General features: G+C 47.4%; 1 protein-coding gene and 1 non-coding gene across 4 annotated transcripts; both read left to right on the forward strand.

Annotated features, from left to right (window-relative positions):
- Window positions 1-7,696: 7,696 nt before the first annotated feature.
- Window positions 7,697-7,769, forward strand: TRNAP-CGG (transfer RNA proline (anticodon CGG)). Its single transcript has one exon. It is a non-coding gene; the product is annotated as a tRNA-Pro (tRNA).
- A 36,001-nt stretch (window positions 7,770-43,770) lies between these two features.
- LOC144128213 (replication protein A 70 kDa DNA-binding subunit-like) lies at window positions 43,771-66,786 on the forward strand. 3 transcript variants are annotated; one of them, XM_077661438.1, is made up of 9 exons: window positions 43,771-43,934; window positions 53,844-53,950; window positions 56,949-56,996; window positions 57,109-57,184; window positions 57,274-57,382; window positions 60,956-61,065; window positions 64,394-64,490; window positions 65,813-65,987; window positions 66,665-66,786. In XM_077661438.1, the coding sequence occupies exons 2-9, from the start codon at window positions 53,915-53,917 to the stop codon at window positions 66,764-66,766; spliced, it is 753 nt and encodes a 250-aa protein (XP_077517564.1). In that variant the 5' UTR covers window positions 43,771-43,934; window positions 53,844-53,914; the 3' UTR covers window positions 66,767-66,786. The 3 variants fall into 3 exon arrangements, with proteins under 3 accessions (XP_077517564.1, XP_077517565.1, XP_077517563.1); XM_077661439.1 differs by having other exon boundaries at window positions 53,900-53,950; XM_077661437.1 differs by lacking the exons at window positions 43,771-43,934; window positions 53,844-53,950 and having other exon boundaries at window positions 55,474-56,996.
- The last annotated feature ends 74,899 nt before the right edge of the window (window positions 66,787-141,685 follow it).

Raw genomic sequence — 141,685 nt, forward strand, 5'->3', positions numbered from 1 at the left:
AAACGTTAAAAAACCAAGCCTAGCAAATTAGCGTCAGTACACAGTCGCGATGTAAATAACAAACACAGAATGAGGACGCGAACAGTGCTCTTAATATCTGGGAATCAATGCACTGGGAATTAATGCATTTGAACGCTCATTTTTTCCTCACACAATAACTCAATGGAATGAACTCCCGTCTAATGCAGTAAACAGCATCGATGCCATTCACAAAACTGCTTATTGATAGTTGTTGAGTTGTTTTTTCTGGTTTTTTTACTGTGTCCTATCACTCATATGTTAGTTTTCTGCGATATAATTTGCCGCGTTTCTTTTTACGTTTATTTTTTGCCCCTTCTGCTTGTATCTATCTTAGGGTCTGCAGTATTATATAAATAAATAAACAAACAAATAAATAAATAACCAAGAAGAGCATCTTTGCTAAAACCCTACTAGACAATGATTTCTATGATATAATGCAAAAATAACATGTGGAAAAATAAAACGTATAGAAAAACAGGTTTCACTGCGCGCGTATGACAAGTGAAAGAGATGCAATAATAAAGTTGCGGGCGCGAATTTTGTAAAAACATGGAAAGGCGAGAAACGGTAAAAGATAAACGATACGAAAGATGAGCGCCAACAACTTACACGGCTAGAACGAAAAAACAGCAGCATGTGAGGTGTGCCTCTAAAATCCACATAAAATTAGATAAAATCACAGAGAAAAGTGTTTTTTTTTTCAGATAGTGAGATTGATAAGGTGCTTATGCAACTTTCCTTAGCATTGGGGTCGAGCCCAGCCCCTCCCGAATGTGAGGCGGATGCTCTACCACATGGCCACCGCTTCGGTGCAGAAAGGACCACAAGTTGGGCATCTACCGCACGAGGCGGATTTAGGGTGTGCTGACGGCGGAACAAGTCACTGGCCTGTCAACACAACCGAAGCAGCAAAAATCATCGGCCCAGTATTGCAACAGGATGGTCCCATCCTGGTCCTTTGTTGGGCCGGCCTTTGTCACTACGGCTTCACTGTTGGGCCAATTACTTGTGCTGCTTGGGAACGATTTGGTCGAAGATCCTTTTTCGAAGCATTTCACCCCAGAAACGCCGAGCGTCATGTTGGGGAATTGTACGGATTGGATAAACGGTGGGTACCCGGCGGCGGGAGTCAAACACAGCCCCTCTCGAATGCGAGGCGGATGTTCTACCACAAGGCCACTGTTTAGGTAAACCTTATCTTATTTACACGAATTCCTTATTCCTGTTATTCTTTTTTTTTTTGCTGGACCCTCCCAATCTTCAAGCCCGATTAGGCAATAAACTTCTGTGAAACAAAAATTTTGTGCGTTAACTCTAGAACTCTGCTTCTGCAGACTACCACCTATGATTGTTAGATTTTCTTGTGGTTCCTGACCTAAAGGGTCAAATTTGGCGAAAATTGACGTTTTAATTAAACTATCGTCCAAGCAAAAAACGTAGCTTTGGTCAAATCTTGCGAAAAATTATGTTTGGAGAAAGTGCTCTTCGGAGTGAAAAAAAGAGATTCAATATAAAAATAAAATGAACAAATACACGCTGATGCATGAACATTAAGGTGAGGTGTGTAGCCAACTTCGAAAAGTAAAGTAACCACCGGTCAGCCTCAGACAATCACTGAGCAGCGTCCTGGTTAAACATCGAACAAACTGAAAAAATCGGCTTGGCGATCCTGCCATCGTTAAAAGTAGCATCACATACTGGATATTTTCTGTATATGAAGGCCCTGTAGATCGCTCTAAATAAAATTGCTGCAGATGAAATGCCGAGGTGCTAAGTTTTCAATAATAAGAACATCTGGTACTCCCAGAGCCCTACGTCGGACTTATTTGCCAGCATCCAGCACCATCATGGTCAACCCGTAGAATCGATGCCAGCAGAACAACTTCTTTAACGTTATTCATTAAACTACCCGCCATTAAAACGGCAATATCTGAGATCGCGGATATTACGCTAACCTGTTCCTTACTGAGTCTGTGAAACGAGCACTGGCTTACTTCAAGGGCGGCTGCCGCATGTGTTGTAATTTACCATTTGCGGTTGTGGCTATGATAGTTCCCCCCTTCAGCAGTGCTGCTCCATGCTCTGATGTTCTGTTTTGTTGTTGTGCTGTTTTTTTCCTGCGCTCGTCTGTCCTTGTGCTGTTTTTTTTTGTGCGGTGCTTTGTCGGTGTGCCATTTTGTCTGGCGTGCTGTTTTGACGCGCGCTGTTTTGTCGCCATGCTATTTTTCCATGTGCAGTTTTGTTGCTGTGCTGTTTCTTGTGCGCTATTTTGACGCATGATGTTTTATCGTGCGCTGTGACAGAAGAAAGACAGAAACAGGTGCCGTAGTACTGGGCTACGGGATAATTTTGACCACCTGAGGATCTTTACGTACACTAATGTCGCACAACACAAGGCTGGGTTAGAACCCGGGTACTCCGGATCAGTAGCAGTACGCTCGAAATACTCAGTCACCGCAGTTGGCTGGAGGAATTTGTTTCCTCAAACAGCAGGTACAAAACAAAGCCACTCACGATGGCTCAGTAGCGAAATAAACAAAAAACAATGCTCAGTGGCTATGCCGCTCGGCTGCTGATTCCAAGGTCGCAGGTTGGATCCTGGCCGCGGGGGCTGAATTTCGATGGCGGCGAAATGCAAAACAACCGTGTGCTGTGCGATGTGCTATGCATGTTGTAAACCTCAGCTCGTCAACGTTAATCTGGAGTCCACCACTACAGCGTCCATCGAAGCCCCATGTCGCCTCGACACGCAAAACTCTGGATGTCACTAATATTAGTACAGAACAAGAATGTAAAAATTGACGCAGTTTCTTGTTTCAGAATACGAATATTTTTTGTAGCAAGCAACGGAAATAAATTTTGAAAGGCAGGCCAGTAGCTGCTGTAGAGATACTTAACACGAAAAATTATTTGAATGGCGATTACACATAGGGGCAAGGTGGAAATGCATGTGCTCGCTGGCATGCGATAACGATTACGCCGATGAAGATGCTACGGCAATGAAATGCAACGGTGATAAAATTATTTTGTGTTATGCCGATGCGCTGAATTTGTTCTTGATGTAAAAAAACATAGGTGTAATTGTTGCCGGGCGGCATCGTCATGAAGTTCTCAGAATGCTGCATCTTGAATTCTCGTCGGGCAACTTTTATCTTCTCGCTGTCAAACTTCAGGCTCCTGGCGTCAGAAACGAGTGGATTATGCTTGATGGCGTTCTTTAGTAGAACGCTTGCATGACGCCCTACATGACGTATTCAGAACAATCAGCCTCGGCTACATCGACTACACGTGAGGAAATGCGCGGAGAGGGGGCATATACACCGACTGCAGTGTACACCAACGGTGGAGGCTGTACACGTACAAGTGCACGCATACAAGCGCGCGCAACCCCCCCTCCCCCCCCCCCCTTACACTCACACACCACGATTACTTTTGGGAAGTGAGGCTCTACTGCAAAAGAAGTACAAAAAACACTACCATATTCTATCCCCGAGAGTAGGATTCGCAGCAGTGGCGGCGCAACGGAGAAGCTTCGTTCCTCGGTGCCTTAGGCCACTTGGGCATCTCCAAAGCAAATTTTTATTGTTTTTTGCCTAAAATATCAGGAACTTCCCTGATTCCGCTCGTGCCTTACTTGACCTCACTTCGCTTTACTTGACCTTAAACGATCTCGGCATAGGGCATCACGCCACCATCACTGACTCCGTCCGCCCGCGCATGAACATTCCGGAAGGCACACACATGAAGAAAGGGCAACCGATCAGGTGCTGCGCTAAAATGCACCCTTCTCTGAACAGTGACCTTTTCGGAACAGTGATCTCGTTCAGCGCGGCGGCTTTCTATGTTCATCTATCATGCGGCCTTTCCACACGCTCAACTGACGTGTGAACACGACGAGTACGCACAGAATTTCGTAGTCTTTCATCAGGGGCAGAAATGTTATATATTGCCGCCAATATTTGCAGTGTTTGTTCGTTTTTCAAATCTGCCGCGACACCACCTTATCGCTTTGTTTGCGACGCAAGACGCGACTAGATTTATCTCGATTGATCGCAGCCAGGCAAAGCTGATTCTACGTTGTTCCGGAATGTTCTAGTAACTTTGCGGCCTTTATCTCGAATGTTCGCTATCAGCTTTAAATTGAGCACGGCCGACAGCGGCGGGCTTTCTGTTCGACGACCGCCGAGCACGCTTGTCGCTTCGCCGCCGCTGCCTCGACTGCCGTCACCACTACGTGACAATATATATATATATATATATATATATATATATATATATATATATATATATATATATATATATATATATATATATATATATATATATATATATATATATATATATATATATATGCATCTAGGAGACAAGGCAAGTGAAACGAGGGGCTCGTTTGACAAACATATGGAAGCCAACAGTCACCTGCAATACCAAGGTGCATAGAGGAACGTTTGTAATTTTTTTAAATTTGTAGTGCCAATCAATTGGTCTAAATACATTTACTTATAAAGGAGCAGAAAAAACATCCATGCCGCCGGTGGGATCCGAACCCACGACCGCAGAATATCGCGTAGGTGCTCTACCAAGTGAGCTGCGGCGACGGCTGTCCAGTCTGCTGCTTTCGTGGATATTTATGTTTTGCGTGTAAGCGAACCTTGAGAGTGTTCACCAGCGCCACCTTCGTCCATAGCGGTGGACGTAGGACGTCCTGTAATACCGCGAGTGTGACGTAGAACGTTATCTAACGGCGAGGGCGGAAACTGTGAGAGAGCCCTCTTATGCTACCGATGGCATCAAGACTGCCAGAACCGAGACCCCAGTTGAGCTATTAGCAGACAAGGGAAATGAAATAAGGGGCTCGTTTGACAAACATATTAAGGAAGCCAACAGTCTCCGATACCAAGGTGCATAAGGGAATGTTTGTAATGTTCAGCAAGGCGGAAATTTGGGCGAGTTGGTTAGTGTTCATTTTCGCTCACAGCGCAACACGAACGGGACACAAGACGAAGGACTAGCACAAACAGGCGCTGACTATCAACTGGTTTTTTATTGAAGAACGAGAAGAGTATAAATACAAACACTTAACTACTTATCAATCAACAAAAAGTTATATGGAAGGCACGTGGGAGGTTAGATAGCTCAATTCCCTCGCGGATAACGTTATTTTAAGAGCTGCGGATACATTTTGCGCCGTTGTGGTAAATATAAAAAGCTTCCATAACTTCGCGTGTTAATTTATTGTTATGTCGGAACAGGATGCGTGTGTTCTTGTAATCGGGAACACATTGGCATTTTTTGCACTGGAAAGACGCCTGGGCAAGGGGGTCCCCTTTAGCTCTCCTTTCTGCATGATCCTTTTCATGCCTGCATTGACATTGCCTGCTGAGGGAGCCTGTGTGAGACAGGGGGTCATTTTTTCTGGTGTTTTCATGCTCCATCAAGCGTTTTTTAACGCACCTGCCTGTCTGGCCAACGTACATGGCACCGCAAGAGAAGGGGACCTGGTATACCACCCCTACCTCGCAAGGTATAGATGGCGACACATGACGCACTTTACAAGCATCCCTCTTGCTCTTGCCGTAGTGCCTCTGATTCACCTGTTTGCACATTGCGCTAAGTTTTCTAGGTGCAGAAAAGACGACATCAAAGTCGTATCTGCCCGCAACTTTTTTCAGCCCATGTGACAAGCAGTGTGCACACGGGACCACAGCCGGCTTTTTCTTTTTGGCTTCTTTCGGCTGAGCCCCATTCTTGAGCTGCCTAAGAAGTTTCTCCGCTGCCCTGGAAATGAGTTATCTGGGTACCCGTTCACACGTAACCTGCCTGTTTGCGCCAAAATGCTCTCTCGCGTCCTTTCATGGCAAGATTTCCTGAGAGATGAATGCGCAGGCAAGATACGGCAATGCCCTCCCTTATGAGCTTAGAATGGCCAGACCGGAAGTTTAGCAATTATTTGGCAGTCCTCGGACGATACCACCAACACAAGTGTTTCCCCCCCCCCCCCCCCCCCCCACAGTGCCAAATCCAAAAACTGCAGTTCTTTGTTGCTGGGAACCTCAGTTGTGAACTCCAGCCCACGTCCGCATTCCTTAAAAGTCTTCAGAACGTCGACTAGACTTCTAGGCAAACTGCCTGTTCGGGTGAGCACCAAGTAATCGTCGACATACCGAAAAATTCTGACAACTACCCCATCCAATGCCTTTTCAATTACCCTATCAACCCTGCTTAAAAAGATGTCGGCTAACACAGGTGCCACCCTGCAGCCTATGCAAACCCCCGACGCTTGTACAAAAGCCTTTCCCTCCCAATCAACTACTGTTGCAGATAGATAAAAGGACAAGGTTTCTAAAAAACTGTCAACCGAGACACCGCATCCATCGATAAAAGCACTTTCATCATTGTCCTGTGTTATGCACATCTTCACAGCTTTCATGAGTTCACAATGTGGCAAGGAATAATAAAGGTTCACCACGTCAATGCTGAAAAACATGCAGTTACCGGGGTTATCCGTTTTGAGAAAATCGACCAGCAAGTCCGAATTGGGAATCACAAATGGGTCCGGAACGCACAAAGAAGCCAGTTGCCTCTGAAGATACCCTGAGACGACATGCTGCCAAGTCCCTCGTTCAGAGACGATGGAACGAAAAGTATAGCCTGGCTTGTGCGTCTTAGCGGTGAAAAAGACTTCGAGCTGCTGACCCGTTGACTTGTTGGCTGTTTCAGCCAGCTTGTTCAAGTTGTGGCCTCTTAGAAGTTGCACTGCCTGTCCTTTCACATTTGAAGCTTTGAAGGCAACCTGTCTGAAGTTCTTCCGCAGGGCTTCGGAGGCTTTCTCATCAAAGGCCCCCGCTGGAAGGACTACAAAGCATCCCTCCTTATCAGCTGTCAGCAACGGCAGACCGCTTCCGGCCAGGAATTCAACGGTATTGTTCATGCTCCCGCTGTTCCGCTGCTTACCATGGGTTCTGTCCAGCACGTCCACGCAATCCGCGGTGCAACGGCGGCGCATGTCCTCTGGTGCCAAGCGAACAATGTTCCTCGAACATGCCACCTTCTCTGCGGGCCTCAGACGTGGCTCAAAGGAGAACTTCGGTCCCATCCGCAACACATTTTTGTGTCTTTCCGGCATCTCCTGGTCGCTGAGGTCGATGAACCTTCCTTGTTCCACGTTAGCCTGTTTCCTTTTAGGCAGTGTTGGCCGAACGGCGTTCCATATGAATTCCGTGAAGCTTTCAGAAGTTGCACACCACTCCCGAAAATCCTGTTCACCGATCTTTTTTCGATATATATATATATATATATATATATATATATATATATATATATATATATATATATATATATATATATATATATATATATATATATACACATTGAAGTATACGCTTCGTTCAAGAAAACTTTTTTATTTTACATGTTTGTTTCAATCAGAGGACCGATCTTTTTCAAGGATGGTCCTCCGATCGAAACGTCGAGTAAAATAAAAATGTTTCCTTAAATGAAGCGCATACTTCGATGTATATAATTTTAAGCAGTCAAGTACCTCATGTTTCCACAACTATATATACATATATATATATATATATATATATATATATATATATATATATATATATATATATATATATATATATATATATATATATATATATATATATATATATATATATATATAGCCGTCGCCGTACCTCAGTTGGTATAGCACCGGACGCGGTATTCGGAGGTCGTGGGTTCGAATCCCACCGGCGACATGTTTGTTTTTTCTGCTGCTGCTTTCTGCTGCTTTATTTTCTTTAAGCGACAGATTAATCGAAGTACTAAATTAAAAAATAAAAAGTAAACAATAGAAACATTATCCTGTGCTCATGTGCACCTTGGTTTCAGTGACTGTTCCCTTCCTTTATATATATATATATATATATATATATATATATATATATATATATATATATATATATATATATATATATATATATATATATATATATATAGTGTTACGCGCGTGCTCTGTCTTTTATTTTAAGAGTCTGCTGAAGTGATGAAGTATGCTCTGCAAATAAATCACTTTGTAGCAGCAGCAGCGGCCTTACGCAGCAGGAGCAGCACCAGCCGTCGAAGATGACGACGTCAAAGGCCGAAGTGCGGTGGAAATGAGTTCGTTCTTCGTGCTGGCATGACGCGCCGTTCGGCTCTGCGCCATCAGGCGTTCTAGCACTTCAGCCAGTAAATCAATCATTTTTTTTTCAAGCGATGTTTGTTGCCTCAGGGCATAAAGGTTATGAAATGATAGATGAGTAAGAGGCTTAAATAAATAAAAAAGGTGGGCTGATCTAATGAAATCAAGTAGTGAACGATGATATGGACAATCTGTTCAGGCAATATAGGGATCCGGATTGTCCGTTGAGAGACCCAGCGCCGCCAGGTCCCGAATTCTCATCGGCTTCAGGGCTGGGCAAACCCACAATAGGTGGCGGATATCCGCCTCACGGTCTCTGTTCTTGCACCCGGGGCGGGGATATAAATCTTAGAAATGCTGCCACTTGCGTGCCACAGCTGGAGTTACACCTGGACTCCATGTACGCGAAAACTCACGCGAACGCGAAGGCGACGGCCGCGGCGACGGCTGGCGTTCGCTCCGTCGCTTGTGGGCAACCTCCATGCAAGCGAAGGCGGCAGGTGACGCGAACCCGCGACGTGCGCAGCGGACTCCGTGCTTTGCGCACTCAAGCTTAGAAACACGCCCGTAACCTGTTCTCTCCCTTGAAATTTTGTGAGTGTGCCTCATAGTCAGGGCCAAAGGAATATTTCCTCTACGGCAGCGGTGTAGCGGCAGTAGAGATAGCCAAAGGCGTGCTTGAGGAGACGAAGTCACATCACGGGTTCACGGGGGAGGTGTGCTTTCGTTCGGTGCCTGTGCACTCCGGCTTAGTAAAACACTCCCATAAACTGTCACCGCAGTTTGATTGTAAGTGAGCGAACTATAATTTACAAGTGAGAATGCGCGCCGCGAATGTTTCTGCACAGTTGGAGCGCAGCGGCACGGTGGATCGAGCGCCGGTACCCGCGGCTCGACACGCATCTCTCTCTGCAGTACGCCCGCTCGCGTAGCCCGCCCCAAATGCTGTTAGCCCTCCGCACCCAACAAGTAGATTGTTTTAGTTATTTAAATCATGCGGGTCTGCCTCTCAGCTACAAAACCAAATATTTTATCGACGGTGGCGATGACCAAGACGACGGGCGGGTTTCGTGAGATGTACCCGTGAGAAACCGTAGACAAACCGAAAACGGCTTTGGGGGGCTCTGGTTGGCCAGTCGCGTGGGGAACTTCCGGGCGACGAGCGAAATTTTCTGTGGGTGCAGATCCGAGCGACACGGCAAGCGACACATGCATTTTGCTTCGCGCGACGGCGTAGCTCGTCGCTTGCCGCCGTAGCCTTCGCGTTCGCGTGAGTTTTCGCGTACATGGAGTCCAGGCTTTAGGGCAACCCCGACCCGTATCCTCCGAAGCGCAACCTTTTCTGCACGGGTAAGACCACGGGGGAGCGTTACCGCACACAGAGAGATTAGAGCACCTTTGCGGCGCCGGAGGTGTTCCTTTCCTGTTAAAAGGTGGGTGGTGTCATTCAGAGTGAGGACTCGAGGCAAAGACCAGGTTGGGGTCGAAAGGCAGGTCTCAGAATCTTCGCGGCTTTGTGAAATCAATCATTTACTTCATCGTGCCGGCCTCATAGTGATTGGCGCGTCAAACTGGTGACCCGGACGTCCGCTCGAACACCCGCCCCCACCATAGCCAACGCCGACGGCAACGCCTCCGCCATGCCCGCTGACGGACCCTCCAGTGCAGTCTCTGCGCTGCCCCTTCGCCTTCCCCAGTTCTAGACGGTCGATCCAAAACTCTTGCTCGGTCAAGTCAACAGCCAGTCCACTATTGGCCGCATCACTTCCCAGACACAGAAATCTTATCAATAGTTTCTCGTTGCTCGCAAAAATAGTATTTTACTGAGCACGGCACTACTCTCACCTTAGCGCCGCGAAGGCACAGCCTAATGATTAAGGTCAACGCTCGAAGTCCAAAAAAAAATGTTTTGTGGCGAATTGAATTTTCATCCCCTGAATTCACTTTAATACACTAGTGTCAAAAAAGGCTATATATAAGGCTGCTGGTATATGGGCAGAGGAAGTAAATGAACGTTCACTACCTTTGTCATCTGCGTTCTGAAGGTGTCGTAGAAGTATTCCGAGCAAAAGGGATCAGTGGGAAACCGAATGTATCTGCCGACTATTCTCTCGCGACCATGTCTAGGAGGAAGAGACGGGCGCTTAGTCTTTTTTTTTTACGGCAGTGTGTCTATTAGTATAAGGTATTATTTACAAATATAGATACAACCTGAGCTCTCGAAGGAAGTCCGGCAACGTTCGGTGGTTCTGCCCAAAAATATATTCTGCTACATCCGGTGGACGGCCTGGGGGCCTTACACACCGGAAGACCTGTTTCTGCCGGATAGCAAACAAACAGGGGCAGGTTCGAAGCAAGTATTCAGCGCCCACCTCGCTGACAGGAGATGGACAGAAGGGGCAGGATCACCCAAAGGAGCGTGATACTGTGCCGGCGACGACCGAGTTACCGCTGGGTTGAGTGAGACACGGTGGCGTAACCTTCGAAGCAAGACCTCTTCCAAGGGCGCAAGACTGCTAGGGAGGCCGGTTACACACTCTGGGAGAAGTTATCGCGAGGCACGCCGAAGCTTTTCTTTTTCTAGGAGGAGTATTGTCTCCGGAGAGGTTGGGGCAGCTTGAAGGGGACGTGGATGAGCTGATTTGTGACTCGCACCTTTCACCAAAGCTTGTGTAGGGTGGGCATCTCGACGTATCCATTGTACACATACCGTGAGAGAGATGTTTTCAATTATTTCCGTAATAAGCCGTCCATTAATCACAGCTGCCATGAACGTGTGGTTTATAGTCTTGAAAAATAATAACCTGAGAGAACAGAAGTTGTTGGGCAAAGGGTGCACGATACATTCACCAGACACCATCAAGGGTGCAAAAAATGCTGTCGACGCACAGGTTACCTTTCATAGCGCCACTGAAAAGTCACAGAAATTCTACGTAGTGCAAGTGTACCTTCTTCTTCGCACAATGATGTACTGGCAACAATGTCGTAGCGCAAGGTGGCAAATATGATGTTGCAAATTATTGTCTGCGCAGAAACGAAGCATTCACAACCCATCCAAGGCTGCTTGTTTTTATCATACTCTTTTTATCATAGAAAAAGAGGGCGAAGTCATTAGCACACATTAGCTGTATTTTTTAAGATACTGAGCTTTAGGGGCTCGAGATATATAACGCGGGTTGCAAAGACGATGTGCAACAAGTGATTTAAAAAAAAAACATGCTTGGTATGGTCTTGTTACGGAGAGCCAGTTTCTCACGAGGCTCTGGTTGGTTGGGGGATGGGTGGCGGAGGGGGTCTCGCATATTCTTATATTATTTAGTACACGGACTGGGAAGGGGGAGGGGGAGAGTAGGCTACTAAAAAGAAACATGTTGGAAGTGTGACGGAGGGACGGGGTTGGAGAGGGTGACTGGCAAGTCGGTTTTGGGGGGACGGAAAGGTGTCTGTTTGTACATATGCGCCGATACAGGACAACTTGTTTTCTGAATTGTGGGAGGTAACGTAGAGCGCTCGTTCAGCGGTTCTGACGGCGCCCGCGCAATTACAGTCGCGAGTAAAAAGTATTAGCAAATTGACGCCACCGGAGTGGTGAAACCGCACCGCGCGGGAGGCGCGGCGCCGTGCTCTGCGAACACACCTGGCACTTTTGTTATCAGCGGGCTCGTAACCGCCGTGCCAAGCTTTGCTATCTACAGTTTCTTTGGCAGGTCACTGTTGCTAATCTTTTTTTTTTGCTCGGGACTGTACTGTGCGATGTGGAGGAGAAATTCCCGACTGACAAAAGCTACAGGGGAGATATGCTACTCGTGCGACTGGATCCCCGAGACTGCTCAAACTGGATGGTTTTTTAGATGTAAAATACACCAGCTTTTCGTCTTATGTACCTTACCAGAAGGAGTCTCCGCATACATAGCCGATTTACATTGGTTTAGGTTTTTTTTTTACTTTGCGGCTTTTTTCTTAAATTCCCGACATTTTGCTGCGGACAGCAAATTAAAGCGGGTGAAGTGACACCTTCTCGCAGTAACATATTTTCCATTTTTATTTATATGCCGATGTACAAAAGAAAAGTGAACACCGTCCACTTTGAGTAACTCTCTGAAAGCATTTTAACCGGTTAGAACCAGAACGGCATGTCGCTCTGTAGCCTCATCCAAAATAGAACACCTAAGTCGTGGACCGCGCCTTAAGGAAAGACAGGAAAATTGCGGTTCGACACCCTGATCTTACCTTCAATAGAACTGCATTTTTCATTATGTGCGAAAGAGGCTATGGTTTTTTAAATTTTTATCCGCGCCTTTCGATATTCGCACGTTTCTGTCCTTTTCTTCCTTCAGCGGAAGACCGCACTCATGGTTCGTGAACTGTTTCGTTCATCATAATGCGGTTCTACTAAAATATATGCCATTTTACCCTAATGCCTGATCACCTCCTCGGTTCTAGTTGGCATCTTCATTTAAATCACCTATCAGTGCAGTGCTCTGTGTCTTACAATGAAAGGTGTTAGACGATGTTCTCATGGTGTGACAATCAAATGTCTGGACGTGTGCAGGGCCGCCCATATGTTCAGTGCCAAGCACATGACTGTGTGCCCGTTGCGTTAGCTGTCGCTGCCCAGATTAACACCAACTATTTATGTCTTTATACTTTACTACAACTCTTGGGCGTGAGAACATGTTGCCACAGCATGGACTCAGCTTACACTCAGCTACAGAGTAGAGCATAAGCACTTCTAACTTTTTGAGTTTCTTCACTGCACCTTTCGAGCACTTATCATGATGAGTCGATATATCTGCATAGGTGTGCAGGACAATTTTCTTGTATATATTGTTAGTCTGAATTACGATAAGTGCATTTACCTCAAAATTGCTCTGTCGTTCGCCGAAGTTGGCAGCTATAACCTAGTTGATCATGAATTCTTCAACTTTCTTTCACCTTCCCGATAAACCAACATGGTGGGTGAACAGCGCAACAGAGGCGGGACAAAGGCAAGACAAGCGCTGTTGCGCTGTTCACCCACCACCGCCCAACTCTCAAATTTCAGCTGTACTCAAACCGACATGGATTGCGTGCAATGCTCGCACTTTATCGCTCTATAGACTATTATTCTCTGCTATCGTTGTTCAGCCCCATTATGCCCAATTTATAGGGCTTAAAATCCTAAAACCCCTACACAGTAGACCGCTACGGTTGCCTTACTTAAGTTCAGAGCGTTGACCATGGTCACGTTAGTTTGTCAGTTTGGTGGCCTGTTCATACCCAGACATTTTAAGTGCCCGCAGCTCTCTCGCATGTGTGACCTGGGCATTGGTCAGCCGCTCCGCTGGCGGCGGGAGCGGAAGGGGGTGCTGAATTGGTGTACTAATATTGGTGGTGCTGGCCAAGTACAACTCACGGTTGTGAAAACCCTAATCTGGTGAGGAAGCGAGTGGTAGTTCCTTCGGAGTGCGTGCAGTAATGGGTTAGCTTAAGCTAACATAGGCTCAGTGCGAACTTGCTTTGGCTGTTCGCCGGGATTGGAGCATAAGACCAGGACTCGTTTTTGAGTTCATCGCCACTTTGGCATTTTTAACCAGTGCAGTCAAAGCACTGATTAAATATTGGCGCTCGTCCTGTATGATTATTTTCTATGTCCACGTCTTAAGCGCTAGTGTTCCTTTTGTAACGTATTATAATTAACCAGTGCACAACCACAGCGGCACAAATATTCAGTCCACACGCGCATCACACGCGAGGCAAATGCTCTGGGTTACTAGCCTTTGTACCTCTCAAAGCTATTATTGACGTTTGAATGGCAGGAGACGCCAACACAAAATTCGGAGCATCATTTTCCGCAATTTTCTAAACGGCGCCGTACGCTGACAGATTGAGTGCTTTTGAAGTTCCAGCACACATCTAATGCGCGCCATTAGATCAAGAAACTTTGAATTTACACGGCTTAGATGTACTCGCATTTAGCCACCTTTGAATTACAGCCGCGACCAGCTTCGAGACAGCAGTCGAAAGTAGCAGTCGCTTAGCAGCCGCAGTGGGGGCATCGCCTTCTTAAGCTGCCAAGTGGGGGATAATGCACTTTGAAGCAAGGTTCTCTGATGACAATACGCCTGCTTGCGAATGCGCGTGACGATAATTTTTTTGTCAATATTCTGCAGTATGCTTCGAGGATTTACATGTTCAGCTTGTACAATATCGTTTTAGAGTATTTTGAAATTGAATATTGCAGCCTCGTTTTAGAGCATTTTGAAAACGCATATAGAGGCTGCAATATTATATATAAAAGTGCTCAACAGGAAAAGAGCAGACATTAATTAACTGCCGAAGACCATTATCTGCTAACAAAACGCCTCGAGAGAAGCCAATAAAAATTGATCGATGCACAATTCAGTGAATAATTTAGCGAATCCTTGATCTACAAAAGGAAATAATAATAAGCAGCACTATTCAAGCAGGACTGGCTAATCACTTACTAAAATACCAAGGAGGGCTCGAACAGAGCGATAGTATATGGCTAGCTACGAGGAAGACTCCGCAGGAACGCAGGGACAAAAAGCAAGCACGCGTTTTGTCATCGGTGAACCTTGCCTCAAAGTTCATTATCCAGCACTTGGCTGCTTAAGAAGACGATGCCCCCCCTGCGGCTGCTAAGCGACCGGTGGCCTGCCGGTTCCTGCTGCTGTTCCTGTCTTTGATCTTGTTGCCTCGTCAAGACTACCTTCTTCCTTCTTCGGTGAGGCCGTTCCACGGGTTGGGCTTTTGGCCAGGTGTTTTATATTGCTTTACCGATAGTTAGGGTCAATGTCCCCTTAGGCATAGTGCAATGTCTTTAGCTTCCCCGGGTGGGGGTCTGGCTTCCGGGTTCGCCAGCCTGCCGGCCCAAGTTTGCCCTTGGATTCTTTCGATCGAAATGGCGTCAGTGATATCCCAGTGGCGCTTGTACCTTTTGGAGACGAGACCCTAAAATTGAAAAATTCTAGAATGATCCAGGAGCAGCTGAAGGGTGTTACCAGCCGCCACCTGGAAATCTCTGAAGTGCGCCCTTTCGGCCGCAGGGGCATTCTGTGCCGATGCTCGGATGTGCAGTGCGTGTCGAATTGGCTGCGCTGCACATCTTTCGCATCATTTCGAGTAAAGACTTTTATTCCAGAGCAACTCGCATGTTCTAAAGGGATCATCCGCTGCGTGGACCCATCGGCCTCTCCTCTCAGAAACTACTTGACTTTCAGGACGCCGGTGTTGGCGTGTTATCAGTTTACCGCTTCACCAGAGATGCTAATGGCTCACGTTTGCCGGCATTCTGTGCCGATGCTCGGATGTGCAGTGCGTGTCGAATTGGCTGCGCTGCACATCTTTCGCATCATTTCGAGTAAAGACTTTTATTCCAGAGCAACTCGCATGTTCTAAAGGGATCATCCGCTGCGTGGACCCATCGGCCTCTCCTCTCAGAAACTACTTGACTTTCAGGACGCCGGTGTTGGCGTGTTATCAGTTTACCGCTTCACCAGAGATGCTAATGGCTCACGTTTGCCGACAGAGTGTGTGACTGCAACATTTGCAGGATCTCCATGCCCGTCTGGGCTAAAGGTTTGGCCCATAGTGTGCCGAGTCGACCCGCTACATACTCGTCCGTTGCAATGCAGGAATTGCTGGCGTTTCGGTCATAGGAGCAAAGCTCGCAAAACTGCGACGCGTTGCCGACTATGCGGGGAGAACCATTCTGCAGACCTCTGCGCATCTGAGGGTCCCGTTTGCAGCCTCTGTGCCGGCATTCATCCGGCTGATGATGCTGGCCGTCCCAAACGTTCAGATGAGCAGAATGTTCTGGACATAATTCAGCAGAGAAGGTGCTCTAAAGCTGTTGCTTATGCACAATTAGACCGGAGAAGGCAATATTATGCGGGTTTTGCAAGGTCATCTGGTTCTGAGGCAGAGGCGTTGCTGACAAAGCCTGTGGTGTCGGTTGTCGAGAAGGCGCTTGCAGGTGTTGTGGACCATATGCTGACTACATTCAGTGAAGCTCTATCGCCGGTCATTTCAAGTCAGGTTACTCATTCAACTGTTGGCATTCCCATTCTATCAACTAGTCCTTCCCACAGCCTCTCTGGTGTATCTCCCCTGGCTCCTTTTCCTGCTGCGTCCTCGTCTGTGCCTGTACATGGTGCCGGGGATACCAGCCTTTCTACCGTTTGCACTACGGACGTCGAGATGGGGAATCCTTCCCAGAAGCGTCCAGCTCCTTCCTCTCCGTCAAAGTCTGCCATCCAAAGCAACAAAAGCAAGAAAGGTTACTCCAGTATTCAAGATAAAACTGATGTGTTAAAGGAGGCTGTCACTGCCTCTCTGCATATACAGTAACAATGGCGGGGTTAAAAGTACTACAGTGAAATTGCCGTTCAGCCGTATCTTGTTTTCACGATTTACAGAACCTTCTCTCACCATTCGACCAAGACATAATTTTACTTCAACAAACTGGGCTTACTTCTATTAGGTCATTCTCTCTAAAACATTTCCGGGTATTCCGAGCCGATCGCAATGACGGCTGGCGTGGTGGCTTGCTAACATTAATTTCTTCTAAATTTGTTCATCGGGCGCATGTATCACAACAAATTCGAAGACCTGACTGCGAATTGTATAGTGTTGATATCGCAGTTCCACAGTGTGGTCCCCTTACCGTTTCTTATGTTTATTTTCCTTCAGGTGTTCAAAGCACAGATCATTTAAATGTTCGTTTGCGGTGTAAAAATTGAGCTGTGATTGCTAGTGATTTCAATTCTCATCACGTAATTTGGGGTTTTCGTACTGATGCATGTGGGAAGCTTCCTTGGTCATGGATGTCGGCAAGGAATGTGCGTTGCTGTAGAAGTCCACGGGTTACTTTCTTGCGTTCCGATTTTCGGTCTGTCATTCACTTCATATTGGCTGTGAACGGGGTGCAGGTTTCTTCGTGGTTTACAGTATATTGTGGTACTTCCAGTGACCACTTTCTGATATATTTCACGGTAGCATCTTCTCCCCTCAAGGCGACTGCTTCTCCAAAAAAATTCGCAAACCACATACTTCCCAAAAACCTGTGCAATCTTCTTTCTCCTCCATTGCATCATCTGATAGCTTGGATCGCGCTAACCGAGTTCTGTATTCCGTGTTAATACCCTCTGAGCGTTCCGTGTTCACGGTGCAGTCTATGGTCAAAAACAAGCAGCCCTCCCTGTGGTGGAATGACGACTGTGAGAGAGCATATCGACTTAGAAAAGCTGCCTGAAAAACCCTCTCTCATAACCACTGCCTGCGTAATTGCATATATTACAAATTTTTCGTGGCTTCATTTAAAAGGACCATTGGTAAGGCGAAGGAGAAGTACAATGCGTCTTTGAACAGTTTTCTATGAAGCCCAAACAACCGCAAAGCTTTGTTCCTATTCATGGAACGCAACAATAAATTCGTCGTCCTCTCATGTTACACAGTCAGTGGTATTAACACCCGAGGATGCAAAAAAAAAAAAACTTGACCAGATAGCACAAAGCCTTGCTCGGCGCTTTCAAGCACGGTTGGTGGTTGCATTCATCCTAACGCCTCCGCGCGCAGACTTCACTGCGGTTACACCCTCTGAATTATTTTTCATTGTTACTGGCCTCTAACCTGCAGCTTCCGGATGCGATGGGACCTCTATCGGTATGGTGAAGTCTCTTGTGGAAGAATTTATTCCGGATGTATTGCATATGGTTAATGCGTCCCTGGAGACAGCTTGGCTTCCTCCTGGAAGGAAAATTGCTAAAATAATCTTACTTGTAAAAGATCAAAAGAAGGGTTTTGCAATTGATAACAGTCGGTCGATTTCTCTCTTGTCTAATTTAGCTAAACTTTTTGAACGCATTGTTCACAGCCGTCTTACAGATCACGTTCTTGCAATACAAGCCTTCAGGGCTTCTTAGATAAGGTTTCGTCGAGGGTGCTTGATTTGGACCGCACGTTTAGATTTTGAAAGCAGTATTAGGATTGCGATGGAGAAGAAAGAGGTCGCGGCTTTGGTCACTATGGATATCGCTAAAGCATATGACAGCGTAGAGCATTCAATACTATTGAACAAGCTTGACGAAATTCGGCCGCCATTTTACATTCTTGCATGGGTTCAGGAATTCCAAAAAGATAGGCGTTTCTTCTGTTCTGACGGTTCCTTTACTTCCGAGGCTTTTTCACAGACTAGGGGTGTGCCTCAGGGTTCGGTACTGTCTCCTTTACTTTTTAATATACTTATGCGGGACATACATATTAAGGGTGACGTCAAACTGTATATGTAGGTGGACGACTGTGAGGGGAAAAGGCCCCCAGCAGGTTCGAGCGTCCTCCGAGGTGGGGCCCCGGAGGATCCAGAAAAATCGTCCCAGACCGTGCACGTCCGTAGATGTAACAGAAATGGTTTACTTAATATAGGAGAGCAGTCACTGATGAGTATGGAGCTGTGCGGCCGAGGGTCGAGGAGTGGCTCCGGTGTGAGGTTCCGCGGCCCGTCGCCGGAAAGGCGCCGGGGCCAGGTACCTCCGCAGGGTTGTTCTTCCTGCGGCCGGAAGCCGGGCGCGGAGCACCAGCACCGGTGGCGCTGACGACGCACCAGAAAGGTGACGGCCGCCCAGGTCTGGGCACCCGGGCACGGCCAGGAAGGCACCCTTTCACGGCAGGGGGTCCCAGCCACGGGACGGCAGGCACGATCCCACAGCAAGGCCGGCAGGATCTCCGGGCAGGCAGCACCTGCCTGTTCCCGGCACGGCGCCCGCACTCCGAGGCAGCGAGCGACAGGCAGGAGACACGAGACAGCAGGCTCCTGGTTGAGCAGAACTGGGCGAGGACGGCTTCCCCAGGCCTGGTCACCCGGGTTCAGGAAGCCGTTCAGCCGTGACCTCGCCTGCTCCGTTGCTCGAGCTCGTCTCCTCGTGCCGTTCGCGCCGCGCCCCGCGTCTCACTTCCTTTTCTTTACCTTGCTTCTCCCGCCTGAGCGAGCGTCAGGCCGCCGCTAGAGCTGAGGGCGCTGGTGGCGCATCACAAATATGCCCCCCCTTTGAGAAGTTTTTTTTCCGAAAAAAAAAAAACTTGCACCAAGCACTGGTCGGCGGACTGCACCACACCACACTGAACACTTTCCCACGCGCACCACCGTTCACTGGCTGTCATGTTGCACACACACAAAACACACAACAAAAATGTAACTACACAGGCACCACCAAAGGAAGTTCACACAAAAAGATTGGTTACCCGACCAGTCAATAGAACGTCACAGCGATAGAGTTCTCACAGGGTCATGACCGGCTTAAATAATCTGCACCAACGTTATCAGAGCCTTTAATATGCTCAACCCGGAAAGTATATTCCTGTAGCACCAGACTCCATCGTAGCACACGGCTATTTAAATGCTTCGCCTGCGTCAAGTATTGAAGGGGCTGATGGTCTGTCTGGATAGTAAAAGTGCGACCATACAAGAAAATATGAAATTTGCCGACCGCCCAGATTAGTGCTAAGCATTCTCGTTCGATGGCGGAATAGTGTGTTTCGCGCTGAAGCAGCTGCCTGCTGGCATACGCCACAGGATGAAGCGTACCGTTGTGTTCTTGCAAAAGAACTGCACCTAGACCCTTCCCAGAGGCGTCGGTACGGAGAATGAACTCCTTTGCGAGATCAGGCGCCCGCACAACTGATAGGGAGGCAAGAGCTTGTTTCAAGGTTTCGAATGCCTTTTCGCGCTCGGGAGTCCAATGCACATGATTACTCTCTGCTTTCCGTGTAAGTTCAACCAAAGGCTGGGCCTTGGCAGCGTAGTGAGGTATTAAGCCCCGGTAGTACCCAGCCAAACCTAGAAAAGACCTAACCTGCTTCTTAGTTTCCGGTTTAGGTGCCTGTTCCAATTTGGTGACAATTGACTCTACTGGGCGAATCACTCCCTCACCCAACAAATGTCCCAAGAAGACCACGCGGCTCATACCAAGCTCGCATTTTTGAGGTTTTACTGTGAGGCCTGCCTGTCTGATACGCCTGAACAATTCTCGGAGAGTATTCAAGTGCTCCTCCCACGTCGAGGTAGCCACCAAGACGTCATCTATGTAATGGACCACATTAGGTAGACCTGCCAGAAGGCTTCTCATAAGGCGGGTAAAAATTGCGGACGCGGTCTTAATTCCAAAGGGCATGAAGGCGAACTGATAGTGGCCTGATTGGGTGGAAAATGCTGTAACTGGCCTGGACGCAGTACTGAGTGGCACTTGCCAATAACCTTTGGTGAGATCTAGTTTTGAAAAAAACGTCTTGGTGCCGACCTCGGCAAACATAACAGCAGTCCTTGGAATGGGCTCGCCATCGTCCACCAATATGCTATTAATCCGACGAAAGTCAATGCACGCACGATACGTTTTGTCAGGTTTCTTAACTAAGACAAGTGGAGAGTTGTAAGGGGAATGGGAGCGTTCTACAACCCCAAGCCTCAACATGTCTGCTACCTCCTTCTCGACAACCTCACGCAAAGCAAATGGTAATGGATACTGCGGGGTGTTGACAGGCGCACTCGTCGTTAATTCCAAGTGGCACTCAATTAAATTAGTATGGCCCGGAACCTCTGAAAAAATGTCGCGGTGAGCCTCCAGCAATCTATCTAGTGCGGCTAACTGCGTCTCATTCAAAGTTTGAGCTCGCTTGATAGCTCCAATCCCAGGACCAGGATTCGCACTGAAGGTTGGCACTGGAGTTTCTGCCTCCACTTCCTCAACGACCACGAACGATGACGCTTGGAGGGCATCACTGGCTGGCGTTCTTCATAGCGTTTCAACATGTTTATGTGAAACAACTTTTTGCTGGGGCCCACGTCAAGCCAGTAATCGACTTCGTTCTTTTTGCCGGTGACCGCAAAAGGGCCTTTCCAATGCATGATGAGCTTGTTATGAGAAGCGGGTAGAAGGATTAGCGCTAGATCACCAACCTTCAGTTTCCTATTAGAGGCGCGCCTATCGTGGTACATCTTCTGTGACCTCTGCGCCCTCATTAAATTTTGGTGTGCGAGCTGCAGCGTGCCTTCTAGACGCTCCCTCAGATCTAGCACATAACCATACGTTGTCCTGACAGTGTCAGACAGGTTTCCGGCTGTCCAGAGCTCTTTTAGAATGGTAACTGGCCCTCGGACTTGGCGACCGTAGATGAGCTCAAATGGGGAAAACCCCAGGCTAGCTTGCGGTGCTTCTCTGTAGGCGAAGAGCAGAGGAGCAAGATAACGGTCCCATGCCTTGGTGTGTTCTTGGCACAACTTCTGTAGCATGCTCTTCAAGGTCCCATTAAACCGCTCCACAAGCCCGTTGCACATAGGATAGTATGGTGTCGAACTTAAATGTTTTATAGCTAGCAAATCGTTCACTTCTCGCATAAGTGCAGATGTGAAACACGAAGCCCGATCACAAAGGACCTCCAGTGGGAACCCAATACGGGAGAACATCTCGAGAAGGCCTTCCGCCACAGTGGCTGAATCGATGGCAGGAAGGGCTACCGCATCGGGATACCTGGTGGCAAAATCCACCAACGTGAGGATGTATCGGTTCCCTCTAGATGAGGTTGGAGTCAAAGGTCCAATGATGTCCACCGCCACCCGCTCAAAAGGTGTGGAAGTAATAAGCATACGTCCTAATGGAGCGTTGCCCAGCTTTCCTTTCGGCACAGTCCGCTGACAGGCGTCGCATGACTTCACAAACCTTTTGATGTCGGCTTGTACCCCTGGCCAGTAGAAGTCACCCAGTACTCTCGCCGTAGTTTTCTTTACACCCTGATGACCGGCAAGAGCACTCTCATGCGCCTGCACAAGGACCTGATGGCGAAGCTCTTCGGAACCACCGCCTGTTCAATCGTTTTGCCAGGGCACACTTGATACGTCCGGAACAATACGCCGTCAACCAGATGGAAGGTGTGGGAGGACTCGGCTTTGCCGGGAAAGGTTGTCCCCAGTTTCTTCCGACACAGGTCTAAGCTAGTGTCCTCTTCTTGTTTCTTGCGGAACGCCAGGCGAGACACGTGGACCGCGCTCTGAGAGAGATCCAAGATAGTCTCCGAAGCTTTCGCCGCCACAGCTGTGCAAGGAGCGTTGGCCTGCGTAGCCGGTGCAGAATTGGTCCCCTGGTCCGCCGAGACTGATGAACAATTATTTGAGTTCTCCAAGAAAGGAACACGTGCACCCGGGACATTGCCAATTAACACGTCGTACAAAGGCGTCGGTAAGCACCTTGCAATAGCCTTGCCCGTAAAGTACGGTGATGTGACGATCACCTCCGCCTCAGGAGCTTCTATGGTGGAACCATCCGCCAAAAGCAATGTCGCTCTTTTCCCAGTATAAGCTGCCTCGGGCACGAGGGCCTGGCGAACGACGATGCTGTTACTTCCAGTGTCCCGTAGCACTGACACTCTTTGTCCAAACACTTCCCCGTGCACCACCGGCATGCTGGCAATCGGTGGAGAGGGTCTGTGAACAGGATCTGCCGCTTGGACATCTAAACGCTCTCTTCCCGGCTGTGAATCAGGGCAAGAACCTTGGGGTGACATGAAACATGCGGATGTCTCCCGGTCACTTGAACTGCAGCGCCGGCATGATTGTAAGTCGTGTCCAGACTTGCGGCAGAATGTGCAATATGGGGCCTTCGGCTTCGAACGGCAATCGGAAGACCTGTGTCCGACCTTCTCGCAGATGAAACATCGAATTTGTGACTTGGGATTAGGAACCGTGATTGTAGGCTTCACTGAACTCTGCTCACTCCGGTCTTTGAAAGTTGCAAGGTTATTCTGTCTCTGAGCCTCCAGGAAATGGTCGGCGGCCTCAACAATTTTTTCAACCTTTTTACAATCCCTTTCTCGTAGAAACAATACTAAACGATTGTGGCAGTTGCTTATAAACTGCTCAGCAACAATCATATCGCGCACCACCTCAAAGGTGCGGCCTTCTCCCCGCATTTCTACCCAGCGGTCAAAGAAACTGAAAAGCCTCGTGGCGTACTGGGAGGCTGTCTCGTCATCGTGAGGCTTGCTCTGCCGAAATCTCTCCCTATAGCCTTCAACGGTAAAACGAAATCTTCGTAGCAGGGCAAGTTTCGCTTTCTCATAATCCATGGAGTCCTCTGGAGATAGCCGACCAAAGACTCTAAGAGCTTCCCCGCCGAGACAGAGGCTCAAAGCCGTGGCCCACTTCTCCTTCGGCCACCCTTGCCCTGTGGCGACATGTTCAAAACGCTTCAAATACGCGTCCAAATCATCTCGTGCCTCATTAAACGTTGGTATCAGGCCATGTGGGCTAATGGGAAAAACGGTTGAAGCACTACGCTCCGCACTTTCAGCGTTTGGATTAGGAGGAGGATTTTCTCTTTCTGATAGTTTAACTCGAAGCTGTAAATTCTGCGCTTCTCGCTCTAACTTCTGTGCTTCGAGCTCCAAACTCCGCTTTGTGGCTTCCCGATCCGCAGCTCTCTCCTCTCGTGCCTTGCTCAATTCCTCCTCTACCCACTCGCGCAACTCGCGTCCCTGCAAACCCAGGCGCTCTCCTACCGCGAGAAAATCTGCAGCACTCATTCTGTCTTATGAACTCTGTTAACTGGTAAACGCTGCTCGGCCTGGTCCTGTCGCGGACGCCAAATTTGTGAGGGGAAAAGGCCCCCAGCAGGTTCGAGCGTCCTCCGAGGTGGGGCCCCGGAGGATCCAGAAAAGTCGTCCCAGACCGTGCACGTCCGTAGATGTAACAGAAATGGTTTACTTAATATAGGAGAGCAGTCACTGATGAGTATGGAGCTGTGCGGCCGAGGGTCGAGGAGTGTCTCCGGTGTGAGGTTCCGCGGCCCGTCGCCGGAAAGGCGCCGGGGCCAGGTACCTCCGCAGGGTTGTTCTTCCTGCGGCCGGAAGCCGGGCGCGGAGCACCAGCACCGGTGGCGCTGACGACGCACCAGAAAGGTGACGGCCGCCCAGGTCTGGGCACCCGGGCACGGCCAGGAAGGCACCCTTTCACGGCAGGGGGTCCCAGCCACGGGACGGCAGGCACGATCCCACAGCAAGGCCGGCAGGATCTCCGGGCAGGCACCACCTGCCTGTTCCCGGCACGGCGCCCGCACTCCGAGGCAGCGAGCGACAGGCAGGAGACACGAGACAGCAGGCTCCTGGTTGAGCAGAACTGGGCGAGGACGGCTTCCCCAGGCCTGGTCACCCGGGTTCAGGAAGCCGTTCAGCCGTGACCTCGCCTGCTCCGTTGCTCGAGCTCGTCTCCTCGTGCCGTTCGCGCCGCGCCCCGCGTCTCACTTCCTTTTCTTTACCTTGCTTCTCCCGCCTCAGCGAGCGTCAGGCCGCCGCTAGAGCTGAGGGCGCTGGTGGCGCATCACAACGACATCGCCTTTTTTTGCTTCTGCTAGAGACGTTCACTCACTTTACCAGCTTTTTGCAGGCCTACATCAATGCCCTGGAAGTATGGCTGGGCAAGTTACATTTAGTTCTCACCGTGAACAAATCTTCCGTTCTCATTTTTTCTCCAGCATCCCCTCTTTATATCTGTCTAAAGTATTGTGGTGCCCAGATCCCGCAAGTTGAGTCCTTAATGTACCTAAGCGTAATTTACGACCCTCTTCTAGACTGGCGACCTCATATCAGAAGTATAGTCCTCAAAGGTGAGCGAGCTCTCGGTCGCCTGATGTGAATAAGCAATAAGAAATTCGGTATGCGCCGAGAAACTCTCTCATTTCTCTATAAGACTTACGTAAGACCAAATTTGGAGTTAGGTTCCGTTCTGTTCTCCGGTTGTCCTAGATAGAAAATTCAACCTCTGGTTCTTTTGGGGAGGCGCGCTCTACGGGTCTGGCTTGATTTACCAAATGAATGGCGAATTGTGTCCTATTTCTGGAAGCTCACATACTGGACTTGAACTCTCGCTTCCAGCTCTTCACAGTGCTTTGCGCACCTTCTTACGGGGACTTCAGCCAATGCCTAGAGTGGCACCTCTAATTTTTTTACTAACCCAGCTTTGTTTCTGAATAAACATTGGCCACCTTACAAACTGCCTCAATTTGTGTTTACTGAGCACCTTTTGTCTAGAATTGCAGTCTCGCTTAGGTCTGTGCAATGCGTCAGCGATTTGCAGGCTGCACTAGCTGGTTGCTTCGACGATACCCTGCCGCTGTATGCAAAGAACTTATCTGACAATGTGCTAAATGGTCTCCTGGAGGAATATCTGTTTCAGTGTTCGAGCCATGCTGCAATTTTCACAGATGCCTCTCAACAAGGCGAAAAGGCAGCAGTAGGTGCTTATTCCCAAACACTAGATCCTAGTTATTCTCTCCGGGTCCATGATTATACACCAATTTCGCTTCTGAATTTCTCGCTATTGGTTTGGCCCTTCAAAAAGTTCCCAGCAATATTTCTGAAGTTATCATTCTCTCGGACTGCCTCTCAGTCATGGCGGCACTATAAAGTTCGACAACTAGTTCGGCAAGTTTCTTAGCGAAATCAGCCATCAATAGGCCGGTTGTCCATGTCGTTCCAAACCTCACCCTTTTGACCACGTCGCGTTATGAACGTTACCTAATACACCATTACCTGAGCCATGAGCCCATCCTTGGTACAGCGGATTTCGAACATTTGAAATTGCCATGGAATATACGTTCCTGCGCATCAAGACAATGTGAGGTTTCCATGACGCTGTTGCGCTGTAGGATTCCTCGCCTTAATCTATATTTATGCCGTTCTGGGTTCACGAAATCGAATCTATGTGCGTCATGCGGGGATGTTGAAGCGATCGATCGATTCCTCTACTGCCGGCGGTTTGCACGCAGAGAATTCAGTTTTTGCAAAATCCTGTTGCTCAATTAGGGCTGCCGTTTACTCTTGCCGTCCTCCTCTCCTTCGGTACAACCGTCAAAGGGCATGCCATTAGGCAGGTGTGTCAGCTTCTTCACAAGCATATCATTGAAACCGGGAGATTTTTGTGCTAACTTTTCGATGCCTTTACTTTCACCTCAAAATTATTTCCTTTCTGATTAATTCTTAAAATTTAGTTATTCTACTCGCACCGCTTTGTTTCCTCGATTTTTATTCCGATTTCCTCAAGCTTTCTCAAAATTCGTGATTTCCTTTTTCTCGCAGAATCCTCTCTATTTATGAGCCGCTTGAGATAAACCTGGATGAGATTTTTCCGGTTTCGATCTGCACCAAACCCTGGCCAATCCCCCACCTTGCATATGTGCCATCGTATTTGAGGCAAAAACAATAACAATAACGACTGCTACTTTCGTCTGCTGTGTGGAAGCTGGTCGCGGCTTTAATTCGAATGTGGCTAAATGCGAGCACATCTAAGACGTGTAAGTTCAAAGCTCCTTGATGTAACGACGCGCATAAGATGTGTGCTCGCACTTCAAAAGCACTCAATCGTTCAGCGTACGGCGCCGGTTAGACAATTGCGGATAACTTCGCAAAAAATCCGAGGTTTTGGAAGGTCATGACAATGTTAACTTTTCCAAAGATTTCTAACAGCTTTTTACATTGAAAGCCAAGTCAGTTTAGTGAAACTGCCCGCTATTAGGACTGATTTTTGCGTCGCTACATTCTATTTCAACGTAGTTATCTACCTCAAGTATGAATAAAAATTATTCAAGTTGTAATCAGCGAGACGTAAATAAAGCAGTGCCGCCGCGGTGGCTGAGTGGTTATGACGCTTGGCTGCTGGCCCGAAAGACGCGGGTTCGATCCCGGCCGCGGCGGTCGAATTTTGATGGAGGCAAAATTCTAGAGGTCCGTGTACTGTGCGATCTCAGTGCACGTAAAAGAACCCCAGGTGGCCGAAATTTTCGGAGCCCTTCACTACAGCGTCCCTCATGGCCTCAGTCGCTTTGGGACGTTAAACCTCCAAAAATTACAAATCAAATCAAATACAGAAGTAAATACGAGTTAGCCGTTATAAGGAAAGTAGAAAAATTCAGAATTATGTTGCAGAAGAGATATTCGGCTTTTAACTGAGAATGAGGACCTTAATTTTCAAGCACTGAACGATAATATCACAGCTATCACTACGGAATACGCAGTAAAGCTAGCAGATAGGTTGGTTCGGCAGGGTGCCGGCAAGCTATCTCGGGAGACGAAAGATCTGACTAACAAACGCCAAAGCATGAAGGCGTCTAACCCCCGAGAAAGAATGGAACTGGCAGAGGTATAAAAGTACATCAATAAGCGCAAGGCAGCCGACATAAAGAAGTTTAATGTAGAGAAAATCGATCATGCTCTAAAGAACACAGGTAGCCAAAAAGCGGCGAAGAGGACGCTACGCATAGGCAAAACCAAGAGGCAAATAGGGCAATGTCATTACCAATATGGATAAGATAGTCAACGTAGCCGAAGGGTTCTACACAATTTTATACAGCAGCCAATATAATCAAGGTGTTATTTAGAGAAGCGGTTGCGCATAGCACTGGGACAACCCGCCAGTAATGAAAGAGGAAGTAAAGAAAGCTTTAGGAGGAAAGGGAAAAGCAGCCGGTGAGGATCAGGTAACAACAGATTTGTTGAAGGACGGAAAGGACATTGTAATTGAAAAACTAGCCACTTTGTACACGCAATGCCTTATGGCCTCGACCCGTACCAGAAGCTTCGAAGAACTGCAAAATTATCTTAATCCACAAGAAACGAGACCGATCAGTCTACTCTCCGCTGCCTATAAGGTATTTACAAATCTCATCGCCAGTTGAATTATGAAATGAGGGCACAGTGCCAGACGAGTAGAAGCCCAGTCGTCTTGTTCCGCTCCAGAAAACAGGGCAATCGCCTCTTGGCCTGACATCATACCGTCCAATTGCGCTTGCTAGCTGCGTTGGCAAAGTGCTGGAAGAGATGGTACTTACACGTATTGAGTGGTACCTGGAGTGCTACCGTAGATATCCGGCTATAATGTCCGGCTTTCGGCGTGGACGCTCTTCAGTTGACAACGTGGTCAACCTGGTGTCATCCGTCCAGCGTCAAAAGCGTTTGAAGCGCTCGACCGCGGCATTGTTTCTGGATATAAAGGGGACATACGACAATGTAACTCACCAGGCTATTTTAGACGCTCTGGAAGCCACCGAGCTTGGTCGTCGCGTATTCTGCTGGATACGCAGATATTTATTCATCAGGTCTCTCTCTCTCTCTCTTTGCAGACTTAGGATGGCCCAACATCTCATTTCACTTCCCGTAGAGTCCCGCAGTGTCGAGTGCTTAGCCCAACGCTGTTCAACCATACACTTGTCGGGCTTGTTGACATATAACCACACTCGGCACAACTCTCAATCTATGCGGACGATATCTTTATCTGGGCACCCGGAGTTACGCGCTTTGAAGTAAGAGCGAGAGTTCAAAAAACGTCAAGCATACCTCCACCTGCAAGGCTTGTAGATTTCAACCGAGAAGTGCTCTCTTGTTGCTTTTACTCGTAAGAACATATCTCATTACACCGTATGCACTAACGGCATAGCAATACCCTACGCAAAGAGCCATCGGTTTCTGGGAGTAATCGTAGACAGAAAAATATATCATGGACCCCCCGTATTTCATACATGAAAAAGAGACTAACAGCGATTTTTCACGTTCTCTCCTCTCTTGGCGGAAAGTCGTGCGGAGCGTCAGTGCGGCTGATGATGCAGCTCTGCAACGCCTTATTCATGGGATTTCTTCGCTACAGCCTCCTTGCACTTGCAAACATTCGAAAAACAAATTCAACATAGCAATAATTTTTTGCCATGGGCAACGGTGTTCTATCGATGCACATGCTTTCCATGCAGCCGTCGTGGTTTCCAGCCCGCCGGATTATTTGAAGGCCGAAATGCTCCTGGTTTTCGGTAATATGCAAACGAAAACTTATTGAATGTACTCATGTCCAGTGGGCACACTTAAACTAGGCCTGCGAGAACCCTAGTGCCTTTTGGAGTAATAATAATAATAATAATTTGTTTTTTGGGGAAAGGAAATGGCGCAGTATCAGTCTCATATATCTTTGGACACCTGAACCGCGCCGTAAGGGAAGGGATATAGGAGGGAGTGAAAGAAGAAAGGAAGAATAGGTGCCGTAGTGGAGGGCTCCGGAACAATTTCGACCACCTGGGGATCTTTAACGTGCACTGACATCGCACAGCACACCGGCGCCTTAGCGTTTTTCCTCCATAAAAACGCAGCCGCCGCGTTGCGCAGAGGCAGTGTCGCATCCCACGAAGCCTTTCGGAGCACTGAATTGACGTCAGTGCTACGTTTGCATTACTTTTTCTCTTTTGTCTTTGGAACGTGACTATCCCCCTCGGTTTTCTGCGTACGTGTTGGTTCGTCGTAAAATTACTGCAGTTACAATTATTTCATTGCTTACACACTAGAGAACACAGTGAACGCTTTAACTCTTTAAATCGAGCGTGTCTGCGCGGCCTGTATGACATGAAATGAAGAATTCATGCCAAAATAAGCCATTATGGAATACAGCCTCATGAAATGCATCAGTGAAGATCCCAAAGACAAGCAGTTCGGCAGTGTCATGACGCCGATGTCAAAAAGTTCGTTGTCTGTGGATGGGTGAGTGTTGCCCTTTTGATGCTTACTGCGCTGTTCGTTTTGCGCTGCTCTGTGGTCACATTTATGGGCACTAGACTTTTCTCAGTCAATTTCATTTTGTTCAAGGGCCGAACAATGTGCGGAGTAGTGCCGGTGCAGATGGCCTGGCCGCAACGCAGAAGTTGTGCGCTTCTCTGCTAATATATTTTTGGTCGATACTATGGGGGATCTTATGAAAGCTGTTGATTATGAAATGTTTTGTACTCTGGTGTATTGGCGCCTTCAGAAGGAGGCCAGTTACGTCTTGTTCAACTCGAGGGAGTTTGCAAGATAACGAACAAACAATAACAGAAATGAATAAGTGCACTGGTCAATCATTTCCTGCGAAAGAAGCTCGCCCTTCGCTGCCCCATTTCGCGACTTCGGTGTGCTAATCTTCTCCTCACTTGATATAAATTGTTTTGTTATTATGAGTGAACTGTTAATATTTCAGTTGAAGCGTTGTGCGATGTGAAATATTTGTGATATGTGAAGTTGTGAGTTCACACCTAATTTCTATCTTTTATTGTAAAACTAATCACTGAGCTATATACGAAAGTTCTGAAAAACTAACTCGAAATCACGATTTTTTTCACGTAAAATAATAGCGCCACCCACCTTCAATAATTACCTTAACTGAAAACAGGAAGAATACTGGCAGAACAGCAGGAAATCGCTTAATCTTGTTTTAGTTACGTGTTATCGCGCATACACGGAGCCTAGTTGAATTGGTCAAAGGTTTTTCATTTCAGGTCAGATCCTCCAACCCTGTACACAATATAAGTGCTCGTGCGCAGATACATAAAAGATATAAAACTTTGGGTATGAACTGCTGAAGCACGGATGCGGAACAAGCAGATGATAAATAAAAAACCTCTAAGTACGGTAGTCCCCTTCCAGGCCTACCTCACAAAGGAAATCTAGTTATCGATCTCCTGCACAGCAGGAGCGCATTTTAACTACGGAGCAAACAAGAACTAAGTTGACACCGAAGGACAGACAGGGTGCCGTGGTTCTTTCGTTCTGCTTACTCTTACTGCCAATGGGAATGAAATAAAAGAAAGAATAAGATATTTTAGATGTAACAAAGCCGGTATTAGACTGGCATGAGGAAAAGAACCACTAGTTTATGGTAAGACATCTGATATATACTCCTGCAATTTACTGGCTATGTTCTAGAATGCATGATGCATGAATAATTGGAGACTGTTTGACTCTTTCTGAAGCTAATACGGGTACTCCTATGAAAGTAATATTGTATGGCGGCTATTTTTTCTGCTCTTCGATTTCCGTTTTCTTCCACATATCTTTTAAAGAGAACAGTAACAGGGTCGGTACTATGTCTTTTGATATTGTGCTGCATATTGAAATCGGTGCTCCATGTTTGCGCCCGCAATAGTAGATGCTATTCGAATAGCAGCAGAAGAGGTTTGAAATTACACTCAGAACATCGCACATGTATTCTGCGTAGAAGTGGAATAGTCCACCCTTTAGCGCTGTGTTGCTGCTTTTGTCAGTGATGTGTGGGTAAGATGTTAATTATTTGCGGTTGACCGCATTGTGAGACTCCACTGAAGCGAGCGCTAGGACGGAGGTTGGCGGCACCCTACTTGGTCGACAACTGCGAGGCGTCTAGCGCGGGCCTGGCGCGTGCGCTGGTCGCGCCATCTCGAAAATGCGCAGGGAACTATCAATTGCGCTACATGGCCTCCAAGATTACCCGCAGCGCTTGCGGGTTACCTAGAAGGCCATTGGAGCAAGTGCGTAACGGACGGACGGACGCAATATGAGCATGTATTGGCTTTCGCCTTAAAACAACAATGTATAAAATGGAGCACGTAAATAGCGAACGAGTGCAGAAGGCTGGAAGAGTAGCGCAAAAGGCAGAAGAATGAGGCAAAGACAAAACGCAAAAGAAACTGTGGAGAAAAGGAGACATGGTACTAAATCATTGCCTTAGAACTTACACTGCAGTAAGCTCTAATTATCTCTTGAGCCTAATCGTGTGCTTTTGAATTTCCGGATGCACTTCCTGTAGCCACTGAAAGTAGATAACATCAAAACGCATCCTCGCTTATTACCTGTACTATATTAGCGGCATGCGCATACAAGCTTCGAGTCAAGGAGTTTAAAAGCATTTTAGCTCCTTACGCATACGTTCTCTAGAATATGCCAAGCAAGCACCTAATCCCATGGTTTTTTTTTTAAAAGAGGCCCCTTCATTATGAATGCCACGTGGTTTGAAAGTATGTTACGATGTCTTGAGAGTGGTAGACGTTTATCAAGCCACCAATTCAATGTAAGCATCGCGAAATAGATGTGCACCTTTACGGGGACAACCGGTTTGTTATGAAAAAGAAAAAATCGGCGTATCTCAAGGAAAACAAATGATACGGCTTCAACGCAGTTACATCAAGTAGACGTGCAAAAGCATGTTTTTAGCCTGGTATCAAAACGATTTAAGCAATAGTTCTTGCAGGTGCGACGCCACCACAGTGGTACATGCCTCAACAAAAGCCTCTTCGGAGACTCTTGGTGGACGAAGCCAGCCCACGGCGTGAAGGAGGCCCAAGAGGCGCTCGTACAACCTTGGTGGCGCATGTTGAGCGAGAGAAAGAGAGAGAAACCTTTTATTTAGAGTACGGTAATTCGCAGGAGCCGGAAGGTCGGGGCCCCTCCTCAAGGACTCTGGTGGCGGCACCTGACTTGCGGAGTAGCTGGATGATCCAGGCTTGCTGGTCCAAGTTGTCGCTGGTCAGGTCCTCCTCCCACTGCTTGTGTGTCGGTTATCGTACAATTAACTTGTTGTCTGGTTTGCCCTGACATTTCCGTGATGTATGGTAGAGCGTGTAAAATATGAAGACAGGGATGTGTGTTTGTTTTTATCCTTCTCCGGTCAATGTCATCCCAGGAGGACAGTTTGTGCGGCGGTGCAAAATGTCTTCTTTCGAACCTATGGTGTTCTGTCCTGTCCCCATACGGTTCTAGCAGGAGGTTGGGGTAGGAATGGGGATGCGGCCGGTTTCTGAGAGCTCGGGCTGGATCATTCGCTACCTCGTTTCCGTCGAGACCTTCGTGACAAGGTGTCCATGTTATTCTGTGTAAGTGTGAGAGAGTACTTGAAAGTGTGCTGTCCCTTCCGTTAGGTTTTCCAGCAAGGCAGTCCTTGCAGGCTTGTTGGGAGTCTGTCACTACGTGCGATCACTTGCCCTACCGGTCTTTATTCTTGATGGGGATGACTAATGCCAATGATTTCGCTTCCGCAGGGTCCTTGGCATAGACGGAAGCCCTAAGGATTGGCCTCTTCTCGTTGTCGACCGCAGCAATCGCGAACCTGCCTGGCTTGGCATAGGTCCCAATGTCCACGTATACTTCTTACGGGTCTTTTGATAGTTCTTTGCCAGTGCTTGGACTCTGGCTCTGACTCTACCCTTGTGCTGCTCGTGGCGCATGTGTCTGGATATCGCGTTTACATATATCTTCTTTCTTGCAGGTGTCGGAATTTATGACTTGCTCTCACAGTTCGTAGTGCCTGCCAGAGCCCCGGTCTCGTCAGAATACCCCTACCTGTTGCGGTGTGGTTAGGGGCTTTTTACCCTCCAGAGCCACCTCTCTGAGCTTCTCGCAGGTGTTGTGTACTCCTAGTGCCAAAAGACGTTCCATTGATGTCGTTGGTGGGATGTTTAGAGACGTTTTATAGACTTCCCTTAAAATGGTATCAATGGCCCTTCTATCAACGATTACCTACGGGCTTTCAAGCTCTGCGAGGAGAAACGCCGTGTGAGCTGACGTCTTCACGTAATGCGCGCTGTTGTCAGAGGTCCCGTGGCGCCATCAACCAGCATAACCAGCAAGTAGCTTCGGTCTCTCGGGCTGCCTACATAGTGAAACTGCGCAGACTTTTCTTGATTAGTGTTAGACCCTTTTAAAGAGTGCTATTCGCCCTAAAATGTTCAGCCCATCGAACGCCAACACTGTTAACAGCGGGCTTGTAAAAGCGCGCGCCAAAGTCATATGCATCATCACTGCCTGAACGGCGCCAGCTAAGAACCTGAATAGATCCAGCTGTTTATGGTGAAGGAACAGACTTCGTTTAAAAACACCTCGCATTGACGCTCCAAAATTGTGTTCACTAATGTGTTGGTATTGATTGAACAGTATGCACGGTGATTTATTACCCTGGCAACATCACATTAGCCACCCATTTCTATTAGGCGATGAGTGCCTTTAATTTTAGTGATGAGTCTGACTACTGCCAACTTTTTTCTGGAAAAAAGAGCACGTCCCAGTTGATAAGGAAATTAATGTGAACGCGTCCATCAGGTGCTCTCACGACGCCGTGATTGATACGTCCACATAAACGCCCAATTTTATTTGCTGCATCTTCTGTCCATGCGAGCACAGGACGGCTGCTCGACTACTATGCCTATTATGAGCTCTGTCAGCGCAATCCACTTGAGCTCACTCTGTCTGCTTCATTTATAGGGCGCCATTAAGAGAATCTAATCTTTTTTTACAGCAAAAACTGTTGCAGGAAACTCATCCAAGCTGCCTTCGTCAGCTAAGACCAAACACAGCTACAACGCAGAGATTTCCCTCATCACGCGCCCGGGGATGCTTCGTCGCCTTTGCAGCTCACAGTGGAGGCGGATGGGGGGTGCCGCTGCTTCGCGATTGCAGGCGAGGCAAACACGGCAGGAAATAATGGAAATCCCAGCCCCTGTTATGCTTGAAGTGGCAGGTTAAAAAGCGATTGGAGTTGTTTAGTCCACAAAAATGGGTTTTTTTCTCACTCAAAAACGGCCCTACAGTTTCACCATTTCCATAGGCGCCAATTGTTTAAACGTTGAATTGATTTAGAGCACGCGTTAGACGAGGCATCGCGTCGCTGCTATTCTTGACGTGTGCGCGCGATAGCTCACCTAGAATGTAAATCCCCTGGAAAACTCCAGTCCGACATCTAAGTGATTATTTATACCAAAAACAGGCGACATTTCCCATGAAGCGACTGAGGCCGCAAGACGCTGAGGCGAAGGCTAGCAGAACTACTCCCATGTGAGAGTAAATGGCTCGTCCTCTAGTGCACACCCAAAAGAAGGTTTTTGTTTACTCCATCTATATGGACTATACTTAATGCTCCCCTATTCAAGAATGGCATGTAGGAGAGCAAGGATGCAATATTTTTACTCTTCCAGAAAACGAAGTTCGACTTGTAACTTTGGTTGCACATCAATCCTCGTTCAGGACTCATTTTTGCAGCCGCGCGGGTAGCGCATGGTCAGACCATATCCCGTAGGCGCACTCGAGCGAACTACGCGCCGAAGTGCGATCATCTGATAGACGTCACTTTCGCCGACAGTTTGTTGAGGGAATGGAAGCAGCTGATGGCAAAAATATCCTCTTCATGCGCGGCCGCGGTTATTTCAAACCTTTGCAAACAAGGCGTTCCAAAGGTCTATGCAAGCCACGAAGCTGGATCTTGGATGCGGGCCACCGGATGCCGAACGTGTGTCGATGCCAATGGCATATGCAAGCGCGTCGTTCGGTCTTCGATATGCACCGCTGGACGCTAAAATTCGTCATCGGTCTCGCCGTTCGCCGCCAGGTTCATGTTGTTTAGTATTCAATGTTTGCTTGATGTTTTTCGTTCGCGACAGAGTTGGTTCGCGGTGTACGCAACTCTTGAGTCAGCTGACCTTAACGTTTACACGGTTATAGCAAGCTGATTTTTTTTTTAAATCACGGTTGCAGAAGCTCTGTAAACATGCTTTCATTTCACCAGCGCACATAAGATAAATAACTGTTCTCGAGACAAGCTGTCTAAACCCGTGGGCCCGGAATTAGTGTCAGATTTGTTTTCTAGGGGCTGGTCCAACGGAACCTCACCTATTGTAGTCAGTTTATTGAAGTGCCGGTAATGGAGCTTTTAGTGCGAAACCACCCTCTAGTTTTGCAAGCGCACCAGTGGTTGGATGGGATGTTCATAACGGAAGCCGTTCTAAAGCATCACGTAATTTAGGCGCTAACTAAAGTCAGCAATTGGGATGTACAGCGCGATGGGCGGAATTGCGGCGACATGAGGAGCAGGCAGTTCGGTTGCGTGATTAATGTGAAAAGCTGGTAAACTCCACTTTGCTGCATTACAATTCATCGATGGAAGTAGACAACATCACTTTCTACCGGCATCGTGCCCTATGGTAAGCTCTCTGAAAAGAAAAACTGAGTACGGCGTAAAACTGCGATCACTGCATGCATGCACTGGTCTACGCTGCACTCCTACACGCAGATCTCCTGGACGTTGAGCTTCCTGATAATTTTATTGCGAATCACTTACTTTAAACAACGCGTCGTTCTACACATAGAGTTTGTGGAGCTGCGCATTCCATCAGAAATAAGCGAGACAGTATTATACCTTTGGCACCACCAGGGGCCGTGCAGCCAAGGCAGGAACTTTGCTGGCGATAGAGCCGATAAAACATCTAGCAGCACGTAAAACAAGAAAATGATAAACACATGGGCTATGAGGCAAAACTACTTAAGAAAGTTGCAACTCGTCTCTGTCTTAACTATGACGTGACGAAAACAAAGACGACGTGCGTGAATGGAGCCCCATATGAAGCTGAAAGCGAAACTTCTCCAGAATCGATTCACAAATGCTTACAACGCTATACAGCCGACTGAAGTGGTATCAAGCCATGTGATTTCATCCTAAAGGCATGAAACTTCTCCGCAGGCTCCGCAGTCACTTCACGAACGCTTAATAACGGTACATCCGGTGACAGTGACGTCATGTCCTGTTATTGCATCCTGGGCGTCCCCTGCTGGAATGCGCCTACGGCGTATGATTTGGAAATACGGTTCCCGGCGCGACATGCATTTCTCCCTGCTGTGCGTCTCCTCGTAGCTCGCTCTAAACGGTCCAATTTTTTTTTTGCTATGTGATGGTGCAGCGGCAAAGGTGATGACCACACCTACGAACTTGCTGAGACGAAGAGATCAGTGGAGTGGGGGAGGAAAGCGTGAAACCGGAAACAGCCATTTTAATGCCGAATTGGCTATTCGTGGGGGGAATTCCGCACCACGAGCGAAATGTTTTGGAGACTCAGAATTATAATCGATGAGGCAAGCGACATGGGGAAAACACTGCGCGATGGTGCCACCCGTCTCTTGCCGGCGTCGCTTGGGTCTTTGCGTGAAATTTCGCATACGCTGAGCTGAACCTTTAAACAGAACGGCGTAAACATGGCGTGATTTTTACGGGGCATCATGGGATACATTCCACTTTCACTTGCAAATTTCAGCATTTTAAATTTACTACGGATCTTCCTCTTAATCTACACTCTTCATTAAAATTGATGTATTTATTCAAACATTTCCAACTCTTTCGATCGCGTATTCTAGTAGCGTCTCATGTGACGTTCGAACAGCTGAGTGTTTATTAACCCTAGATCCCATTAAATCACAGATTCATTTTAACATGTGATTATCAGTGCGTATGACGCGAAAGTCACTCTTTAGATAACACTAAAGCACTTTTTCCAGTAACCGGAACATTGCTGCAGTCGTTTGGGAGGTAGCCTTGTTTGCAGTATATGCGGCGTTGGATCCCTGCATGTACTCTCTTTTCTTGGGTGAAATGTTTGGAATATGGGCGTCTGACCCCAAAACTGAGCAAACCAAACTGCCTTGTGCCATGGCGATCGTTGGCCCAAGCTGTCCTTGCGTCTACAAATTTAATCAGATTCATAGATAATTATCTCGTGAAACCGAAGGCTGGGTTCTAGGTCGGTTGCCTTTCTCAACTTTCATTAATAATTTTCATCATGACATTGCGTTCACTATTCGTCGGTTAGTTAAATCTGCATTCTGTCCTGCGGTATTTACAGTAATAGGGACCAGTTATTGCTACTGAACGAGTTTACATAACCAAAGCCGGTGCTCGGAATGGCTAAGTTTCGCTACACGCAATTGCGTCGAAAACAATTTAATCTCAATTGCGCGTTTTCTTTCATATCATAAATTGTTCAATCCTGCCGATATCTCGGAACCACTATCTCGAGCAAAGTAGCCTCACTTGAAGGTAATTTGAGACTATATCACTTAGAAGATGCAAATCACTGGCATTCATTCCGTGTCTGCCGCTATTTTTGTTCCCTCCTTCGGTTCAGGAATTCGTGTATGGATCATTCATCCAAACTTTAATACGTATCTGCTATCTGGGATTTCTTCTAGACCTACTTAATTGTCCCCATATAGGCAGTTCAGCACAACTTAGGCAATATTTAGCTCCAAAATATGATGCGAACCATAGCATCGCGAGTATTAGAACTTCACTTAACCTCCTGCCATGGCATGCACTCAAGATTGGTACTACAATGTTTCGATAATTACACTGCATATGAATTGATATCTCTGACACATAGTCTGACACACGTCGCACTCCTTCTAACTTCCTTAGATTCGGCATTTTCACGGCTTTTTGAGATTCGGCCGCTACCCCACCGCGTGGTCGCTGGATCCCCAGCGCGCAAGCCGACCACGGCCCTTGCGAGCAAAAGGGCGGCCACAATGTGCTGAGGCAAGCGGCATTTATTGCAACAGCAATAATAAACGCCGGATAGCGACAAACAATATCTTCCTCGGAAAGCTCTGCTAGTTAGTCAAGGATGTCCCACTCACCAGTTTAATAACGGGCGAATATTCGGACGGACTGACGCTGGGAGACACCGACGCACCGATGCCCGATAGAGGGAGCTGGCGAGATTCATTCCGACAAGGCTGCATTCCGGGACCGAAGAAGAGAGATGCCGCGCGCAGGCGTCCGCACATTTCCAGATGCCCGCTTGTCACGCTTCTCTTCGTCGTCCTGTCAGTCTTTCCTCTTTCTTTCGGGCTATATTTTACATCATGTAGTTTCCAGTCGCCCGAGCCAAAGGCTCCAGACCTGCTCTCCCGTGCCGGCGTGGTGCTTGCACCGTAAACGGCGCTGGCTACGCAGGCATAGGCACAGGCTCCCTGCATTCCCAGCTAGCATAGTTAATAAAAGGAATACGGGGGTGTTGTACGGGGAAATTGGACTCCAACCGGCGCCTGGCAAGTCTCCACAGGCGGGAGCGCAAGAAGGCACAAAAGGATGTTGGTTGCACGGGAACCACCCGAAAGGAAGTAGCCCTGGAAGAAAGAGGTTATGCCTAGCGCGAGGAAAGAGTAAGCGTAGGGTGTGTGGCTCGGGAAGCATTAGAAGGGAGGTTATAACGCGTGAAAGGAACAGGGAAAATATGGTGAGAGCGTAGGAATGTAGCATGTGCAAGCGAGTGCCTTTTACATTTACGTCAGTTGCCGCGTGTACCGCCTTTTTGTTAGGAACTCACGGATTACTTTACAAATAAACGCACACGTGGAAAAGCACAAAACGCTATACTTCGGAGCAAAACGAATAACGGGGGCTATGATAAAAACTGGGAAAGTCGCGTTTATCGCTCGTGGACTTGCACAGTCAGGCGCTGCACGCGCTCTACTCCTCGTCACTCTCTCGTTCATGCTGCTACTTTCCTTGTTTCTCAAGGCGCATCTGAAAACTGCACACATCGGAGCACCGAAAACAGACAACAGATACGCACAAACACACACAGAGACACGTACAGGCGCTTATTCCAAAATATGCCGCATGGTTATTGGGTCGGCGCTTCGGCTTTTGAACGAGGTCGGACACCCGGCTGCGGGGCCGAAAAGCATGCCGCCCGACCTACGACCGAAACAGGCACCCGCAACTACGGTCATATAACGAAGTGGAGCCCCTCATACAGAATCAAACACACAGACACGAAAGGAACGCCGTCTAAAGAGAGACGAGACTCACGGAAAAGCGTAAATTACACGAAGCTCACTTACAATCAGTTATTCTGACAAAAATTAACGCCCTCGTTAAGAGATGTGAACAAAGGACGCTCGATAACAAGGAACGACACTCACGGAAACTCGTAAATACAAAAAGAACACTCGCTGACAGTCGGGAATTCTGACGCGCCCTCGTTACGAGAGGTAAACAAAGGACGCTCGCTGAAGAGGGACGGCGCTCACGGACATACACCTAAACGTGAAGGATGCTCGCTTAATCACGGTCCATCTGTGGCGGCAGTTGCGAAACGTGCTGGCCGAGGTGAAGCTCAATGGCGGTGGTATCGCGCGCTTTTTTATGAGCACTGAAGAGGAGCGGCAGTCGAAAAACAGGTATTTGTGGGAAACAGAAAACAGCCCTCTGTAAATATAAACATATTAATCCGGTCTCATATTCTCGACGCCAACACACCCTGATAATGAAACACATTAACAGCTGTCGCTGAATCTCGCTTTACACAGTGGCAACCCTCCTGTCAATTTTATGACATGAAAGGAAAAGCCTTTTAGAGGTTAAAATGCAATCAGTGCAGTTGCACGTCCTGGAACTCGGAGACATTTAGCCATGTAAGCCTATCTGAGCACCGGCGTTTACTAAGTGAACTGGTCCTGTAGCTATGACTGACCACTGTTATTACAATTCCTTGGTACCTCATCTGCTGTCACACGGCATGAGCAGATCTTCACTAACAAGATCACTCCTGATGCCGCCTATAAACGCCAAACATCCGTAAATGGCTTACCAGTTCTCACTGGCACCATAGGGGCGATGTGTAGACGTCATGAAGTGCCGAAGCTGGTCCATACCGTCTAGTTTGTCATTGCTCAGACGTCTACAAAGGACGCGAAAACCTCGTCGCTATGGATTTCCCGCCTATGGCGAGGAGTTTCATGCATTGATCTGAGCCGCGGAGGACGGCATCTGGAAAGATATTGTAAAATATGCTAAGTGGGCTTTAAAAAGCAGTGTAAAGCATGGCTCCACCACCCAAGAAGTGTCGCTATGTATCCAAATGATCCCTACTTTTTCTTTCCTTCACAACCCAATTCCCCAATACACGGCCTCGAGCCTCTCTTTCTAAATAAGCAGCGCATTCATTCATTCATTCATTCATTCATTCATTCATTCATTCATTCATTCATTCATTCATTCATTCATTCATTCATTCATTTACTCAATCAATTTCATAAGCAAAGCATGCAGTCGTGAACATATAAACGAAGAATGAACGAACTGCCATAGCGAAGGTTCGTGAAAATTGGATCGCAGGCTGCATGCCGGCAATCCGGGATACGGACCTCATCATGGCATTTTACTTTGGCTTTTGGCTGTATCCACCGGACGTTGTAACGGTTTCGCTCATTTCCGCCGTATAGTTCATTTCCTTGCCTTGAGAAAGAATAACAGAAAATAAAGAAAGAATAGGAGACAATTTGAACAAGGCGGGTAAATATCTTGAGAAGTCAAGCAGCGCCCGGGCCCAAACGTACCCACCTAAATTAGAATTCATTGACTGGCACCTGTGCGCAAGCGACGATTCACTGCGCTCGCTGAAAAACGTCATCAGTGCGTCGACTGTTATCACACTCGCTGTTATGAGAACCCCTTCAGGATTATTACATGTATACTAGAAAAAGGACAAAAATGCGTTCATCGAGCGTCTTATCTTCGGTTTCGTTCATCTAGAACAAAGAAGATAAGGCACCTTCGTCGAGAGTGGATAGCACGCTTTAGGTGCTTCGTCTTGTCCCCATTAGCTTCGGATTCCACAAATGCATTTTCGACCTGTCTTCAAATGAATAGATTGTGAAATGCTCGGCCTGCTCAACATTTGACGTCTTCAATGCAAAATGCATATTACGTGAAGGTCTTTTGTTCATCCCATATATCATGAATGCTGCCGGACATTGGCATTTTGTTACACAACTCATAGGAAAACCCTCTTGACCTTCCCAACAATCCCCCATGCAGCGACGCAAGAGCGACGGCACGATTCTGTTGGGGGAAAAAGAAAATATGACGTGGAAACAGACAACGCACGAAATAATTCTGTTCGAAGTGTTGAGATCCTCCTGGTCAGGGGAAAGTCCGTTTTATTAATGTCACACAATCAGTAGTATTTACAAGATCGAAACGTGCAGCCGTTTCCTTTTCATTCGAATTCGCATTAACGCATGCGCATTCCTGATCAAACGTCGCCAGTGCTAATAAGAGTAGCGACGGGTAAAATCACCGCGCGTCACCACGACCGGTGTCTAGGAAATCAGTGCAAATTTTCGCCGTTTATAACGATTTCTGCATGCTGCCCACAGCTTAAACGGTCATTTGCTCAAGCAGTTCACTATTTAAGTGGCATAATATTGTCTGGCCTTTAAATCATCTGAGAAGATCAAGGTGTCGAACTGGAATTTTTAAGGTTCGGTTCGGGTTCGGGATCACGCCTTTAGGGCTCAGTCCGGAGTCGGTTCTGGAGCGAAATTTCGTTCCGGTTCAAACTGGTTCGGACATCATCGAATTGGTTCAAACGAATTCGAACAAATTCTGGAGGAAAAAAGAATTCTGGACATGTCGCTGAATGTTTTGCGACTTGAGCTTCTTAAAGCTATCGCGTTAGCAGAGCAAATGCAATCGTCTGGCTAGTACACTGTAAAATTAAGCTTTTGGCCTATGCTGATGACCTCGCTCTATTTTGTTCAGATGAAATGAATATCATAAAATTGCAGGCTGGAATAGGTTGGCAGCACTTCATGTCTGCAAGCACAAAAATTTGCAACATATTCATTGCGACATTGTGGCAAGTGCTGCGTTTTCCTAGGAATAACGTACCGCTGGCGGCCAATCTTTAGTCGAACTGCCACCTGCCGGTTGATGTGCGCTTGACGCTGCATAATAGCGCAACGGCCGGCAGAACTCGATATGCACCGCCGCGTTGCTCTTACCGAAACGGGACAGCACCTGTTTTAAACTTCTACACGCTCAAATACAGCCAAATTGACGCCGAACGTAGCCTCATTATTTTTCAAAACGCAGAAAATATAAAAGGTTTGCAGAGTCGTCCTGGACGTCAGCCTCATATTCTTGTCGTTGCTCCAAGTACTATACGCATTGTCTTTTTTTCTATCCTTACTGCAGCAATAACGAGTTTCGGTGCTGAGCCACAGACCTGTGCAAACTGCGTAGTAAACATCGTTAAGACACGTCGCAGTAGCTCAGTCCTTATGATAACTATGACCTACCGCTGCTAAACACGACAGGGCGCGAGATAGCATCCCATCCTAGGGTTACTGGAAACAGCCCGGAATACGGTGCCTCGATGCAGCATTTTTAAGCTAAAGGAACTGTGCATCGACAAACCCTATCCTGGCCACGGAAGCCACACATCGATGGAGTCGAAATGCAAGAAGACCGATTCATGCGCGATGTCAGTGCACGTTAAAACGACATTGAGGATAAACTGAAGCTCGTCTGTTACGATAGGTTTCCACGTTCTGACGCACCACGAACCAAAGTTTCCGCAAAGGCGAGCATGCAGTAAACGGTCCAAAATTTATCAGCAATAATCTGCTGGAGAACATTGAGGCCGATGACGCATTTTCAGAGTCCGGAGGAGCACATGACCATCTAACGGCGCGGGTGTCATATATCCATAGAATCGAGGCACTTCCAGAGGACAGTCCAGGATCCAACGGCGCGGAGCCTTTGAACCCTTCGTTTGCAAGTGCTTGAAATAAATTTGGGCGCACATGAAAAAAGGCATTTTTTCCATACAATGCTTCCATTTCCTCAACAAACTGTAGGCGGAAATAAAGTCTTTCAGGCGATTGCACTTCCGCGCGTCATCTTCTCAAGTATGCGCATTGTTTGGCAATATGCTACCCGGCGGGGCCGCAAATTACGTGTCGAAGCAACTGCTTGTTAACAGCGTGCCCGTCAGCGTTTCTCGTGTCTTAGCCGCCGTGGGGCGTGCTGCTTGAAGAGAAATGCATCCGTCATTACTTGTTCACAAAGCTTGAAACATGTCGCCATCGTTCTTTGTCAAACTGCGGTGAGGACGCGCGTTGAGAGATGTATTTAAGTCCGCAGTACTCATTGACAAAACTCAGTGTTGTGTTTTCTCAGCGGCGAGCTGTGGACCTGAAGTCCTTCCCTGGAACATTCACAAACTTTTGCTGCTTTGATCACCGGCCAGCCAGCGCATCGCTTTTTCCAGGCTTATTAGAAGGTCAAGTACTGAGCCATGGCGGGATTTTGTCACATAGAGCTATTCAGGTGAGTTCTCGGTACCACGATATTCTCGGAGAGTCCTGATCCTTTCCGAACTGTAGTCCAGGGCATGTGGAGATGCGCTTTTTTAACCCAAAACGCGGTGTTAAAAGTGTGCAGAAATCTACGGGCAGTTGTGGAAATATGGGGGAACAGCCTTCCGTCCCCTCACTTCCACACCGCGTATGCAGAGTTTCCGCTCGCTAACCGCGGAGGGTTTCGTGCTCGAGTGAACTAAGGGAAGAGACGACCAAGCGTGAACGCTCATAAGTGCTATTTATTACACTTGCAATTAAAACACAGAGCGGGCCAGGTAGCTACAAAGCATCAACGAGGTATTTCTCGGCCGTAGAAGGCTATGTAAGAAGGGCTTCCGACTTACCAGCGGGGCAGGGACGCGACTTCGGAGGTATCGGCGGGGAACGTTTGTATGCGCCGATAATGGCGGCTGGTTTTTCCCGAGCGCACCGCATTCTTAGGGCAAAGCCATCCCCGAGCATTTGCTGGGGAAGGCGCCGAGAGCACGCGTTTGCAGCGCTCACTTCGCTGTCTGGAACCAGAAGTTAAGCGGCAAGGCATGACGGATCTCCGTGCGCCTACCTCGGAAAATGACAAGAGCCTGCGGCTGCAACCGCTCATGACGCTGGCCAGATCCCGAAGAGGCCCTCGCCGGCTCCGCGGAATTTCGCGTAACCTTCGAGATGGCGCTCCCGTCGCTGCTTCTGGTTCCAATCCCCCCCCCCCCCCTTCAACCGCTGAGGGATACTTCCTTCCTCGCCCAACCGGTGCTGTCCTGACGCACGAGGGTGAAGATGGGCTGCGTCTAAATGGAAGGGGAAAACAGGTACTCCACGTCCCTCCTCCTTAATTATTGGCCTATGGTTGAACTCCTCCATGGATACCATCATCGAAGTGCCCACGAGTGTTGCGGTGACGTCTGCAAGACAACTCGTACGAGCGGGGTGGTAGGGTCATCTGATGAGCAGGAAGGTCACCGGGCACCCGTCCTTGTCCCGCGGCAGGCACCCGAAATTAGCGCGCTGTGAGGGTCTTGTTCGCGCTGACGGCCTTTGTTGGAAGTCAGGGGGCTGGCCTCCCCTCTCGGAGCCGCTGCAAACTGCTCACCGGAGACTACACAGCTGACGCTGACTCAAGGGTCGCAAGGCAGCAGGCAGGGACCCATACAATGGACAGCAGGCCGGGGCAGCTTCTCTCGAACTCTGTACACCGCTCCTATAATTTCAAAAGTTTGAATGAAAGGCAATCTAGACCGCGCAAACCGACCGTTCTGTCAAAAGCGGAGCAATGCGAGTGCCAAACAATTCTATCCGGCATCACTCAAACGCTCGGTTCATTTTAACGTAGCTGGCTCTCTTCGGTCGAAGCACATTGGTGGTTCGCTTTGCGACATGGAGACGTTAAGCTCACTTGAACTGCATTAGTGTCTATGGTTCCGCGAAGTTATCAATTCGCTTCCAAGCCGAAAAAAAATGCCAAGTTCGTTTGAACAAAGTAAGCTTTTTGTAGTTTAGCGAGACTTCTCGGCTCTAGCGGGGTTAATATAAAGCGAGCAAACCCATTTGCGTACGCTTGTGCCACGCTACGACTATGTCCTCCAAAAAGCGGCAGGCACCTCACGAAGAGCCTTAGGACTACTGGCACTGACACTTGCTGGCTGCAACAAAGGGCCAAGGACAATAGCTAGAACACAACGCCACGAGGAGATACCTTTCTACCAAGGTGACTCTACTCGCTCGCTGCTACACCAGCAACTTATGAGCTAAAGGCGCCCATACGCTTGTGCTGGCGGCTTTGAGGTGCCGGTAGCCGGATGAGGTAGTTCCCATGTGCTGGCAGTGAGACTCCAATCAAAACAAGAGGGGTTACGAAAACGGGTGATAGCAAAAATAAAGTTTATTTGCACGTAGGCGGGTTTTTACATGGGTAGCTGAGTCCGTTCCTGTGTTTCGCGTCGTATAGTAGTTGTAATAGTAGCCGGTGTAACCTGTGGGTAGCCACCGGCGTAACCACTCGGTGGGTGGTTACCGTGGCGGGAAGAAGGAGTATATGGCAAAGGAGAAGGAATGCATAACCTGAGAGTGGTGATCATAGGTACCACATGGAGGGTGGTTGCCGAGGAAGAAGGAGGGCATCACGAAAGGAGAGAAATGCGCGGCGAGAAGGCGGTTACCTTACCATTGGGGCCACCCGGATGGTGGTTACCGTGGAAGAGAATGGCTAGCGCGGAGATTGTAACCCAACAATTTGTTACTGCAGGAACCGTCCGTAGGGTGGTTACCGTGGACGGACGAAGGTATGGCTAGAGTGGAGGGTTGCGAAAACGGAGGCTGGTTTTCACGACAGAAACTCCGAAAGTGGTAACTGCGGAAGGAGAAGAGTGATTAATGCCTGCCCAGTTGTAACTGATTCTCGCGTTACACAGCAGTACCCGCCCTGCGATTTGTTTTCCCTTTTGTGGTTCTTAATTGTTACGGGCCAGCAACGCAGCTCACGAGGATCGAAAAATAGGCCACATTTTTAGTATAAATGTTGAGAGCCAGATTATATATTTCGGAGCGAGGCCTTCCTTATTCGCCTTACTTTCAAACCATCGAGGTGTTATGGAAATCTTTTGTTGCCTGATGAACAACTAAAAAAACTGATGTTCGGGAGCGATTAAGCCATAAATTAGTTGTTGAAAACTGAATATTATGATTAGTTGTGGCAAACACCTTTTTCTCAAAATCTCATAAAAGTGATTCACCCATTCCCAGAGCGAATAAAGTTGGAAAGGGGGTCATTTAAAAAGGAAAGATATGAACTACAAACGACTATGCTTAGATCGGTAGTGTTTCTAAGTCGTTGCGTAAAAGGGTAAACGAAATTGCCCTGAAGCTTAACTAAAAGGTGTAGATTAAAATGTTTGTCCGTGCAAAAAATTATATGCTTATTCTCATATTTGTAATAGGGAAGTAATAGGCGACAGGGTGAGTGTTTGCAGTTTAATAACCCGCGGAATATAAACTGGGACTATCAATGTCCATGGCAGAGTAGATGATGGTGCCTCAAGTGGAATGCAAGGGATGATGTGCAAATAACGCCACTTATGTTATTTGGCTACTGTGGGTGCTTACTGTTATTCGTCACACAAAGATCCGAAGCGGTGGCTCAGTGGTTATGGCGCTTGACTGGTAACGCGAAAGACGCGCGTTCAATCCTGTCCGCAGCGTCAGATTTCGACGGAGGCGAAATTCTAGATGCCCGAGTACTGTGCAATGGCAGCGCGCATCAAAGAACCCCAGGTGGTAGAAACTTCTGAAGCCCTTCACTACGGAACCCCTTATAGCCTGAGCCGCTTTGGGACATTAAACCCCCATAAACCGTACACCATAACCACATGAAGAAAACGTATGAAAGTATTTCCATATTTGAGGGATCGGCGTAGTGTCCTTCATTACCGAGCACTTCTGATTAAAGTGTGCTAGATGAAATGACACTAATTTTTGGGGAGATTTGTTTCGCTTCTGTTTATAGCTTGCTTTATACGTCGGTACATCTTTACGTACGCAGCGCGAAACTGCAGTCTCATTAGAAATAAGGCTTTGTTCTTTATTTGCTTTCTGTCAATTCCTACTAATTAGCGACAAAATATTTATGGACTGCGGCAAAGAAGATTGTGTTGTTTTCTGCATTTTACGTTAGCCGAGGTGAAAGACTACCTCTGTCAGGTGATAGAGCACAGGACGCGAAATTCGGAGATCGTGGGTTCAGATCCCACAGCTGTCATGCGGTAGCTTTTTCTTATACTTTCTATTAAGTTACGTTCCAGCGATAAAATAAACACACTAATAGCTTTCTTTTATCAAGGCCATAAATTAATCAATAAAAAGATCGAACATTTCTCTATCCTTTTCTCATTCAATGACTGTTCGCTTCATTCATAAGTATGTTATATCGAGGCCTTCATTTTTCTTATGTTGTCTACCCTGCATTTTAACGAAGGCCTCGATTTTGGCAGTACTGATGCCATAGGTAACATAAGAAGGCTCTCGCACACCTTCCACCCTAGCCGGTCGATTACGTTCTTAGTGACACTCACGCTAATACAGGACATTGTAATTCGGTCGCTGTGGACTATACGGCGCTTGTGAACACTCTCAAGATTAGATTACACGTAACATAACTACCCCCACAAATAATAAGAGTGGACAGCCACCGTCATAGCTTAGTTGGATGAGCACCGGACACAAAATTCGGAGGTCATGAGTTCAGATCCCACTGATGGTATGTTGTTTTCCTTGTACTCTGTAATCAATTGTGCTTGAGAGATAAAGTTGTTACTCTGTTAATTCCCATTTATCAACAACATTGATGAACATTACCCAATTTTCTTTAGATTCGGTGACTGCTGGCTTTCTTTATATGTCACGCATGTAACTAAAGCATACTACACAAATTAAAAGCTGTTTCTCCGCCACGCTGCGCACTAATAGCAGACCCACCAATTTCAGCTCTGTCGTCAGCGAGGTTGTTGAAAAGAGAAATGTGGCGGCAACTAAAATTATATCTGCGATAACAACGCTAAATGTGATAATATTAGGAAGTTAGTTGTTATTTCATTTTCTCTCTCGTACTGGCAGATAAGTGAGAATTATTAGCTGCAACAGCAACGCAAGAGTGAACAGATTCTTTCAACAGTGTAATATGTCCTATGATTAATTCGCTATCTAAACCAAACTAACGCCATGATGTAATCACGCCAATGTAATATACATACTAAAGTCATGTGTCGTAATCACTTAGTCGTTTGCTGCCACCTTTCTTCCGACGGCGTGGCTCTTCGAACACGCAATGCAGCATTTCTAGATAGTTCATGAACACTGCAGTGCTTGCGTCAGAGTTCAAACTATTTGCATGAACATTCTACGCTCGTTCAACCTGCCTTTGTTCTTCTGTTCCTGCGGCCCTGCATGAACGCTGCACTCCTGCACATTTACGCAGCCGTTCATCCGGTTGACTTAATACGAGTACCTAGCTTATTTGCATTCTACAACTACTTTCAGTCCCACTGCACTGTTTATTTAACATACATCACTCTTATTTGGTACCAAGCAGGAAAAGATTAGTTACAAGTGTGACGCACTGCTAGCAAAACTATGCATATGTGAGAGTAAATGGCTTGTTCTTTAGTGCACATCCATAAAAAGTATTTTGTTTTCTCCATCTATATGAACTATGCTAATCACTCCGCATTACAAGATTGGTATGTAGGAAAACCAAGAAGTAATATTTTTACTGTTCACAGAAAAAGAACGTCGACATGTAACCTTGGTTGAATGTATTTCCTCCTTCTAGAGTCATTTTTAGAGCCGCGCGAGCAGTACATTGCCAAACTATATCCCGTAGGCGCACTCGAGCGAACGGTACGCCGAAGTGCGATCAAGTGATACACGTCACTTCCGCCGAAAGATTGTTGAGGAAATGGAAGCAGTCGCCGGCAAAAACAACCTCTCCATGCGCGGCCGCGGTTATTTCAAACCTTTGCAAACAAGGCGTTCCAAGGGTCTATGCAAGCCACGCAGTTGGATTCTGGATGCAGGCCACCGGATGTCGAACGTGCGTCGATGCCAATGACATATGCAACCCACACCTTTGGATGCTCAAGATGCTCCTCTCGACCCTGAAAATGCTTCATCAGTTTCACAGCTTGCCGCCATGTTCAACTCTTTACTCGATGCTCGCCGTTCGCGGACAATATATAACTCTTGCTCAAGCTAGCCTTAACGTTTAAACTGTTGCAACAACCACGTCTGTGAAGTCAGGGTTACAAAAGGGTAACTGTTTAAACATTCTGTCATTTCACCCCAGCACTTCCGACCGCAATCCACTCTCGATAAACATCGGTGTGCGCCTTTTGTCTAAGACAACAGTTCTCAAACTGTTCGCTCAGAATTTCCGTCGAAATTGTTTTGAGGATGCTGGCGCGCCTAATGCAACAAGTTTTCCGCAGTAGCGGCAATAGAGCTCTTAGCACGAGAACATTCTCGCATTTCGCAAGAGCATCATTGCTTGCGACGCGCTGTTCATAACAGGAACGGGCCTTAAAGTCATTATGCGTTCACGTATTGACTACGGCTGATGCATTAGGGCGAGCCCGTTAATTCTGAAAATAGGCAGGTTATATATGTCAGAGGGAAATAGCTAGAAGAATAAGAATGGGGTGGAGAGCATATGGCAGGTTCTCTCCGATCATGAATGGCAATTTGCCAATATCCCCCAAGAGAAAAGCATACAGCACTTGTATCTTATTGGTACTCACCTACGAGGAACAAACGTGGAGGCTAACGAAAGGAGTTCAGCTCAAGTTAAGGACAACGCAGCGAGCTATGGAAAGAAAAATATGATAGGTGTAAGGTTAAGCGACCGGAAGCGGGCAAAGTGGGTGAGAGAACAAACGCCGGTTAATGACATCCTAGTCGATATCACGAGGAAAAAATGGGCTTGGGCAGGGCATGTAACGCAAAATCAATATAACCGCTGGTCTTTAAGGGTAACGGAGTAAATAACAAGAGAAGGCATTTTTAGCAGGGATGTCATAAAGTTAGGTGGGTGGATGAGATTAAGAAGTTTGTGGAGACACGTTGGGCGCAGGTGGCAAAGGACACGGTTAATTGGAGAGACATGGGAGAGGCCTTCGCCGTGCAGTTGGCGTAGCCAGGCGGATGATGATGATGATGATTCAGTAATGAGCACTGCTGGCAGCCGTTCAGGAAGACAATGTCGAATGGTCAGTCCTTTCGTCCAGCAGGTGGTGCTGGCCCGACGATAGGTGCACCCTTTGAGCAGAGGCAGTGGCACACAATACTATAGTTTATATTTCTGTATTCCGTAAAGCGATATGCATGTGATTGAGGTGTTTGTGAGGTGCCACGGTTATTAAAAAGGAACAAGGAAGCGTGCTTTAAAGTCAAGTGAATGTTTCTTATGCTTGCACCGGATGGTGCAATAAGATTAAGCAATAAAAACACAGGCTTACAGAAGGGCTCTGCTTTTATGATCATTTGGTAACTATTTGTCACTTATACTTCTCTAATTAGCATTTGCGAAAAGGTCCGTAAACATGCGAAGAGAGCGACTCTGCAACGAACGCTGAGGTTCATTCGCACTGGGGATCGTGCGCTCGTACCCCGCTCTAGAAGTCATTTGTCCTTGTAATGTGCCCGCTCGTAGCCAGCTTTAAGTCTTGTCCGCTCCCCCTTATCAAGAAATATGGTGTTCTCTGTGTTTAAATTTTCCTAGTCTGCCTCAGATTGCGCGCGAGAGGGATTTTTAGGCGGCGGCGGCGATGAAGCGACTACGCTTATCGCTTGGAGCCGTCTCTTCAGCCTGCGCGCGAAATTTCGTGCCCACGGAGCTTAGTCTTTAAGCAGCAAAGACTAAGCAACCCTGGATTCACCCCACTTTTAGGCGATAAATTCGGCATTTTGAATGCTGCTCACCTCCCTCGAAACTCTGGCTTTTTAATCAAAATTGATGCAATCTATACACAAAATTTTAAGGTTTTAAATTATGTATGTACTCCATCAGCGTCTTACGTCAAGTCAAAAGTCTCCTGACTCTCCACTGCACTTTCTCTCTATCAGCATGAATTCACTCCTTAATAGAGAATTTCCAGTGCATATTTAGCGAGAATCATTTTTCGGTTCCTATTGGCATATTCTGTGGTTTAACACGGAGCTCGGCTGTCTCTCAGCTCCCTTCAGTAATTTTCGTTAACAGTTTGCAAGTGCCTTTGCGCCCACTTTTCATCGATCAGCAGAACATAAACCTGTAACGCTGATTGTATGGTAATATTCACCAGTAATAACTATAGAGTGCGTTTACGTAATTAGCCCCGGAGGTCAAATTGACTTACGCGGCTAAGCCTCTTTAAGATCCAGTGCGTGTAAAATGTATACGAGAGCTGATGCACATGGTTCGACACAGAGAGCTGTAGCGCACATGTCTTGCTATAATATGTCTATGCATGTAATTTTTTTCAAAAAGCCTAGGACAGAAATAAAAATGTATTTAATAGCACTGACGATTGACAACATTCTGATCCCATGAAGAATTAAATAAACATAATATTGAAAGGAAGAAAAGTGTAGATTAACATACCTTGAGGTACTCCCCACAGGTTCTCATACCTTATTTTTTCGAATCTATTGCTCTGAACGCCTACTAAAACGTTGCAGTGAGCAAGAATTGAGAAGCTATGCTTCTCTCAACGTAATTAGCATCTTTTCCTCTCCTTTTGTGAAGCATGAAAGGGAAGCCTGACTTCAGATACAAACGAGGTGATCTCTCCCACACCACTGTTCGTGGGTAGGCTATCATGGGTATTCGAAAAAGAGAAACAGAGAAAGGCCATTCGAGGTGAAATCAAGGCCTCACATGTGTACTTCCGGCAAGCGGACAAGGGCTGTGGACAATCTGGTGTAAAATACCGTAGCAAGCGGTTGTAGAATATTTTTAACCTTATTGGGTAGTGGTCAATAGGAGTAGCATAAGCGAAAAGTATTTATGAACTGATCATGAAAGCATCGAATTCTTCAAGGTGTGCACATTTTTCGCTCAATCATCAATGTCCATCCCATATAATAATTCCAGAAAACTCGTTGAAATTCAAAGTGCGCACCTTCTTCCTTCTTAATTATCATGCCATCTCAGCAACACATCAGTCAGATGCCTATCATTTACGGAATACATAAAAAAATAAACCAGCTTTATGTGGCATAATATCTGCTTCAAAGAAAACTCTAGCACCGCGCGGATGTCACCAGATGGCAAGGACTCCCAACTCGTACAGTGCTCCCATACGGCTGCCTTGAGCGCTCATTTTCGAAATCGTGTAATACCCCCTATTTAAGATTTTAACGGTTTCGCACCAAAGACTACCATCGTGAACGCGAGAACCCATCATGACTTTCAGGGTAGATCTTATTGTGAACACCACTTTGAAAGCACCGGCGCGTTTGCCAAACTAAACGATCTTCTCGTTACCCCAAATCTCCAATGCCACGACTTCGAAAAACTGCCACAATGTGTACACTTCCGTTGGTGCAGCCTCCTCAAAACAATGTGGCACAAAATCTGAGTGCACGGTTTGAGAACTGTTGTCTTAGGGGTAAATCACGCATGTCGTTATTTATCAAAAGTGCGTTGCGATCAGATGTTCTAGGGTAAAATGAGAACATGTTCACAAAGCAAAACTACTGCAGTCGTAACGTTACAGATATGTTTGCTGTAACCAGGTAAATGCTAAGGCCAGCTAGCACAAATGTAAAACGCCGCGATCTGACATTGCAGTGAAGAGCGAGCTTGGAGTAAGCATATGAAAATTGTGCAACATGAGCCGGGCTGCGAGCTGGAAGACCGAGGACGCATTTGCAGCGTCCAACGACGCATATCGAGCATCCAAAGGTGCGGCCTGCATATGTTCCTGGAATAACTTTCAGCACCCGGAGGCAAGCATCCATGGATAGATCGGCGCGGCTTGCGCAGACCCTTGGGACCACTTGTTTACAACGGCGTGAAAAAATAACATCCACACAGAAAGAGACTATTTTCGCTATCCACTGCTTCCTTTCCTTCAAGAAACTGACAGCGGAAGTGACGTTTGTCACGTGATCGCAGTTGTTCTGGGCTTCGTCTGCTCGAGTGCGCCCACGGGATATGCTTTGGCAGTACGCCGCTCGGCTGGTCACCAGATGACGCCAGATCCGTAACGCGACGGCCACGCGTCCGTAAGCCTGACGTCATCGTCCGCCCCCAGGCTACCTCTTAAAGCCGGACTATTCCTCGAAATCACAACGCAGTGTGCGTTTGTACGAAATAGTGATAGGCGGGAGACTGTTCGGAATCGCGTTTCAGGTTTTGCGGCTGTGACCTGTCTCCTTTTGCATCCCTTAATCCGGGCCTATTCGAAGCTCGCGGCTTGAGCCATGGAGATACCCCACCTGACAGATGGAGCGATTGAGGTAAGAACTTTGTTCTTCGACAGGATATTTTCTAGCAATCTGGAACCTTCGCCAAGCACGCAGTCTAGGGCCTCCGGTCATGCACTCATTTCTCGTACACCGATGTCCATGTACATTTGGCTACTTTTCTGTCCTTATACTACTTGGGGATTTTTTTTCTAGGGGATACGAGTCGTCCGTTATTCAGCAACGTAACGCCCCGAGTCAGCGGGAAGAAAATCTTCTTCGTAGGGCCCTCCATTTTTGCTTATAGTTTTTATCGAAATTTGGGGGTTAAAAAAATCTGATACTTCTAACGCCCCTAAAACTCGAATTATTCAGCAAAAGTTGCGAAGTTCCAACTTTATGAGATTACATTTTGCTGCAAATTTGCTGCATTTTGGTGTTTTCTGTTACCCACGTGCTTGTGATTCGCACAATGGCGCTTGGGTAGGCGCAAGTATATTAACGGTCTACGTCAAATAAAGGCTGTTGATAGTAAGCGCTCGTCCCTGTCTACTTCTATGTCCGTGTGTTTTTGTTGCGCCCCTGTGTCCTCCTGAGAAAATAATAGAATGGCTCGTGCTGTAACGCAGCAGTTTTCCATATGATGCCAATCGGACACGTGGAGAGTACCGGTGTTTTGCGCTTTCATTTCTCGAGCGTACTTTTCTGTCTTATTCTCACATGATCTGTGCCAGGAATAAAAAGCGTTAAGGGAGGTTTAAAATTGCCATTTAACTGAAAATAACCCTCGGTTAAGCGCAACATATTACAATTATCGTGCGTTGTCTTGCGCCTCGTGCCCTGGAGAGCTGCGTTATCCAGAAGAAGTCAAATATTTGAGCAGCAATCGTGTATAAAGTGGGTAGACATTACAGGGAGTGATAATAAAATACGCTGTAGTAATGATGTTACTGTGGTTACGCAAATGCAGGCTGGCACACACAATGCACAGGAGCAGCAATTATAAAGGTATTAACATTGCCAAGAAAATTTTTGGAACTCGTGTTTATATTAACTTTGATTTTTTGCACATTTCCGGTGCTAGCTAATAAAGGGCGGAAACCCAGTGGCAAAACAAGTTAGAAACAGAGACGCTGAGCCAAGTAGTGTAATGTGCTCGGAACAAGCAGTCAAAAGCCAAGTTCCTAAACAGGCTCGAAAAGAGAGCAAAAACAAGTAGCTAAGCGGGCGCGAAACTTAAGAAGCAATGCCAAGTAGCTACACTGTAAAAAAAAAGGAAATAAGAGACAGTTTCTGGCAGCTGGCCTGCGAAAAAACCTCTGCACATTTTTGTTTTCTGTCTTCCAGTTATTCGGTTGTTTTACAAGGTTACTTTTTATCATTTACCGAAAGTATATATGAACTTTCCGTAAAGTAAAAATTTCTGTATTGGAGTACGTCTGTGATTTCCAAATTTTTATTAGTCATTATTTTCTGAGAACTAGCAAAATCTGTGAACTTCACTAATCTGTTTTAAGTTATTCTGTTATTTTTTAATGTTTCTTTTCTATCATGTACAGAAAATCTGTGAATATGTATTGAAATCAGTTGGCTGCTTTCCGCTGTCTTAGTTATATACACAGAGTTTTCTTTTTGGCTTGCAGAAAATATGTTTGAAATTTAAGTAAAGTTTTGTTGTCGAATTATTATTCTTTTATTTCAAAGTTTTTCTTTCCGCACAAAACATGGTTTCTATGAAAGCATTGACAGAAAGTGCGCATTTAGTTACAAATACGATCTTTACAACGTTTACACCAATGAAAGTGCAAGAATGGCTAAAGGATGACTTTAACAGCTGATGTTGCCATCATGGCACATGAATAAGCAGCAATTAACGTACCACGTTTCCATAATTCGCTGCTTGAGCGTAGTCGCCTGTACCGAATTTAAAATTTTCTAAATATGAAATCATTGCACAACACGCTGATTTTCATTGGTATAGCATTGCCTGAGAACAAAAGCCAAACATATTTATGTGAAAGAACACTTTATTAAAACTGAACTGAAAACATGGGACTATGAGAACTAAGCAGTCTCCCCGAAACTATTTCTGAGCAGCACATTTGTCCGTGCAATAATAAAACACTTATGACTTTAGAAAAAAAATAAGCTGTCCCGTAAAGGGTAACAGAAACAAAAAATCTAAAAGTCGTAGTCCTACAGTGCAGTTATCACTGCAGCAAGATATTCTAGTGCAGCAGGTCTGTAGAATGGGTCTCTGTGAGTATTCGAGTCTTCGAGTCAAAGTTAAAGCTCTACGTGGACCCTAAAATTTAGAAGTAATTTTTAGAAACCGCTGCTCTCAGTAGCTCCCAACTGATTAGGGCGACACACCTCACAGTTCGTCCCCTAACTCGATGATGTCAGGGGGCAAACGGGGTGAGCTTGAAATAGAAAGAAAACAAAACAAACAAAGCGGTACATTACGTTGCGAAAACTTTGGTGTAGTTGACATCTAGCTAAGAAATAGCAATGCAGCTCAGGAGGTTCGAAAATTAACAGAAAACTCCGGTTACGAAAAAATCTTAGTGAAGCGGAAAATTACTTTTTCTGCAACCGTTCATCCTGTTCACTCAGTACCCTGTTTGGTTTCATTCCGCGCGCCTTTTCAATGACAACAAATACGCTTTGCGTCATAAATTTTGGTACTTTGCCCTGCTACTTCTACCGCGCACCACTCGCTGGAGGCTATATGTACAGACAAACAAATAACTTGACGCCATTATAGCGACTCTTGTAGGCGACAGTGTGAACGCACATGTGATAAGTAGCGGCGACGCATAAGATGCTCTGGACTGTTATCGCTCTGAACTTGAAGAGTGGCATCTGTAATGGCTCCACACTGACGACTTTTGCCCCTTACCGTCGACATCCTGTCCCCATTAAATCACAGTCATTTGTCGTTCTAGCTATCTGCTTTGTTCTCTTGCTTCTAAATGAGCTGCCGTGTGGCATTAGTGTTTTTTTTCTCTTTTTAATTTCATTCTCTAAACGAGTTGTCTTGGTTTTGCAGGCCATCATCAATGAGAAGAAATTCGACAAGCCCGTGTTGAAAATCTTGGTAAGTTTCTAATTTTGCTGACATCTTTGCCTATCAGAATTCAATGCGTTAGGCCAACAGAAGAAAAAGGGACCGCTCTGTGGGAACACAGCTCGACATTCGTATATTTCAGCATTTACAGCCCATATCAAACTACCATCTCGTCAGCTACAAGGTTGTACTGTGGGATGGACAGCAGGCAGTGACATGTGAGCTGTACTGAATTTCTCTGCTCGCTTCAGAACTGTGAACTTCAGCTTGAGTTCATACTAAAAAGCAGTGCAACTTCCTCTTACAGTTATCATGCAGGGGCGAAACATCAAAGAGCTTCTCAACAAGGAAGCAATCGGTGTAAATCAACAGGTGGTGCGATTGGACGAATATGTGTACTATAAAGAGAACGATAGGTATGTTTCAAGTATTTTTGCTTGCATTGCTACACAGAGTGTTTCGCCTAAGATTGTTAGCAATCTTTAAAAATTGGCTGCTTGAGTTAGAAGAGCGCTCTCTTCTGCACAGCACTGCAAGAGGTAGTGTGCTTCACAGTACAACTAAGACGTGTTAACAACCAGGCTGGTTAATTAATATTGAATAGTTGTCTTTTTACATAGTTGGGCTCTTCAGTTATTGAAAGATTAGTGGCCTACAGTAGGTAATATTCATTAAATGGGCCTAATTTTTTTACTAAACTTAACGATCCAATTAACCAGACTTCTAGCCAACATGGCGTAGCAGTATTCTGACGCACACTACTGTTTACAATCATATGTGGAAGTGAGCGCTCTTCTAAGTTAACAGATTACTTTGAAAGACAGCTAACTGTCTTAGTTCTGTTTATGAGAGTTTAACGTCCCAGTGCGACTCATGTTATGAGGGACGCTGCAGTGAAGGGCTGCGGGAAATTCCGACAACCTGAGGTTCTTTAACGCGCACTGACATCGCCCTGTACATGGGTCTACCGGTTGAGCTAATGGTGGTTGTAGATCTCTCACTGCAGGGAATTTTGTGTTTTTTGGCGTAAGTAGACTTCGCCGAAATTTTAACCCGGTTTTGCACCCTCACTTCCCAGGACTACTTGCGCATCTGCATTGCAGGCCCACGTGGTTAGCGACCTAAGACAAGGCTCGGCAGGATAACAATAAATTTTCACCGTTTATGCTTTCGTGTGGATCGCGAAATTCCACGAAAGCTACAAATTAAAGACTAGCAAAGGTCCCATATCTCATTAACTCCATTCTCCTGCAACCTGCTTTCAACGAAATATCTTTTACTTCATATTCACTGTGCATTTGCACTTGTCGCCAGCCTGTACGCTTACAACTGTAACCTTCACTCGCTTATGCCCCTCCTCTCCACCTGGGAAGCGTTAGGAGACGAACCTGGAGAAAAGACTGTGCTCCGGCCACTGAGGAAGAGTATAAGGAGTGGAAACTCGACCGTCTGCGGCGACCAAAAAAGGTCACAAGCCCGCGGCGCCACTATCCTGCTGGCGGCGCCTGGCGACCTGGAAAGAACTACTGCATTTCGGTTGCCAAGGCAACCGGTCCAGCGTGTTGCTCCCGTTCGGCCGCGCGTGCCTGACCTCTATTGAGGGCACTCCCGCGCCCTTCTTTACCGCTGGTAGCCCGAAGAGCAACTGCTGCTAGGCTTCAACGATTTGAGTACAGACACCGACAAGAACTGTTGCTGTTCGACTTAAGGGCGCAGAAATACAACTTCCCGGCGTGCCCGCTGAAGCAAACACCCGTGTCGTCTGCTTGTTGTTGTCTGCTTTGAGCGCGCGCCGCCGAAGAGCGCGCCGGAGCCGCCTGCCCTAAAGTCACTGGAACGGGAACGTTCCAGTGACTTTAGCCTGCCCTAAAGCCCCGTGATAATAAGGCGCCGCCACTGCATGCGCCCCTGTCGGCGCATAGAATCGTGACTTTGTCTGGTCGCCTGAGCTCGCTCGCGCAGACGGGAGTTTCACCTCCTGTATAGTCTTGCTCCGTGGCTCCGGCGAATCCAATCAACACAAGCAAGGTGCATTTGCCCCGGTGCCTAATAAAAATTTGGCTGTGTCCCTCCATGTGGTAGGATCGGGGAGCTTATGTGCGCCCGAAAATTCGAAAGCCTCTCTCGCGCAGCCGGCACAGCCTTGCTCACAGTTTTCTTCACCCTCTGACAATGCGGTTTATACAGAACAAATAAAAAACTAGGTTTCCATTCTCGATGTAGTTCGGATATTATTGCCGATCCGAGGGAAAAATATAGAAATTGACTCGTGCACACACTCTGCGCCTAGAGCACTGTTTTTTTGTCATTCCAGTGTCTAATCACTGTCTAGAACTTCTAATCATTCGCCAGATCTTGACTAAGTAGTTTTCAAGAGCCCTTTATACATTAGTCAACAACATGGCATTGTGTAAAGCGGAAAAAAAACACAACTATGACGTTCAGATTGAAACCACCAAGAAGCGTAGCAAACAAATAAATATTCTTAGTTGGTTGAAATTACGGCTTTGGTCGTCGGTCAGTTGTGCTAAACGTTTTGTCGCTAGCTTCATTCAAATAGGCTGAGTCGCAATTTCACGGAAAAAATCTAATGTTTTATATTTTTCTTTATTTTGCATAGCGACCTTACAAAAAGAAGAAAACAAAGGATAAAATACCGGATTAGAAAACCCCTTCCCGAGCACATACATTTTTTGTTCCGACACCGTTTGTAATCTGTTTCAACTTTAATAACTGCTTCGTACTGGTTTGAAATGGGAACAGAATGTTGCTCCGGAACCCAAGCCGGACCCAATTTGAGTAAACACGAAACCGAAAAACCTTCTACGTAATACCCTACGGTAGAAGCTAGATACTAATGTGGTCCGTTCGTTTCATACCACGGTCATTTCTCAGCAGAAAAAAAGCGCCTTTTTTCAAACATTCGAAGCCACGGAAGTCATCTCGATGCTCCTGTAGCGGGTTCGTTTCATGGTGACATCGCATGTTAAACGGATTGTTATCTCCAAGGCGGTTTTTAAGGTGTAAGCCTCACATTGTAACATTCCCGCGCATATGTGTGTGTGTGTGTGTGTGTGTGTGTGTGTGTGTGTGTGTGCGTGCGTGCGTGCGTGCGTGCGTGTGTGTGTGTGTGTGAGTGAGTGTGTGTGTGTGTGTGTGTGTGTGTGTGTGTGTGTGTGTGTGTGTGTGTGTGTGTGTGTGTGTGTGTGTGTGTGTGTGTGTGTGTGTGTGTGTGTGTGTGTGTGTGTGTGTGTGTGTGTGTGTGTGTGTGTGTGTGTGTGTGTGTGTGTGTGTGTGTGTGTGTGTGTGTGTGTGTGTGTGTGTGTGTGTGTGTGTGTGTGTGTGTGTGTGTGTGTGTGTGTGTGTGTGTGTGTGTGTGTGTGTGTGTGTGTGTGTGTGTGTGTGTGTGTGTGTGTGTGTGTGATAACACGCGAAGGTGCCCATTAAAAGTGGCGTCGTCGTGCAGCCTGGCAGGTGGGAGTTAAATTAATTGTCGGTCGCGCGCACAGATTCCGCCGTTGGCAGTACCTACCATCCCGGGGCAGTAGCGCACCGCTGAACCGCTGCACCACTCCTCAGGGAGTGGTATTAGGACTTCCAGGGAACTACGAACGTTAAGTAGAGAAAGACCAATTCTGCACATATGGGCATTAACCGATTAATTAGCGTTCGCGTCATACCCTTAATTTAAGGCCAAGCGCGAGCCGTGGTAAGGCTCCGAATGGCTTCACGAAGCAGCGCTCAGACTAGAAGGGGTGCGGCGGCGTCGCGGCGGAGGCTATGTAGAGCCTAGAAGGGGTGGAATTTCCAGCTGCGTGGCATCGGCGTACACCACATCGCGCGGCGACTGCGTTCGCAGAGTGAACAGGCGAGCTTGCGCCTTTTCACACGCAACCAGTCTTAGAGAGGAGTGGTTCTGGACAGTTTCAACTGGGGGGATGCTGTGCTTTTCAGCATTTAATATAGTATGTTCTGCTGGGCTCCCTTAGGCATGTCATCGTTTTTCTGAGACTGACTGCCCTGAACGAAGAAAGCAGCAGAGGACGATTGCTTCAAAACCACGTGGCGGCATCTTCAGCAGTAGGAGCGCCATCAGCAGGTGAGGTCGGCTGCACTGCCATTTCTTTTGCGAATACATTTTTTTTTTTACAGCGACAGCTGCTAAGCGTCGGTTCTTGAGTTTCGTGTCGGTGTAGCAGTATTAGGTGGCGTAACCAAAGGGTGTTTACCGTGCAAGGAGGAGGATGTGACGAGAGCGGAAGATTGCGTAACCGGAGAGTGTTTACCGTGTTAGGAGGAATGTGTGGCGACAGCATATGAAGGCATAACAGAGGGTGGTTGCCTTTGGAAACATCCGGAGGGTAGCCACCATGGAAGGATGAGAATCACCGTTGAAGCAGGAGGGAGAGTACAGCGAGAGCGGAGGAATGCAGCAACGCCCAACTGCGGCGCCTGCTGGGATACGCGCCGCCCGAGGCGAGGGTGAGCGGTGGCGGCGCCTCGCGGTTAAAGATGAGGACTGGAGGGGAGCACTTGTCGAAGAACGAGTATGTGCGTAAAACTAAAAGGAGCGCTCTATACGCATACAGGCATGGAATGCGATGTTCTAAATCGCAGGAACGACACGGACACAAAAAGAGACTAACACGGGCGAGCGCCCATCGGTGTTAGTCTCTTTCTGTGTCCCTGTCGTTCCTGCGCGTCAGAACGTGACATAACTACACCAACTAGCACAATCTTCACCTTTCTGAAGAGATATGTAGTCCATTTCGTATCCTCTTCCTAGGTATATCGTGAAATAAATACCTCAAAAGCTGTCGCAGAATCCTGCATTACACAGCGGGTAACCGTCCTGTGATTTTTTTTTGTGTTGCTTAGACATGCACAGATTTTGCTATTTCTTAATGCTTTATTCTGGTATAAACATACTGGGTGTTTAAAGAACACGTTCAAAAATTTTCACATATAACATTTTTTGGAGTAAAATATGGCTTTTGCGGCATAGCATTACGAGTGTCGGCGGACACTAGAAAAGCGGTGAATCCTCTTAAGTAGTAAGCTGGTTAAATAATTTTTAATAACTAACTTTTTAACTATTAGAATAAGGTGCCCAGCAGCAATGAGAGATTTGTAGCCGGTCCTTATTAATATCCAAGTAAGTTTTTAGAATTTCGATTCCGATTCTCCTTGGTGCTATGGCTCGACAAAATTCATCTTTTTCGACTAGTTACGTGCACTGGAGGGGCCGCTTTGCCTCCATGCTTTACAAAACGCATGTATCTTCGCACGGTGCTGACAAATTTTGTCGAGCCTGAGTGGCGAGAATAATCACGTTTTCGAAATTGTAAAAACAGATATGGCTATTACTAATGACCGGCTACAAATCTAATTGCAACCAGCTGCCTATCTTGGTAGCTAAAAAGTTAGTTATCAGAACTTCGAAATGCAACAGCATTTGGAAACCGTCCCATGAACAAATATTCCAAAGTACCCTCTAAATTTTAAAGTAGGTCCTTCTTAGAAAATGAACTAAGGAGGATTAGTTGAGACGAGCGGATGGATTGAGGTGGAAGAGCGGGTAGGGTTATTGTCATCAAACATGTTAATTCACTGGAAGGTACGCCAACATTCTAGCCCTCAGATTTTCAAATTTGGCGCTGCTGATGATGCCGCAACCCTGTGGGTTAACCAGGGAATTTTTTTACCGAGAAACTGGGTGGGTTTTGCAAGACAACATTAGTTTTATTAATTGGTACTTCAAAATATTTCTACATTATTTTAATTGTTGCTAAATTCCGGAAGAATTACTAGTAATTCACCAATTTCACGAATTATTCGGAGTAGTTTGCGAAACTAATTGTCGTATGGTTTAGGTATTTATTTAACTAGTATTTAGGTCATTTAAACTTCCTATTAGATAACAATTTTATTGTTTCAAATTATTATTGCACTCTTACTGGACGAACGACAGTTCATAAAGACTCTCTCTGTCCACAGCCCATGGTAACATCCTGTCCAAGCCACTCATGAGGCAGGAAATTCTTAAGCATTAAAAAAAATCGAGCACCCACTGTGGTTCAGGTCCTCAAGCCCCCTTTTAAACCTAACTGCCGTAAGCGGTTTGTATTTGTTGCTGGCAAACCACTAAAGTTTAAACCGGTGGACATCATAGCATGCAGGGGAATTAGGCACTGAATCTGGGCGATCTGAAAATGCACTAGCTTCATGCCGTGCCGCTAGGATTGCTTGGTGGTACTCATCCATAGGGCTGAAGCAATGTTATAAATGCCAACACAGTTTTGTCGCGCACTATAAGTACACACCTGCGCTGGAGACACTGAGCCTGTGCATTAACCTAAAACAATGCCTAAATTATGCCTATGCCTGGCACCACGGTACGTTGGTAGTGTTAAAAAACAACTGAAGAGATTCAAAATTCAATGAAGCTTCAAGGGGCCGACTGTGGGAAACTTCCTTGAATATCATGTGAAGCCTTTTTGAGCTAGCGTTTCAAATGGGAAGTTGATCGCTGAATAAAGCCGATGGCTCTACGGCTTCACTGCTGCGCACAGTGGCGCGCTCACGATTAAGTCACGTCCAGGGGCAGTTCATTTGCAATGCAAAGCGGCTGCTTTGAAAGCAGAAAAGTACCCTTATGCAAAGCCCCAAGAGAATTGCTTGGCAGCATCCGATTCTGCATGATAGGGTGTGTGTCAAGGCTGCAGAAATTTGTAATTTCAGTGCCCGTGGCGCTTTGTTGAGCTTCTACGCACTACTTTTACGTCCTCGACAAAAGCCTAACATGGCATTTGGAGCAATTCTAAAAACCTTCGCACCTTTCCTTTAAGTCATATGGGTCAGTCAGTCAGTCGGTCGGACGGTCGGTCGGTCGGTTGGTAGGCTGTGTCTGTCTGTCCGTCCGTCCGTCCATCCATCCGTCCGCCTGTCTGTCTGTCTGTCTGTCTGTCTGTCTGTCTGTCTGTCTGTCTGTCTGTCTGTCTGTCCATCCCTCTGTCTGTCCATCCCTCTGTCTGTCCATCCCTCTGTCCGTCCGTCCGTCCGTCCGTCCGTCCGTCCGTCTGTCTGTCCGTCTGTCCGTCTGTCCGTCCGTCTCTCCGTCCGTCCGTCTGTCTGTCTGTCTGTCTGTCTGTCTGTCTGTCTGTCTGTCTGTCTGTCTGTCTGTCTGTCTGTCTGTCTGTCTGTCTGACCAGTGAAAATCTCTCTGTGTCATTCATTTTTAATTCCCTCTAGAGTTTTTGAATGAATTCTCCCGATTTTCTCAGTGACCCTACTTCGTGGCGGGTTTGCATCTCATTGCACCTGTCTAGCTCATTTAATGGCTGTGCTTTTTTAATTCGAGAAATGAAGTTTGTCGCATTATAAAGTACACAACATAATGCAGAACGGACCTTCTCGTTCATCTGCAGAAGCAGCTGCGCTACAGTCAAGCGCGGAGACGGCACGTCACGCTCCTCCGGTCGATAAAATCGTCCCCATCGCTATGTTATCTTCAGATGGCTACAGGTGATCTTCTGCGTGGTTCTCATTTTTCATTATACGTAGAAGCTTTACATTAATGAGATTGCTTAGTTCACAAGTGTTCGTGGGCAAAATGAAATTATGTTATTAGTTTTGCAGCAACGCCAGAATGTCACCACAGTGGGTTTTCACTTCCAAGTGCCCGGTTCGCTCCTGTCTACAGCGACGTTCAAGTACATATTTCTTGGAGAAAACGTTTGAATATTGGAGTATTGTAAAACATACTCTAAAAAATATTGCTGGGAAATAATGATGGCAATGATCCATTCTTCCATTGTGTACCAAAATCTTTCTTTTAAAGCTTTTCATCGCTCGCATCGACGAGCTAAGGCTGCCTTAGAAACCAATGGGGAGTGTTTTTGACGACAGTAAAAACGTTAGTAGCAAAAAAATGCAAGTGTGCCGAGAGGAGATCTGCGGATATATTCATTGTTGTAGTGAAATCTTACAATATATGAAAAAATTGCGCTCATAAATTCTTTCACGTTGGAAAATATCTTTTGTCGAGAATTGCTGTACATATGTGGTTCAGGGCAGCATGGTGGTGACTGTCAGTGGAGATCGCCAGATATTCAGACCATGGAGCCTAACATGCCGTACGAATTCGGTGAGGCTGAATGATTTTACAGTTAAATTACAACTTTGAGTGCTCACTGCCCACATTGAACAACGTAATTCGTGTCTGTAGGAATTGCGAAAAGCCAATCTCCCGGCTTTTCCATGGGCGGTTAACGCAACGTGCAGGTTTCGCGTATTACAGTAGGTGTTACTTCGAAACAGAGCTACATCGCTTCTGTGGAGATTGATATTGTGTTGCAGCCAGCCTGAGTTTATTTCAACTAAGCCACACTCCATTATTCCCCTCCCCCCGTATTTTCGAAATTGTTCGCGCGGGAGAGGCACAACAGAATGATGACTGCAGAAGTTGTACGAAACAGGTAGAGGGGGGGGGGGGGGAAATAACGCTCCAGGCCACAGAACCGGTTACCTGTGAGCCTATAGTGACCCCTCATGGCTATTTGTTCTAGTGTTCAGGGCCGGAAGTGCTTCGGAAACTAAATTAACGTGTACGACCAATGTTGCCAGGTGTGCAAGAATCCTTGTTTAAAACGTGCGGGGTGAGGCACTTTTTCTGTTTCGGCGCTCGACAGACTCCAGTTAGATAAATATGCGAGCTGAGCTTTGTGTATCTGATGAGGTCGCAAAGTTGGAGCTCATCTCCTTAACCTCAGCAATAGGCACGCGTTGCGCTCAAAGTGCGCCTCCAACTACAGCAGCGAAGACTTGACTCTTTTTTTTTTTGCAAGTTCGAGAGAGTGGACCATTACGGCGACTGTGGTGGAGAAAAGTGAAGAAGTTCCATTCAAGAATGGGAAAGGAAAGTTCTTTGAGATGTATCTACGCGACCAAAGTGGAGAGATACGTGCCGTGGCTTTCCATTCCCACTGTGATCGATTGTTTGGCTGCTTTCACAAGAACAAGGTAAGCTGAAGCACCTGCCCCTCGTTGCGTTGTGAAGGCAAATTCGTGAAATGGAGCGAAGGGGGAGGGGCAGAGAGAACTGAAACTCACAGAGTTACTTCCTTCGTTGTTCTGATGTTGCCGTTGCTTGAAGAGCAGAACGCCCACTATGTCTGTGAAAAATTTACTCCACGTCCAGCTGCTAACTGGTTGATAATTATTTCTGAATATATCCATTAGCATCAATAAATACACCAGTAGTTGTTCATGACGTAGCTAATAATGAAAGTTTAGCTTCGCTGAGAAAGCTGGCATTAGATATTAACCTTTTTTAAACCACTTGCTTTCACTGGTTGGTACCCTGTATACATCTGCACCAGAAACCGTGTTCTCGGTCCGTCCACTTGAAAAATAAAGCGCGTTCCAGTGTCGAGAAAGACTGCGAGTTTGAGTTGGTTTATCCTTCTCTTGTTTTTGAAGTCCAACGGCAGGCTCTGCTATATGAACGGCGAATAGCGCCATAAGGGCAGTGCAGTGTGAGAAAAATACGCAGCGTGATGTGTGTAGCGCTCCGTCTGATTTCCGTTTAGTTCTAGCCACTGCAGCAGTGGCGTGCAAGCGACAGAGAAGATGAAGCTCTGTCAGGTGGCCTCACTTTACAAGAAATGTCTAATGATGCCTCCAATTTTTCATTCCAGAAGTATGACATTTCGAACGGCAAAGTCCAAGAGAGTACTCGCGGCAATACTGATTACGAGATTGTTCTCGACTGGGGAACCAAAGTCAAGGAGCATCAATAAACAATTTTCTGCAAAGTTCATTTTATACAGAGTCACATGACACATGTCTCATTGTGAAAAATACCTACATCGAGCGTAAATGCAGCTGGCTATCAAACCAAGAACACGTCCAAAAGCGAAACCAGCCCTTACTCAGGTAATAAGCTTCCCACAGGCTCTTGACGTTGCCGCGTACAAAAACCCAGCAGCTTAAAGAGTTTTTATTTGGAGGGAAACACCTTTCCCGATGCAATGCACGCCAAACTTTTCGAGTGCTGAGCGCAAACACGAGATATAAACGTTATTCTTGACCAGCTTTGAATACAAAGACTTCCAGCCCCCGTCTTTCCTGGCTCGGTAATTTCAAGAGCCTGTAAGAAGGTTAATACCTGCCTACCCTTTTCCTTTGTCCTTCAACCGTGTGCGCTGCTGTCGTTGTCATCATATGATTACATTCAACTAGCCCAAATCGCCATTCTTCTGCAGAGGCATGGTACGGTATGGTATGGCATGGTATGGCTTGGTATGGCTTATTATGGCTTGGTATGGCATGGTATGGTATGGTATGGCATGGCATGGTATGGTATGGTACGGTACGGTATGATATTGTGTTGCTTGGTATGGTATGGCACGTGGGGCTTAACATCAGTCACGTAAAAATGGTGTTCACGGAGAAAACTCTTAATGTCAACATATAAATGTCGGACGTGGATAAACGTTTCAGGACCACCACTTTACTTCAGTCACGTTCAAAAATAAATACCTGGGAAGGCGCCCGAGGCGACTGCAAAGGTGGAAACAAAATAAAGGTTGTTATGGAAACAAGCACCACGGAAAGAGAAGGCAGGTTCGCGAAGCGAAACTTAGTGTAGTGGAGACGGACACTATTTTTTATCTTTGCGGGCACGAGCTGGAGCTTTCCAGTTCATAAGGTGAACGAAAGAGCTACGAATACGGTGTCAATGGTGCGGACAAGTAGTGGTAGTAATAATAATAAAAAGAGCAATAAAAAAATAACAAAGTAATATTAAAAAGGAAGGGAAAAACATTCTGCTAGCCCCGGCATCTGCCATCGCTACGGAAAGCACCGGAGGTGGGAAAGCACAAATAGAGGGATAGCAGACAGACTGGAGAAATGAAATGAAAGAGGTGAACGAACACTCACAAAGGAGAGGGGGGAGAAATACTACATACAAGTATTCTACTTACATACGTAAATGTCGGCCGCGCGGGATGTCCTTAATCGAAAAAGAAGGAGAGCGCGCGCGCACTTCACAGTGTACACTACAGCTGGAGAGGGGCGTCCAGCTGATAATCGTGCAAGGTAGCGGAAAGCTGATTTGAGAGCTGCCTGCGTTCCAGAGTTCCTTAGACTACGCAGTTAGCGTAACGCGCTGTTCCGTTGCCTTCGGTTAGGAAATTTCATATCCTGTGCATCGACCATATACAGCGAAGCGAGACAGTAATCAGTAAATTGGGACACCTGCCAGGCAGCGCCGGAAAGCCTGTTGGGCTGTGCACTTCATGGGAGAAGTGTTTTTTACGTGCACTTATTCTTACAGGCAAAATATTGCGTTTTATAACGAGACTTCGGTCTAGGGGACCTGCCGCACACGTCAAATGAACCAGCGCCTCGATGACTAGTCCAACCCGTGCACCAAAACAATTTAAAGTTTAATCAATGGACGCCTCTCTTTTTCTAGCAAGTGCAAATAAATCAGGGACTCGGCTTTCCTTTAATCAAAGCCTTCATTGTAGACCCGAAAATAAGAAGTTGTCCAAAAGATTGACAACATCTCACATTTCAGATCTCTGAGGAAAAGCGTTTATGGTGGTGGTGGTAATCTTAATGAATGATTAGCCTCATGTTACAGACTATTTTTGTGTTGGCTCTTGGCCTGGCGAAGTAACCGGAAGTCGGCGACGCTCGGCGACTTCCGAAAAATGTTCTTGCTCAGAAATACTTCGCACCGTAGGCGAGTGGTCAGAGGGTTTATCACCCAATATCGAATCACTATACCGTATCTCTCGCTAACACTTTAAAAAATACAAAATCGCGCTATCCGCTTTATTTACCGTGATTATTCATATTATACTAGTGTGTCTTCTTTAAAATCTAGAGCCTCTTTGTCTAGTCTTGAAACAAGAAAAATATCTCGATTATGCTTGTTCCATAAGTTTTATCATTCATCTTTAGGAGCATCGATCATATCAGCAGAACATCGTCTGGCCAGCTGCATTCACCACAGCAAGGCAGTGTACCATCCCCCTGCAAGAACCGCATCTCATTTCCGATCTTTTTTTGTCAAATCATCTCGGGACTGGAACGATCTGCCGCCGGAAGCCATACACCTTACCAACCCCACCAAATTCAAGAAAAAGATTGAGGCCATCATCTTGTAGTTGGTCATGCCCATCCCTCATGTAATGCCCCATATATTAGGTCTTTGAGGTAATAAATAAATAAATAAATAAATAAATAAATAAATAAATAAATAAATAAATAAATAAATAAATAAATAAATAAATAAATAAATAAATAAATAAATAAATAAATAAATAAATAAATAAATAAATAAATAAATAAGAGGTTTACAGGAGGAACTTTCGCTGAGCAGGTGTTTTTTTTTATTGCTGGAAAAAATAGAGCCGTCATTTTTTTTTTCATGCACTACGTGGTGGCGAAACAAGTGAGCTGGACCTGCGCTAAGGATTTATTGTTACGAACAGCCACGAAGAAAAAGGACGAATAAACGTGAAGAGATCCATCACTGAAACATATGGTGTGCTTAAACCGGGCGCGGACTGCGCTAGTGAGGGAGCGCAATTGACATGACAGTGATTGTCTAGGCTTGGTTTAACAATATGAACTCCTAACGTTCTTGACAGCTACTGAAACATCTTTGCTAGCATGTGGGCAGTAACCCTACCGCTAATACTGGCGCATGCACATATTTACCGCTGGTCAGCGTTCTTGTTAAACTGTCAGTGGTTATGCGTAAGAGCAATGCGTAATGACGTAGCAACGCTTGTTCTTCCTTGCTGACTGGATGCGCTGCGGCTTAAACAGGAACACTCAAAGCTAGTCCACAGAGATGCAGAGCTACATGATTCCTTGAAGTCAGCGAATGTGGCACTAGGCGAAAAGGTTTCCGGTGACGCAAGAAGTATAATTCCTGCGACTGCGCATTCACATAACGTCTCCTCAAAAGTTGCGGGTCAAACGCAATTAAACCAAATATGGCAACAGCGTACTGCGCAGCGCGGCACACAAAGATTTTTTTTCCACTCTCAGATGAGACGTTCACTTTAGTAAAAGCTATGAACAGCTCAAAGGCGATCGAAGTTCATTCATAACAAGAATCAAATGATATATGGCTTATGGGGGTCTAACTTCCCAAAGAAATTCAGCCTATGATGGACGCCGTAGTGAAGGGCTGCGGAAATTTTGATCAACTGTGGTTCTTTAACGTGTACAGACATCGCACAGCACACGGGCCTCTAGAATTTCGCTCACATAGAAATTCGACAACCGCGGCCGGGATCGAACGCCCGTCTTTCGGGTCAGCAGCCGAACACCATAACCACTAAGCCACCTCGGCGGCATCAAGAATAAAATGCAGAGAATGTGAGATGCTCGTGGAGGTGGGGTAAATTACATAAATACTAAACACTACTTTAAAAAAGTGGCTTTTTTTCACCAGGTTGTCTGGATATTGTGGGCGGCTTTATGGTTCGCTGACGCCGAAATCATAACTAATCAGGCCAACCTGTCCACCGCTTCACTCTCCGTAAGTTTGCAGGGGAAGGAGCGACAAACTTCTTCACCCCGCGTGCGAGATGTGGTTCGACTACTGACCTGCGATAGGGGCCACACATGATTAGGCGTTGACCGGAGGCATGAAAAGTATAAAAATTTCGTAACGAACCCCTTTAGTTGGGCAAAGAACAATAACAGTAGATTACAAAACTAAGCTCAACAAACTAGCGCCGTACACGAATGCGACGCAAATAAGAAACACGAAATGAAGACGTGAACACAACAATTATCACAAGGAAGGAAACAGCAGGGCGATCACTATACAATGCTACGAGAAGGAAATACAATAGAAGGGATTAGGACGGGAAATAGCAAGCAACAAGACAGAAAGAAAAGATTTCAAGTTAGAGGGAAGAAACGATGGCTTAGATGCGGAGTGCAATGCCTGGTCACGGGGAGCGTCGCGCTGCTGTTGCTCGTCGCGGGGCTGACGTGGGGGGGAGGTTGCGGATACGGGCGAATTTGGGTCTAGCGTCTTCGGTGCCGCCGTCGCCGCGCTGTACGCGTCCGACCGCTGCCTAAGCTTGCTTACCAAACGCTTCCCTGCCTGACCTCACTCACTATCGCCCGCACCGAAACCTCCAAGTCAATTGCCCAGCTCGCGGTGTTCCCACCGCCGCGTTCTCGGTGGAAACAAACAAACCAAGACAAAAAAAAGCTCTTCAGGTGCCGCGTACAAACGAGATGCACATTTTGAAAGGGAAAAACACGAAGAAATGGTGAGAAAACAAGGCAGAAAACCCGATCCTAAAGAGGGGTCTCTGCAAAGGTCCCGAAGGGTGCCGGGCATTCAACCAGCATCTACACGCTCCCATCACGTGCAAGGGCTTGTTACCCGAGCGGCGTTTACATGACGTGGTTAAGTTCAGGAGTTGAGGTAAAAACCGGTTACTGTGTTCATGTAAACACCGCAGAGTCGGGTCCGGGAGTCGAGGGATCGATTCCAGGCAACTCCGCTGCAGTGGGTCGGTTGACTCTGTAGGTTCACCTGCAGTCAGTACCTGCCATAAGTGGACGTAGTCTCCTACATGTTCACACCGCTACCAAATGAGAACTGCTCGTCCCTTATAAACTTTTGAACATTACTTTGATTTTCTGAATAGTATTTTTAGAGCCACAGTAGAGCGCTGCCTGTCTAACTCATTGATCACGTTTTGCAGCTGATCTCCTCAGTGACTTAGCAAGACAACGTCATCAGCGAATCGCAGATTACTAAGGTATTCTCCTTTAACTCTTATCCCCAACTGTTCCCAATCCAGGCCTCGGAGTACCTCCTCTAAACATGCGGTGAATAGCATTGGCGAGATCATGTCTCTCTGCCTTACACCTTTTCTTATTGAAATTTTGTTGCTAACTTTATCGATGACTATGATAAATGCGCACCCGCTATAGATATGTTGCAACACTTCCACATGAGGCTCTACTACAAATTGATTCCGCAATGCCTGGATGAGTGGTGAAGTGTCGACTCAGTCAAATGGTTTCTCGTAATCAATGTGGACTAACATTACATGAATTCTTTATATTCTGCGCATTTAACTACCGCCATGTGAATATGGTCTATTGTCGAGTACTGTTTAAGATAGAAAGCCTGCCTGGTGATTTGGCAGATTGAAGTGTAAAGTTCCTCCGACTCTACTAGCGATTACATTAGTAAATACCTTATAGGCAACGAACAGTAAGCTCATCGGTCTGCTTTCTTATTAAGATAATTTTGCCATTCTTCGAACCTTCTGGCTTGCTCGAGGCCACAAGGAATTGTGTGTACAGAGTGGCTAGCTTTTCTAGCGGGATCTGCGCTCCGTCCTTCAACAGATCTGTTCTTACCTGAACCTCAACGGCAGGTCTTCCTCTTTCCCCTAAAGCTTTGTTTACTTTCCCTTTCGTAACTGGCGGGTTGTCCCAGTGCTGTGCGCTACTGATTCTGTAATTAACGTCTTGATTATATTCGCTACAGTATAGACTTATGTGCGACTCCTCGGATACTTAAACTATCTTATCCTTATTGCTAATGACATTTCCCTCTTTATCTCTTAAGACATACATACGGTTTTACCTATCCCTAGTATCCTCTTGGCCGCTTTTTGGCTACCTGTGTTCTTTAGAGCATGATCGATTTTCTCTACATTAAACTTCTTTATGTCGGCAACCTTGCGCGCATCGATGTACTTTAATACCTCTGCCAGTTCCATTCTTTATGGGGGGTCCGACGCCTTCATGCTTTGGCGTTTGTTAGTCAGATCGTTCGTCTCCTGAGATAGCTTGCCGGTACACTGCCGAACCAACCTGCCTGCTTGTACTACTCCGCATTCCGTAGTTATAGCGGTGAGATTATCGTTCACTGCTTCAACATTAGGGTCGTCTTTCTCAGTTAAAGCCAGATATCTGTTCTGCAACGCTATCCTTAATTACTCTACTTTCCTTGTAATGGCTAACTCGTATTAATTTTTGTGTTCAATTCTCGCTGTTTACAACTAGAATAATTTTTATTCATACTTGAGGTAGATAACAAGGTTGAAATAGAATGTAGGGAATTAAAATCAGTACTAATAACGGGCAGTTTCCACCAAACCGACTTCGCTGTCAATGTAAAAATGTGTTGGAAAACTTTGGAAAAGTGAGCAATGTCGTCACCGGCCAAAACCTCAGGTTCTTTGGGGAGTTTTATGAATCTTATGTAGCTGGTCTTCCCCATAGCTAGCCATATGCTATCGCTTTGTTCGAGCACACTTTGGTTTTGTAATAGTGCTGAGTCAGCTCTGCTCGAATAGTGGTGCCTCATATTATTTCCCTTTTGTAGATGAAGGAGTCGCTAACTTATTCACTGAATTGCACTTCGGTCGATTTTATAGGCTTCTCTCGAGGCGTTTTGTTAGCGGATAATGGTCTTCTGCAGTTCATTAATGTCCTTGCTGGTTTCCTATACAGCGCTTTTATATACCGAGTGTTTCAATGAACACTTCCAAAAAATTTTTAAAAATAAGCTTTTCGGGTAAAAATATGGCTTTTACGGCATAGGAATACGGCTTTTACGGCATACGGCAGTGTTGGCGAACACCGGAAAACCGGTGAATAGTTTTAAATAGTAAGCTGGTTAACTACATCCTAAAAATTAACTTTTTGACAAGTAGATTTTGGCGCCTAGTTGCGATTAGAGATTTGAAGCCGATAGTTAGTAATAGCCACATCAGTTTTTAGAATTTTGAAAGCGCGATTACACTCGGCGCTGTGGCTCGACAAAATTTGGCTGCGTCTTGTGAAAATACATGCGCTTTCGAAAGCATGCTGGCAAAACAACCCCACCAGTGCACTAACTAGTCGAAAAAGCCAAATCTTATCAAGCCACAGTTCCAAGAGTAATCAGGTTTCAAAATTCTAAAAAAACTGAGACGGCTATTACTGACGATCCGCTACAAATCATTAATTGCAACAAGGCGCCTCTCTATTAGTTAAAAGTTAATTATTAAAAATTAGTTACCAGCTTACTACATAATAGGATTCACCGCTTTTCTGCTGTCCGCCAACACAGCATTTCAATACTAAGTCGCAAAAGCCATACTTTTACCGTGTAATTAAGTTCAAAGCTCCTCGATGTAACAGTGCGCATAAGATGTGTGCTCGCACTTCCATATCGCTTAATCTTTCAGCGTGCGGCGTCGTTTAAAAAATTGCAGGAAATGATCATCCGAATTTTGTGTTGGTCTCTGCTGCCATTCAATTGCCAATAATGGCTTTGAGAGGTACAAAGGCCAGTAGAACCGAACATTTTCCTCACGTGTGACGCACGTGTGCACTGAACGTTTGTGCCATGCGGTTGTGCACTGGTTAATTATAATACGTTATAAACGAAATACTGGCGCTTAAGACGGGGACATAGAAAAGAATGATAGAACAGATAGGAGAAGCGCTAATCTTTGATCAGTGCTTTGACTGCACTGTTCAAAAATGCCTAAGTGGTGATGAAATCGAAAACGAGTCCTGAACTTATGCTTCCCTGCGAACAGCCAGAGCAGGGCCGCACTGAGCCTATGCTAGCTTAAGCTAACCCATTACTACCCGCTCTCCGAAGGAACTACCACTCGTTTCCTCAACAGATTAGGGATTCCACAACCTTGTGTTGTACTTGGTCGTCACCATCTATATTAACACACCAATTAACCCCCGCCCTCATCTCCCACCGCCTGCGGAGCAGCTGACCAAGGCCCAGATCACACCTGCGACACAGCCGCGGCCGCTTAAAATCCCTGTATATAAACAGGCCACCAAAGCGAAAAATTAACGTGACCGTGGTTAAAGCTAATAACTTCAGTAAGGCAAAAGCAGCGGTCAGCTGTGAAGTGGTTTCAGGCACTATAAATGAGGTTTCACAAGGATAACAGAGGAGAATACTGTATAGAGCAGTTGTGCATAGAGCGGTGCATAGAGCCAGCGCAGGTAGTCTATATCGGTTTACTGGGAGGGTGGAATAAAGTTGAATTCATGATCAACAAGGGTATAGCTGCCATCTTCGGCGAACGGAGGAGCATTTTTGAGGGAAATGCAGTTACTGTATTTCAAACCAACAAGATTTACAAGCAAATTGTTCTCCAGACCAAAGCAGATATATCGAGTCATTATGATGAAGTGGTCGAAAGGTGCTAAAAGTTAGAAGTGCTTAACCTCTGGTGCGTAGCGCGCTAAACTCTGTGTAAGCTGCGTCCGTGCTGTGGCGACATTTTATTTTGCCCAAAACTTATAGTAAAGTATAAAAGCATAAATACTTTGGGGCGATGTGGGCAGCGACAGCGAACGCAACGGGCACACAGTTGACCTCTCGTGTTCCATTAAAGTTCTCCTCGGCACACAGTCATACGCTTGGCGCTGGGCATATGGCTGGCGCCGCTCACGTGATGACATTTGATCGTCACACCAGAGAGAGCATCGCATAACAGCTTTCACTAAAACATAGTGCCCTGCACGGATCAGTGATTGCAATGAATATGCCGACAGGAAGCAACCAGATGATCAGGCATTAGGGTAATAAGGCATATCATTTAGCAGAATTGCATTATGATGAACTAAATAAAGCACAAATCATGAGTGCGGTCTCCTGCAGAAGGGAGAATAGGACAGCAAGCTGTGAATACCGAACGGCGCGAAAAGAAATAAAATACATATTCCTTTCCAAACATAGTGAAAAATGCGGAAGTTCTATCGAAGCTAGGTTAAGGGAGTCGAACCGTAATTTCCAGCCCTTTCGTTACGGCGCTGTTGACGCCTTCGGCGTTCAATTTCGGGTGAGGATACGGAGTGACATGCCGTTCTGGTTATAACCGGTTAAAACGCGTTCAGATGGTTGAGCACAAAAATAAAATAAGTTCCGAACGTTGACTGATTTCATTCAACCTTGTTACGCTGTTCACTTTTCTCTTGGGCATCGGCATAGATACAACTAATTCAAAAGTTGTTTATTGCGAGATGTAATCATTTCACACACTTTAATTTGCTGTCCGCAGGCTAAAAGAAAGGAATTTACAGCAACAGCTGCACAATCAAATCAACTGAAAATTAATGTATATCGGATATGTATAGGGTAGACTTCTTCTGATGAGGTACATAATACGAAAACCTGGTGGATTTTGCATCTACAAAACCCTCCCCTCCAGCTTGAGCAGTTTCGCAGGCCCTGTCGCACGAGTCGCCGATCTCCCCTGAAGCTTGTGTAAGACCGGAATTTCTCCTTCGCATCGCACAGTACAGTCGCGAGCAAAACATATTAGCACTAGGGACATGCCACAGGAGCGGTAGGTAGCAACGCTCGGCGCATCAGTTACGCATACGCCGAGAACAGAAGTACCAGGTGTGTTCGCAAAGAGCGGTATCGCAACAGCCGTGCGTTCTGATTTTCACCGCTCCGATGACGTCACTCTAATACATTTTACTCGTGACTGTACTTACCCGCGCGCCGTCAGGACCACCGCATGAGCCCAATACGTGACCGACCACTATTCAGAAAACAAGTCGTCCTGTATCGGCGCACATGTGCAGGCAGACGCCTTTTTGTCACCCCAAAACCTACATGCCAGTCACCCTCTCCCCCGCTCCGGCACACTTCTAACATGTTTCTTTTAAGTCAGCGAGCCATTTCGGCTCGTCGCGCCGTATGCCGTATGTAGGCAGCCGTATGGCGAATGTAGGCAGCCGTATGCCGTATGCGCTTGCCGACGAACGACCTTGACGAACGACCGTTGCCTAGCAGCGCCACAGCCGCGCTCCAACAGATGGCGCCGCCGTCAACGCCGCTGCCGTCACAGCTCACTCCACCAGATGTGCTCCGCTGGGGTAGAGGAAGAGGAGGTGTCGCCTCGCGGGGTATATATATATATATATATATATATATATATATATATATATATATATATATATATATATGTGTATATATATATATATATATATATATGCGCGCTTCGCCTCATTGTATTGTGAAAAAGATGACACAACGACAGAACGATGCGAGGAAGAGACAATGCGCTCAAGAGACTCCAGAGGAAGGCGCCGCACGACTCGAGAAGCGTCATAACGAAGATGGGGCTTGAAGAAGTCGTGCCTGGTCTCGAAGTGACTCTTCAACTGCGGAAGAGGCCGGTTTTAGTTCTCGTGAGCGTCGGAATGAGACGCTGAGTATACGACGTGCCGAAGAAACCAAGCTGTCGCAATTCAACTAGGGTTAACCAGAGCTAAACCACAGCCAATTTTTTAGCAACCTACTCTCCCCCTCCCCCCACCCGGACCCTCTACTACATGATATGAGAATATGCGAGGCCTCCTGCGCCACCAATCCCCCACCCAACGAAAGCATCGTGGGAACACTGGCTCTCCGTAACAAGAGCTTACCAAAGATGTCTTTTTAAATTACTTGTTTGACATAGTCTTTGCAACCCGCGTTATATATCCCGAGACCCAAAAGCTCAGTATCTCTAAAAAATACAGCTAATCTTGTCTTATCGCTAACAGAGTGTAAATTAAAAACTTTACCCTGTGTGATGATGTCGCCCTCTTTTTAGTCTCATAAAAAGAGTATGATAAAAAAAAAGCAGCCTTGGATGGTTTGTGATCGCTTCGGTTCTGCCCAGGCACAAATTTACAACATCGCCATTGCAACTTTTCGCTGCGATATTGTTGCCAATTCAGCATTGTACGAGGAAGAAGGTATACTTGCACTATATAGAATTTCTGTGACTTTTCAGGGGTGCTGTGAAAGGCAACCTGTGTGTCGGCAGAATTTTTTGCACCCTTGACACAGTCCGGTGAATGTGTCGTGCCCTTTTTTACAGCAACTTCTATTCTATCAGAGCTTTTAGTTTTCAAGACTACAAAGCACACATTTCTGGTAGCTGTGCATAATACATGGCTAATTCAGAATATAACTGAAAAAATCTCTCTCGCGTTATGTTTACGATGGATTTGTCGAGATGCACACCCTACACAAGCTTTGGCGGATGGCGCAAGACTCGGATCAGCTCCTCCACATCCCCTACAAGCAGCCCCAACCTCTCCGGAGACAATACTCCTCCAAGAAGAAGAAAAGCTTCGGCGTGCCACGCGATTACTTCTCCCACCATGTGGAACTGACCTCTCTGGCGGCCTTGCACCCTGGAAAGAGGTGTTGCTTCGAAGGTTACGCCACCGTGTCTCCCAACACCCAGCGGTAACCTGGTCGTCGCTGGCACAGTACCATCTCCCTTTCGATGACTCCTGCCCCTTCTGTCCATCTCCTGTCTGCGAGGTGGACACTGAATACCTGCTTCGGACCTGCCCCTGTTTGCTATCCGCAGAAACAGGTCCTCTGATGTGTAAGGCCCCCGGTCCGTCCACCGGATGTAGAAGAATAGATTTTTCGGCAGTACCACTGGACGTTGCCGGAGTTCCTTCGAGAGTTCAGTTTGTATCTTTATTTATAAACAATACTTTATGCCAGCAGGCACACTGTCGGAAAAACAAAGACTAAGCGCTCGTCTGTTTTTCCTGGGCATAGTCGTGAGAGGATAGTGGGCTGATACATTCGGTTCCCACTGATCGCTTTTACTCGGAATACTTGTACGATCTTTTCAGAACGCAGATGACAATGGTTCTGAACGGTCATTACTTTCTCTACACATATACCTGCAGCTCCTTTATAAGTCATTTTCTTTAGGCGACAGATTTATCAATGTATTATTCTCCTATTCATTGGCACTACAATTTTAAAAAATTATGTAGAAACATTCCCCTGTGCATCTTTGTTTCGGTCACTGTTGGCTTCCTTGATATGTTTGTCAAACGCGCCCCTCATTTCATTTCCCTTGTCTGCTATATATATATATATATATATATATATATATATATATATATATATATATATATATATATATATATATATATATATATATATATATATATATATATATATTGTTAACCACCGCAACCTTGGAGAGCGGGTCGCGCCCTGATGCATATGCGCAGTAGTGTTTCTCCGGTTTTTGTTCTTTTATTGCTTGCTGTTTTTTCTGTTTACCCTTTCTTCCTGTTTATGCTGTTTTTTTTCCTCGTGTTGAACGTGTCGCTTGTGCCGAAGGATGCCTCCCCCCCAATAAAAATTCTTGTCGGCGTTTTCTTTGGGGGCAACTCGCCCCTCTCCACCTCCTGTGCCTCTTACTTCCACTTTCTTTTTGTCTCTTTTTTTTCGACTGTCCGTTTGGTAACCCTCCTTTTTTTCCTCAGACGACAGGAGCAGTCTTGTCATTCGCTCGTTGTCTCTTTCGTGATCGCTTTGTTTTCGCTAAGGAGATCGTCTTTTTTTTGCAGTTGTTTTCAGACATCATCTTACCTCGATGAAGGATGGTCCACCGTCCAAAAGTATTGGTAAATAAAAGTTTCTTTATGTGTACTTAAACTTTATATATATATATATATATATATATATATATATATATATATATATATATATATATATATATATATATATATATATATATATATATTGTAAGCACAGCGCGGGACCCTCGTCTTCATCTGCAAATATTCATCATCATCACGCATCTTCCTCTTCGGAGGGGTGGCCGCCATACTTTCTTTCAGCACGCGGCTCCGGCACACGTACTCAATCATCTCGAGGTCCTCGTTCGACCCAGTGGCGTTCGTCCTGTTCATCGCTGCCCCGACGGCTCTGCTCTGCTGGGAACGATCGGCTAAGTTTCGGGTGGCTGATTGTGGCATTTTCTCTCTGCGTCCTTGCGCGGTAAGGCAGTAAGCCCGGGCTATGTCCACCCAGTCTCCCGGCCAGGGGAGTTCCCTCTGGTCGGCTTCTCTGTCCACTGATCTCCTACCGTTGGAAGCTTTTTTGGGCAGTGGTGTCGGCAGTATCCCTGTCTCGCTGGTGCCTAAGGATGGTGGTGCTATCAAGCTGAACAACCTTGGTGCTTTTCGGGCTGCTCTCCAGTCGGCGACTTCTCATTATGAGTAAATCTCAGAGGTTCGCCCGTTTGGACGCGGCGGGATTCTGTGCAGATCGCCAGACCTCGCCTGTGTAAGAGATTTACTAAACTCCTCATCCTTTGCCTCCCTTCGGGTAAGTTCCTTCATCCCTTCACATCTGGCGTGCACGAAAGGTATTGTACGAGGCGTAGACTCTTCCCTGTCTCCGGCAGAGACTCTTGAGCTTCTGTAGGCTGCAGGTGTTGTTGCTGTGCACCGCTGTAGCCGGGATGTAAACAACGTGCGGATGCCCACTGAATCAGTGATTGCTACCTTTGCCGGCACTTCCTGCCCCTCTGAAATCAAGGCATGGCCTCTAATTTTTTGGGTAGACCCATTATCATCTCGGCCTCTGCAGTGTAACAACTGCTGGCGCTATGGACATAGCGCTGGCGGTTGCAAATCCAACTTGAGGTGTTGCAACTGTGGGGATGGTCATTCAACGAGCACCTGCACTGAGAAGAATGAGAAGTGTTGCCTTTGCGGTGGTGCTCACTCTGCAAACTACTCAAATTGTCCCTCTCGAGCTCAGGAAATCCAAATTCTGGAAACAATTGACAGGAAACGCTGTTCGCGCCGTGACACTATTTCAGAGGTCAAAGAACGTGCCCACGGTTATGCCGCTGTGACCGCTCGGCACGGTGTCATGTTAGACTCAACGCTGTCCCAGGCAATTGCGGCTGCTGTGGAGGCTTCGATGTCTAAAATGGTAGAAAAGATTGTCGCAAGTGTGTCGGAGTGCCTTACAAATGTTCTAGCGACTCAGATTACACATGCCGTGCAGGCTAGTTTGGCACCTCTTTCGACAGCAATTCCCTCTCCTCGTATCCGGTCTCCAATTACAGTAGCATCACAACCCCAGGAACAAACTTCCGTCCCTTCCGCTGTACCTACCTCGGGTACTTCGAGGGATGTTGATATAATGTATGATTCCGAGATGATGGAGCCTGATGCGCGGGTTCTTAAGCGCAGTGGGTCCCCCATGTCTCATTCGTTGTCTTCTCAGGGCACCCAGCCCAAATCAAAGAAGCAGCAGCTTGGCACTAAACCCAAGGATACTATTTTGGAGCAGGCAGTTGCTGCTGCTAGACTTTCGCAACCATAGCGTCGTTGCGAGTTCTGCAGTGGAACTGTCGCTCTATTCTTTCCGCTTCCACAGATTTACACTGCCTTTCTACTCAGCTTAATCCGGATGTCATAATTCTGCAAGAAACGTGGCTTTCAACCGACAAACATTTTCATATCAAAAATTACCGTTCATTTCGCCTAGACCGCCAGTCAAGAGGCGGGGGTTTACTAACTTTAGTTTCTTCAAAATTTTGCCACAGGGCTGTGTTATCTTTTCAACAAATGTCTCTTGACTGTGAGATTTTAGCAATAGACTTTGTACTTCCTGGGTGCTCTCCATTTTCAATAGCAAATTGTTATTTCCCCAATGGAGTCCAGGATGTTAGACCTCTGGACTTTTTACTCGTAAACTGTAAAAACCCAGTTCTCGTGGCTGAGGACTTCAATTCTCACCATGTGTCTTGGGTTTTTAGGACTTATACATGCGGCAAGCGCCGTTGGGACTGGGTTTCTGATCACAACCTGATGTGCTTAAATTCAGGATCGGCCACTTATCTTCGCTCACACACTCAATCTGTTTTAGATCTCACGTTCATTAGTCCTGGAATTGGCGTAACGAATTGGTCGACAGTTGATAGCGGCACCTCAAGTGATCATATACCTATTCATTTTGATATCATATGTCGTGTTACTCCAGCGTCTTCTCAGTTGTGTTGTTTTCAGGCTCGGCTACATATAAACTTCGCCCTCTCGTCCTTTTAGAGAGGGAAGCACTTAGCGTGTGCCTCGGCCTTCCAAAATTTGTGGCTATCAATGTTCTGTACCTTGAAGCCCGCATTCCGTCTCTCTTATCACGACTTCAATTTTTAACTGTGCAAATTTACCTCAGGATCTATGAATCCCATTTCCACCGTTCCCAAAGCATTTTCTGTTCTCAGCCGACCTCCTTTTTTGGTGTCCCCTGGTCTCGTTTCAATTCCCCTCAGGTAGTGTTTGTGCAAAGATTACTTCAGCCTTTAGATGTAAACATTTATGATATCCTTCCTGCGCTTCGCAATGAGCCCGCTATTCACATTGTTTTCGACGACATATTCCCAAAAAATACAAAACTTTTGCCACCGAGTATTCTAAATGGTCTTCTAGAAGATCATCTGAGGACCCTACCTACAGATATAGGAATAGCCACTGATGCATCGCAATGCAATGAAAAAGCAGGCGTGGGAATATTTTGCTCGCATTTAGACTGGTCCTTTTCTCTGCGCCTTCCAGATTTCACCCCTATTTTTCAAGCAGAGTTTCTAGCAGTTGTACTTGCTCTACGCAAGCTAGACCCCTCTATTACAGCAGTTGCAGTAATTACTGATTCTTTATCTTTGTGTTCGTCCCTCGCTGCACATGTTGACGGTCCCATTTTATCAACTTTCTTATCCCTACTTCCTTCGCATTTGAGCCTTGTTCATTTAGTATGGGTTCCCGGTCACAGCAGTGTGACAGTAAATGAGATTGCTGATAATCTCGCAAAGGCTTCCCTCAGCGGCCCCGTGTTGCCAATCATCCCGGCTACAGCCTATATTACAGCATCTAGATTTTGGCGACGTGCGTTTTTGAGCACGCAAGACACATCACTTTTAACATCGGCGGATTATGAGCACCTTAAATATTATTGAAACAGGAAAATTTGTTGCTCTCGGCAGCTTGAAGTATCACTGACGAGGCTGCGCTGCCGCATCCCCCCTCTAAATTTCTATTTACACAAGTCGGGTTTGGCGCTCTCTTCCCTTTCTGCATTTTGCCGTGAGCCTGAATCTATTGAACATTTTTGGCTGTATTGTCGCCGATTCAACTCTCTGAGAAAACGGTTGCTGGAGGAGCCCTTGCAGCATCTTGGCCTTAGTTTGAGCAGCCCGCTCTTGCTATCATTTGGCGCCACCACATTTGGGTTCAGCCACAGATCTGTTTGTACCGCTGTTCTAAATTTCCTGATAGAATCTCACCCACTGCCTTGCTAAGTGTTCCAACCTTTTCTTTTCTATCAAATATTACATTTTGACTAAATCATTAATATTTAATCCCTCTCTTTATTATTATTCTTAAAATTTTAAAATCAAAACACTCATCACTTTTCTGTTCATGACGAAAAATTCACCGGTGTTGCGCTCCCACGTGCTTTTCCTTTTTGTTAACTGCGTTCAGGTGAATAGCCACCCGATTCTTGGCCGAACCCCCAGTGTGGGTATGTGCCATCTTTTGATAGGCTAACAACAACAACAACAACAACTTGCGAGTGGCAATAACAGCTCGCTTCGTCCACAGTCTCACAAGTTGTTCAGGCTGCTCTCGATCCTGCGTCCTCTCCGCGACAACACTTCAGCTACGTTCTGGTCGCTACCTGGTCAGACCATCTTCCACGAGGAAACCGTCGACCAACATCGCAGTGACGCATCCGCTGGCTTTGCCGGTGCCTTATCAGGTGTACTTCCCCTTTCTGCTGATCTCTTAACCCGCAGTCCTAACTCCAACACACCCGTTGCCCCTCCGTCACTTGGACACCCGACATGGACCGTCACCACCCTTCAGAGCGAACCTCCTACATTTGCGGGTCTCCGTGGTGATGATGTCGAGGAGTGGCTCGACCAGTACAATCAAGTAAGTGCCTACAATCGTTGGGACTCTGCCATGAAGGTCATCCACGTCTCATTCTATTTAATCGCCGTGGCCAAGACATGGTTCATCAATCACAAGGATGCTATCCCGGATTGAACCCACTTTACCACAGTTTCGGCAAATTTTCGGAACTGTTGATGCAAGCCCGGCCATCTAGCAAAAAAAATTAGATGCGCGTGTCCAGCTGCCCAGCGAATCCTACACGTCTTACATCGAAGAAGTATTAGGCCTGGGTCGACGGGTCAGCTGTGCAATGTATTAGTACGATCGGGTCCCTCACATTCTTAAAGGCATCGGCTAATTTGCTTTTAACACGCTTGCTAGCCAAAATCCTACCTCAGTCAACGATATCCGTACCACATGTCACCGTCTTGACGGCCTCCAATCAATCCGCTTGCAAGACTCCTGGGGCCCCCGCCTTTCAACAGATGTGGACTTGCGCTCTCTCATTCGCTCCATCATCCGAGAGGAGCTGCACGGCTCCACCTTACCGCCGGTGGAGTCCCTCAGCACCGGCCTCCGACATCGCCATTGCGTGATGTCATCAAGGACGAGCTCGCTTCCGTCACTAGCCCCGCGGCACCCGAACCATCTTTACCCCTTTGTGTGCCCACATATGCCCAGGTTGCTGCGTCTCCTGCTCAACCCGTATATCATTCAGATTGGCCACCCGTCGAGCAGACTGTCGCCTCCTTATCCCAGTGACCCGAAATATATCGAGCGGTTTGGCAGCCGCCTCCGCCTCGTCCTATGTGCTACTACTGTGCAGTTCGTGGACATGTTGCCCGTGTTTGTCGTCGGCGTCAGCGCGACGAGCGTAACCAATGTGGTCACTTTCGCAAAGACGAAGCCTACTCATCGTATGGCTACCACCCTACTTTTGCTGCTCATGCTCCTCATCACGACGACACGTACTCATCGTATCATTACCGGCCAACGTTTCTCCCCAGCGATCCTCCCCACTTCTCCTCTACGTCACCCTCTCCGACCACTCGTCGAACTTCCGGTCGTCGCGCCGCCGCTCCCCGTCACCGTTCCGCCGCTCCTCATTGCCTCTACGCCCAGCCTGTCGGACCCCTGGTCGCCATACGGAAAACTAAATTGTGCAGTTTCCAGAGTTAAAGCTGCACCACCCGCCCACCCCTCAATTCCTCCTCCGCCACCGTCGAACATGTTAACCGTTGATGTTGCAGGCAGTATTGTAGAAGCATTGATTGATACCGGCGCCGCTGTTTCCGTCGTCACTTCTGCTGTGTGTTCCCATCTTCGCAAAGTGCGCACTCCTTACTGCGGTCCTTCTCGCCGTGCTGCTGATGAAGAATCAATGCATCCTTCCGGTCGGTGTACTGTACGCGTCACTATCAACGACATCCTGCACCACATCAAGTTCGCTGTACTTTCCTCCTGTGCTCACCCCCCATCCTCGGCTGGGATTTCCTCCACTCCGCGCAAGCTGTCATTACATGTTGCTCTCCTACTCTGCAAGTTGCTGAGTCGGACCCTTCTGATGCTCCTGCAGTGCCTTCTCATCACTTGAAAAACACCACAGACCATGTACTTTATCCCGGCTCCGAAGATGTCCTCTCCGTTGCTTCTGCTCACGTAAATGCTGGGGACATTTTCGCCGCACCCAATCCCCGTCTTCTCTCCAGGGGCAATCTTTTCGTCACATCTCTTCTTCGCTTCGTCAATGGGACTGAACTTCTGACTGCGTTCAATACTACGTCGGAGTCCATTTTGCGCGAAGGCTCTAATGTCGCTTCTGTGTCTACCGCTCAACCTGTCATCGTTCTCTCCTCGCCCGCATCAAGCTTCGCCATTTCGTCCCCTGCTTCTTCTCCTGCAGCTATTTCCGCTACCACCAGCAACGATCTCACGCTTGCACAAAAAGCTGAATTGCTTTGCCTCTTGAACAAACATGCCGCTTCTTTTGATACCCAGTCAAAAGTTTTGGCTAAACCTCGGCGGCTACGCATCGCATCCACACAAAGATGAGACCGACATGCTCAAGCGCCACATCATACGCCCTTCTTCAAGCCATTGGTCCTCTCCAGCTGTGCTGGTACAAATGAAGGATGGTCCAATAAGCCTTTGTGTCGACTATTGCGCCCTCAATAAGGTCACTCGAAAGGATGTTTATCCACTTCCTTGGATTGACGACGCTCTCGACTGTCTTCAAGGTGCACAATGTTTCTCTAGTCGTGACCTAAGATAAAGCTACTGGCAAATCCCCGTGCATGAAGAGTACAAAGAGAAGACAGCATTCGGCACACCAGACGGCTTTTATGAATTTAACGTTATGCCGTTCGGCTTGTGCAATGCTCCGGCCCCGTTCGAACACATGATTGACACCGTATTCCGCGGGCTGAAATGGAACATTTGTCTCAGCTACCTGGACGACATCGTAATTTTCTCGTAGACTTTTACTGAGCACCTGGCTCACCTTCATTAAGTTCTAAGTGCTCTTTCCGCAGCCGGAATTCAGTTAAACACAAAGAAATGTTGCATTGCTTGCACATCTATCAAAGTTCTCGGACACGTCGTTAGTCGGAGGGGCATAAAACCTAATCCTGAAAAAGTTCCTACAGTTTTGCATTCCCCCCCCCCCCCAACACGGATTAAAGACCTGAGCAGTTTTCTAGGACTGGCCTCATACTTTCGTCGCTTCATCCGAAGTTTCGCCTCCATCGCCGCACCTTTGCATCAGCTTATTGGCGTCAGCACGCCCTTCGTTTGGTCTGAAGCCTGCGAGGCCGCCTTTATGACTCTAAAGCAAGCTGTCACATCTGATCCGATACTGACCCATTTTGATTACAACGCCTTGACGATTTTACAAACGGACGCCAGTGGACACGGCATTGGTGCCGTACTTTTGCAGAGCCAGCATTCTTCGACCGAGCGCGTGATTGCTTACGCAAGTCGTACCCTGACTGCAGCGGAGCAGAACTACACGAACACTGCGTTGTCTGGGTCGTTCAGAAATTTCGCCCCTATTTGTACGGCCGCCAGTTCACCATTGTCACTGACCATCATGCGCAGTGCTGGTTATCGTCACAGAACTTCTCCGGGCGCCTCGGCCGCAGGATTGTCCGCCTCGACGAGTATGATTTCACAGTCATGTACAAATAAGGATAAAAACTCAGAGACGCGGATGCGCTCTCTCGTTGCCCCCACATCTGGACACGCCCTCTGTGTTCTCCTCCTGCTGCTACATCACTCCAAATTCTACTTCAATGGCTGCCCTAGCCTTGACGGCCGTAGCCATTGATATGATGCCCGCTCCTGCTCTCGGCGATCTCGCCTCAACACAGCGGGCCGACCCATACAGCCTTAATCTCATCGATCGCCTGAGTGGTGCTATGCAGCCTCCAACTGCCCGCCTCCGTCGCCAACTTAGCTGTTTCTAGCTGGTTGACGGCACCCTTCTTTGGCACAATCATAGCCCCCTGGGTCATGCCTGGTTGCCTGTCATTCCCCGTTTTCTTCGCCGTGCAGTTTTGCAGGCGCTTCATGACGACCCCATAGCCGGCCACTTAGGATTCGAGAAAACGTATGATCGCATCACGCGCCGTTTCTTGTGGCCTGACCTCTCAACCTCTGTCGCCAAATATTATGACGTTCCTTGTGTGTGCTACGAGGGTCCGCGTTCGACGGCGCGGCGTGGACGGAGCCCCCAGTGGCGGCGAAAGCACAACCGGACCCCCTTTCATGTTTCTACTGTATATGGCTGCAAGCAACTTGAGTGAGATTGCTTTTGGGCCTGCCGCCGTGGACCGCACGGAGACGACCCAGATGACAGCGGCATCATCAATTACCGAGCCATACTCATTGAGAGTGAACGACCAGAACGAAGGGGTTTAAGCACAACCGGATCCCCTTTCCATAGTGTCGGCACGAGTCGGCACGAGCCGCCGCCGCCGCCGCCGCGGCGAGACGGGCGTTATCTTCCCCAATTGCCGCGGCCGTTCCAAGGGGGCCTCGTTTCGGCGGGCCTGGCCCCGTGGCAAGACGGCGGGCATCATCAATCAACCCTCCCGAGCACATCCCAGGAAAAGGGATCACTTTCCCGGCCTTTTAGTGACCTCGCGTTCCGGCCTTGAGGGGCGAGTGTCATTTGATGGAGAACGGAGGCCGGTGACCCGCGGGAACCGACAGCGGGCCAGAGCGAGCCTTACCACAGCCGACGCTATGCGCTACCTCGACGACAACCTTCTTTCCCTCGCACTCAACACGTGAGGGGGGCGAGACCATAAGTGCGGTGGTGTGTTTGTGCGCCCAAGTGAAAGCCCTAGCCCCCCCCCCCCTCCGGCGTGGGCGCCCTCACCCTAGGGAGTGTGGGGATAAGATGATATAAAAATCGACAAGGAGTACCGAAGGGGGGACGCTCAGGACGACATCGTTCGCCAAGGGGGCCTTCAGCGCCGAAGCCCGATGGCGTGCAGCTTCTGCCAGCAACCGTTCGAGCTCAACTCCGGAGCCCCTCCACCGTCCCCATGAAGTCGTCGGCAGGTAAGCTCGGACGCCCCAGCCTCTGATGTATAATCATAATCATGTGTAATTATTGAATATATCTGTTTGTTTAAACTGAGCCATACGGTGTCTCAATGCCTCTCCGTCCCGTGTGGACCTGCGCATTATGGGGGGGGGGGCGGGTCATCACACTGGTGTCAGAAGTGGGGTTTCAAAAGCAAATGTCCTCTGAATGCTGCGACATTCATGACTTCAAAATTGTAATCAAAAGGGAATCACGGGACTGATTGTGGGACTTTTACCCCCATTTGAGAGGCCTGAGGCACCGGAGGGCTTGAGTGAAAAAAAAAATGTCTGTATCTGAGGGAGCTCCCACTCCACAGCCGTCGCTCGGAGCAAGCATGCTGGCATTAGGAAGCGTCATTCCGACGTTTACAGGAGATAAGACAGGGGTTCCAATCTGCGATTTCTTTTCCATGCTAGAAGAGATTGCGAAAATGGGGGGATGGTCTGATGCTCAAATGCTGGGAATGGCGAGGTGTAAGATGGCAGGAGCTGCTCATGAATTTGCATGGCGAGACAAAAAAGTAAAATCCACAAAATCATTTGCGGAATTTAAGAAGCTCGCGTTTGAGCATTTCGACACTGAACCACGTCACGTGCGGGTACAGAGGTTCCGAGACGCCGGACAGATGGTAGGGGAGGACGTGCGAACGTTTGCGTCGCGGCTTCAGCGCCTAGCACGCGATACGTTAAGCAGGGAGGAGGAAGGGGACCAGCTAAGGAAGAAATACGCGGAGGATCTACTTAAAGAGGAAATGACCGCTTTGTTCGTGGCTGGTCTGCAAGACCCCGTGCGCCGGTTCGTGCTCTAGCGCAAGCCGAGCAATTTCGACCAAGCCGTGGCGGCCGCATTGGATGAGGAACGAAATGAGGCGTTAACGACAGCCGCAGCGAGAGTACGCGTCATAGAGAGAGCGGTGCTCAACCCTGAGGTTGCTCTCTTGACAGAGCGGTTAGATCGCTTAGAACAGCTGCTATCTCAGCAGGTGGAACGCCAGGTTGAAGCGCGCGCTCAACAGCGCCCATTCGCTGGAAACCGGAGACCGCCACAAAGCTACAGGCGCGGTATGCGAGATTTTGAAGAAATCGTATGCTTCGCTTGCCAGGGTCGCGGGCACATCGCCAGGTTCTGCCAAAACGTGCGCCGTGGGGAGCCACAAAGAGAAGCAGGCGAGACACGCCCTAAGCAAGCCTACAGCGGGGCTCCAGATACCGAGACAAAAAACTAGATAGTCCTCCCCATCCTGAGGGGCGTGGGGAGGGAGCAGTGGATGATGAGGTGGTAGTGGTTTGTGTGGCCAACGAGGCATGCCTTGTTGTGCGTTGCAAGTTAAATGGTTGTTGCATGGAATTGTTGATAGATACGGGGTCAAAGGTGACATTGCTTAAGGAGAGCAGTTTTAACACGCTTCGAAGGAAGGGGGACCGCGAGGTGTTGGAAGCGTCTGGTGGTATGGCAACCAAATTTGTAGGCATAACGGGGGATCCTCTTGGCATAAGTGGACTCTACCGGTTACACTTCTCTCTCGGCGGAATTGCATTGGAGCACCCCTGCTACGTATGCCCGGACACGGTGTCTCTGCCAAACGGAGTGTCAGGTATATTAGGGCAGGCTTTTTTGAGAAAAGGGAAGGTAGTAGTCTCATTCTCTGAGGAAGAGGTTAATGCGGGCGGCTCAAAAGTTCCGTTTTTGAACAGGAGAGGGGCTGAGATTCGCATTACCGATATTGACACCCGTCAAACAGTGGGATCCTTGGAGGAGGTATATTCGCGGGTTGCCGTCAGGCTGGTCGATGAGGCGGTCATCCTTCCTTGGTCGGAGCACATTTTGTCCGCGTTTGTGCCTTCAGATGTAGAGAGCGGCGCCGTGGGAGTGCTTGAGCCGGTCGACTCTCTCAGCAATGGCCTGAAGGCAGCCGCGTGCCTCGTGACAGTTAATGACGCCCACAGAGTGCCCCTACGGGTGGTTAACTGTAGCCAGCAGCCACTGAGCCTTCCCAAGAACAAAACATTGGCTTTCTTCACCTCTGCGATAGAGAAACGTGAGCCCACCGATACGGTACTCGCAACTGTAGAGCATGCTAGTCCTTCGGCTGCTCCAAAGGTGTCGTTCGATCTTTCTCACGTAAAATCCAGGGAGAGGGAGGCTATGGCTGGTTTGCTGAACGACTACTCGGAGGTATTCGCCGCGTCCAACCTGGATTTGGGCTGCTGTGGCGTTATAAAGCACAGGATGGAAACCGGCACTTCATCGCCCGTTTACCAGCGTGCGTACAGGATTCCTTACTCCCAACGTGAGGAGATAGAGCGGCAGGTGCAGGACCTGATTGATCGCGGCATTGTCGAACACTCAAAGTCACCCTGGGGAGCACCAGCACTATTGGTGGAAAGTCCAGATGGCTCGTATCGATTGGTAGTGGACTACCGCAAACTAAATGCCGTAACTCGCATCGATCCATACCCCATCCCCCATATACAGGAGACGCTTTCTCAGCTGGGCTCTGCCAGGTACTTCACGGTAGTGGACATGGCGGCGGGATTCTGGAAGATAGCAATGGATCCGGCAGATGCCGAGAAAACGGCATTCAACACGCCCTCAGGGCACTATGATTGGAAAAGAATGCCGATGGGTCTGGCCAACAGCCCTGCTGTCTGGCAGAGAACCGCTGATGTTATCCTGGCAGGTCTTCTGGGGAGGCTGTGCTTCGTGTATATGGATGACATAATCATATACAGTGACAGTTTTGAGAACCATTTGCGCGATATTGAGCAGGTTTTGGTGCGACTAAGAGGAGCGGGTCTCAAGCTGAAGCCATCTAAGTGCCATTTCCTCAAAAACGAGGTGAAATACCTCGGGCACGTTGTTTCAGCTGACGGCGTGCGACCGGAGCCTGAGAAACTAAGGTGCGTCTCGGATTTTCCATCCCCGACTAGCGTCCGCCAGGTCCGGCAGTTTCTCGGCCTGATCGGTTACTACCGAAGGCACATAGAGGAGTTCGCCAAGCTCGCTAAGCCGCTCACCGCCTTAACAGCCAAAAATGTCGCCTTTCGCTGGGACGAAAACGCGGAGGATGCTTTTGGGGCCCTGAAAAGGAAGCTAATGAGTGCACCGCTGTTGCGCCACCCGGATTTTAATTTGCCCTTCGTTATGGCCACAGATGCGTCAAAGTTCGCAGTTGGTGCCGTGCTCTCTCAGGTTATCGAGGGCAAAGAACATCCCGTTGCTTTTGCTAGCCGACAGCTGAGCCCCACAGAGCAAAAGTACGGAGCTACGGAAAGGGAGTGCCTCGCCGTTGTCTGGGCAGTAAAGCACTTCAGATGCTACCTTTACGGCCGCAAATTCAAGCTAGCCACAGACTGCCATCCTCTGAAATGGGTGATGAGTGTCAGGGACCCTAGCTCGCGACTCGCTAGATGGAATCTACACCTGCAGGAATACTGCTTTGAAGTTGAGCACAAGTCAGGAAAGACACATCTGAATGCTGATGCACTCAGCCGCACAGCTGCCGTGGCAGCTATAGATGAGTTTGTCCCCGTAGTCGACCCCGCCGAATTACGCACAGAGCAGTGCAAAGATCCTGACCTGAAGCGAATAATCGAAAGCTTAGAGGGCGCACCGTCTCACCCCGAACAGCTAGGTTATTTCATTGGCAAAGACGGTACCCTGTGTCGGCGCACGAGGCCAACCAGGAAAGGGAGACCAGAGAAAACCGCTTGGGAGAGAGTCGTCATACCTCGGTCGTGGACAGAAAGGGTTCTTCGCGCGTTTCACGATGCGCCATGCGCCGGTCATTTTGGCGTAGCGAAGACACGCAGGCGTGTGAAGCGTTTGTACTTTTGGAGTGGCATGCGACAGGATGTTAGAGACTACTGTGCGAAGTGTCATTCCTGTCTCGAAAGAAGAACACACAAGGGACGAAGACCAGCTCCAATTCAGCCGTTCCCTGAGGTTTCGGCTCCCTTCGAACGGACAGGTATGGACATAATGGGCCCATTGCCCACGACCACTTCCGGAAACAAGTACATTTTAGTATTTGTCGATCACCTTTCAAAATACGCTTAAGCGGTAGCACTCCCAGATCAGAAGGCAGACACGGTTGCAAGAGCATTTGTCGAACAGATCGTGCTCCGACATGGACCCCCGAGGCAACTCTTGACAGATCGGGGAACGAACTTCGAGTCGCAGCTAATGAGGAGAGTTTGCGAGCTGCTTAAGATCGCTAAGAAGCAGACAACACCGTACCATCCGGCTTGCAACGGCGCGGTGGAGCGACTGAACCAAACCGTGGCCGGGTTCCTGTCGCATTTTGTTTCGCGCGACCAGCGGGACTGGGACTTGTGGCTCCCGAATGCAATGTTTGCCTACAATTCTGCAGCACACGAGAGCACGGGCGAATCGCCATTCTTTCTTCTCTACGGCCGAGACCCGGACCAGCCTAGTGAAGTGCCAGAGGGCCCCCGTCATGTCCCATACGCTTCACTGGACGACTATAAGGTTGAGCTAGAATCGCGATTGCAAGTGGCGAGGGACATCGCAAAGGAGGCCTTAAAGAAAGCGGCGAAGCGCAGGAAGGAGGTGCACGATCGCAGTGCTAGAGACGCACCGTTTGATGTGGGTGACAGCGTGTACATTGAAAACTGCCAAAGGCAGATTGGGCTAGCTCGTAAGTTCCAGACGAAGTGGAGAGGACCGTGCGAGGTTGTCGAGAAGCTTTCTCCGGTAAACTTCAGAGTCCGAGACGTGAACCGGCGCTTGATAAGGATACACGCAAATCGCCTCAAGTCGGCCCCGGTTCAGTATTCACGAAATGAGGAAAGGGCAAGCGCGGATTTTGATAGTGACAGAAGTGAAGCGGAGCGCGCAGATAGTTCGCAAGAAACGCCCTCTCCTGCACTTGTTCGGCAGGCGCCAGAGGTGACGGCCGGAATGCCACCGGATTTACTTCATGCATTGCTAGAAGAAGAAGCGCGCGAGGTTGCCGCGCAGATAACGGCAGGAGAGGCTCCTGCCACGAGCCCTCGCGAGTCCCAAAGCAGACAAAGGGTCACAGACTTACTTAGTATGACTCATGAAGGCCGATATCCGCTGCGAAATCGGAAAGCTAAGTCGGACTAATGGCGTAAACAGAGTGGAGTTGTGAACTGGTTAGAATTGTGTAATGCCGCAGCTCATAACATTGCTATATGCTTATGTGTTAAGTTATCGGAGTTGGTAGTTAAACCTTTCTGTCATTAAGTAACACCTTCACAGGAGAGCATGCGGAGCGCATGCAGAACCTGCCCTACTTCCTTTCGTTATCTATATTTTTGTCTGTGCCGTGATCGTGCTAGAAGTGGGAGCTCCTTTGTAACTGGGGTAAATTTATTTCGTCCAGTTTGGACTAGAAAGGAGAGGCTTGGGTGCAGAGTTTCATGTTTATCTGTAAAAGAAGATCAGTGCTGCCCCTGGAGACGCCAGTTATGACACCGGAGGCACATGGTGTTGTGCAGTGGTGTTGAGTGCAGCGAAAATTGTTTTGTCGGACGAACTGTGCGAGGCGATTCAGAAAGACAAGGGGAGCTGCATGGACTCAAATGTTCGGAGAACATTCTTCTGGAGGGTGAGCGAGTGTGACGTTCCTTGTGTGTGCTACGAGGTTCCGCGTTCGACGGCGCGGCGTAGACGGAGCCCCCAGTGGCGGCGAAAGCACAACCGGACCCCCTTTCATGTTTCTACTGTATATGGCTGCAAGCAACTTGAGTGAGATTGCTTTTGGGCCTGCCGCCGTGGACCGCACGGAGACAACCCAGATGACAGCGGCATCATCAATTACCGAGCCATACTCGTTGAGAGTGAACGACCAGAACGAAGGGGTTTAAGCACAACCGGATCCCCTTTCTATAGTGTCGGCACGAGTCGGCACGAGCCGCCGCCGCCGCCGCGGCGAGACGGGCGTTATCTTCCCCAATTGCCGTGGCCGTTCCAAGGGGGCCTCGTTTCGGCGGGCCTGGCCCCGTGGCAAGACGGCGGGCATCATCAATCAACCCTCCCGAGCACATCCCAGGACAAGGGACCACTTTCCCGGCCTTTTACTGACCTCGCGTTCCGGCTTTGAGGGGCGAGTGTCATTTGATGGAGAACGGAGGCCGGTGACCCGCGGGAACCGACAGCGGGCCAGAGCGCGCCTTACCACAGCCGACGCTATGCGCTACCTCGACGAGAACCTTCTTTCCCTCTGACTCAACACGTGAGGGGGGCGAGACCATAAGTGCGGTGGTGTGTTTGTGCGCCCAAGTGAAAGCCCTAGCCCCCCCCCCCCCCCTCCGGCGTGGGCGTCCTCACCCTAGGGAGTGTGGGGATAAGAGGATATAAAAATCGACAAGGAGTACCGAAGGGGGGACGCTCAGGACGACATCGTTCGCCAAGGGGGCCTTCAGCGCCGAAGCCCGACGGCGTGCAGCTTCTGCCAGCAACCGTTCAAGCTCAACTCCGGAGCCCCTCCATCTTCCCCATGAAGTCGTCGGCACGTAAGCTCGGACGCCCCAGCCTCTGATGTATAATCATAATCATGTGTAATTATTGAATATATCTGTTTGTTTAAACTGAGCCATACGGTGTCTCATTGCCTCTCCGTCCCGTGTGGACCTGCGCATTATGGGGGGGGGGTCATCACAATATATTGCATCTTGCATTCCTTGCCAGCGGCACAGACGCTCCATGTCTTCTGCTGCGGGCATTCAAAACTCCTTCCCTGTCCCTTCTCACCCCTCGAAGTCGTTGAGTTTGACCTCTACGGTCCCTTACCACTAACTCCATCGGGCAACCGTTGGATCGTCACAGCCATCACACCACTTAACCCGGTTCGCTGAAACAGCCCCCGTTCCTTCCGGCTCTGCCTCCGAGATCGCCCTTTTCTTCCTCAACGCCATACTTCTGCCCAATGGAGCCCCACGTGTCCTTATCAGTTACCGCGGCAGGTCATTCCTCTCCAGCGTCCTTGCCGAAGTTCTTCGCGCTTCCCGAACAGTCCATAAAACAACTTCAGCCTACCGCCTCAAGAGCAATGGGCTCACCGAACGGTTTCATCGCACCCTGTCAGATATACTGTCCGTGTGTATCCACCACGATCACACCAACTGGGACGCCATGCTTCCCTTTGTCACCTTTGATACAATACGGCCGTGCAACGAACAACCAGCTTCTCCCAGTTTTTTCTTGTGCACGGTCGCCCCCCTACGTTCACTCTCGAAGCATCTTTCTTCTCTACCCCCACAACCTCTTCCGGAGTATCCTATGACGAATTTACTTCCCGTCTTCCCTCTTGTCGCACCATTGCCCGCCCAAACACTGACTCCTTCCAAGCCTCCCGGAAAAGCAGGCTATGACTTCAAACACCGTGCAGTGTGTTTCTCCCTGGTGATGAAGGGTTGCTGTTGAGTCTCGTGCGCACCCCCGGCTTGTGCAAAAAATTTCTCAGCCGCTATATTGGTCTGTACACTGTACTCGGTTATTTTTCCTTGTTGCTTATTAGCTAAGAACGGTTTTGAGGCGGGCTAGTTGGTGGATTTCGTTCATGATTGAACTGCGCGAAAAAAACGGGGACCAAGAAGAAACACGTACACACACACAGCGCAGACATCCAACTTTTAATTCGAAAAACGCCTCGAGCATTCCTTTTATGCACACCTAATCACCACATGACACAGCCAGGAACCAACACAGCAGATAAGTTTAACAATTGGGTAGATCCGAACTAGTGAACCAATCTAAAAAACAATTTGTAAGCGTGTGCATGCATGCCTAAACACACTTGTTACCTAGATAAAAGGAGAGAGGAGGAGGCAAGTGAGCACCTGACATTGAAACTAAATGACACACGGCCGAACCATATAATACGAGCAAAAGAAAAAACTTAGTAAGCAAAAAGCGGTGTGACATGGGACCAACAGTAACAACAGTAAACGATGAAGGTGCAAACGCTAAAAAATAATCGAAAGGGCATAAAAGCGAAGCCATATGAATGATACAAAACCAGAATACCAACGAGGTTAAAACCGAGAGTGAAAATGGAAACAACAAAAAACAAAGGTAAAAGGGACGCGATGATGAATAGAAAGCTAAAACCGGGCTAAAACGTAAAAAGGAAGGAAACAACAAGTAACAAGAGTAAAGGTGCAGCGTTACAAAGGTCAGTCTAAAGTTTTACCTTCTAAAAACGAGATTTCTTCATTTGAAAGCAGAATGGATGGAGTGCTTACGCAATTGTTCGTATTCTTTGCGATTAAGAAGGCCTCAATAATTTCCCTTTCCGTCTTTGTTCTTCCTGTAGCGAGGAACTTAGTACTTTCTAGAAACGGTTGGCAATCACTTTTTTTGCACTTCTTGCAATGTAAGGCTAAATTTCCTCCTGAATTGGTAGACAGGTTGCGAACGTGTTCAGCCGCCCTCTCGTTAAAACATTGCCCAGTTTGGCCGATGTACGTCTTAGTTTGGCCGATGTACGTCTTCCCACAGGATAAAGGAACCTGATAGATATCTGCTGTGGTACAGTCTGTGTACTTAAGGCTGTGATTTAAGGTGCATTTTCTATTGTCCCTGTTCATGAACAGGGACAATAGAAAGCAAAAATGAACAGGGACAATAGAACAGGGACAATAGAAATCAAAAATGAACAGGGACAATAGAAAGCAAAAATGCACCTTAAATCACAACCTTAAGTACACAGACTGTACCACAGCAGTTATCTATCAGGTTCCTTTATCCTGTGGGAAGACGTACATCGGCCAAACTAAGACGTACATCGGCCAAACTGGGCGATGTTTTAACGAGAGGGCGGCTGAACACGTTCGCAACCTGTCTACCAATTCAGGAGGAAATTTAGCCTTACATTGCAAGAAGTGCAAAAAAAGTGATTGCCAACCGTTTCTAGAAAGTACTAAGTTCCTCGCTACAGCTAGAACAAAGACAGAAAGGGAAAGTATTGAGGCCTTCTTAATCGCAAAGAATACGAACAATTGCGTAAGCACTCCATCCATTCTGCTTTCAAATGAAGAAATCTCGTTTTTAGAAGGTAAAACTTTAGACTGACCTTTGTAACGCTGCACCTTTACTCTTGTTACTTGTTGTTTCCTTCGTTTTTACGTTTTAGCCCGGTTTTAGCTTTTTCTCATCATCGCGTCGCTTTTACCTTTGTTTTTTGTTTCCATTTTCACTCTCGGTTTTAACCTCGTTGGTATTCTGGTTTTGTATCATTCATATGGTTTCGCTTTTATGCCCTTTCGATTATTTTTTAGTGTTTGCACCTTCATCGTTTGCTGTTGTTACTGTTGTTCCCATGTCACATCGCTTTTTGCATACTAAGTTTTTTCTTTTGCTCGTATTATATGGTTCGGCCGTGTGTCATTTAGTTTCAATGTCAGGTGTTCACTTGCCTCCTCCTCTCTCCTTTTATCTAGGTAACAAGTGTGTTTAGGCATGCATGCACACGCTTACAAATTGTTTTTTAAATTGGTTCCCTAGTTCGGATCTACCCAATTGTTAAACTTATCTGCTGCGTTGGTTCCAGGCTGTGTCATGTGGTGATTAGGTGTGCATAAAAGGAATGCTCGAGGCGTTTTTCGAATTAAAAGTTGGAAGTCTGCGCTGTGTGTGTGTACGTGTTTCTTCTTGGTCCCCTTTTCTTTCGCGCAGTTCAATCATGAAGCTTATTAGCTGTAAAAGCAAAATTTTTCTCAGTTTATTCCTCTACAGTTTCATAGACATATTTTCAGGCTTCCTTTCTTGTTTAGCCTTCTTTTTCGGTCACTAGACATTTTGTGTTCGTGCTTATTGTTCATTGGAATGAATGGGCTTCTTGCTCATGTGCTATCATGGATTTGCTGTGTCCTTCCTTCGTTGTGATCGAAACCTTTCGTTTGATATAGTTGTATTTTCTCTCTATTTTCTCTAGGTTTTTACTTACTTTCACATGGTGTTTGATTACTGCGATCAATGTTGCGGTCACCATTTCCTGATCTAGTTCTTCGGTTTCTTGTAGTTGGTTTTGTGCCGCTTTAATGACTGCCACTTCTGCCGAATCTTTCCTATGTGAGTAGGTTTCCTGGGTGGGCTTCCTTGTGTGTTCTCAGTTTTTTTCTCGGGTGCATGTATTGCGCTTTTTATCTTTAGATTTCTGCCTTAAGATTCGTGTTTTGCTCCTGTAGCTTCTTGCCTGTTCTATCGCCTTGAGCTATCCTCCCTTATAGGTTTGCTATTATATCCTCAAGTTAGGTTGTCGAGTGTGACACAGTCGTTGCACAGTTACGGTCAACTTGCCAGCCCACCTTCTTCTCCGGTCTCTGCTCTTACTGTTTGGGTTCTTGTTTTTTGTTTTTGCTCGCCAGGTATGGGAAGTCCCACTTGCCTTCCTGGAACCCATTGGTTTCATTGCGCTTTGTCGACCTGGATCTTGATCGGATCACTGATCTTCACCTCTTTTTCTTTCTCTTGTCCGCGTTTCTGGAGTTGCTTGCGCTGTTGTCTGGGCTAAGTAGTTGCTTTCTTGCCTCTACCCCTTGTTATCTAGATATGCTCGCCCGTCGAAAAGTGTCCCTAGGGAGTTTTCTTGCGCTCGTTGCACTGGCGAAGGCTTGCCTTTCTGTTGCCCTGTTTGTTACTTTGCTTTTTTCCACCTCTTCTCGCAGTTCTTGTCTCCCTCTCTGGTAGTGTGGTCACCGCCATAGAGCGCAGATTTTCTTTCTTTGCACTGATCGTTTTCCTTGGCGTCTCGGGTTTCCTATGTTTTGCATACCTTCACCCTTGTGGTGGTGGACACGTTCGTTCTGTGTCTAGGCTGCATGCATGTGTGGCACACCTGCGTTCGGACTCGGTGCGGGTAGCATTTATACTGTGCCTTCTCAAAAAATTACTTGCTTGGGAAGGAATTTGCATCGTAGAGGGTCATTGCTGAACAGGGTTTACCCAGCATTCTCGCCCCGACGATTTCGACTCCTTCCGTTCGGACGTTAGGCCTGTAATTCTTCTGTCTTTAGGCCCGGCTATATTCTATGGATGACTCCCCGGATCACATCTTCCAGCGCAGCAATGTACTCGTTGACTTCGCAGTTGACACTCCAGATAGTGACTTGTTTTATTTGCTTCATTTGTCTCACAGTCTCTTTGGATGGCGTGCTAGTGCTTATTATGTTCGATCCCGGTCGGATTCTGCTCATGAAGTTCTCTCATCGGCATGCGGGGTGGTGGTCGGTAGCAGCCTGGATTGCTCTCGAGATGAGAAACTGTGGAAACTATTCCTGTTGCAGCTCCTGCTTGGGTCTATGGTCTAAGGATGACTTTTACGTCGTTTTTGGGTAGCGGTGGGTTTTTCCGCGTTAGCGCTTTGCCTTTTCTGTTTTCCGAGTTGGGCGCTGCCTCACGTGCGGCTATCAGCTGTAGCGTGCTGCCTGCTGCTCTCCCTTTGTTTCTTTTGCTTTCTCGAGCTTTCCCAGAAGTCGCGTACTGTCAAGCATAGTTATCCGCACCGTCTTTGTTTTCCTTGCAATCCGTGTCCGGGTTTGCGTCACTCGCACGTTCCCAGTACATTTCGGTACAACTTTCCTCCACAGAACCTTTGTCTTCCATGTGCGAGTCCTCGCTGCATAAATCCTCACTGTGTATGACCCTGAAAGAGTTTTGCGCTCCCGCTAGGCCTAGCCAGCCTCGCTCAGACGGCTTTTTACACGGCGCGACCGCCGAGATCTAGCGGAGTCCGTCCTCTGGTTAGGCTTAGTTGCGGCGCGTTCGCTGGAGAAATTTAACTCGATAAATAGTCGCAAAATTGGCATACCGTTTCGATTTTAGTATTCAGGCGCTTTGAATATCTTGCTTTCCTAGCACAGAAAAAATAGTCGGGTTGCATCCACTTTAGCCAGGGAGAACTAGCCCAAAATGGAGGAGCCGGTCTGACATGCGTCCGCTCCCTGCGGCGTTCATGAACGCTCCCTGCTAATAAGAAAGCTGAATGGCGACGCATGACTGCAAGCCATCTGACTGAGCTCTATATAACAGGTATTCACTCTAAATCAGCGCTGTAGGAGAGCACGATCGCGATCGCGGTCCTCCGCTAAATCTACTAAGCGTCAGACGCTTTGTTTGAAGCTGTTTGGCGAGCGCTAGGTAAGCGGATGACATTCCCGCTTTCGCAGGTATCCGTCGGTAGTGCAGCACATCAATAGACTCATCACAGTTGTGAAGCTGTTTCCGTGTTTCATGTAAAGGCATTTTAACGCTGTAGCCATAAGGAGCCCGCCACGCATAAAAACTGGCGTCGTCGTCGGCATCCATGGCCGCGAGCAAAAAATCCAAGAAAATATCCTCAGAGGAGGAACCTAGGTAGGCGACCCAGGTGGCCCACCTTTGCCACGAGACCTTATAGCATCATGTCAACCTGCCTGCAGGACTCTGAGCGAACTGCCCACCTTGGCAGGTGGCAGATAATTAATTGTTGGTCGTGAGAGCCTGTTCGGGAAGAGCAACCTGGGTCTCAAAAGGCCTACCAGTGGCAGCAACTGCTGTCGCAGGGCAGGGGGACGTCGCTTGATCGCTGCTTCACTGCACTGAGCATAGTAGGAGGACTCTCAAGGGTCTATAAATGTAAAGTGGAGAATTATCAATTCCGGATATATGGTCATTAAGCGATTAAGGCCATCGCGTGATACCCATACGGCACAGCTTAAGTGTACCCTTGTCGACTTTACGTTGTAAAAACACCCTTGGATTCCATGGTCTTTTAACTTTTCTCTTCAATAAAACTTGGCTATCAAAACTCTATATTACTATCTAAACTTTGGAACCTGGCTCCTGACCTCTCATCCCTATCCTCAGACGTTGTGGAGCGAATGGGTACGGCCGATATACCTGATTTCGGCAACTACCACCCCCAAAAATTGTGTTAATGTTCGGAGCCCGATATAGGAACATTTATTGTAGGTCATAATAAAAGCTGGTCGCGTCCATGGCATCAGTGTAAGCGAAACAGGCATTCCACTGACTTGCACGCAGGTCTTGCATTCGTGAACTGTAGCTTCTGGGCATCGGCATCTATTCCCTGGTACTAGAGTGTACTCGTAGTTTACATTGTCGTCCGTGGAGGCTACTCTTGGCTCCTATTGATGCTAGTCTTAGCAGGTACGGTAAGGCCGCTTTAAGCAAGTCACTTCTATCCCAGCTGAATATTGGGTGATGAATAAATCTCGATTCGCTGCTTTTTTAAAAGTACTGTCGTACCTACGTTTCTGTCTCCACCAGGAATCTAGGCTAGCAATGCAGGATACATTTCCGCACATAGTGCAGCGTAGGGTGCCTGATGGCAAGGCGCACTGATTTTTCAGTGCTTCACTCTGCCTACCCATACGGTGAGTGGGCAGTACATACTAGGCAGTTAGTATTTATCGTTGTCAGTGTGGCTCACCGGAAGATTGTGAGCTTCTGCGACACGTCTGCTCAAGCACGGAGAGGTGTTCTGCTTTCGTACACGGCCACGACCTAAATCCGAAACGACTGCGCTGAAAAAGAATGTAAAAACTCAGTACATGCGGTGGGTAACAGCCATGGTGTAATTTTGTACGCAGGAACAATTCTCACAGTCAAATTTGCGTCTTTAGTTCACGGTAGCACTCTCTCTCTCATCCTCGCTGCAGAGCTCACGAGCATAGCAACCCAAGTTTAAGCACACTTTAATATCAATGCAGACCACATATGCCGTAGCAATTACGGAAGAGCACATATACCTTATACTACATACATCAATGCCCAGTTTTTGCAATGCAGATGGTCATGTAATTATATCCGTGCTATTACGATGATCACCGAACAAGAAAAGTCGAAGAGAAATCAGTGGATGAAGGCAATCTCGATGGAATAATCAGTCTTCTTAAGGCAGCGGGAATAGACTCTGCATCAGTTACGCATAGACTTATAAGTGCTTATCGGCAACTGTATTTCATCGCTCCTCAATCAATCTGAGGCCGCAGTTACCGAGATTTAATCTGCGAACTAAAGCTGCGCAGCCGGAGACCAATTTCACTTGCCGCCTATGGGTGCTTAATTGAACAAATGCTTTTTAGGTGCACCTCAGTCACAACTGGTACACCATTTTCCCCTAAAAGCAAAGTGAAAGGGAAACACAGGAGCTGACGGGAATGTAAATGCAGATGTTTTGTAGGACACTCCGGCCGTTCTCCTAGAAATACATTCAACTATGTATGCACAATACCTGAAAACCTTGAGCGTACCAGATCAAAACAAAATGCTCACCTTATATTCCTAAAAAGGGGGTGTGTGTAACTTCAAAACTGAAGTCCATTAGTTCGTGTATTAGCAAGCCAAGCGCATATTGTGAGATCGAATATAAATGGGCTAATAAATATGCTATCCCATACCGTAATCCTGTCTTGAATGATCAAACATTATGAATTTTCTGAAAGAAGTAGCCAGCAGCACGGAAGAAAGGAGGCAAGCTATAAAAACAAAACAGACGCCTAAAAACTGCAAGCAGTACGGCTGCCTTACGCCTTATTGCTTTAGCACTATTTCCGGCGCGAGGTATACCAAGCAGCAATGAGGAGGATGCTTGGTATCTAGTTTAATGGTGCGCGCGTTGAGTGGTGTAAAAAAACGTGAATGCGATTATTTGCTCGGACAACATGTGGTATGTGCTGAATTTTGTGCCTTCCTCGCGAGAAAGATGGGCAAGCCAATATAAGATCTAGAACTTCTCTACGATTTTCTCGGCAGTGGGTGCATTTGTTGTGCATAGCTGCATCGTGTCTGGAAAGAGACCACTTATGAAGTATGCACCTGCACCCCATCCCTCTCCCCCGACAGTGGCCGAGTGCCATCCCTTCCTTGCATTAAATGCTTTATTCATTTATTCATTCTCGAACACCAGTAGTTAGGGATATGCTAGGGCTTAGTACATAGGCGGTAAAGCTCGACGCTGAAGCGATAGCACATTGCAATCAGCATTCCTGATGTATTGTGCAAGGTCACACGACACAAAAAATAATTTTCTGAATATTTTATTATGTTTAATTCTAATACCCCTTACCCATATATGCCGATTTTGTCAATCCACTCAATTTTGTGCCTTTTCTTCTAGTACACCAACTTCACAGTTAACGTTACGTTCTCTGGTTTCATCGCGTACGGAATGAAGTCAAGCGCAGAAAATGGGACGGAATACCAAACTGTCGCGATTGGAAGCCTCAACGATACCTCCAAAGGCATCCTGAGAAAAGGAGAGAATTTGACGTGCACCTTCGAAGGAGTATATGGCCGCTATTTAGTTTTCCGCGACATCAGTAGTTTCAAACCTTCTTTGCTATTGTAAGAATATGTTAGTACTCTATTGGTTTGAGAAACATACACCCCAGCTCAGGTGCTTCAGTACCGATGGCAGCTGCAGGGGCTAGCAAAAAACTTTTCCTTCCTTTCTATTATTATTTTAATAAAAAACCACTTACTACTACTACACTTGGTATCCTGAACGGAACAGAACAGCATACGCTGAGGGGCTTGCTTAATCATGGGTGCTGTTCTTTAGGAGACTGGTCATTTCCATGTCCCGCTGTCTAGGCGAAATCACTCTTTTTGACTATGCGCGTAGGAAAAGAAGTTTCAGAGCTTGTGAACTCAGCTGGTGGGCACCTGCCCCGGTTCCGCAGGGCCCATACAGCCTATGTTGCTGATGGGGCGCTTGTCCGCTCGTCTGGAGGAAGTTTTACAGCGAAATGCTCGGATGCCAGCCGAGCATTTCGCTGTGAACATGGGGAGACAGTTTTGTGCATGCGCCGTTACCATGTCAACCGGAGAGGAGGAAGGTGCAGCGTGCGCTTCGCCGTTGCCACCGACGCGCGCCCCCTCCACCGTCGGAGCCGGTGGATGAACACTTCCGTATAAAAGACGGAGAAGTATCAGGAGGCTGTACCACAACGTTAGACATGGATGCAAAGGAGAGTCCAGCCGCTGATAAACGGCGGTATAGACAAGGGAAGATTATCTCTTCCGATCCTGACGCTGTCGCCTGGCACTTGGCTACTCAACAAAGAGAGAATGAGCGCAAGAAGGCGAAGAGAGCAGCGGAGACGCCTGAACCGAGAGAGGAACGGCTTGCCAAAAGGAGATGCCAGGCTGCCGAGCGTAATAGACGGCGCATAGCCGCCGAGATGGAGCCCAATGTCTCTCATTGCTAAACATACAATGACCACAACAAGTTTAGCCAGGGAAACGTGCGTCTCGCTACGTATATCCTGACATAGGCGAGCTAAACCACCGCCAATTTTTTCAGTTTTTTTTCAAGCGCCTTCACAATGAGAGCTTTCAGCTCCTCTGAAATCACCTCCGAGAGAGTCAATCCACTCAGTGAATCCACGCCCAACCCGGTGCCTTAGGGCACATGCCATCCGTGTTGCTGATGAGGCGGAAGTCGGACACTCAGCGCAATAGCGCTTCAGTATGATAGCACATGTAGCGGGCATTCCCCGTATTTTTAAAGCAATTACGCGTAGTTTTACTCACAAGTTCCACCATCTATCGCTGCTAAGACTAAGTACAAAGGATACAATTGTTGCCTCTGTTCTTCATGCCTGTTTCAAATTGCAATGGCTGGCAACAGAAACGGAAGACTTCCACCATTGCGCTCAGGGCCTTGTAGACTGAGCTGTTGATATGTTCAGCCCGACTTATGTCACGCACACTTCCGCCCACGGGTCAATGAGTTCGTCTTGGGCTGCGGCATCAAATGCATCAGCTGACGCGTTCTTTGCATTTGGAGCAGCCTCCACAACACTTAGCTCTCAAGAGCCGGTAGTGAAAATTGAGTTTCTTAACTACCTTGAAGATCCTCGAGTGGGCATGGCCATCCTTGGTCATCGTTGGTCAAAAGCGCCTTCATCAAGTCCAACACCGCAACGTGCCTATGAGTTCCTTTAGAGAAGCAGTTTTTGTTTGCTTCATATATATCAAGGCTGAATCGTGCGGCTGTTTCTAACCGGTGGTTTAATCCAGTGATGTTGGTTAAGACAATTAAGTAAATATAACATCGTAACTAAAGAGATTCTAAATACTTTTTTAATTTTGATATCGTTCTTCATTTTCTATTTCATTTCATATTTGTTCCCCTAATAACCTTTATTTTTCTGTCTTTCCAGTTTTACGCAAAGAACGTTCAAATTGGATCGTCTGCTAAACCCGCTCCCGAAAAAAGCTTATCGGCTTTTCCAAGCGCGGGAGCTGGCACTTTTCACTACAGGGCAAAGACAGAGGCGAATACTGCATGTAACGAATGAAGAACATCAAAAACACTTTAAAACTAACATGATTGTAGTTGATCGGTCACAGTTACAAACAGAGGCTTGGGGTAAGAGCACCAGCTTAAAAAAATATATTTTTTTAGTCTCTACACATGGCCCCTCATTTACCTTCTCCTGTCTTCTAACTTAAAAATGTCATTAGTCCAATGCTTATAGTTAATCGAAATCAGTAGCAGCGACGGTGCACCTTGAAGAGATGGCAGAGAAAATAAAGTAACGCATTCTATCTAGCTTAAGCGCTTTGAAAATACTTTGCTATTTTGTAACCACTAAAGATTTTAGAAACCATGCAGAAATTAACTTAGTTAATTGCTTCATAATCAATTTCAAGAATACATCAAAGCATCGAATATGAGTAACGAGTATCTGAATCGAAATCCAATTCATAAATGCATTCTGCATCGATATCGAAAATACAAATTTTCAGGGCATCACGTATCGCTATCGAAGATACTTTTCTGAACTATCGTGCCTAGCTCTGTTATTGGAAGTGTGGTAGCGCCTAATGAAACGCCTTCAGAGGTGTTTACAAACCGCTAATTTATAAAATGTGGGCGATGAAAAAATGAAAGGGGCTGCTTCGCAAGATTTAAAAAGGCCCAAAAAATAAATGAAAGGAGAAGGCCTGGAGCGTGGAATGTTGTTCTTTATGCCCGAGCATGCACTGCACTAGATACGGATATTGCATTTTCTTCATGACAAAACCAAAGAAAACAAAGTCGATAATGGTATAGCAAAATAAAAAGCGAAGAAACGCGCACTTTTCTATGTTTAACTCCACAGAACGAGTTGCGACTATTATCATGGCCTTGTCATTTCTTTCTGCGCTGTTAAGTCCTTTAGGCGGCGCGCCACGCAGATGATCCCGTTCTCGGAAAATATGGACGCGAGCTTATCACGCCCCTTGTTCACAGAAAAATAAAAATAAAGAAGCGCAACTGAACGTGTGTACGTTTCAGCACCGGGTTTTCACAGCTACCGCGAATACCAGTGCAGCGTACGACAGCAACAGTGGAGAGAGCGGCTGCACTCATGCATGGAAACATCACGAACAAAAAGAATTCAAAATACAGAGCCGAAGTCACCCCTCGCCATCGCGGAAAGAATGATCGCCACGCCTTCTGTTGTGCTCTGGCGCCATCGGAAGGCGCTTTTTTGTTGCGTCGTGCCTATAGTTACTTTCTGCAGAAGAGCGCAATTTTACTTCATGAATCTGCCCTTTAAGGGAATTCTGATGTGCCTAAACATCTGCCGCGGCTTGAAAAAAAAAACAATTTTTCTTGGCTGAGCTCCTCAACTCAGGGAACAATGCTCGAAGATTATATCCGGCAAAAGTTCAGTGCGAGCCATTGCAACTCAGAGGACATGAAGCGAGGAGAGTGCGCCTAAAATTACAAAAGAATACATATTTTGACGCAAACCTACATGTAGTGGAAGTGTGAAAATAATTCAATTCAATTCAATTCAATTCCATTTATTTTCCAGAAAATTCTGGCGGCTGCCTGGACTAAAAGCTGTAGGTATACAGCTTGACGAGGCCCAGGCATCCTACAAGATGCATGCTACAATCGATGCATGCTACAAGATACATGCTACCGCCTTTTCTTTTGTAACCCTCCGCGTACCCTTCACTAACTAGCGTTACTGTATGTTGGTGGAGCAAGTAACGTGAATATAAGATTCTGGATTTTTGCTGATGATGAATGATGGTTGGGAATCCTACGAATTTAGGCCGATTTTTATCGAAACTGGTGCTCTGTGCCTTTTAAAGGTCACTACTGCGTAGCTTGACAACAGCAAGCAAATAAAATAGAGCTGATCTGGCAGTTATTTCAAACACTTGCGTCCTTTACAGTAGGATTGGTTGCCGAGAGGAGCATCTTGAGGAAACAACTTGAGCACGTGTGCCAACGATACATATATCCCGGTGAGGCATGAGTACCATTCCGCTCTCTCTGTACCATTCCGTACCATAAGTACCATTCCGCTCTCTGCAAAAACTTCAGCCGCTTTCATGGGCTATAGCGGGAGTTGGTTACATGAAAATGTAGCACAATAGGTAGTTTCGCGTGCGAAAATCACATCACCAACACAAGAATTTGAACACATAAGAAACGACAACATCTTAAAACAAGTCAATTGCAGACAATGGTAAACGAATATTGCAATTGATGGTAAACGAATGTTGCTACCTAAATAGTTCCTACTATTCTCAAACGGAGAAAACGCTGTGTTTGAACGCGGAAGTACATGCATAAAAATGTTGAATATTAGGTTTGTGATAGCCGCTAATTGTAGATGATGTAGAAAACAACATGTGATTACCTCCAGAAAGATAGCGACATATTGCACTGTAGTTGGACAAGCTTCAAGAGTTCAGTTTTCTGCACGGTGAGAGCGCGCCAAAATTTAGACACCGGACAGGAAAATGATAGTCGTAGCAGCGGCAGCTTAATTATGATAGCTTTCCGCTGCACAGACTGAAGTTTATGAATTACACTGTGCTCGCAGGAATTCCAGAATTTTCAAGCATAATCAAGAATAGTACGGATTAGTATCGTCGACTTAGGCAGCAATTTATTAGAGAAAGAAGAATCGAAATCTACAACTTGCTGTCATCGGTGATATACACCAAGTCTTTCTATGCAGTCCACCTTGGTTTGATTTGTCTGTATTAAATTATGAAAAACTTCAAACCCTTGGGCCTCCAGCTCGATTATCAGACTTCCGGCCTTCCATGTACTAGTACATCATGATCTGCCATTTCCCGAACAGACCTATACAGCACTAAAAAAACCACAAAAAACTAGACTAGGCGCCTCCACTCTGGAATGAGAGGGTTTGATGAACGTCGCTTACCACTCACGCAGGAGGATGGATTTTCTAATTGCACGAGAAATGGCCAAACATTGTTGAGTCAGAGAATCATCAGAAATTGCGCTTCTGAAATTGTGCAGTGAGAAACAAATCTTTAAGCTAGCCAGGCACCCAACCCTACCAGTTAAAAAGCTAAGTATCACAATTTAGATAACAAGGTTTTTGATAAAACGGTTCACCGGTTTCTCGTGTGCGTCAACACTGGTATCATTTTACTACAAAAACGCATAATGCTCACTCAAAATGAATAGTTAAAAAAAATAATTGTGGTTGGCAGCCTTGACAACCCTTATATAGCGTCACAGTCTGCAAGTTAGATAAGAACGAAAGCGCTTTAAAGATCCTTCAATATCAATGCCAAGGCCGCATCCCTAGTCGTTCTGCCCCGGCGGAGAAATTTTTGATGAAATTGGAAAGGCGTAAAGCCACGTCATTGCAATGTGCAACAAAAGCTCTCCAATAACGGCTACATTCGAATAGTGCATTGAAATGAAGCACTTAAAATAGGAGACAGTGCTACAGAACACCAGGCAGAAGAGAAAACGCACACACTGCGCAAGACAGAAGGGCTCGGAGGGATGACAGGCTGCACAATAAGCCATAAAGGTAAGTTCTCCCCTAGTAAGGTTGCAGTGGTCTACCAGATTCATTTGCCCTCCAGCAGCACGTATATCGGGCACACAGGCCAGTGTATTAGCGCAACGCTTTTAGAACACCAAAGGCGATTAAAAATGAACTCGACTTAGCAAAACACTGTTTTACGCGCAAGTGAAAGTCTTTATCGATAATCAAGATAATAAAGTTGATAATCAAGCTGATAATCAAGATAATCAAGTGTGCGTTGGCAATGACCGCTGCCCAATAGAAATGGAAGAGGCTTTTCATAAGTTAAACAATGCAGGTGGCTGTGTTAGCCAGCCTTCGTAGCCTTTTCATCTAATGAAATGGGCTTGCTGAACAGGGGAGAGCTATCGATCATAATCACGACCACGAGGATTTTAGTAGCGATTAAAGCAGCGTAATAACAGTGCGCATTAGCGTAGCCTTGAGTTTCTCTATAAAGATTGCCCTTTCCAAGAAGCCTCAAGCGACAAATCATAATTTAACCGCCACCTGCCGCCATTGCCCTCGGACGGCAAGTGCTACCATCAGAGCGACTTGTGCGACCCAGGTTATTCTGCCCGAGCATCCTCGCGCGTCTAGTCATCAGTTTTATCGCCACCTGCCATGTTGTTTGAGGACGCGATTTTTTATGGGCACCATCGAATGTCAACACACACACACACACACACACACACACACACACACACACACACACACACACACACACACACACACACACACACACACACACACACACACACACACACACACACACACACACACACACACACACACACACACACACACAAACACACACACACACACACACACACACACACACACACACACACACACACACACACACACACACACACACACACACACACACACACACACACACACACACACACACACTCACACACACACACACTCACACACACACACACACACACACACACACACACACACACACACACACACACACACACACACACACACACACACACACACACACACACACACACACACACACACACACACACACACACACACACACACACACACACACGCGCACGCACGTGCACGCACGCACACACGCACGCACACACACACACACTCACGCACACGCACGCACACACACACACGCACACGTTCGTGTTCAGAGCAAAATGTACCCTGATGTTTGGTACCAGGCTGAAGCCATGCCACACACCTCTCCTGCAGTATAAAATAAAAAAATGCTTGCCATTAAAAGCAACGCCAGATATGCTGCTATTTTTTTACAATTCTGCGCAAAAACACATGCTCAGTCCTTGCACTCATTCTTAGCTAGCTCAATTTCATCGGGTGTCTCCGTTAGAAGGTTCGTTCCTTTCTCAGTGAAGAGCAGTAAGTTCGATTGCGCTAGCACAACACATTGCGGGCACTGCGACTTCATTTGACGCAGTTTAAGGGCAAGTTGTGCCCTTTCTCTCTTCTTAGCGGTGCAGTTTGCATAGTTTTGTAGTTTTCCCAGGGAAAGGTCGGATAGGCTTCTGCGACCAGAATGGCTGTTTAAGAAGCGCTAGTGTGGCACAGTGCATTTTCTTAGGAGAGATACGCCGGGTGGTTTTTAGAGTTAAATATCACATATATTATATGAGCGCGAACACATTCATTTATGCAAGAAATAAAAGTTCACTTTGAACAGTGGTTTGACAATAAATTATAAACACTTGACGCATGCTGCCATTCTTAGCACAGCCTTCCCGCTACATTTAAACCCAGTCTCTAAATCACGGGACTTCATATACTCTAAGCGCCGAAGCCAAATTCCACCCTTAAACTCAAACCTTGTCCGCCGCCTGTAATGGCTTGTCCCTGAAATAGTAGCGTGGACCAAAACTAAGTAAAAAAGAGCGGTAGGGGCAAAAGTTGCACCAGTTAGACACGGACAGGCTCAAACGGATTAAAAATTATGCCCACAGCCGAACTCAGTCCAAAAGCGTAAATTTAGGAGAAAAAGGCAAATTTTTAAGATAACATGGTGCAGCGGCCAAAAAGAAAAACAGGCGAAAATGAGCTTGAAAAGCGCTCGCAGTGTACACTCCTTCGTCGTTCCTTTATGTGCGCTGAATTTTGTGTTCAAGATGAACAACATCCGACTCGTCCAACTCGCCATTCTTCTGAGTCAAAAATGCATCCAGGAAGAAAGATCGATGCAACAGTGGTGAAGGGCAGGAGTGGGTGAGTGAGCAGATGGCTGAAATAAGTAAGAGAGTATGGCTGAAACAAACGAAAAAAAAGCAAAACTAGAGAAAAATGAAATTCCCCCCCCCCCCCGTTTTTAGAAAAACAAGCACAAGAACGAACACACACTCACAATGAAGCCCAAACAGACAGCAAGCCGCGGTGTGTGGTCTCCAGAAGGGCGCGCGGACACTAACCCCCGTATTCACAAACTGGCCTTACCTTTACGCTACTTTAACGCGAAGGGCAACTTTCAGAAAGGTCACTGAAAGTGAAAGGTAAGGGAAATGCCAAGCTGTGTTTCAGAAATCCACCTTTCGGCAGCCTTACGGAAAGCGCCCTTACCCACAGAAGTGAGAGGTATGGTAACGAGGCTAAAGAAATATTTATGCTTGTCGCATCAGTGGATGTACTGATAACTTGTTTTGTATACTATAGAAAGCAGTTAAACTTACAATGGAGCTGTCATAATCATTCAGTAGACGAAATTAACTATCCTGGCTCAAATTTTTACGCAACTTTCCTCTTGGTCTAGCCACAGTGATAGGCAGCCGTCGCTACAAGACCCTTTGTTGAGTCGACGTCGGTGTTTGTTTACTTTCGTGTGCCTCAATCGTGGTGTTTTGTGCTTGCGCGCGTTTGTTGTTTTGCGCTGAACGTCAAGAGTGTACCTTTTCTGAGGATTGTTGACCAATACGGAGATGCTGGTAGAAGGGACAACTGCGATACAAGGAAATTTAATCCCATAGCTGCTTTGCTGCCGCTGCCTTGTGCGGCTCGGCCTTGGCTTTCGCAAGATCTACTGCTGAAGGCGTCGCGGAAATCGGGCATATCTTTATTTTATTATGGGACAGGCTCACAGTGAAAAGGGTGACGACAGTAGTACTTTTATTATAGCGCTGGCCTATTCCGAAGCGCCCTCAGCTGCGGCATCGATGCGAAACTAGCTAGGCTTAGCGACGAGCAGGGCAGTCTGGAAGCAGCGCAGTCTGTCGCCCGGCTCGCCCGCAGGCGGTGTCGCTGCCGGAAGGTGGGCTGTTGCGCAGGCATGCTCTCATTGCTCGAATATTGCAGACAAACTTTCTGACAGCATGGCTGCTTTGTTTTTTCTGGTGCTAACGTGAAGTACACCAAGTCAGCTGGTCGTCCGGCCTAGCTGAATCCCGTGCTCCGGCGTCAAAAAATGAGCTGAAGATTGTTTTTCACGTAAATAATAAAACATGGGATAGAAAAATGTGAAAAATATATCATTTTTGTGGAGTACTGGCCAATACTGAGTTGCTGGTAAAAGTGACAACTGTGATGCAAGCAAATTTCTTGCGAGAACCACCTCGCAGCTTCTGTTGGACCGCCATTGCGGTCCGGCTCGCTTGGCGTCCGCCAGCTCCGGTGCCGAAGGCGTCCTGCAAATCGACCATATTTTTAGTTTATTGCGAGATGTAGCTGTTGACAGCACAGTGATATCAATAGTGCGCTATTATTACAGCGCAGGCGACTTCTGAAGCGCTGTGCGCTGCTGCATCGATGCGAAACAGGCTATAGGCCTAGCGGCGACCAGAGCAGCTGGGCGCAGTTCGTAGCGCGGCGTTCCCGCGGGTGGTGCTGTAGCCGAAAGCTCCCTACTTGCACAGGCATGCTTTGTCGCTGCTCGACGATAGCAGGCAGGCTTTCTGATAACATAGATATTTTGTGTTTTCTGTTGCGAACTTCAAAGCGTGACACCGGCCTTGGGCGGCGCTTGAGCCGAGCTGCGCATCGATGCTTGCCGATCGGTGTTTCCCTGCTTGCAGTGGGGCGGCAGTTCGCAAGCCGCGACCAGCGCGGCGCACCGACGAAGTTTTCGCACATGTCTCTCCTGCTTTAGTTTTTGCATATATTCGGTTCAGGGAAACTCGACCAGAGCCGGATTACGGCGGATACAATCGATGCCACCGGTAAGGATACATCGACAGGGTAGCCGGCGACAATTTGGAAAGTTCCCGCACCGTAAAATCGAATGGTGGTGAGCAGTCGCAGCAGCATCGGCACGGGGCAACCTCGTCCGTTAGGCCAGCGGTGCAGCGGCAGCACAGACATGAGTTCCAGCACGGCAGGCTTCGAAAAGCGGTACCTCGCGAGGAGCTCATCGTTGAAAAGCGGTACCTCGCGAGAAGCTCATCGTCGAACAGCTCCATCGGGTACTGGCGATCCCTCAGCACTCGCCGTGCCTGCTTCCCACGATGGGGCACCTGATCGATTTCTTCCATTAACTCCGTGAACTTGATAAATCGGAAAAGCGGTCATCGGTCGTACTCGGTTGCCATGTTGAATTGACGAAAGGAGCTGCTAAAGGTAGGCCAGGGGCTACCTTTGCGAACGCGCCCTTTCCGAGGCCGAAAGGGCGGCTTAAGATGCAGTTTAAGGGCAAGGTTGGTTTCTGAAACCCGGAAATGAGCCGTAAAGGTAGGGACCTCGAAAAGGAAGGTAAAGGTCGGTTTATGAATACGGGGTAAATCATTGGCCTCGTGCAGCCTTGAAAGACCACGGAAGTCACCGCACCTACATAATACCCGCAGTCCCCAATGCAAAAGAAATTGTTGTTGGGGAAAGGAAATGGCGCAATATCTGTCTCGCATCCCGGCCAACACACGAACCGCGCCGTGAGGGAAGGGATAAAGGAGCCACTGAGAGAAGAAAAGAAGAAAGAGGTGCCATAGTGGAGGGCTCAGAAATAATTTCGACCACCTGGGGATCTTGAACGTGAACTTACATCGCACAGCACACGGGCGCCTTTTGCGTTTCGTCTCCAACGAAAAGCGCCTGCCGCGGTCGGGTTTGAACCCGGGTACTCCAGAGAACGTCATTCAGGAACGTCGCACCTGCGTTTGGAACTGCACGGTGCAGCAAGGCAAAGCAACGCCGATCTATCCGCCAGCGACGCGGGCGTCTGACGGATCACCGTCGCCGCGCATGTCGGTAAGGTCGTCCTCGCCGCGAGGCCCTCTCCCACGTCAGCGGGTACGATGAGAAAGAGTGAGCAGCGTTGCTTATAGGGTTCCTACATTGAACTCTGCTCCGAAATAAATATCGCAGCGGCTCGGTTATGCACCCGTGACAGCGCGAACAGATCGGCTTGGCTGGCTAGTGCACGACAGCACTAGTGCCCAGAGACGCTGGTGTTCTCGCACCGCCGTAGGTTCGGCATGCAGTTGCGGAAATACTAATGTTTAAGCCTTACTTTCAACATTAACCTAAAATCCGTGTGTGTGTGTGTGTGGGGGGGGGGGGGTGGCACTTCGATAATACACATAAAAGTTGGCGTCCTCATGCAACCTTGCATGTGGCGGGGTTGCTCGAGGTTGCCCTGGAATTGCCAGCTGGGTGGCACAAATTCTACCGTTGGAAGCGCCTGGCGTCCACAGGCAGTGGCGTTCCACTTAAAAGCTGCACCACTGCGCGAGGAATGGTATGAGGACTCGCAGGGAGCCATGTAAGTAAGGAACAGCTCGAGATATATGATGCGAATTAGTAAGGCCATGGCGAAGAGGTTATTTAAATAAAAGATGTTTGGCAAGCTCTTTGCTGCTAGGGAGATGCACTGTCCCAACTCGTAACTGCAACGATCGAAACTCCCATGACAGCAGATGGTGCAGAAAAGCTAGACTGCAGCGCCGCTGGTTCCCGCGACCGCCAGTTCAACCACCTCCCGAGCGGAGCTGCGAAACTGAAACTTTCTAAGAATATTGGCCAAGGCCTCAAAAAATTACAGAACAAATATGCTTAGTCTCCTTGATTACAAAGAATTTACTAAGGTAATTGCTAATAGAGTCAGGAAAACCTTTGACTTTAATCAATTAAATAATCAGGCGGCCTTTGGTAAAGGCTACTAAACAATAAACCATATTAAAACCATTATTCAGGTCATAGAGAAATGCGCAGAATATAACCAACCCCTATATATAGCTTTAATAAAAAAGAGAAATCATTTCATTTAATAGAATCCTCAGCGGTCATGCACGCATTACGAAATCATGGTGTAGAGGAGTCTTATGTGAAGATACAGGAAGGTATCTTTAACGACTGCACAGCTACTCCATTTCTTTATAAAGTCAGCAATCAAATTCCGATAAGAAAGGTTGCTAGGCAGGGAGACACGATATTGATTATGCTATTCACCGCCTGTTTACAGGAGGTGTTCCGAGACCTGAATTGAGAACAGTTGGGGATAAGAGTTAAAGGGACACTGAGGAGAAATTTAAGTTGACTTGTATCGATAGAATACCAGCTCCTGTTCACAAAAACGCCGCTCTTACTGAAAACAAAGCTCTTGTAAGGTAGAAAATAGCAAGAACCAAAATACAGGTATCGCCGCCACAGGCCAATCTCGCAAGTACAAGCGTGGTGACGCCATTGGACAAGAGACGCCACCTTGGAGGAATTTTGCTTCTTACACGTGTCGCGAATCTCTGAGGCTGACAAAGGTAGGTTGCGTGGTTCAATATTGAAGTAACTTTTGTTTTCAACCAGTAGTGCACTTTTATCACACAAGAAAGGCAGACAAAAGACAACCTGAATGTTGGAAGCAAAGAAAACCGATGCTTGGCGGCGCCACAGGCGGCCAGGAGAGTTTCGATTTGTTACGGCGTTTCGTGTCTATGAGCTTTGCGTGCCCCGTGGTTTTGTTTTTGACGCGCCTCGATTTACAAGCGCCGAACAGCAGAGGAACTCCAAGTGACGCTTTAAGTGCTAGTTAACCTTTGAAGGAGCCTGTTCAGGCTTGTCAAATGATCGCCACGGTCAATGAAAAACTATGATGGCACGATCGTCGGTGATCGTACAAGGGAGTACTTGTGTATTCGCACGCTCGCCCGGCGAAACATTCCCGGCTGTGCCAGTAAACTTCAAACTACTTAACGGAAATCATTTATTAGGGACGGGAGACAAGGTACAAGGCAGTTCAGAAAAATTTCAGATGGCCTAGATCTTCTAGGCCAGGATATACCTAGCGAAAGCGCAGAGATTTCTGCACCAGAAGAGTGCATTCACTAGATGCGCATTTATGGATGGTTGCAACTTGAGCCGTCGTGGCGGAGTGGTGGAGCGTCTCCGCCTCGAACGCCAAACGCCCTGGTTCGATTCCGAACCTCGGCACAGGATTTTTTTTTTATTCAGTGAATGGGCGGGGGGTTTCAGTGGCTCCCATAGATGCCGCCACCGAATACGTTGCTTAGCGGTTAAGCGCAGGCTCTGTTAAGGCGCGTTCATGCTCCGGCGTAACGCGCGCGCGCGCGCTGCACAGTGGCGTCACGTCAGCCAAAGCGAGACCCTCTATACTCCAACTACGCTTGACCGCCGACGCGTTCGGCGTCTTCGGCGCACTCTGACCGCACTGGCGGGGGGAGACTTGGAGCATGTCTCTATTTCGCGCCGAGCGCGCCAGCCGCCGCAGGCCCGGCCAGACTGATTCGGCTCTGCGGCGAGGTGCGCTTTGTGACGTAATTGAGTAGCTTTGGCACTTGGGCGGAGCTGTACTTCTGGAGCTCTCGGCTAATTTAGTCCATTAACAGTACACATCTGAAAGTACATGCAAGTGGGCGAGAGAGCCCGATCCAGTGGACCCGTTGGATCCAGCGGAAGCCGTTGAAGCGACGTGCGCCGGCTTTAGTTTCAAGCCGCCGACTTTAAACGCGACCACCCTTGAGCACCCATCCGTTTTTTGTGGCAAAAATAAATAAATAAACAACTTGGCCCTTGCAACCGTGGGAGACCTCGACGCCGCCTGCTGCGCTGTGCAACCGCGCCGTTCAAGGAATCAATCCGTTGGCCCCAAAGCCACGGCCAGCCTCCGATGGGCTCAAGGCGCCGACCTTGTCCTGACCTCTCGCGACTCCCCGCACTGGGGTTATGATATTTAGTTTGCAACGGCTGCTCACTGAGGAAGGGGGAAACGACCCGCCGGCGCCTAACCTAACCGTGCTGCCTCAAAAGCATCGCACGCTCTGCGGGGGAGGTCGCTGAAATGCAGGCCGGAGTTTTTGCGAGAACTACGTCGTCGGGTTCGCGAACGGGATCCATCGTAACGCTGGCAAGACGCCGGTGCAAACGTAAATGAAGCGACGGTAGTGACCCCCGATAGATGCCTTCAACGGTTGAGGTTGAGGTTGAGGTGTTGAGTGCTACAGGTGGGGTTAGCCTTGCTTTGTCTGCCGGCGATTGCTCCACCGCAGCGTCCCTTCGATATTAACAATGCCGCATCTACCTCGCTAAGCGCACAGTCTCTTATAATAGCACACATTCTCTCCCGCAGTCACCATCTATGCACACATTCAATCCACACAGTTGAGATCACAGTCCACTCCAGAAGTCACCATCTATGCACATATTCAGTCACAGTAGAACGTAGGCCATTGTAGTGCCACACTCCATACACACATTCACTCACAGTATAAAGTAGTCCACTCCGGAAGACACCATCTACGCACACATTCAATCACAGTAGGCCATAATCCGTTCCTGCTGTCACCATTTAAAAAGAAGATCCGTGTTCTGCAGAAATGTTAAAAGAAGGCGTGTAGCCTCCCTTCTGCATGTCTGGTTTCCACTTGGGTAGACAATGTCCTGCATTGTGCTGTGACGGGTTCCTGTCTTCTTGAAGGAAGCCTTCAACGTGCGGCAGCGGTAGCTTTCATTTCAGCAGCTGCTAGACCGCACCGCTAGCCGCCAGAAATCACGGAGTCTCCGTGTACGTCACGTTTCACGTCACTCCCTCCTGTGACGTCATAAGAGTTCTCCGTGTCCTCATAAGAGTTCTCGAGTTTGAATCGGAGCGGCGGAAAATTTTATTTCAACTTCGAATCCAAATTTCTTGGAAATAAATGCCTCTTTCGGTGCCGGACAAGCGGCAACAAAGCCATGAGATGCCGAACTATCAGATTTTGCTAATAAAAAAAAAAATTCGATAGGATTCTCCTCAGTGCCCCTTTAATGGAGAACAGCAAAGTAATTTGCAACTCGCTGATGACATTGCGTGCCTTGCTAATCAATCAGGAGATGAGTAGCAAAGAGTGATCTATGACTTATAGTCTGCTACATGGGCGTTTCGAATGCCTTCCAACCGAATGTCATTCGACTTGGATGCCGAACTTTTTCAACGGCATTCGGTTGAGATGACATTCGAGTCGACGGAACTCTGTGGAGAAATTCCAGATTTTGAAATGCTTTCGAAACGCAAACACCGCCCGAACCGACCAATAGCCGTCGCCGGTGCCACCGCTTCGCCCTGCCCACAGCCGCACGACTGCTTTGGGGTCGGCGGCTGTTCATTTAGATGCCCGCTGCTCGCTTTTTCCTACTGCTTGTTTTGCAGAAAGCTCGTGTTCTGCCTAACTAAGTACTTGAAGATAATAGTACAACAATGAACCTTTAACGCGTGAGCATTAAATTTTTCCTCGAGTGCGTCGATGAGGACGACTGCACTGATACTGTTGTTTACATCGCTGCGTATGAACAGCTAGTGTTAGTTTGCATGATATAAAACGCAATCAGCGCTTTAGTGTTTTAGCGCTTTAGTTTTTTTTAATTAATATCTTCTGTTTTGTATCTGTTGTACCCGTGCTTGTTTACGGTATGCAACATCATGTGGGAAGCGCTGATACGATCGCTCGCCGGGTAGGTGACATCGCGTAGGACGGGCGCTTCTCGCTAATGGTCCCGACTTCCTACCACGTGACCAGTAGTTTATTTTAAACTGCTTTATTCAGAATTATTTTTGGTGACCGTTCACGTTAATTGAAACGGGCCAACTTGTTATCCACAAACTAGCAACAGCGACGACTGCTGCTGGCCGTAAAGCTGTGCTCGACAGTTTCGGTCACACCGGCGCTTCCCGTCCATCGTATGCGCGCTCTGCGATGTAAGCAATAGTCAATTTTAGGTCCCTGTTGCCAAAAATACACTCGTTGACCTTTTGCATTCGATAAAACTTGTCAATTCGCTCTTCACAACCGCTGAAATCACACACCGAACCCTGCGCTGTCGCTAGGCCTATAGTTGTCGCTATAAGTGAAGGGTGTCGTCGATTAAAATTAATTTGGCAAGCGCTTGTCGCTGGTGAGTGTTTAAGTATGCAGAAGTGAAATTTAGCCGTTCGTTCCGGTTATTTTCTTTATAGATAAGGTCAACACGCGATTATATTCACACCGTTTTCTCATCAGCATGTTTTCGCTCAGCCGCCGACGTGCCGAGGACATGAAGGCTGACCGTCCGCCGATCGGAATCGTCGGTGTCGTTGGCACAAAAAAACTTGTCCTACTACAATCATATGCTGTTTCTGACCGTGATAGTGTCGTTCTCGCACTAGTTTGACCGAAGGGATCGCCATCGTAGTCGTCCTTCTACACTCAAAACGATCTGTAGAAATTAGAATGCGTTTGGAAAGTGTCGTGTAGCACCACGAGAGTCCGTCGAGTCCGAATGCCATTCCAATCTCGACTACCATTCGACTCGGAGATCATTCGAACATGTCCGTGTAGCCCAAGTATTAGATAGCCAGAGCCGAAAGGTGGGTCTAAAAATAATACGCAGAAATCCAAAGGAGTGTTCAGTAGTCTGTGAAGGGAACAGCAATTTAGAAATTTATAGCAAGGCCCCGGCAGTGGCAGGGGAACACGTCTACTGGCGGCAAGGATTGACTGAAGGTCCGGATATCGAGGTGGAAATAACTAGAAGATTAAGAATGGGGTGGAGTGCATTTAGGCGCTTCTATCAAATCACCAATAGCAGTTAAACAATATCCCTCAAGATAAAAGTATGCTGTTACATACAGTACGCTGATGCATAAGAACGCAGGCGTGCAAAGTGACAGAACGTGGACCCTAGTGTAGTTTTTTTTTAATCTGACACGTTGCCTAATACACTAGCCTCCTCTCCCGCGCAGCCGCGGCAGGCAATTCCTTTCCCATGAAAGGCGCAGTCGCCACCGTTCGCAGAGACAACTTTTGGTGTCTCCGCCTACAGACACTTCGGAAAATTAATTCACGTGTACGAGCAATGTTGGCGATTATGCAAGCAGCCTGTAAAACGCAGCATGTAAAATATGCGTTGCGCAGCGCCTTTATGTGTTTCTGAAGTCGTTCGATCTGATCAAGGTAAACATGCCTGCGACGCTTTGAGTATCTATTGCAAAAACCATCATCCTCCAGCGTCTTCCGACACGAAACCAGTATGTTTTCGCGCTGGTTTTGGCTGAGAACAGTGGTTGTCTGTGAATTTCACTGGAACTGGATTGGGTAGAGCCTTTTCGCTGGTAGAATGGTGGTAAATTTACGCTAGAGTCTGCTTTGCCAAGCTGGATTTGCCACTGGTATATCATTCATGGCACTGGAACAAGGACTTCACGCGTTAAGACCGCGCTCGACCCAGCAACATTCTGGAAATAGCCGGCAGTCCGGAATCTGGGAGCCGAGATATCGGGAAAATAGAACGTTTTCACTTTGTGTTCTGTGGGGTCTCAATTTGCAACTGAGTAGAAAAAGTAAAGTATGCAGTTTCTTAATTCGAGTGTTTCGATGGGTGAGTCGATCGTTTTAAGGTAGCGCAACTGACCTAGCGGTGAATCTCAGGCCAGGCATTGGCGAACAAACTGCAACAGAAAAGCGAAAGGAAAACTGTAGGCTATCGTCACAAACTTGAAACAGGCTTCAAGACACTGAAGCACAGTGGTTACAGCCAAAATATACAGGGCTTGCTTCATGGCAGGCTTCAAACGAGGACTGCGAAGTATAGCGTGCATACGCTCTATTTTTCTCAACTGGCAAAGCGTAACAAGCGGGGAAACGAGAATAATGTAATAAAAAGAATAGTCTGCCAAACGATGAACCAGTGCGTAAAAAGATAAAGAGCACAAAGCTCCTCTGTGTGCTATTTCCTGTGTGTTTCTTTGCTGTTTCGCTTTTTCTTGCCCTAAGTACGAACTGCTCAGCTGCCGATCGCCCAACGTTCCCTGATGTGTTATCTTATTTGGAAGTAAAATATGGTTGCCGCTGCTCCGTAGGCCGGTTGCTAAGCTATGTAGCGCAATAAGCCAGCAGTTTTGCGCCGGAGCTCTGTGTGTAGCGACATTTCCGTGCGCGATACAAGAGCACAGCCAAACAGCCAGCGCTGTGAAAATTGTCATTTTAAAATGTTTTCATGCAAATTAGTGCGCACGCAGAGATTCAGGACACCAGTGGAAAATCTCAAGAGCCGGCGAGCAGCTTCAGCGCTCCTCAGCAGTAATGGAAAGCATGTTGATGAGTGTCTGATTGGTTCGCTCTGTTAAACCATTAGTTTGTGGATGAAAGGGGATAGAATGTCTGAATTGCTGTGCGCACAAGCGAATGAGTTCTTCAGCGACATTGGCGGTGAGTTGGTGGTCACGTCTGCTGATCACAACTCGCGGAGGCCCATTGCTTAGAATCACAGAATGCAGCACAAAGACCTGATATGCAGCAGCCGAGGGGAGAGCAGCTGTCTCATAGTAACGAGTATGGTAATCTGTACAGGCGACAATTCAGAGGTTGCAGGCATGAGACTTCAAAAAAGACCAAAGAAGTGTATCGAGACCTTCAAAAAGGAGATTTGGGATGCACGACAGGGTGGAGAAGACCAGAAGGAGTACCATAGGGGTGTTTGTGACTCGCGCACTGCGCACAGCTAGACACATACTTCTCGGAGGTATCGCGCATCCGCGGTCAGTAAAAAGGTTTCGGGATGCGGCGAAGTGTCCCTACAGATCCCAAGTGTCCCGATGTGGGGTTGTCATGCATGACATGCAAAACAGAGGACCGGAGGCTGTCAGCCACCATTAAAAGGATGCTGAGGTCAGTGGCAGAATAGACCTTCTTGTACAGAAGACCATCTCGTACACAGAATGTACAGGAAGCTGGCGCAGAGGTAAAGATTGGCTTAAGATGCTGGTACTTCCGTCGCTCCTCGTGGAACGTACGGGCATCAGTACGGGCATCAGGGAATTTAGGTTCTACAGATGCGATGTAGCGTTTAAAGTTGTCGGCGCCCGATTCTGTAGTGACAAGCAGCAACCGGGATAGCCAGTCCGCGTCAACGTGTCGGCGACCACTCTTGTACGAAACGGTATAATCAAACTCTTGCAAACAGATTGCCCACCCTGCAAGGCAGCCAGATTTGTCACGGAGGTCAATCAGCCAACAGAAGGAATGGTAGACGGTGAACGGCGCAAACTACCGTAAGGCACTCCTGCTCAGTAATTGTATAGTTCCGTTCAGATTTGCTTAAGGAGCGACTGGCGTAAGCAATGACGTGTTCCTTGTCGCCATAACGTTGAATCAGCACCGCACCAATGCCAACACCACCGGCATCAGTATGCACTTCTGTTGGGGCAGAAAGATTGAAATGGCGTAGAGTCGGATGCGATGTGAGGAGAAACTTCTGCTGGTGAAAAGAAGAATCGCGCTCTGGTGTCCACTCGTAGGGAGCGTGTTTGAGGAGAAAGCACGTGAGCAGGTGAGGGATGTCAACAAAACGGGGAATAAGGGGACGAAAATTCGAACAAAGTGCTAGGGAGCTTCGAAGTTCCTTTCTAGTCAGAGGTGTTGAAAACACTGCAACAACCGTGGTCTTCTCGTAGTCAGGTTGGACTCCTTCACGGTCAATGCACCAATGTCTGACGGTGCCCGAAACGACATTTCTTCGAATTAAGCAGCAGACCAGCGCGTTTCAGGCTGTCTGTGCAAGGGTGAGGCGTTCGTTGCACTCACTGAATATCTGGCCAAAAATGACATCATCGAAGTAGCACAAACTTGCCATTTGAAGCACCGCAGTATCGTGCCCATATTTAAATCACTCGAAAGTTGCAGGAGCAGTTCACAGCCCAAAAGATGTTAAGTTAAATTCAAAAAGACCTCCCGGTGTTATAAAAGCACGTTTCTCTTTGTGCTCAGGGTGAATAGGGAATGGGGTGAATAGGGTGAATAGCCCGACCGTAGACCGACGGATAAGAAGTACGATGCTGAGAACAGGGAGCCTATGGCGTCATCAGTCCGGGGAAGTGGGTACACGTCTTTCTTTCTTACAGCATTCAGGCGGCGGTAGTCGTCGGACAAGCGCCATGTGCCATCTTTCTTCTTCACCAGAATGAAGGGGCGGCCGAAGGACAGCAGGACTCTGGTATAACACCATTTTTGGAACATATGCCGAACTCGTTCATTGATGACCTGGCGTTCTGTTGGCAACACTCTAACAGCTTTTCTCGAATGGGATGTGTGGAACCGGTGTCAATCCGATGCCAGGTACGTGACATTGGAATGCTGCGTGAACCGGTGGGCTCTGCGAAGTAAAGGATGGAGAAGAATTTTACCAGCAAGGATTGTAAAACATGCCGCTCGGCACTTTTCAAAAGATTTGCTAATCATCTGACGCAATTGTGAGTCAGTGGCTGGAGCAGGAGCAACTTTGTCTGGCGCGTCAGCAACCAAAGCCACCGAAGCAGAGCCATCTGGGTTTCACGTGCGATCTTCATGTGAACAGGCAATACCCCAGGTTGCGAAGAACAGCTGCTGGCCCACAACTGTTGCCTGCCCTGATACGCGACACCAGGCAATGCGGACGCACAATGTCTTTCTTGGCGCAGTCAGAATAGAGAGGCGCCACTGTGGCATTGAAGGTATCGAAGCACGGCTGAGGCATGAAACTGGGACGCACATTATAGAAAGCGGGGCACGACTGGTGTCCTCAGATACGCAAAACACACCTTCCAGAGCCGGTGGCTCCTCTAAGAGTCCAGACTGAAGGGAACCATCTAAGCAGAGTTCCCCAGTCGTTCAGCCGACAGCTGTGCTACACATTTCCAAAAAGTGAATACCTAAGATAACATCATGCGCACATCTCGGACGCAGTGCAAACACCGCTGTAAAAACCGTTCTGCCGAGGTACAACACACCGCTCCACATCCCCAGAGGGCCCAACTCACCTCTCACACCGTGAAAGTTCACATTCGGCGCCAAAGAAACATAAGTTTGCGGCCTAGCAGGTTCTTAATGGACAAACTCATAATAGAGGTAGTTGCGCCGGTACCCACTAAGGCCATTGCGGCCACACCATCCACAAGCACATGAATAGTGATCTTCAACATCACAACCGATGGAGGAATTTCTAAACGCAGCGCACAGACTTCAGTGGCCTTACCTCCAGTTGCCGCGCTGCTTTCCCGGCGAAGGCGATGAAGAACGTCGCCGCGTAGACACAAGAACGGCGCGTAGGAGAGGAAGCCGAAAGTGAGAAACTGCGGCTACGTTGTCCGTTGGGCAGGGTATTGTCGCTCAAGGTCGAGGGGCATTTTCAAGGACAGTCGTAAGAACGGTTATTTGGCGGAGGAGAATGGATAGGCCGCTCATATCGAGGCGGTGAACAGCGGCGGCAGCAGCGAGCTATGTGCCCCTATAGATGCCGCAGTGGTAACACACGGGAGCGGTGCGACAAAGTTCTTGTTCTCTAAAAGACTCTGACGAGACAGAAAGCCCTGAGTGCCCAGATTAGTTTTCAAGCCTTCTGGCTGGGCGCCGAAAAGAGCGGACAGGTGGTCATGAACGATGCTAGAAATCAGCTGAGCGTGAGTAGTAGTGAAAGGAATGACAAGGACCACCGAATCTTAAAGTTAGGCCATCGGGTCAGGCGATAATGTGTGCAGTATTTACTGAACTTGCCCGGACATGGAGGGGACTACGAAGGGAGACCAAATTCAGAAACGAGAAAATCAGACGGCACGAATGGCGGACACCGTGCATGGAGCTTGAATCGCAGAAGTTTTTCGCAAACGACCTGTCGGATTGTCGATTATAGATTCATAAAGCGCTCCTCAACGCGGACCACCATTGGGACGTTAACCAGCCACTCAAGCTTGGGCGTAATATGACCAGTCTTCAATGTCTCGAATGTGCAGACGTGCCGAATTATATCTGAGATGGCTTTCAGGTCATCCTTCGCGACCAGAAAATTGTAAAAGTGCTCTACAATGCCCTTCAGAAGATGCCCTACATGTTGTGCATAACTTGAGGACCTCCTCTAAATAGGCTATGGAAGTTTCTCCCGGTAACTAAGTCCTTTGTGCAAGCGCTTGTTCGGCCCGCCTGCGTAGTGCGAGGTAGGGGCTAAAGCACTGTCGCAAGCGGTCCCAGGTGGTGAGGGAGTCCTCGTGGTTCTCAAATCATACCGAACCAGTAGTTGTCACAAAGAAAACCGGGTTGGCAAGCTGAGCAGTGGTGTGCCAATGGTTAAAGCGGCTCAACCCTTTATAACGGGTCAAGTACTCATCGACGTCCTCGCCTGCTGCTCCTGCGAAACTGCGAGGCTCCCGACAGTGCTGCGAGGAACCGGTCACTGTGCCGACAGGCCGGTCTCCAGCTTCGATCGCAGCGTCACGTCGTGCTGCGTATGGATCGGCCGGTTACATCGTGCCGGTCAGTGGTTCCAGGCCGGAAAGGCGACGACTCGGGTAGCTGCGGATCGCTACCCGGCTCCTCCACCACAGTGTTGCGGATGAAATTTCACTGCCGAGGCGATCTAGCCGGTTCCACAGGCCAGGGGCAATCGGCGAGCGGGAAGCAGGGTCGAACGCTCAAAAATACTGTGAGTTCCCATTCTTCCTTTTTCCACCTTTCCCTTCGTAGCTCTTCTTCAAGCCCATAATATATATATGCAAAGTTGTGAAACACTTCATTTAGCCATAGATTTATTTTGAGTCGACGTTTCGGTCAGGCTCTTTCCAAAACGTCGACTCAAAATAAATAAATATATATATATATATATATATATATATATATATATATATATATATATGCAAAGTTGAGAAACGCTTCATTTGAAATGAAAAAATTGATTCAAAATTGAAAAGGTCCTCATAGGTTGTGGCGGCGCTGGGAAAGGGGAGTTGCCTAACTGCTCCCCACATCGGTTCCTTGTTGGGTACATGAACGCAGATGCAACATCAAGGATGGCTCTGCGCTGAAATAATAATAATTGCGTTTTGGGGAAAGAAAATGGCGCAGTATCTGTCTCATATATCGGCGGACACCTGAACCGCGCCGTAAGGGGAGAAATGAAGGAGAGAGTGAAAGAAGAGAGGAAGAAAGAGGTGCCGTAGTGAAGGGCTCCGGAATAATTTCGACCACCTGGGGATATTTAACGTGCACTGGCATCGCAGAGCACACGGGCGCCTTTTCGTTTCGCCTTCATTGAAACGCGGCCGCCGCGGTCGGGCTCGCACCCGGGAACTCCGGATCAGTAGCCGAGCGCCCTACCCACTGAGCCACTGCAGCGGGTCGCTTCATTTAGACAAAGGTTTGTTTTGACTCGACGTTTCGGACAGAGCCTGTCCTTTCTCAAGACTGAAATCACAGCGATCTTCTTCCTCTTCTTAAGGAGTTGGCATTGGCGTATGTCCGACCCATAAACAAAAAAACAAGCAAACGGAGGCTGGAAAGAAGATGGGCTGAGAAGAAAAAATACTAGAAAAGGGAAAAAGAGAGAAACAAAAAAAAAGAAAAAAAAAATGCGCTGTGGCCCGCCGCCCACCGAGCAGCTGCGTGGAGCTGACAGAAAAAAATGGGAGAAAGAAAAAAAGGAAAAATTTATAAAATGGTGCGAAGGAATAAAATAATGAAAAAGCACAGCAGACGCAAAACAAGAAAAGCGCAACCGGCAGGCCAAGCAGACCACTTATTGCCGCTCCCTGCGATGAAAGCTGCGATGAAAGCGTGTTCAGCCCTTGCAAGCTTTTGAGGCTGTAGTGTTTCCATTATCCGATACAAGTGAAATATCCACTGAATTTTTTTGCTGGCCTAATTCTTGAATAGCTGTACGAAGATCCTTCTCGCAAGTTCCGAGGAACCACACCTATATGAATAATGAAGTTAATCATCTCCGTAAATATATTCGATTTCGCTCACTAACCTGAATACTAATACTAGTTTGCAAAATTACTACTAGCTTGCTACATTCGTAGCCGTCAGTTGTAGCGCCGTATGGTAGGTGGTTTGCAGTAAATTGTGGAGTTGTGCGTAGTTATTGACATTATCTCCAAACTTTTACCAGACCTCCCAACATCACCTTGTTTTTTCTAGATAACAGCCTGTACAAGACGAGGAGAGGAGGGGACTCCGGGGACGAGCCGGCGCCGTCGTGGGTCGGACACACAAGATGCCTTGTGCATCCGCGCCACTCGTCGATAACTTTAGAAGCTTCACACCCCCTCTGCTCCCTGTCTTTCTTGTTGCCCCCGCGCTCTCCTCTCGAGGTTGTTTTTGCTTTGTGAAGAATAAAATTAGTCAGTTCGGAATCTGCACGCTGCCAGCACATCTGTTTTTATCCTGCTGCGAGGACGAAGCCATCCCTACAAGGCAAACAACCAACGAGCCAAGCAGACGGTAGACGACTTTCACTAGAGTTTTCTTCAGAGGCGGCGTACGTCCGCGCATTTGTTTTGTTTGTTTCTTTTTTTTTCTATGTGGGAGAAAAGGAAAAGGCGCACTTTTATAGTAACGTGGGAGCACCGAGCGCCCACCGAAACTGGTTTCCCGGTGTCCGGCGTCTCTTACTCCGCGAACACCGCGACGCTCTGTTCCTACCGTGCTTTTCGCCGCCGCGCCGTAGAGGTGCCCGGCTGTGGGAATTAGTCCTTACGTACCCGCCTGGCCCAATTGGTTCCGCAATGCGTTATGGCACGCTCTGCCTGCCATAGACTGTCAAGTGGCCCCAATTGGAGTGAAGCATTCCTTGAAACACTTAGGCCGCCCAACAATGCAGGCATATCAATGAAAGAGTAGGCAAAATACGGTCATAATGAGCCACAAGAAGTTGGTTTGCTTAACTGTTCGTTCCTCAGTAACAAAAAAAAACAAAAGATCGGCCTTCTTAATGTTCTTATGAGACTTCTTTTCCCATGACACGTGCAGGATTACTGAGCGATTGATAAAAGAATCTCTATTCGCAACCTCTCAGTAATGCTGCACGTGTCATGGGAAAAGAAGTCTCATAAGAACAGTAAGAAGGCCGATCTTTTGTTTTCTTTGTTACTCAGGAACGAAGAGTTAAGCAAACCAACTTCTTGTGGCTCATTATCCTTGTCGACCCTTAGGAGGATCCGGGTCGGGGTTGCCCTCACACCAGCCATCACTCGGAAGTGGCCTCAGTACCGAGAATTGTTTCCTCGGCCAGGGTGCCCGATATGTAAACATGAGAACATTGAGGCCGACATTCATCACTTACTGTGGGACTGTCCAGCTCTCAAGCTTACAAGGATCCGGAACCTGATGGCAGCAGGTCTTTCACCAAGCAACCCTGCTTCATACATTGCCTGGACGCAGGGACCGTACCATCGTTCTCTGCTGGACTTCATAATCAGCTAAACTTTTTCCATTCAATTAACCTCTACTACATCATTCATCACACCTTCACCCATCATTTATGCCCTGAGGCAATAAATTTCGCTTTAAAAAAAAGCACCTCTATTCCAATCCCGGCGTTAGGTGCGCTTAATTGCCTACTTCATCTTGAGCCCTTCTTTCGCCAACTGGATTCAGCGGTGGTTCCTGCAATACTTAAATGAACGTCTTCTTGGGCGAGTTGGTCGCAGTACGGCAGCGAGCGAGCCATTTGTGTTAACTCTGCGCTCAGTGGCTGCAATATTGCAGTGTCTTTGACGAGCTCGCAAGTTTCTGCAAAGCAGATTGAAGGCGAACAAACCGTTTGGATGGGGCACATCCGTCGCCGTCCTAAGGCTGAAAGGAACATGAAGCAACAGAATTACTATCGTACTTAAGTACTGTGCGGGCGTTCGTTTTCGTGGTAGTGCTTGGGGTTTTGAGGTGACAAACTGTCTCGGTATTGTTTACACTTCGTGAATCAAACAACCTTACCATGAACGGAGCGGGTGCAGCTAATCATCAGAGCCGTGGAAGGGCTCCTGAGTTCAAGTCTTGCGCGCTCACATTACCTCGCGCCCGGAGAATAAAGACAGTTGAGACCGCTGGGACGTGTCGAAAATTGCTCAACAATGATTACTTTCATCCATTTCTGTTCTGCCCAGTAGATTACACCTAGAAACAACAGGGCACTATTCTCGTTTTTTTTTCCGATGAGGTGCTCCCATAGTGGGGCCAGAGCCGCACTCTTTTCAGTTGCTTTATCTTTGTCACTCCACCAAGAAGCTTCAATATCAGAAAAAAAATGCTTGTTGTCATCATGTCCATACCATAATTTCAGTGGTTTAAATAAGGCTAATTCGTTGAATGTGGCTATCCCGGAATTAAAATATAGGCTAAATGCACAAACCATTTTATAGCAAAAGCAGAGGCGTTTCTTGATGCGTGTGTCTTAGGAAAGAATAGGTGCTTGGAAACATGAACTAGAAAGAAGTAAAAAAAACTTTCATTCACCGGATAAATTTTTCTGAATTAGAGTGTATGTTACATCAAAAACATAAATGAGTAAAATGGTTTCGTTATTATTAGCCATGCCAGTGATACCATATTTTGGCAACGGTAAATTTGACTCTAACTGCGAGTGTACACTATTGCACATTGTCAGGAATGACAGAGACGTACTTACTATGACCACAACAAAGTCACGAAGCAGAAAAAAGCAGGCCATTTGTGCGACAGACGAGGCGCTGCTTATTGAAGCACGGATGTTTAATACAAGACAGTGGTGAACTAGAACACATTGTCTCTCAATAATAATTTTAGATCATACCCAAACATTCTGCGCAACAGCATTTTTTAGCGGGAAGCCTTTGATGAACGCAATTTTTTTCATATAATCTAAGATTTCACTATACCAATCAGTATACCTGCAGATCACGCGACGGCAATCTCGCATTTTTTCTGTTAACGTTTTTGCTATCGTCAAAAGCGTTGTTCACTGGTTTTCGCAGGCAGTCTTAGCTATTTGGTGCGATGGGTGGAAACCTTTTAAAAGAAAGATTTTGCTGCGTATAAGAAAAATGGACCGTTGCCTTCAATATTTCTGGAACAGAATCTTAATTGTTTTCAATTTTTCTAATTTTTGTCGGAGAATATTGGGCAATCACAAAAGGAAATTATCAAGCGTTTTGAAGTTTCCGTTCGCCAGCTTGCCGCTCTGCACTCCAAGGCCTCGCCCCTCTCACCAGTGTTCCCACGTCGAAAACAAGGCCGCTGCCAGTGATGAATGCCGTTGCTAATATGAATCCTCTTGCCAAACGTTTCCTAAGTTTGCGTCACCAGCGGGTCATTTTGATTAATGTTCTGAACAATCCCTTTATTCATGCATTTTTCTGGCGTAAATAAGTTATGCTGTTATAATAAAGCAAAAAAATCTCGCCACCACCTACGCAAACTTCTGACTAGAGATTCTTGAAATAAACTTTGACTCTGTCTAATTCATCCATTAAATGCATTTGGAAAGTAATTCCTGCACTGAAAGTGTTTTTAAGGAAGAATGCGGTTTTATTTCGCGAAAAATGACGAAATATAGTCCTATAAAAATGAAATTATCAACTCTCTTGTTCCTTTTTTATTTTCTGTAGAAGTTTTGTTGATAAAATGTACTTGATACTGCCCGAAACGACTGCTCTCCAGCTTCGGTTTCCCTGCATGTCGTGAAGCCGGCTGAAAGCTACCATTTCTTGGGCCCCCTCTATACCGAGCCGCGAGCGAGCGGCGCTTTCTACGGCACAGGGGAAGGGTTGCTTGCTTTTCTTCATCCCTGCTGCCTCAGCCTTATTTTACTGGCAGATATAAGCACAAAAGAACAAGAATATCTCGGTATTTCAACAGGACTGCCTCACTGCTTGCCTCAAGCCAGCGGCGAAGTTGCCGCGGGAGCCAATGACCTGCCGTCTGCTCTTGCGCTCGGTTAGCTACGCTTTCTCCTCTAGTGTAGTAATAATTTGGTTTCTATCGTCGGCCCAGCTTCACACTCCGGCGACCGGCAGACTAGGGGCACTCCGCAGGGACCTGTGCTCTCGCCTTAGCTGGTCAACAAAACAATGATGAAGCTCCCTTCCCTCCTGCAGGGGGTGGAGGGGGTGAACCGACAATGTATGCCGACGATGTAACACTATGGGCTACCAAGACAGCGTCGGTGAGATGGAGACCGGTCAAGTCTGAGCTACTACCGATTCCGCCCGGATTCCGCCTGGACCCTCAGCGGCGGTCCTGTGCACGAGGTGGACGAGACAAGACTCTTGGGCTTACACATTCATCGCTGGCTGAAAGTCGACCCCACCATCTCCAAAATCAAGCGCGTTAGGTAAATGGTAGGCCGTATGCTACGACGCGTGTCTAACTGGCGCGATGGCTTGCGTGGACGCGATGTGCTTCGTCTCGCTCAAGCTTATGTCACTAGTCGCACCCTGTTCTCCCCACCATACCTTCTCCTGAGTGCAGCTAACACAAAGTCGTGAAACAATCCCTGGGCCTCCAGATTACCACCTCCACGACCCGCCTCACGGCCTTGGGGGCGCTCAGCTCCTACTCAGAGGTGCGATATGCCCCTCTCATGAGTCAATACACGAGACTGCAGCAGACGGGGCCAGGACGCCGTCTACTCAGTCGCCTCAACATAAGCATACCCTGTATCTCGGAGGAACCAGTCCGTATCTCGGAGCTGTGGCGGCACAGGCTATGAGTGGAACCTCTGTCACATAACACGACTCCACACACACGAAGACCGGAGAACAGCGCGTTCTCGGGCGCTGGATGCGCAAAATGGTTCCAAACCCGGTGTGTTCTACGTTGACGTCGCAGCCCAACTCCATCGGCCACAAGGCAGCCGTAGTCCACTACAACTTGCAAACCAATGGGTTCTCCTGCACTTATCCTACGGGCAACTACCTCAGCGTCCTCAACAACCGTCCTTATAGAATATCTTTCTTATAATGATAACTGATTTGATGAATTTATTAATTATACATCTGAAAACCCCTTGGTGGAGCATTGCGTAAGACCAAAAAAAAAAACAGAATATACCCAATTAACCTGAAAATAACGGCACCGGGTTGAAAGCATATTATATAGTTTTCAATCGCGCTTAAAAAAACGAATAGCGCTCCTGTCGAGTGCGGCATCATCAGAGAGGCCATTCCTGCAGGCTCGCCATTCCTACTCTATGAAAAAAGAATGGAGGGGCACAGTGCTACGCAGACGAGGGCGATGAACGGCTTAAGCTGGACCGGTGAGAAGCAGAACAAGGTGGGCTGGTTTTATGTGTGCGATGGGTAAATGACAAAATTTGTGGAACAAACCTAGTTTGCAGGTTTCGCGTCATATCTCGAGGTAAGGCAGGATAGCTCTACATTTTAGGGCATTTGGCACAAGAACGATAAGAGACGGCTTTGGATGTTAACAAATTTTGAACCTCCAGACTTAAGAAAAATTCGCTGCTAAACAAGACTGATGACCGTAGTGCGCGCCCCGTTCTTCCAGAGAACGCTCCATACATGTTGCCCCCTTGGTAAAATCGACCACCGTTATCGGTGGGCCACGGGCAAAGCCCGAGCAACAACTGTTCCTTTACGCAGCGCGCTAAGTGGCTGTTACGTTGAGTCTGCTCCGATAGAAGACTCAACGGGTAGCTAAGAGCAGAGTCAGAAGTCGGGCTGTAGGCACCCGGATATCGCGTCTGGCGTTGATGTACAGACGGGTCGAGTAATAGAGAAACTTAACAGAGATTTATTTACAATGTGCTCAAGGAGATTTCGGTACTTAACTTTAGCACTGGTTATTTTTAAAGGGGTCCCCAGGTCCCTAGTTGGAGAATTAACTTTAATTAAAAGCGTCAAGTTAGTGTCGTTTGGGTCACGTTCCCTGTCTTCGGGAGCCGCCCCCTAGAACCGCCCACCAATTCCGGCAAAATGCTGCCCAGGCTGTCCCTACAGCAGGGATGACGAGTACGGAAGGCGGCTTTAGTGGTGGTCAAGGCCAGATACCTGCAGCACAGCTCTCCGTGGGAACATAATGCCGAAGCGGCACTCGCGTATAGGGTTCCGCACAGGAGAAGAGGGGAAGTCTGTTCAGAACCGCGAGTATAAAGGCGCCGCTGCTCGCTGTAAACAACTTCGTCCCCGTCCGCCATGAATCACACATAGCACCGGCGCCCGCCGTCGCCGCTGACACACGATACCATGCCGCTGTGGCTCAAGTTGGTGGCCGTGACGAACTTTCCTAGGCAGCGGACGGCAATCTGAACGCTGTTTTCTCTCTGCACATTATACTTTGAAACATAAGAGGACTGCGAACCCGTGGGAGCAGCTGGGAGGAATTTTCCCTCTCAAGCGGATGTCCATCTGAAAACCAGTCTGGAAGCCCAGATTATTTAGAAACGTAGCATGACATGCCTATTTGGCCTCGTACATAGCAGGGTCGGCCCTATTGAAGAGTAGGTTCATGCCTTCGATAAATATGGTGACGTTCTCGTTCGGCTGCTGCGACCTTTAGTGCAAGGTTAGAATAAGCCGTCATAATCTGGGACCTCTTCACTAAAACTTATACGGCTAAATTAAAGCGAGTTCAGTTCAGAAGAAAGAAGCACGGCTTATTTGCATCTAATATGGCCGTACATCTATCTTCAATACAGGCGGCGTCAACAAAATGCAAACGTGCCCAAATGCGCGAAACAATTTCGGTGGTCAGCGAAAATGCAGCAGCCATAAGAGAAAATTTACCTAAAATGCGGTGTTTCCGTGATGCATTCTACGTAGATCTAAATTGCATTTTCTGTATGTGCACAGCCTAAAAAGCAAACAAGTACGAATATATACAACTAGAAGAAGTTGAAAAACAAGCAGTCAACTGCCGACCTTTTTTAATATCTCAAATAGCCCACAAGGGAGGGTCACAGTAGTCAAGTGGGGCTGAGCAACCGCTAGAGCACCTACGCCGGGCCCCTGTGGGGAAAAGTGGGCCAGCCATAATTGAGCTTGCCCTTGATGATTATACATGGGTTCCATATCGGTGTTGATAGGGCGACCTCATGGCTCATTCCTACATCTAGCCACATCAGTCCCTTGTCAGGAACTTGAGGGAAGATGCAACTTCGATGTGGGAATAAGTAGAAATTTGGTTTTTCAGGGAAGGAAATAGCGCAGTATGTTTCTCCAGTCTCGGCGGGCACCCGAACCGGGCTGTAAAGGAAGGGATAAAAGAAGGAGTGAAAAAAGATAACTGCGAAATTGGTAGCGTAGTGGAGGACTCCGGAATAATTTCTACCACCTGGTGATCATTAACGCGCATTGACATCGCACAACATACGGTCGTCTTAGCGTTTCGCCTCCACCGAAATGCGGCTGTGGCGGCCACGTTCGAACCAGGGAACCCCGGATAAGTAGCTTAGTGCCTTAACCACTCAGCTTAATGCTGAAAAAACCCTGCTAGCCCCAATGGGGTTGACCGCACGAAACCCCTGTAGGTCCTCATAGGCCGTGGCGGGGCTGGGAAATGGGAGTGGATAACTGCTCCCCACATCGGTTCCTTGTAGGGTACATGAAGGCAGATGCAACGTCAAGGCTAGCTCTGCGCTGAAAAAATGTCTGCTAGCCCAAATAGCCCATGGGAATCCGCTGCAGGTCCTTTATAGGCCTTTTTGAGTCCGGAATACGGGCGTGCGAAATGCTGCCCACATGTGTCGCTTTTAAGGTACTTGAGAACAAGTAGAACATAGATGTGGGCTGTGTGTAATAAAAACCTCGTTAAGGCTAACTGGAGCGGCACACGAAAAACCGCTAGGATCTCACATCAGCCGTGCCGGGGGCTGGAAAGTGCGCGTACCCAGAAGTTGGCCACATCGATCGCTTATCGCGGTCTTTGGGGCAGATGAAGCACAAATGCGGGCGCTACGCGAGAAAAAAAAAACGTGGCGAGGCCAAATTGAGCAGATTATTCTTTGCCGCAGGCAGCCCTACATTAGCTATTGAGGAGCTAAAACCCATCGGCGTGGTTTCATCGTGTTATGCATGCATTTTTTTTTTCATTTCACAAATTTGTATTATGTGCACTCATAACATAGTCTTATAGATTATTTGTAATATTGTTCCCAGCATCTTTACTCGATTTTCACCAGTTACATTCTTTGGACTCTCGATCGCACTCAACGAAATTGCGGGAAACATTGAGGCCATGCACAGGAATAATTTCACTCACTGGCCAGGTCACACTGGACAACTTGAGACTATCGAAACGTCATTATAGTTCGGAACATACACTGCGGCTGTCCGCGCAACCGCCAACAATAAAATGCGCTGCCTGTACTAGGTGCATCACGGCCTCATCGTGGGCAGCCAACAGCATTTTCGCCTCTGTGTTTACAAGAAAAATTTCGCTTGTTGCGAAGGTCAGAATGACATTGAAAAATTTAATACTTTATATTAGAACCCGCATCGGTCTGATCCTTGGTTCCGGAGGGGTTAACTGAGATAAAAACTTATCTTTCGCTCGGAGGCAGCCACCCACTTCTCACAAAAATAGGACCGATGGCGTAGCCCAGTGAGCTACTGACATTAAGCAATGCAGGCCGAGTGTGGGCAGCCTCACACGGGCTACCTGCATCGGTCACAAATTGGGCCTATTTTGGCGGGCGCATGTAGGCGACCCACTGAGAGCTGACTGCGGCCCGGGTTGCAAAAGTCAGATTGTTACAAAAGCCGAATATAAAAAGCCCACATGGTCTCCTCACGTTGGACTTACAGGGGGCCACACTTCATAGTTCACTTCGTGCTACATTGGTTCCTGCAAATTTTAAGCGGATATCGAGATGTTTGCTTACTGCTTGTTCTTTTTCTTTTTCTTTTCAAGAGGGGAGTTTCGTCATGAAAAGAAAACGGGTCTTGACAGGCCAGACCGAATGAGCACCAGGCAGGGCCGGGCTGGTGATTAGAAATTTATGCCGGACCGGTCCGGGCCGAAGTGACAGCTAGGAGGGCCGGGCTCAGTCTGCGGGTAGCTACCGGCCCATGCAGACGCCTACCACCGTATATAAAGTTATGATTTCTTGTGTTCCTCGAATCTAATGCCTGCCTTGCGTCGGTTAGGCAATCCAGAGAGTGTGTTCTGCTATATCTACAGCATTTACCCAGCATAGCTTTCTCGCTCTATGTCCACTGCCTCCATGTTCCTTTATATTTGACTCATAGGAGGCATCGCCCCGAGATGGTTGAAAGGACATTCGCAGTTCTGCAATCGGACAGCAGTTTTAAGAAATTGCAAGTGAGGGCGGTGGACATTGCTGAATGCATGTTCCCTATTTCTTTTTTTTAAATAAACATGACCAGCTTGGATGGAGTAGTTCTATAGTCGCCGTAACGGTGAGAGTCGCACCTGTGAGCATCTGTCTTGCGCACTGTTAAAACGTTCGCCAGGTCTTTCATCATCAAGATACTGTGTAGAATAATTTCTTTCATTTTTGTCACCATCGGTTTTGCCGTGTTTCTTGTTAGCCTTTCTTCTTCCTAACCAATGTTCTTTTTTTTTTGCCTTGATAAATCATAAAAACAAGTTTTGCAGGTTTCGCTATCTAGTGCCTCTCTCCCCTTTATTGGGCACAGAAAGTTTTCCTACTTGTCACGGATTTTTTGCCTTTGTGATATCGCCTGGTACGCTTTTCATGTGAAAACGGTTCTTGCCTCGCTTTCTTTGACACGAGTCCGGTCTAGAAACTGCGTAAATGTTGTGACCCCGTTTCTTATGGAATAAAAGTTGTTTGTTCAGCGCTTGTGTCCGTCTAGTGCTTCTTCTATTTGTTCGTTATCTTTTTGTGCTGATTGATAAAGATCATGGAAGACCAACTAGCCCATCAGCAAATGCTACCATGCAACGTATCTGTCTCAATCACAGATTGACGCGATACCAGAACAGAAAAACAGAGGATTGAAGTAAATAAATACAATCACACGTAGACACGAGATCCACTTTGATTGTTCGCCGATTGTAATTATGACACAACTGCTTTTAAATATTTACTATTCTCAGCCATTCTGTCTAAAGGGTGAGGAGTGCACGCTCTCGCCGCTTCCATGTGTCGCATGTGCTGCTCGCATCGTTCGATGCCAACCAAGTAGTCCTGGGACAAATTTCAGTTGCGTGCGCGCCCTCTACCTTAATTGAAGGGTGGGTCAGGGTTTCTTGTCGCCCACAGCATTGACGCCACAGCCCACATATTGTCTTAACGAGGCATTTTGCACAAATTGCTCACAAATTTCTTCAGCTACCACAAAGGCATCTGGTGATTGTTGGTTATGATTCAGAAGCAAAGCGCTGCATTCGCACTGCGCACTCTTGAGTTTCAGCTCTTAAAAAGCGGTAAGCATCCGCCGGTAAGAAAAATTTTCGAATTGCTTAAACCGAAAACCGATGGTTTCTGCGCATGCTCGCGCGCAAACAAATTGCAGAATCTCGCAAGTAACTTTCGGGGGTTTTTTATTCAGGGACACGACAAATGAATACCAATATGCTTATAATTTACCATCTTCATATTCATTTTTTTTTGCCTGAGAATTACAGGAGACATGTCCAGGATTCGATGTGTGCTAGTGAAGTCTTGCCATGAGGGAATGGCGCGCAGCCACAAATGAGGAAGAAGAAGACGAAGAGGACTAGGAAAGTTGAAAGGACGAAGGAGCAGTAGTCAACATGCACGGAAGAGAACGGCAGAAGGGGCGTAAAAGACGAGTGTAGAAAGGAGGAACAGACCGGGCGCGTCCCTGAGGAGAACCAATCAGAGTGCGCGCGGTCAGAGAACTTGAGCAGCAGAAGAAAAAAAAACAGGGAAGTGGAGGAGGACAAACAAAAAGAGAAGCCGCGAGCTAACTAAGAGCGTGCGTCGGGCTGGGAAAGAGGAGTCCAAATGCAGCGGTACCTTTGATGATGATGGCAATCATCATCATCATCATCACCTTTCGCCTGAGGAAAGCAGCCTCTGTAGGCCGTGAGAAAAGAGAGCGGCGCCCGCGGAGCCTCCGCAGCCTGCACGTCTACCCTTATTATGTCTGTTTCCAGGCCTAAAGAGGATTACATGTGCCACGATTTTTTGCGTGGTTGTGAAGGGAGCTGTGGTTTTCTTCAGCATTGCAATGGAAGCGGTTTGATCGATAAGTGAGGTAACGAACTAGAAAAAATGTTGTCGATAACGTCGACGCCAATCATTCAAACAGGCAGTGGCGTAGCCCGTTCGGTTATTGGTGGAAACAACATTATGGTAGCAGTATAACTCGTCCAGTGACAACAAAGATGAGTGTGTAGACACGATGGAGGCGATACAGGTACCAGCTGCAAGAAGCGGAATGAAATGGGTTATGGAAACGAGCCGTAATGATACGTTTCCGTCGGATCGAACTATCGATCGCCCTGTAATTTTGCTTGTGACACTCGGGTCTTCATCTAACTGGTAGCACATTTTAGAACACAATAAGTAGTATTAAGTTAGAAAATAGCGTTTTCTCTGTGTGGTTGTCGAGAATTGAGAGCGAATGATGCAGGCGGGTCACGGATTCTGATGCGTTTGGTCGACGGAGTAGCGTCATTTTCCTATCACTACGTATCACCTCGAAGAGTTGAGCTCAGAGCTTTTACTGCTCGCAATGCCGGATTGCTCTGACAAAAAGGAGAGAAGAAGAAGGTGATAAATGAGCCACGTGAGGGAATAAAATTTGTGGATAATTTTTGCAGAATTCTCTTTATCTGTGATTATACCGTAAATTGCGTAAATTATGTATTTATCATTTCGCCATGAAAGAAAGTGGAATGATTTCATATTTGCACGCAAACCTTGAGAGACGTTGGGGAGTGAAATAAATCTCCCGATTTTTTCTCTCTCTCTCTCTCTATATATATATATATATGTATATATATATATATATATATATATATATATATATATATATATATATATATATATATATATATGTGTGTGTGTGTGTGTGTGTGTGTGTGTGTGTGTGTGTGTGTGTGTGTGTGTGTGTGTGTGTGTGTGTGTGTGTGTGTGTGTGTGTGTGTGTGTGTGTGTGTGTGTGTGTGTGTGCAGTGGTGTGGGAAATTTATTTTTCGACGAAATATGTTCTTGTAAGCATGAAAGCTGGTGTGAACTTTAATTTTATGTCTACTGGGCAGCTAAAGAAAAGAAAGAGTAAAGGTGCTGAGATCAGAGCCTTGTGTCGAAGTTTATATAAAAACCTGTGCATGCCCTGCTGAATAGTTAGCGTGTCGATATGACTTTACAATGATGTAGATTTCAATTACTGACCGATTATAACAACTAAATTTCAGATTAAAACACACCTCCGAGATCTTCATAAATCATCACATGTCTGCAACAAATTTATCTAAATTTCATGCATAAATGATGAAAACAGTTTTAATTGCTGCCTACCCTCTTACGCACGCCTAGCCACGCCGTACAGCGCTCTCCCTTATTCTGCTGCGAAACTTCGTATTTGGAGAGGCTCATGTAGAAAACGATGAGCCGCATCGGTGGTGAGTGGTCGACTGTGGCACTCATGAAGAGCCACTGTAGACGATGAACAGGTGCCTGCAGCTACCATTCCAGTTCAACGCCTTGTGCCAGCCTATCTAAGTAGTTTTCTTTTTATGAGGAAATCGGCAATGTGCTCAAGTAATGGTGGAAATAGCGGGAAAAGCATCTGTTCGCAACACAAAGTAGCAGACAGAAGTGATTATCAGAGTCCAAGTCCGGATGTATCCAAAACAATAATCTGCGAGCGTAAAGATGCAGAGCACGTGACCAAGTTGGGGTATGAACAAAGGCTCATTGTTTCTCAACCTTCTTTTGGAGGGTTTCCGATTTCTTGCACGTATAACCGTTGCTTTTAGTGGTTTCTGCATAAAAAAGCGTAAAACCGCAGATCATCTAAAGATGAATAATTCCTTGAAATCACCTGGCCATTTACCTGTCTGTGACCAATCTACGTTGTTTGAAAATAAAGGACGCAAAGTTATCAACAAGGCTTCATCTTAAGCCACCGACTCACAGTAAAAACCACTGAAGTAAAGCAAGCGCTGCATGGAATGGGCGCAGCTGCACTCAGAACTGCCATAATAATGCGCACTGCTGGATCCGCTAGTTTTCATGGGCGTTGCCACTGCATGTATTTTTATTTCGAATTCATTTTTCAATCAGTGGGTTAATAAAAACAAATCTCGTTTTAATTGCGCACCATGTGATGTTGTTATTTTCTTGTCTGTCAATAAAGCGCAATAATTTTGTAAACATTGAGCTTTCGGATAACTTAAACAATGCTACATGCATTTACGGGCGTCTGAACTCCAAACACCTGTGTTGCGTATGGAAGAAATTGGCACAGTCAGGTTAACATGTGCACGCGGAATCACAGGGGCACGTGCATGCGCGAGACCGCCGGATATTTCAACACTGTTGTAAGAGCGGGTGAAATAGCCTTGAGGCAGTTCTGCAAAGCCGAGGGAGCCAAACTGTTGAGTTAGAAGGGCCCGCGCGTCTTGCAGATGGCAGCGCGTGACACCTAGATGGGTCTGGTCCCGCGGCCAAGTGCGCAGTCGCGGGGAGGGGGGGGCGGGGGGGGGGGGGGCGATTTCATGGCATTTCGGGCCGTGCGGTCGCACTGTTTTGGAAGGCATCCTATTTGTGAGCGCATATAGAGGGAAGCGCTTGTAGATGGGTAGTGGAGACCGCAGACTGTGAACGTGTGGAAGTGTTCGCGTCCTCTTAGGAAAAGGGAGTTAACGAGCTGTACGCACTGCGGGGATTAGGCCACAGTGCTCGCACGCTGGCGGACCAATCGTGATAATCATCACTCCGATTAGTGGACGTGGTGCGGCGGATCTTCTTACCTTGCTCTGTTTTATTTCATGTTTAATTTCCTCAGGAAAGCGGAAAATGGAATTATTCGCCAAAGCATAATTCTGGTGTGAAAATGGGAGCCTGCGACGCGCACGGCATGAGACAGCAGTGAAGGTTGGTTGGGGCTACCGAATGAGTCGATCATATCGTGGATCGGACGGGGGCGAGGCTGACAGAGGTCTTGCTTTGAGCAGACTCTGGCCTATTTTGTAACGGAAGGAAGAGCCTCCTCGCTTGGGGGGTGGGGGGTGGGGGGGGGAGGGAGGGGCTTTGGCATAATTTCGCTGCGCTCGAGCTGTTGGTTGTTTTCCTGTGCTGAGGCACCTGACAACCGTATGCAAATAAGTTTAATAAACGTGTACAGTTTGAAGAAGGCGTCGTCCTCCCCGCCAGCCACAACCTGTCAACGGGCCAACGAAGCAACTATCAACGATGAATAACACAACAAGTACAAAGAACAAAGCATGCCTAGC

The sequence above is a fragment of the Amblyomma americanum genome, chromosome 4 (assembly GCF_052857255.1).
Source record: "Amblyomma americanum isolate KBUSLIRL-KWMA chromosome 4, ASM5285725v1, whole genome shotgun sequence".
NCBI lineage: Eukaryota > Metazoa > Arthropoda > Arachnida > Ixodida > Ixodidae > Amblyomma > Amblyomma americanum.

Coding starts and splice junctions, on each gene's coding strand:
- LOC144128213 (XM_077661437.1), top strand. CDS start 56,721: ATGCTCTGGACTGTTATCGCTCTGAACTTGAAGAGTGGCATCTGTAAT. Junction 61,066..64,393: donor AGTAGGAGCGCCATCAGCAG/GTGAGGTCGGCT, acceptor GTTCATCTGCAG/AAGCAGCTGCGCTACAGTCA. Junction 64,491..65,812: donor TTATCTTCAGATGGCTACAG/GTGATCTTCTGC, acceptor TTTTTTTGCAAG/TTCGAGAGAGTGGACCATTA.